Raw genomic sequence first — 119,511 nt, forward strand, 5'->3', positions numbered from 1 at the left:
TCTAATTAGCTTAAATGTCAAAAAGTCATTTCAAACCAGAAAATGGGAAATTTTCATTTCAAAAAATCTCAAAATGAAATCTTTTGACAATTTCTAAACTTTTTTTTTCAAATTGGGAGATTCATCAAAAGTGACAGTTTTGTAAACCTTTTTAATTTCAATAAATTGGCATTTTTAATTTAAAAAAACATTCATTGAAACATTCCCAACCGAGTGATTTGAAAAAGATTTCAGCAGTGTGTGTGTCTGGGCACATATGCACATAACTCTTCTGAAAAACATCCGTAAAATTTTCTGTCAACTCCAAATTGAAAAAGGATTGATAAATCGAGTGTATGTTGTTTTATCTCTTCCAGCTATTTATATGTACATAGTGCTATGGTTTGGGTATGGCATTGTATAATTACAGTGAGTTACTTAACTCCCGTAAAGTTGCAAATGTTGGCCTGAAATTAATCTTTCACTTACAAATGTGTATTAAATACATCCCAGATGCAACTGTTAACAACTTGGCATCAAATATATTATTGGACATGGTACACTTGGAATAAATACCAAAGAGATGATATTAGCATGCTGTTAAAAAGCAAACCATATTATGGCACTTATTACAATGGCTGTGCCTTTTCAACACATGATTAAAAGTTGTCATAATGCAAACTATTTAGTAAGATGTCATCTCATAAATAATGGTGAGATATTTCTAAATAGCATCTAATATTTTGTAAGACCCATTCATCAGTTTTCTCTCACTTTCACCAAGAATAATATAAATATCACTGAAAGAGATGTTCAGTGGGATAAATAATAGTGTTTCACAGGATAACATTAGTGTATTTAGAGACTGACTAAAACCCACTGAAGTCAATGATAGATTTTCCATCGTCTTCAATGAGCTTGGGTCCCACATGCAGCTGTCAAACAATTAATAAATAAATAAATAATACATCAAAATAATAATAAAATTGTTTCAATCTGAGGGACTGCTAGGCTTTAAAATGACTCCTGCACATATTTAAATCACCTAGAAGATGTACTTTTAACAACTCATTTCCAGATTTATCTTTGGCGCATCTACTCCTCAAATGCATATGTAAATGTTTATTGAGCTTTATGCCAGTGTTGTTGGACCTGTGTTGGTTCCAGGATATGAGAGAGACAAGGTGGGCTAGGTAACATCTTTTATTGGGTCAACTTCTGTTGGTGAGAGACACAAGCTTTGGAGCTTGGACTTGAAGAAGAGCTCTTTGTAAGCTTGTCCTTCTCACCAAGAGAAGTTGGTCCAATAATTAATATTCTCTAACCTATATTGTGTCTCTATTGAGCTTTATATCATCATAAAGAAGGGATATCCTCTAATTTGACATGGTTGAAAATTTTCTTTCCCCCAGACACCACCAAAAAAATTCAATCATTCTTTTTCCATTTTTGTCAAACCTTTTCCTCAAAATTTGTTGTTTTGTAAAAAGTTTGGGGGAAAAACCTAAATTTTTTCATCTAAAATTCAAAAATGTAGGGCCAAAAATTGAAATATGTATTGGAGGGGTTCCCTCCAATAGACTCAGGAAAGCAGAGATATTCCCTAGTAAAAATTAGCTCACTCTTTCTGTAGATCTTCCTTAATATCATATCATAACTTTTTTTTTTTTTAAAGGTAGAAACAGGACATCTTTTTGGTTGTTTTCTAATTCAGTTTCTACTGGTTCTGTATCTCAGCTATTTACCAAAACAATGTCACTAGTTTCTTTTAAGATCCATATACACTATCTGTGTTATTGAAACAATGGATATAAAATAAGAAATAGGGGACAACTGCAACATTTGCCGATATACCCATTCATATGCTCACTAATGGTGGTTTGTTGGTACATGTAGTTACACAGGCAAATACTGCAGGTACAGTTTCATAAACTGTTTTAATTATTTGGCTCAGTGTTTTGTTATGATGCCACATCTGAGTGTAAAGTAGATGCCATTTCTAAGTCCTTTGCTAAAATCTCAGATTTATGGCATTTGCTTTATTAATTAAAAAACATCTTAATTATTACAAGAAGTGACCCATATGATCAAATGCAACCCATATTTGAATTCTACCCTGGCACATTCTGTTATGGAACCATATGTGGAAAAAATAGGAGTGATTGAAATAAAACAGCTATTTTTTCCCTTCCTTTAAATATAGCTAACCAAGTTTAAACATTCTATGTAATACAAACATTAGTTTATTATTTTGCATAGTACAACATCTCATTCAGTGTTTATATTAGACACATTGCATATTGGCATGCAAATATATAGATACTGTATATGAAACATTTTTGTAGAACTTGTGACCACCAGCCAAATAAACACACTAGCATTTTATTCAAAGGCTCATCTACTCTATTATTATGTTTCTTCACATACAAATTGCAAAGAGAAGCATTCAGTCTAAATTACTTCTTTTAGTTCAAGAGAACAACAAAACAAGAAAGGACAAAAGTAAAACTTCCCTAAGAGAGCACAGTGTGCCTCCCCTCTGTAACAGACTGCATTGAAATGAGCACAAAATGGCTGCCAGTCACTGCCCACAGCAGTCTTTTGAGATTCAAAAGTATAGTGTACAGAAAGAGAGTCATACTGGTTACAGCTGCACCCATTACAGAATGAAAGAACAGGATTGTGTCCTCAGTATTTAGTCCATGACTCCATTTCCTCATCATCATTTGCTGATCCTCTTTAAGGCTTAATTCAAAACTCCCATTGACTTCACTACCCTTTAGATCAGGCCCCAGGTGCCAGTCCTTCAACTACAGGTGGACTTCTGAGTTTTCACAGTACCACACTGAAGTCAATAGGGTTCACAGCAGATTCAGGGGGTTGTCCATTCAGATGGAGGATGGGGACTATGCGTCTGTGATGGGGTGACCTAATTTAACTTGCTCAGCTGCACGTAAGAAGAGATTTAAGCTTGAAGGACAAGCACTAAATGACGATGAAGCGCAGATGGGAAGGAGCAGGTTAAGCCTGTTTAAAGGAAGGAAGCTGAGAACAGAAGAGGGTCATAGAGGAAGTAGTGTGCAGTTGTTCTCTGGGAGAAAGGAGGAGTGTTTGTGGCTATTAAGTCTGGCAAGAAGCCAAAGAAAGGAGTAGTGTACACGTACTCCCTGGGAGGAGGAAGTTTGGGCTGGTAAACTGGTGGCAGAGGAGAGAGTAGGGAAGTAGCAAGGAGTCCAGGGAAATAGTGACAGGATCTTGGAGACAGCGGACCAGAGTTGCTAAACCTAGGGTCCCTGGACTGGAATCTAGAGTAGGGCCTGAATTCCCTACCACCAGCTGGAAAAGTGGTACCAGACCTGGTCTGGCCAACTGTCTGGAAAGGCAGGTGGACAACTGACCTGTGGGACTTTGATAGCCTAGAATAGGAGGACTATAGTGACCTGACTAGAGGGATGAGTCATGAAGAGGGAGCATCCAGAGTCCCAGAGAAGAGAGAAGGGCTACAATGCAAGGAAGGGGGCATCAGACCTGAGTGGAGCTTATCCCCAGGCCCAACAACAAAGAGGAGCCTGCGCCCAACAGGGTCCTATTCAGCTGTCATTTAAATCAACAGGAATCATTCAGTTGACATTAATCAGCACTATAAGGGGCCACTAAGGGTTTCCCTCTTTTGGCACGTCATTTAGTATCTCAATCCACACTCTCCTTATCTTTATTCCCTTGGTTTGCTTCCCTCTTGCTCATGTTCAGAGTTCAGAATTGGGTCCATCAGGAAGTTTGACTTCCGTCCCTTCAGCCTTCCTCACACAGCCCAAGAAAACATGGTGTTGAGTGTTTCCAGTACAAAACCTGCAGCAAACTGAACATGCAAATTTTAGGGGCAGTGTTTAAAAATGTTGACATTATTACAATGACACAAAACAAGGAATTCTGTGCTGCTTGATTTCTGCCCTTTAATAGATAGTTCAATATAAGTTTAATTTTTACCTGCTGTTGCCGCAGAATTTCCAGCCTGGTGCACCCAAGTACCCCAAAACACAAAGAACCATGGTGCAGAAACTAGACTGTTTGCTGCAGAAAACACAAAGCGTGGAGACGGAGTATGTTTCTAACAGATTTGGCCTTTGTAGTAATGTTACCTTTAAGGAGGAATGTGGCTAATATTAGCATAATGAATTCTGCCCTCTAGTGCTCAATGTGGTATATGAAGTAAGGAGGAATTTGGCCTGCATGAAGCCAGGGATAGTAAAGTCCATTATTGTATACTGAATTTTTAAAGTTCAGTGTGGAGCCCATAATATGTTACCATAAGAAACTGAAGACTGTTACCTTTCTTTGCATACCACGAGCAATAATCCAGAAAATAACTCTAATGGAGGAAGGGTAAAGACTGACCTTTCATTATGGGGAGATGACAGGAATTTACTAGTGATTGGCCACCCCAGACTAGAATAAAAAGGCGGGTTTACCAGGTAAATGGCATCAATTTAACAAGCTGAGGCAGGGGAGACATTCTCTGAAAAGTGCCCCTCTGACCAAACAGTTCACTGCAGCTGGGTACAGTGATTCTACAAAGAACTCAGCAGGTTCAACACCAGGTTACTTTCCCACACATAATGGTCTCTGTTTGTGCAGACAGATCCGTCTGTCTGCATCTATATTTAACTAGCTCAGAAACAAAGTGAGATAACTAGTTTAAGGTTAGTAGTGTGTGTTGTGTGTGTGTTAAATATGGTATCCTGATTACATAATTAAATGCTTTCCTGTTAGAGCAATTAGGAGAGACGTGTGGAGATTTATAGACTGCTACTTATTCTAGACATTCTCAACCTAGTATCTGTGGACCTGGGCCTGTAATTATGCCACAGTCACTTTTCAGCCGTGTTCTCATGATTGTAAAATAACATTTTAAAATACAACAGATGCAGTACAGTGGCCTAGCCTTGCTCATGTGGTAGAGAGAGCTGTGTGTGTTCCCCATTTGCACTGTTCTCTTCAATTGCTTTTATGGACTTTGTTGGTGTCTTGTTACTTTTTAAACCATTTTCTTCTTTCCCTCTCAGTGAATAGGCTTAAGGCCAGATGCAGCTACCTTTTCTTCAGTGGTAGTACTCAGCTGGAGTGAAGGGGACAGAATCTGGGCCAGACCTGTCTCTTGAGTATTAGAGAGAAACTGAGTATCAGCATTCTTATAAATTAAGCTGGGCAAACTGCAAAGATTTCTGATAGTAGCCAGGGTGTCAGCACCTTGGGAAGACTCAGTGGAAACTGAGATAGACCTTTGCGTTAAAATATTCATTGTGAGTAGAGCAGGGGCGTTAATGCCTGCACTTAAGGTCTGACATAAAGTCCACTGAAACCCAGAGAGAGATTCACAGTGAATGGGCTTTGGATCAAGCTTTAAATAGCACCACTCAGCTACGCCGATGCAGCTGCACTGCTGTAAGCTCTCTAATGTAGCCACTTTAAGCCCCCACAAGTGGTGGGAGAAGCTATCTCACCGACATAGCACTGTCCACCTCAGCACTGAAGTCGGCTTAACTTATGTCACTCAGGGGTGATTTATTCACAAGTGACGCTGATATAAGCTGCAGTGTAGACCTAGCCAGAATAGTTTATTTCCTCCATTTTACAAATGGGGAAACTGAGACCCAGAGAGGTGAAATCCAAGTTTTTTAAAAAATGAGTGCCCAATATTAGTCTGTTAAGTTCATATTTAGGCATCAAATAAGCACATTCAGTGGGAACTTCTGGAATCACAGCACTTCTGAAAATCAGCCAACTTAAGTAGGTGCCTAAATATGGGCTTAGGATCCTAGCCTTAGGCATCCACCTCTGAAAATCCAAGTGACTTCCCCAAAGTTATACAGCAAACCAGTCCTGGAAATAGAACCCTGCTCTCCTGATTCCATGCCTCCTTCTCTCACTGCTAGACAACAGTGTCTCATGTGTTTTGCTTCATGTGTGAACATTAATTATCAAGAGGCTTAGTAGCAATGACATTTCTCTCATTTTAAAACTTAATTCAAGTTTGAGGCCTGATTCTGGCCTTACTTATATGAGTGGAAATCAGGAATAATTCCTTTGGCTTCAGTGAAGTTACACTGGCATTAATCCAGTATAAAAGGAGGATCCGTCCCACAGTATATGTGTATATGTTGTGGAGTGAGAGTTCTTTGTGTAATTTTGAATTCTGAATTCTTCTGTTCTGGTGCTCTAGTGTTAGTTTGATCTAGTTTGGTATATGAAAACAAATGTAGTCAGGACTTTCCTATTCCTCTCTGCAGGCTGACTTCTGAAATCCTCAGTGCACTGGTGTTTCTTTCTTTTCCTTATATACATGTAACATTTGCCAAGCTATTGAAATTTGATTTAATTTCTCCTTCATGTGATCCTGACATTAGTATTCCACGTCAGTGCCAAAAGCTTCAGATTATGCCAAGTGGTTCCTGGAACCCAACGGTTAATTGAGAAAAAGTCGTCTTGGCAGCAGAAATAGAGTCATAGGCTGGTTAGAATAAATTAAAGTTGAAATGCATTGCGGTGGGGAGGATGCCTTCTTCCAGCACAAGCTTTTAAGTTTGAGTTTCCTGATTTGCATTCGTTTGAAAATGTAGATAAAAGGTTGGAGCATTTTCTGCTTCCTTTGCTATTTTGAAAAATCCAGTGGGCAGGGTGTAGATACCAAGCAGTTAAACCAGCCCCCCAAAAAATAAAAACACAAGAGGAAATGAAGCTTGTAAGGATTCCCGCCCCCCTTGCCTTTCCTTTTCTTTTTCTAATGTTGCATGCTTTGCCTGAAATGTAAACTAACCTCTTCAGAAGAATCTCTGATCCCACGCCACAGTAACTTCATCAACTTTGGCCAAATATCTCCTAGAGTGAATGAGAAGAATCTGGACTGTTGGGTCCAAATTGTCCCAGCGCTGTCAGTGGAGTTCCATGAGGAATGAAGTTGGACCCCTGCGTTGTTTTCAATCATGAATTTCTCTTGGCTGCCTCTCTTGTTGCATTTCACCCTTCCAACTGAAGCATATGGATGCTGGGTGTAGGAAGAGCGACATCCCTTTGCAATGAGTCATTGGCTTCTACTCTGAGTGAGATCACCCTGGCTTTTCCAAGAGATTTATTAGGGGGGCAGTTATTATCACAGAAAAAGTGCCTGTTTAAAATGTTGTAATTTACCTTTTAGCATCAGAGACTTGCTGGCCCATTTCCACACATTCTGTGGTGGAATATGATAAGTAATAATCATTCTTTCAAGCCTGATTATTTGGCTCCCTCCTATCTTATTGGCAGCCTCCCTGTTCTTCTCCTTTGAAGTGTATCTAAGATTCTAGTAGCTATAAGATGACACTTAAGTTACACCTCTTCGGCATTCTTATCTCAGTCAGCGGTCTTTGAATTGCTGACACTTTGGCAGCCCGATGGCCCTTCTGCTGAGGAAATTGTCCCTTATGTGACCTTTTGGCTTTCTGAAGAAGACACCTGAAACCTCAAATGGAAGGGATCAGAGGAAGGGGGATCCCACCTCTTCTTCAACTGCCAAAGAGCAGTTTCTCATTCCACAGGAAGCAACATCTGTCTTATCTCTTTCTTTGTCTCTCCTTTTATACATTTTCCTTTGGATACAAAGTCTTTTGAAATACTTTTTTTTCTGCCCAACATGTCTTTGAATCCCCTCTCTCTCTCCCTCTCTGTGTCTGTATGCATGCATGCATGTGCTGCATAACACCTTAAAAATGAGTGCACATTAATCAGGGAGACAAAGCTAAAGATGTGATTCCAAAATCTTCTGGAATCATTGGCAAAGTGGAAATATTTGGCACTGAAAACAGGGAGATTTGCTTGAGATAAATGTGGGAATTCTGATTCTCCCCAGGAAAGAGGTCATACTTTATTTGACATCCCATTGGGTAGCTTCCAAATGGGACTACTTGAAAATAATATTTACTTATGAAAGTCTCTTATGTTTTCATGACTTTCTTTTTTTAAAAGTCCATTCTGCCTTGGATTATTCTGTATACAGCAGAATTAATCTCCTATGTGTACCTATCTAGGTTCTTACGCTATGCCCATAACTACAATATCTCTAAGTAGATCTTAGCTTTTCTCAGAAAAGTCTGGGGATATTCCAACCGGCAAATATGGCCCTTTTTTTCCAGCGTTGCAGCTGCAACATTTCAGTTTTGTTTGGTGACACTGAAATCCAGAAAGAGGCAAAATTCAATCTTCCTGAAGAAAAGGTTTATGTAGAAGTGACTTGAACCCTATAAGTGAGCCAAGGGTCTGATTCTGGCCATGCAAACTCTTATCACCAGGCATAGTGCTTCTGACCACTAGACACCCTAGTGACTGCTGGCAGTATAGCAAACCCGCTGCCTAGTGATAAGAGTTTGCGTGGCTGGGCCTTTAAGGTTTGGTTCCTCTACAGAAAGTGACTGGTTTTTAGCTACCTAAGGGATCAATTGTGGAGTTACCATGAGCCCTGGATAAGAGGCAGAACATAGCTGCACTCCCCCAGAAGCAGACCAGGGGCTGAATTGTAACTTACAGGCCCAGAAAGGAAGGAACCATATCACATCTTTACCTGGAGCAGATTACTTCCTCTGGCATGCCAGCTCCCCTGCACTGGGTAAGGCACTGGGAGAGGAGTAGACTCAAGGTTTCCCACTCCACAGTCTAGAGAGGGGAAGTAGAAGCCAAATGGAGGCTGCTTTCCCCACCCATGCCAAACTGTAACACATGATCTGTAACACACCAGATGCTTTCTTACCTGTGCATGAGCATAGGGAAAGCTACAACTTCACTTTAAATTAACAACTTTCCTAACAGGATTATATTGGCACATGGTACACATCAATGCCATTTGCTGCTGTCAATGTCTAACTCTTTAATCCTGTCACAAACCTGTGTACAAATTTCTTCTGGTGCTGGAGAGGTTCAGCAGAGTAACAAAGAACAGAAAAGCTGCAGTGACTGGCAGCACTGATTCAATTCTTGATGAATTTTGATGAAAGGGAACTAGATTTTCAGGGCCAAGTTATTTAATGAGCCTCTAAAATTACAGCCACAAATTATGCACGTGCAAAACTATGCATCTGTGCACCAAAGAGGCAAAATTTTCATACAGGAAGCCAAAGGTTCACATTAAAAACATGTATGTGTAAGTACATCCCCACAGTTGTGCATATGATTATTTAATCTACACAACTAAATCAATTGATTGAATGCCCAAATGCCTCTTTAGGTGCCTAGCTAAGCATTTGAACATACATTTGCTTCCTTTACATGCACATTGTAGAATCTGGGTGCACAAACACAGCTCCTCATACAACTCTCTTTTCAAAATGTGTCCCTAAGAATGCTTCATGCCTGTGACTGAAGCTATTGGCCATGCAGTTATTTAATTTGCCTGTTTCCTCTGTCCGGTGGGAATTTCTGCACACAGAGACAGGCACGTGCTAACATTTCCATTGCTAGATAACATGTTTTGTGGTTGCAGCTAGGTAGCAAGAGATTTAACTGCCATGATTTGTGCCCCCAATCAACTTTACCCATAATTATTTGCAAGTGCAAAATGGGAAACAGGGTTTCGAAAATTAGTCTTATCCAAAGCCCAGTGCGGTCAACAGAAAAAGCAACTGACTTCCATTGGATCAGGCCCACGACTTGTGAATAAGAAAAAAATTGTCTCCCAAGAGCTTACAGTCTACGTTGCAAAGCAAAAACTTTAAGCATTCCATTTTCTTTCCACAGAGGATAGAGTATCTGGATACTTGAAGAACCCAAACCAAAAATATTTTGTCCCTCTTACCCTGTTTGCCTTTGACAAAGTGAAGTGCGTAGTGCAATATGAGACTGGTTGTGTGATGCATTTACAACAACAACTTGCCACCAACCTGAATTAAAGGGCCAAAATTAACCATTTGAGGTTATAATTCTACTTCCAGATCATTTTAAATGTATTTACAATATATATTACTTTGCTTAAAGGGTATATGTGAGGTATAGAAATCAATCATTCAAATCCCAGCTACTGGTCAGTTGTGAACCTGAATACATAAGAATAAGTCAATGAGTTACAAACAGAAACTGGCATTATTTCATTTCATGATGCATTTGAATTCAATTGAAAAAATAAAACCTTTAGTGTAAAAATTCCAGTAGGAATCCTGTTTTTGTCTCTCTATTTATTTGTATTAAGACAGCACCCAAGCCGAGCAACAGTGTTGCCATTGTCCTGGGTGCTGTCCAAGCACATTAAAAAACACAGCCCCTGGTCCAAAGATCCTAAGTTAAAAAAAAAAAAAGCCATCTAGATGAATAGAGACAGGGGCCCGGATACAACATACAAGCAATGTGGTTTGGAGGGGGGCGAATGATAAGCACACATCAGTGCCATTATTTTTAATCATGAAACACCATCTTTCACTTTTCTCGAATGGTTAAAGTAAATCTGTCATCAGGAAGGGATTCAATTGTTTCTCCCCTTATCTATTAATCTATTTGCTTCTCTTCTTCAGATAGAAAAAAAGCATTTTAAAAATCTGATTGGACATTAAAGACAGCTTACCTGTTTTCTCATCTCAGTTTAAGTGGGGTTTTTAAATGCTTTTTCAAGATTAGCACAAAAGCACTTTGTATACAGGCCTGTTATTTCATACCTGACAGGCAATCTAACAAGATCAGATCATTTTCCAACACCCCTCCACTTCCACCGCTCCATACTTCATATTTCATAATGTCACCTAAATACAGTGTCAGGGTCTCATCAAACCATAGCACAATACTGATGCATATTCTCTTCAATCCTCCACTCGATCCTTGCTTCCTAGGATTAAGTCAATTAAAAAAAAAGAAATAAAGGCTTGGATTAGCTGTCAGAACTGGGTTTTTTCTTCTGATGTTCCTTTTTATTCGTCTGAACTCAAAAACCCCATTTAAAATGACTTAGGAATAGAAGAGGAAATCAATTCTGCTTTCAAAAGTGAATTTAGTGCCAGAGAACAGTGCTGGATTGACAGGTCTGAGGACTGAAGACTTCTGTCTCCATAGAACATGTGAAGCATGGGGCAAGCACAGACCAATATGCACTATCCTGCCAGTGTACATGAACTCCTCCCATATTCTTGCCTCGATTCCTTTTCTGGAGAGACCATAGCTGTGAGATGCTAGTTTCTTTTTCATTCCTGTTTAATCTTTGGAATCTTTGCTGAGGCTGCCAACAAGCATTGAAAGAGTACAAGTCTGTCACGCAAATATTATCCTGTTAAGAAAATGTCGACACTGGGCACATTTTTCATGAAACTGGATCATTTTAGCTAATTCATCTTGGAGTTCCTGTTTTCAAATTTTGTTTCTGATTATTTTACGCAGCCCTAACTGGCATATAGTCGTGTATATCATTAAAGCAACATGATACATTGTATGCTATAGAGAGCTGGAATATTTATTTTTTGTTGGCCACATACTGCTATTGCGCAACAGATCATATCTGTTTCTTTCATTACAGATCTCCTAATTAAATATATATTTTTATTCAAGCCCATTTTTTCCTTTTGACCCATTCTTTGCATATTTTGACAATTTGCTTCCACAGTATAGTTGTTATACAATCAAAATCCCAAAAATGTAACTGCCACTCCTTTGGGGACAAAATCCAAAACTAGAGCTAGCTGGAAAGCAGAATTTCCATTCTGTGGGATAGTCTGACATTTCAAACATTGTTTTCGTTTCAGTAATGTCAAATAACTTTGCTTTCATAATGTTTAAACATTTTGTTTCAAAAAGGTAAAACATATAATTTAGACTATTGTATTGATTATTTTGTTTGGACTCATATTGTGTAAAGATTAAACATTAATTTTAATACTATATTTTAATATAATATAAAAGTCCAAATAAAATGAATGGAAATGGAAGTCAAAGTGATGTTATCAAAACATTGCGATATTTTCTAAATGAAACAAGAAAGTTGAAAGAACTCATTTTGACTTTTCCCCATTGAAATGTCATCAAAATCAATATCTTCCTGTGAAACATTTTGATTTCATGATTTTTTTATTTATTTATTTTGCTACTGAAAACTGTCACATCAAACATCTTGATCAGCACTACCTAAAACCCAATGAAGTCAACAGACTGCCATCAATTTCAAATGAGCTTTGGATCAGCATCTTACTGAACAAAAAACCATACCAGTTCCAGTCTGTTACTTGTGGCCATGTTGGATTCTAATATGCAAATCTGCCGTCCCTTAAACACCACTTCAGTGCCAGTGCCGATCCTCATTTATGAATATCTTCAATATTGCCTCTAAATCGTGCATTCACAGCCATGCACCTGTGGAAAGAGAAAAGGGCACTGTTTGTATAAGTATTTCTAAGGGAATCCAGTTCAATAGAATGCGAATGTAATGTGGGATGCTTGAGACCGCAGCGGGAAAAAAGGCAGTTAAGGTACTAGTTAGTATGTGCCAAATATTTACCACCACGTAATAAGAATGGGAGTGGATTTTAATTTGAAGGGTGTTTGAAGCCATGCTGTGTGCTTCTCTAAATAAGGAAAACCCAGAGGCACAAGTACTTCAGGATGTGTAAAATGTGGATTTTCCTCCCATATATTTGATGTTCATAATACGTGTTTATGACTCTTACAATACTGCGTGGGCTTAGTATGAGAAAGGAAGAAAGTTTCACTTATTTCCAGAAAACTTGCCAGCTTCCTATAACTTTCCATTTCTTTTAACACTGAGCTCAGGAACAATAGCCTAGAAGTAATAGCAACAACGCCACAAAGCAGCTGGACTTTGAAATGTGATGTTCCTAAACATTGTATATAGACTACGATTCCCCATATTTATTACAGATCAGTGCGAATGTGCTCAAAAGTGTCGGTTCAGCAACTTCTGAATCACAATAATTAATGCTCTCATAGAACTTTAACTCTTCATAGCACTTTACAAAGGTGAACTAACACCCCTAAAAGGCAGATATTGTAAATATTGTCATCCTGACTGTCCGTGACCAGCTCAAGATCACCAAGTCTCTTTCAGAGTCTGCATTAGAAGTTAGCTATTGTCAGGGGTTCAAATAAGCAAGAATGCGGGATAGAGGATGAGGAGCTGTGCGCTTCCCTTGTTTAAAAGAAAAAGCAAAATTGAGGAAGATCTCCTCCCCTCTCTGGTTTGGGAAAGCAGTTCCCTTCTGGGGCTGTTGCACTCAGAGTTCCCCCTTTTTGCCTTAGTCTACTTCAGTGCCTGGGAATTCCTAATTCTCACTCCTGTGAGATTCTGCTCTCACTTGCAGAAGTGTTAAACCACAACAACCTCATTAACTTCAGCGGCTTTACTCCAGACTGAGATCAGAATCATATTCCATGGCTCGCTCACTCTCTCCCTCTCCCTCGCTTAATTTCCTTTCCCTTCCCTCTCTCATGCTTACAAAAATAAACCAAATGTAGCTTTCATAAATGCTATTGATAGGCCTTTCTGTCATTTAAATGACTGGGAGGGCATCTCAATTAAATCATGATTGACTCACATTTTTCTGTTCTGAAAGAAGTGAGCTCTGTTGCTGTGTTCACTGAGAGACAAGGGAATGAGTTTGTCACATTTGAGGGTTTTTTTTTAATTCCCAGCCAAGTGGGCAATGGGGGGAGAGGGAACCTGATGTGGGATTTGGGCACGTACAAAACATCTGGAACCAACAGTTTTGGAACGTCTAGTTAATAATTTTTTTAAGTGATTTTTGGTTTTTATATTTGCGTGCATCTGTGAGGATGTTTTTGGACTTTCATGCCTTTTTGAAGGTGTGTCACCTAATTACGGTCTTTCATCCTTCTATTCCCTAGTTAGAACATGCCAATCCCTTTTACGGCAATTGATTATGACTTGGAGATTTCCACATTCCAGCCAGTTCAGAGAGCTTGGATATTTGTGAGTACCTGAATAAACTCCTTTAATCCAAAAACAAACTCCACCTGAAAAAGACTTCATGAAAAGGCCTTTCATATGGTGTTTTCAAACTTACTGGTTCATGGTTTCTTTGGATTTGACCCTACTTTCTGTACTAATGGTCTCTGAATGCATTCCCAATTGTGGCTTCTTGGTCTATAAGGTACCTAGAATTAATGGGGAAGAGGAAAAAGAGTCATTCGGCAACAGCTTACACAGAACATGCTGTCTGCATGAGCAAAAATCGGCATGAAGGTGAAAGCAAACAAAGTGGTATGAATGTCAAGCTACTTCAGCTAAATTTTTAAAACAAACTATTTCCTTGACATTGATGCTTTTAAAATTTTTTGGCTTCTATCAGATTTAAAATACCTTTAAAGTTGCCTTTAAAATTGTCTTTCCCAAGTGTGAGAATCTACACTTTGCTGATTAATGTGTTACTGTGTTTAAGAAGTATGGTAACAGGACTGTAAATTGCGCTGATGAGGCCACATTGAAAGATTTCGGCTCCAGATAGCTGAGTATGTGGAACTGGATCCTGTGATGGTTAAGTATCTCCACTTATGCACAAATAAATTTGTTAGTCTCTAAGGTGCCACAAGTACTCATTCTTTTAGCTGAAACCAGAGAGGCACTCAGCACCTAATAGGATCAGGCCTTTAGCTTAGCTATTTAAATTCACTAAGACACAATCTTTCCTAGAAGTGTCTCATTTATTTTAATTTCATGTAATTGATAAGTTTAGGCCAAAATGTTCAAACTACTGCTGCAAATGAAATCCGTATTTCGGCACCTCAATAAAAGTTGTTTGTATGTTTGTTTTCGCACTCGCAGTTCCCCCTGTAGTTAGCTGTAATGTGTTCAGCACCTCTGAAAATCAGGCTGTTTAGATTTAGGATCCTGAATATGAAGTTTAGTGCCTAGCATTAGTGCCCTGGATTTTAAAATATGGACATTTTCTCTTGCTTACAAAAATGTTTTAGTTGATGCATTGGATTATAAGATTTAGCTGGTGGAACTAATTCCTTTTGCTGCAATATGATCCTCTCCTACCATCCTGATCAGACCCTTTTCCTTCCTGTAAATCAGTTGTGCTTAGTCTGATATACTGTATTTATGGTGCAGGACTTGCCTCTACTAACTTTTTTTAATGAGTTATTAGGATTTTTTATCATCGTTATAGCACCTACTGCTTCATAAAACTTAACCATACAATGTCAAATGTAATGTCCATGGATATTTGTCTACATTTAATTTCCATTATTTGGTGATCTGAATTAATGTATCTATTTGTGAACACACAGTGCCTTGATTTCAGTATCCTGTGAAACACAGCATCTAATGAGGCAGAGGAAAGAAGTGACAAGCTTTGGCTTCCTGCAGCCCATCCTCAGCGATGGAAACTCCCGGTGTTGACTGACTGGTTTGGCAGAGTGATAAGCCAAGCAGTGGGCTCTGGGCCAAGATGAGGACTGTAACTCCTTCAGTGCAAGATTAATGAGTGTCTGGGGGCCACAGCCTGATCTTAATTACTCCAGTTACTCCTGATTTCTATCAGTGTAACAGATTCGAATTTAGCTCAAGGGGTCTTTACATCACAGGCGCATATGCTTCCTGGTTGCCATCTGACTTTGTTTTGCAAATGACAAGCCAGAAGAACCCATTCCCTGGAAAATAGACATTCCAGCCAGGAGCTGGCAGTCCTTTACAGACAATATTGGTGCAACAGATTTTTTTGGAGCATATACCTACCATTACTTGCTGATAGTGGCTATTTGCCTTCAAGATCAACAGTACTAGAAAATGCCTCATTACAGTCACACAGCAGGTTTTATTTTTCCTTGACATTCAAGAGGTGCAGCAGAAAATGAGATTCTGTCCAGATTGATTCACACAGTGGCCAAAGAGGTCACTGCGGCTGACCGTAAACTGCGTGACCTACCAATTTCCCAGTAAGGTTCCAGCACCCAGACAACGGGAAAAGGGGTGGCTAGGTCTCCAAAGAGTGTGTATGAGAGGTTTTGGTTTGGAATGTCTACGTTTGGATAAATTCTGAATTTAGAAAACACAACAACAACTCTGGGACAAAGTTTAAATTAAAAAAAACCAAACCAGTCTTTGATTTCTTCTCTGAAATGACCTCACCGCATACCCAGTGCAGCCACAAAGCACGACGGCCTTCATGGACTTGACTCTGGGAAGATGTATCACTTCCCTTTGAGAAATATGGAAGATGTGGTCACTAATCACGGTCTGTTCTGAGCCAGCTTTTTTTCAGTGGGATCCTTCTGCGCTTTTTCTTTTGTTTTTTTTTTCTTTCACACAAATTGTCCTACTCCATGTAAGCTGGAAAGCTACCCGCAGTGGCTAAGCGTGTCCACAGTCATAAAGCAGAGGAAGGTTAGAAGAGGATGAGATTTTAGCAAAAAGGCCTGATTAATGCGGATGTGGCTGCTGGCATTCTGAGATGACTGGAACTATGTCGCCTGATGCCATCTGTTACTCACTGGCAGTCACATTTGATCTCCTTGCTGGTTAACCCCCGGAGTGCCAAGCCTTGGCTATGTCCTCCCACTCACCATCCATTCATGACTAAACCCTATTATTTTCTTTGGTCCCCCGTGCGTAACATTAATAGCATATGTTCCAGTGGTAGAGAGTTTATTCTTAGTCGGGAGCAACCAGGAGATGCATTTAGTTGTATGGTGATGCAGTGAGGGAGGCTAGATTTTATTTTTACAAAACATCTTGTATCAGTGTCAAAACAAGCCACAGCAGAGCATGGAAAGTAATATGCAGTTTTAGGGGCAGTAAAATAACTTTGGTCCAGTGCTTCAGACACCGTGTAAAATAGTATTCTCATCCAATCCCAGTTTGGCTGTGAGATTACAAACCAACCCCCACTCCCACCCCATATCTGGTTCTTTACTTGTCATTGTCATCTGGTTACTAATCTGCAAGAACATGCATCTATTGTCACTTCAATGACTCAAGCTAGGTCAAGGGAAGTTCACGTCAACATGAGCAGGATTTGGCCCTTACCCACTCCACAAACTGCAGTCTGTGCAAACAGATGGACATGGGCATAGAACAATAAAGATGGACATAGGAATCTGCATCTGCAAGATATATACTAGGAGGTATGCAGATCGTATTTCAGTCTTCCAAATCAGCTGCATTACTGAAATCATACTTCATAGTTTAATAGATTTTACGGCCAGAAGGGACCATTAAATGTCTAGTCTGACCTCCTGTATAATGCACACTGTCGGAGTTCATCCAGTTATTCCTGTACTGAGTCCAGTAACTTGTCTGACTAAGTTAACATAAAATGTTAATCAGAACACTTTTAAAATCTGTTATACTTTAATGACCCATGTTTTAGGAAGGCTTTAATATTAATATTTTCCCTTTGTGAATAGTAGTTTGACTTTTATAAATGGCAGTGCTGCACAAAAAAGGACAAAGGTAGGTTAAAAGTCTCTTTTGAATGCAACTTGGCATTTGTCAGGATAAAGTGAAACCTGAAACACAGAAACTCTTCACCTCCCAATATATGTTCAAGGTACAGCTTTGCAGCAAAAGGAGACTGACCATGACCTGTGAGCAGTGGCGGGTTAGCCACCGGGCCAACAGGGTCCATACCCAGGGGCCCTGGCCAATTGGGGAGACCCCAGAAAAATGGGCACCCCCATGCCCTGACCCACTCCTCCCACCCAGCGCTTCTGCCAGGGGGCGGGGGCAGGACATAGGGGCTTGCACCACTCTCTACACCCACCTGGCACTCCTGCTGGACAGCAGGGGAAGTCCCATGCTCCAACCCTGCTCTCTGGCAGAAGTGCTGGGCATGAGGGTGGGGCAAGCCCCCATGCCCCAACACCATTTTCCTGGCAGGAGGGGTGACAGGGGCCTGCAGGTGGAAGGGGTGGGCGTTGAGCCTGCACTTGCACTGGCCCAGGGTCCCACAAACCCCTAATCCGCCTCTGCCTGTGTGAGTACCTTTTATAACTTGCATTTGTTTCTTTCCAGTTTAGCATAAGGTATACAAATGCTGTGGCAGTGAGCATTGGAGGAATCTTCCAAATAAACTATCATTATGATCGCTATTTATTCATATAACAGTAGCACCTACTGGCACCAGATCAAGGCCCTATTGTGCTGAGCACTGTACAGACACATAAGACAGTCACTGCCCCAAGGAGCTAACAATCTACATAGATAAGACTGACAAATAGTGGGAAAAAACAAAGCATTATTAGAGTTGGTTGGAACTTTTAGTATTTTGAACTTGAAAAATCAGGAGAAATTTCCACATATTTTTCATATTTTTTTCCACCAGTTGATCAACATTTATTGGAATTTGGGAGTGGAGGGAATCTGGAAAAATTTCCAAAAGAAACAGATTTTTTTCCCAACCACCTCTAACTTTTCTTATCCCCATTTTACAGATGAAAAACTGAGGTACAGAAAGACTTTTCCTACAATTAAATGCACAAATGTATTTGCATGTGCAAAATCCATAATTGCATTCACAAATTGGTGCTGTTGAAAATATGTAGGAGGCTTCATGACTTTTGATTAATGGGAAAATCTTTCACAGATGAAGGTATCAATTTTTAACCACTCTTCCACGGCTGCTGCTGCTGTAGCTGCTTATGGGGAGGAGTAGCTCAGTGGTTTGAGCATTAGCCTGTTAAGCTTACAGGTATAAGTTCAATCCTTGAGGGGGCCATTTAGGGAACTGGGGTGAAAATCTGTCTGGGGATTGGTCCTGCAGGGGGTTGGACTAGATGATCTCCTGAGGTCCCTTCCAATCCTGATATTCTAGAAAAATGGCTGCATGTATTAGAGCCTGGCTTCTGCTAGGCAATACCAGTGGGAAGCATGATCAGAAATAGAGTATTTAACCTCACAGCCAGTGATTACTTACTGTCTGATGGCCATTTAATTGCCCATTTGAAATGACATGGTGATTTCAGTCCAGTTCCTTACAGACAGGACTAATTGATACTAATTTACAAGGTTGTCCAGGGTTCTCATTCTGGCAAGTTCATCCAACAATGGAATCACCCCTTCAGCCAACTCAAAAAAAACCATCCCTGTAAATACCATTCAGCATAGCAGTAGACCCTGAAGAAACTAGCTTTTACCACTAGAAGCGTCTTTAAACGTCATAGGTTTTAGTTGCTCTCAATCAACTTGGGGGGGATTAATTCTCAGTTATCATGAAATGTGACAGAGTTGTCTTGCTTATGAACTGCTGCTGATTCTGTGTGTACTGATCTGTCGAGCAGAAAAGAGCCAGAAGCCTTTATTGGCTTTAGCATGCCTAGCGAAAGTGTCTGCCCTCTTACAGAAGATAAGTTCAGCCTTGTTTATTTTCATTTTGGCTATTCAGAATACTCAGTTATGCACGGTACCAGACAATGCTGCTGTGCCTTTAAAAAGGAAGGGAAGTGTGGTCCTGGCAAACCTAACTGGAGCAATAAAATATAAATCTTTGTAATTGTTGTGGAGACAAAAAGCAAAACAAACTGCATTTAAGTACATTGTAAGAAAATGTCAGAGATTTGAGAGAATGGTCATTAGCATATGAAATCATTTATCTCCCATGAGTTAGGCAGTTGGATGGAGACTAACCCAATACATTTTCAGTATTTTTTCCTTTTGGGACTTCTTGGAATGTCAAAACTACTATTTTTCTTCAGAAGGACGATATACTTTTAAGATGATGGCAGAACACCACTGAAACAAATTGAACAGAACTGCCAGCTTCTACAGTAACTTTGTGCATGTGTATCGTGCAGGTGTATAATGTACATATGAACAAATACATGTTTGTACACATGTAGGTTCCTATTCACATAAATGTGTGCAGAAATGCTCAGCCTTTGTAGAAATATTCAGTCTGTGGCTTTAGAACAACATGTAATTTTCATGGGTCCTCTCTGCACTAGCTATTATATAGTGCATTTCATCAGTAAATTTCAAATTACTTTAGAATGGAGGAAAGTGTCATTACCCTCATGTTACAGATGGGGCAACAGAGGCATGGGGTCTATAAGGGTCTTGCCCAAGTCACCCAGAAGACCAGTGGCAGAGCTAGATACAAAACCCAAGTCTCCAGAATCCCCATCCTTACTCAGGTCACTAGAAACTTACGTTATAAGTATCTGAGCACCTGGAAAGAGTTGATGGGCTACCAACTGTGTGGTTCCCTTAGCATGCCTGGAATACACCTTCCATCCAGAACCATTATAGCAACCAGCTGTGTTAAATTTGCTTAGATCAAGACTCCTCTTGGTATACAATCCTTCACTGTCCCAGTCTCAACTATTGTGGGAGGCTCACTGGTATAATAGCACCAAAGATACAAACAGCCCTCCCACAATCATTTCAGAGTGTACCAGTCACTGCTTAGTTGGCTTGTCTGACTCCTGTCTCTATTCCACTGCCCAGAGGTAAAGTTGATGGGAAAACACTCGTGTGCATACTCAGTTGCACACTATTTTTTCAGCAATCAACTTCTTCACCTTGTTTGACTTATTCTAGCACTGATATGTCTCAGAGGATGCCTTAAGCATTTTTCATTTAATGCCCCATCCTCCTCCCATTGAAATCCATAGGAATAGGTTAATATCAAAATGCACTGCAAGCACTCTGAGACTGATTCATAAATTTGAAATTCCCCTAGTTGTATTGAAGTGAATAGGAATAAAGGGCTTTCAGCACCTAACAAGATCAGGCCGTAATCATTAAAACCTCTCAAAATGCCTGTGACATAGTTAAGTATTTTATGCCCATTTTGCAGATTGGGAAATTGAGACACAGATGTTAAGAGCTGGTCAAAAACTAGCTGGTCTGTTTTATAATGGATATTTATTTGCTCTCTAACTATAGTAATAATGTCCATCACAAGAATTCCCACTGTAAACCCCAGAATGCCTCTACGCTAATGGAAAGACAGCATGAACTGATGAATAAATCATGACTGAGAGATTGGCTGACATCCCTTTTGCCATAACTCATTTATGCTAAAGGTCTCCATCGACTCAGTTACACATTTAGACATTTTGTGATTCTTCAAGGTCTCTAAGAGGGTGAGAACCTTTTCTCATTGGGGAGAAACAGTGAACCAGGGATCAAGCCTGTATGAGGCAAGGATGAAGAATTTTGCTCACCATGAAGAACAGCTTCAATATTTGCAAGACAGAGGATTGGGAAATTAGTTAACTGTTAGAAATGGACTTTTCTTCTCTCTTATTCCATTTCCATATACTCCATTTCAATTGGCTATTATGGAGAATATTATTTCTATTATGGCGGAAAAGTTGCCAGTCACAATGGATATCAAAATGTCCACACCCCTACAAATGACTCAGGGTCAAATGCTAACCAGCTACACCATTTGGCATGGGAGAACCTCAAGTGGTTTTGGTTCTTATCCATATCTCCTAGAGCTTGAAAGAAGATTGGACTGTGCAGGAGGTCACCTATACTCTTGTGACTGTCCAGTGGGTCTTGTTAGCCAAGCCAGAAATATCAGGAGAGCAGCGTTTGTCAGGGAGCTTCCAGCCACCAGAAGTAAAAATACTCGGTGAAGAGTTTCATGGGTTTGTTTTTTGAAGTGACCGGACATTTTTAAATCTTCTTTAAAGTTCAGGCTAAGCATCGTTTATCCCAGAAGCACTTTGAACAATGAACAACTAAAATAAAACTGTTATGGACAAACCTCCAGAATATTCCAGAAAGAAAAAGAGACAATCAGATGATTTCTAGAAAACCAGAAGGCAAAGTTAAATAACAGCTAAAAGAATAAGTCTCATCCTCTTTGAAATTCCTTTGCTTCAATCTTTAAACTTTATCAGTGCCTCTGCATATCAACACCGAACTAAACAATGTTACAAAAAAGTGCACCAGGGAGAATAGGGAACAAAATCTGTCTAGTTCGGTGGGGCAGTATGATGGAGTGGAAGAGGTTACTGAAGGCCAGATGGGCCAATTAACCCAGTAGACTGAATGCTGAGAGGAAAGTCCTGATTAAAGGAATAGGTTCACCTGTGCAGGAACAGGCAGAGCCTGTATAAAGCCAGACAGCTCACTACTGGGAAAGGTTGCTGAAAAGTAGGCTGCAGTCACTCCCCGAGCAGAGTGGGTTGGTAGGTGGGCAAACCCAGAGAGTGGGGAAGTTAGGAAGAAGCCCAGGGAAACAGCAGCAAGAGGTAGGGTGATACAGAGACCTTGACTGCCTGTTATAGGGCCCCTGCGCTGGAATCCAGTATAGCAGTGTTTCCCAAACTTGGGATGCCGCTTGTTCAGGGAAAGCTCCTGGAGAGCTGGGCCAATTTATCTACCTGCCACGTCCACAGGTTCAGCCGATCGCGGCTCCCACTGGCCACGGTTTGCTGCTCCAGGCCAATGGGAGCTGTTGGAAGTGGTGCGGGCTGAGGGACTTACTGGCCGCCGCTTCCAGCAGTTCCCACTGGCCTGGAGCAGTGAACTGTGGCCAGTGGGAGCCACAATCGGCTGGACCTGCGGACACAGCAGGTAAACAAACCAGCCTGGCCCGCCAGGGGCTTTCCCTACACAAGCGGCATCCCAAGTTTGGGAAACACTGCAGTATAGAAGATGGGCCAGCATTCCCCTACCAACAACTGGGGAGTGATGAGGATGTTGGAGATGCCAGACAGACAGTGGATCTGGAAAGACACTGAGTTCCCTGGAAGGGGAGGGACTTAGTGACCTGGCCAGAGGGTCAAGCCATGAAGAGGAGACAGCAGATCCAGAAATGAGAGCGAGACAGTAGAAGGGAAGACAGCACCGGAGGGGGAGTGCAAGCCTGGCAGAGCTAATTCTCAGGACGGCCAGTAGGAGGTACTGCAAGTGGTGAGTGGACCCAATGACAGGCAGCCTCTTTTCATCTATATAATGCTTAGTGATCACAGACTTTCTGTAGTCTTCTCTTAGCCCATGTTTGATCACTTCACAAATCTCTCATACGCAGGGCCTGCTCTTGCCAATTCCTACCCATGCAAGCTGTCCTGGTGACTTCGCTCAGACTAATCATGCAAGCATAGGCAAGGACTCCTCAGGAGAGAAAGGGTTGGCAATATAGGTTCCTTGCTTTGGTACCATTCTTCAGGATGAGTTATGTTCTCAAGAGTGGTCCAGAAATGATATAGTAGTGAGTATTCAAGCTCAATCCTGAGGTCAGAGATGGGTGATATTTGCTTTCCACAATATTTCAGCTGATTGAGTTTTAATATCACAAATGTTCACAGAAAGCATATTTCCACATTGTAGGGCAAGCATTGAGGGAAACTGAATACTAAATTCTGAAGTGCAATTATTCACACCACAACTGCCTGTATGCTCAGCCAGTCAGGGAACACACTTTGCATGGTACTGTTTATCTGATGGCACTCAATCCATTGACTAAACTATTTGAATAGACACTTGCTAAATAAATTTGAACAAGTACGTTTGAGGATCAACTCGTGGATACACTACAATCAGCTCATGGATATTTCTTGAGCAGAAAAAGAGGTTAAATCTGGCAAATGATTTATCAGTTATTGGCTCACCTCTAACTGAGATGTACCCACAACCCAGGGGGAACCCAGGAATAGAGTAGCAAGAAGTATTACAGGTCAGGATTGTAAAGCTTAATACAAGATGGCTTGCACATTGCTTGACTCACTATCTCTGGGTCAAGCCACAGCTCCTAGCCATTCACTTTGTTGAGTACAAGTATGCATTAAATGGAATATGTCAATGTTTTCCTTAGGTCTAGAGTGTATATGCTGTTCATTTCATATTGAAAATTGCTATTCATAAGGGCTCTGTGCATGAAACTACTTGCAGGTCAGTTCCATTCTATTCTCTACATATAGAATATGTAGGATAAACTGCAGAATTACTTTTTATTTTTATTCTCTCCTCTCCCCCCAACTTTGAAATGTTCCAGTGCCTGGTGACTAACTTTGAGCAGTGCTCAACTCAATTATTGGATTGACCCCTCTTTGCAAACCTCCAGGTGATGCTGTGTTTACCATAGGTTAGTTTCTGAGAAACACAGTAACATCCTTGCAAGGAGTTTGTACACGTAGCCAGCATATAAAGGAAATCATTCAAATGAATCTTAACATGATTCACTTTCAGTGTCCCGTCAGCATCAGCATTTCATTTAAAACTTCAGTGTAAGAAACTTTTGGAGCTGTAAAACCTCTTAATGACTAAGTTTTAGTTTAGCATTTACTTCTGTATCCTGATTATGAATCTCATGGTGCATTTTGAGGTTTATTTTATCACCTACTGCTTCTCTGGCACAAGTAATACAGGAGAATTGCCAGCTAGGTTGGGGGTTTACAGAGGCACAGGCCCCTGGCTACAAATGAAATTTTAAATAAACTCTTTCTCTTTGGAGTGTTTCAAGTTTACAGGCTTTTCACAGAGCCACGCAAATCAAAGAGGGGTGGTCGGGGGTGATTTTTGGGTTTTTTTCCCCCCCTTCTCTCTTTTAAGCTGGCTGAGGCCTGGTTTCAGCACTCAGCAGTAGGCCTCACGGAATCCCAGCAGGCTCACTCTCAGCTAATCGGCTTGAGTTTTCACAGCTGAAATAGAAGGCTCCAGTAATCCCTAAACTGACCCTTGCTGTGGCTCTGGCCACAGAGGTGCTATAGAATTTAGGCACCCCAACGCTTTTACAAACATCTGTATCGGGCCTGGGGTGGGGGAGAGTGAGCAAGGGCCTTTATTCATTCCAAAACCCTATTATTTCTGGGTGGCAATGGGAAATAAAGCAAGACTTTTGAAAGGGAAACCAGGAAGTGTTGTTGGGTTTTTTTCATTCAAAAACAACTGTAACATTCATCTAGCTTAGCAGAAAAGAATTTTATGAAAATGAACAATACTTTAAACAAATTTCACATTTTTTTTTAAATTAGATAATCAAGTTGGGTTTATAGAAACCTCCTAATAGCAGTGGGAATCTAATGAAAACCTTTTTATTGAGAAATTTTCCATCACAGATGTTCTGGGATGACAGGGTTCTTTTGCCAGGGGTTTCACCACACTGGAAAATTCATTAATTCTAATTTAGCTTCACACCAAACTGTGGCCTCAGGTTTTGGATCAAATTCACCCCATCCTTTTACTTTTGTACCATATGCCCATTATGAAAAGCTGGTTGGGGAAAGAATTAGTGTGTTGCATGCTATTCGCCAGTGTAACAGGGTGACTTGCCCCTTTTTAGGCTGATGACCTGGAGCCAACTAGACCCAGTTTCTCAGGAGGCACATCTGAGCAGGCATCACCTGCTTCCCCTAAAAATACCAGCAGGAAAGTGCAGAGAGGGGATTCTTAGGGTACGTCTACACTACGGGATTATTCCGATTTTACATAAACCGGTTTTGTAAAACAGATTGTATAAAGTCGAGTGCACGTGGCCACACTAAGCACGTTAATTTGGCAGTGTGCGTCCATGGTCCGAGGCTAGCGTCAATTTCCGGAGCATTGCACTGTGGGTAGCTATTCTGTAGCTATCCCATAGTTCCCTCAGTCTCCTCCACCCCTTGGAATTCTGAGTTGAGATCCCAGTGCCTGATGGGGCAAAAATCATTGTTGCAGTGGTTCTGGGTAAATGTCGTCAGTCATTCCTTCCTCTGGGAAAGCAACGGCAGACAATCATTTCGCGCCCTTTTTCCCTGGATTGCCCTGGCAGACGCCATAGCACGGCAACCAAGGAGCCCGTTCAGCTTTTTTTTTTTTTTACTGTCACCGTATGTGTACTGGATGCCGCTGACAGAGGCGATACTGCAGCGCTACACAGCAGCATTCATTTGCTTTGCATGATAGCAGAGATGGTTATCAGTCGTTCATAGATTTGAACTAGCAACCTAGTAGTGCAAGACATTATGTCTCATTACCAAGACCCATAAGCTACTCGTTTCTCTAAAATATAATGCATATTTAGAATTTCAGTGGGATAAAATAAAATATAAAACATTTCAGATATAAATTCTCCCTTGATGACAGTAGTTAAAAGACTCTGAGGGAGTGAAAACTCCCATTAACTTCAGTGAGGCCAGGATTACACTGTGAATGACTAATGTAGTGCCATGTTCATGTGACGCTAGTATATGGCTTACCTGCTTTCAGGGTACAAAGTGCTTAAGTACATGCTATTTATGGATGTTATGGAAGCTTCATGAAGAAATAGATGGAATATGAATATATGATGTGAGATATGAATAATTGGTCAGCTATTAAAAAACTAAAGGATTCTCTTTCCAATATTTAAGCAACAAAACTTTCCATTTTAAATATAAGCAGATGGATTTTTTTGCTTTTTGTTACCACTTTCTGTTTAAAAATGTTATAAGTTTGTATTTTGCATATTCATTTAAATAAAAGTAAAATATAGTCAACTGAAAACTTGAAATATTCATGATCAATGTTTTTAAATAGTCTTTTATACCTTGAAAATTAAGCTCTGGACATGTTTGAATCCTAGATATTCAGCAGTTTCAGCTAATTAGAAAGCTAAAAAATGCAGCTTAATGAATTCAATGCTTGTTTATGTTAAACTGCCAAGGAGTTTAGCAATGAAAAAGTGTGATTTGGGGAACATCTGATTACAGGCCATGTGGAACTCCATATGTCGGACAAGCTGGAAAGCATTTTTATTGAACTATTGTCTAGAATGTGAACTAATTTCCTACTACCTCATAAAGGCTTCTAAGCAAAGTTGACAAAGGATTTATCATAATTATTACTCTGGCCAGGATCATGTTTATAAATGATACTTGTGTATATTTTGTTTTGAAAGTTTCCAATTCACAATTAAAACATCCTGCAATTTTCTCCTTTTTTTCCTTCTCTTCAGAGACTGATCTTAAAATCTTCCATTTGTTTTCAAAATTAATACCTGTCAAATATTTCTTTTGATTTACAATGCCAAAAAAAGAAAGATTTTCATATAACAACATAAGTATTGATATTGTGGATAATAATAAGGCTGCAAAAACTTTTCAGTGAATAGTTACTTAAATTTTTAAGTGTCATATTCAGATACCCTAATTCATACTGCCCATGAGAACCCTGGATTTTAATAGGATCGCTTATGGGGTACCTGAATCTGACCTTACCTTAATTAATTTTAAACATGCTTGCACCCTTTGTGTTGCCAAGTGCTAAATGTTCATGCACACTTCCCGTTAGAGAACAGAAACTGCTGTCCAGAGCGGTTACAATGGTGCACTGTGGGATACCACCCGGAGGCCAATACCATTGATTTGCGGCCACACTAACCCTAATCCGATATAATAATACCGATTTTAGCGCTACTCCTCTCGTTGGGGAGGAGTACAGAAACCGATTTAAAGAGCCCTTTATATCGATATAAAGGGCCTCGCTGTGTGGACGGGTACAGCGTTGAATCGGTTTAACGCTGCTAAAATCAGTTTAAACACGTAGTGTAGACCAGACCTTAGTGAGACCAGAGAGAAACATTGAAAGGGTGCAGAGGCTGCTGGGCATCAGTAGATCTCCTCAGAACAGCCTGAGACTTGGTGAGTGGGACTACAGGCAAGAAAGGCCTGGGAGTGACCTGATAAGAAGGTAAATGGACAGACTTGAGGAGGTGCTTGAGAACTTTTATTGTGAATGTTCAGCTGATTAAAAAACAGAACCCAAGAAGGGGTTTGCATGAGCAAAAGCATTAGTGAGTTATTGAAGAAGCCCCTTGAAGTGATAAACTAAGACAGTGGCCGCTTGGTGGGCTGCCCTGAGGCACTGGTGGGTGGGAGGTATCTCAGTCAATGGCAGTCAGTAGTTATCAGAATTCACAAAAGTACTGATTAAGGCATGTACTGTTTCGGCAAGACACTTAGGAACATGCTTAACTTGAATTTTGATTCCCATTTAATTCAATGGGACTATTCATACACTTAGAGTTAAGTGCGTGTTTAAGTGCTTTGATGAATCAGGGCCTACAAACATGATCTAAAGCTCAGTGAAGTCTACCCATTAATGATGTCAATGATCTTCAAATGTATATGGGGACACAATATTTTTTCCCTATAGCTTCATGGCTGCAGGTGCGTATATATTAAGATGGTTTGTATCAACAGAGAAACATACTTACTGCAAAATCCAGATTACCAGCAATGTAAGATACTCTTCCTCATCAGCTAATCAGTGGTGTGGGGAGAAGCTCAGTTTAAAATGACACAACAGTTGTAAATTAACAAGCTAATGTTCATGCACAGGTAAGAAAAATAGATCTCACTATGTCATCTCTCCTCTAAAAATGCAGATGAGCTAAAAAGAAAATCAACAATGACTCTACAAATAGACACATTGTTATGCTTTTTAGCCCTCCAGCCACTAGACCATCATAAAAATTTGTTCAGGTCATAAGAACGGCCATACTTGGTCAGACTAATGGTCCATCTAGCCCAGTATTCTGTCTTCTGACTGTAGCCAATGCCAGGTGCTTCTGAGGGAATGAACAGAACAGGTAGTCATCAAGTGATCCATCCCCTGTTGTCCACTCCCAGCTTCTGTAAAACAGAGGCTAGGGACACCATCCCTGCCCATTCTGGCTATTAGCCATTGATGGACCTATTCTTCATGAATTTATTTAGTTCGTTTTTGAACCCTGTTATAGCTTTGGCCTAGTATCCCATCCACCAATGGATGGTGGAGCGTATAGACAAAAGTCACTTGTACTTTTCCAAGCACAATTTCTTTTGGCAGAAAAATTCTTAAGGGCAGACATCAGTCAAATGTCATACTATATCAGCCAGGCAGGAAAGCCAGTGGCAATGTATTATCTTGACAAGTATGACATTAGTGACAGCTATGCCCAAGCTTTAGTAATGCAGTATCACAGTCTTCTCTTTCCTGTTACAGAACATGTGCATATTTTGGATGTGTTAGGTATATGCCCTCAACAGTCCAATTTTCTTCCATATTCCAAGCTGGATCTTAGGAATTCACTTCACTATAATCAGTTTTGATTGTAATAAAATAAAGAAAAGCTTCCCATACTACAAAGGCCTTTTGACAGCTGAATTCAGACAAACAGATAAGTAAATAAATAGCATCTTTTAGTTTTAGTTGGGTGCCCATGGTTTTTTCGCTTGATAAAATTAGCTGAGAGCAATAGTCCGTGTATATTCACATTCTCAATCTCAACCCATACAAACAAAGGAAGTGGTTTCCTGGGAACAGAAACCACATGAAAACCCTGCGGATAGCTCCTTACTTCCTCTCTGTTTAGTAACTCACCAATAGAATTGGGCACCTGGTCCCTGGTTCAAATTTACTAAACCAGCTGAAGGAAGAAAAAGGATTGTTGTTGATATTGATCACAAGCCAGCAAACTCCCAATCACTATAACCAGATTCATCACTGCCCTAAATTCTAGAACCTGGAGACCTATAGTCTTTCTGTTTCAGACGGGCTCCAATCATGGCAAGTCAAGCGATATTGTTGGTGGGGTGAGAGATATTTTATTTAAATAAATAAAGTAAAAAGGCATCTATCTCAATCCTGAGGTACCCTCCATTTATTAAAACTACAGTTCAAACTAAAAGCCCATCGCTTTCGCGACCAGAACCAGTTTGTTTGTCTTTGTCTAGTAACACACATGAACTGGGCTGTGCGGTAGCCAATACTCACCTGGCATAGATTTGAACTAGCAACCTAGTAGTGCAAGACATTATGTCTCATTACCAAGACCCATAAGCTACTCGTTTCTCTAAAATATAATGCATATTTAGAATTTCAGTGGGATAAAATAAAATATAAAACATTTCAGATATAAATTCTCCCTTGATGACAGTAGTTAAAAGACTCTGAGGGAGTGAAAACTCCCATTAACTTCAGTGAGGCCAGGATTACACTGTGAATGACTAATGTAGTGCCATGTTCATGTGACGCTAGTATATGGCTTACCTGCTTTCAGGGTACAAAGTGCTTAAGTACATGCTATTTATGGATGTTATGGAAGCTTCATGAAGAAATAGATGGAATATGAATATATGATGTGAGATATGAATAATTGGTCAGCTATTAAAAAACTAAAGGATTCTCTTTCCAATATTTAAGCAACAAAACTTTCCATTTTAAATATAAGCAGATGGATTTTTTTGCTTTTTGTTACCACTTTCTGTTTAAAAATGTTATAAGTTTGTATTTTGCATATTCATTTAAATAAAAGTAAAATATAGTCAACTGAAAACTTGAAATATTCATGATCAATGTTTTTAAATAGTCTTTTATACCTTGAAAATTAAGCTCTGGACATGTTTGAATCCTAGATATTCAGCAGTTTCAGCTAATTAGAAAGCTAAAAAATGCAGCTTAATGAATTCAATGCTTGTTTATGTTAAACTGCCAAGGAGTTTAGCAATGAAAAAGTGTGATTTGGGGAACATCTGATTACAGGCCATGTGGAATTCCATATGTCGGACAAGCTGGAAAGCATTTTTATTGAACTATTGTCTAGAATGTGAACTAATTTCCTACTACCTCATAAAGGCTTCTAAGCAAAGTTGACAAAGGATTTATCATAATTATTACTCTGGCCAGGATCATGTTTATAAATGATACTTGTGTATATTTTGTTTTGAAAGTTTCCAATTCACAATTAAAACATCCTGCAATTTTCTCCTTTTTTTCCTTCTCTTCAGAGACTGATCTTAAAATCTTCCATTTGTTTTCAAAATTAATACCTGTCAAATATTTCTTTTGATTTACAATGCCAAAAAAAGAAAGATTTTCATATAACAACATAAGTATTGATATTGTGGATAATAATAAGGCTGCAAAAACTTTTCAGTGAATAGTTACTTAAATTTTTAAGTGTCATATTCAGATACCCTAATTCATACTGCCCATGAGAACCCTGGATTTTAATAGGATCGCTTATGGGGTACCTGAATCTGACCTTACCTTAATTAATTTTAAACATGCTTGCACCCTTTGTGTTGCCAAGTGCTAAATGTTCATGCACACTTCCCGTTAGAGAACAGAAACAATATTGTATAACGTATCGGACCAATTACAAGTAACCAATGTGGTTTGAACAGCGGATATTAAATACTCAGAGAATTTATTGTAATGCTAGGAACTGATCAAGAATATTCACACATATAAAATGGTCAAATTATTTCTAATAACAAATACTTTTGAGGAAGTTGTGATCTGCTCAAAGAGCTTCCATGAGAAGAATAGGCGGATAAACTGATCAAGGACTGTGTGAAGTTTGGGTGGAATCTGAGTGTGTAAGTGGGACTTGCATGTTGCATAAACCTTGTTCTTGTCCTCTGCACAGAAGTGAATGTAGTTGCTCAGCTTTACCATTTATATAGGTATATAGTCTATATACTATGGTGTATATCTACGTACTATAGTATCTAGTCCTGCCATGAGTGCAGGGGACTAGACTAGATGACCTCTTGAGGTTCCTTCCAGTCCAATGATTCTATGTGTGAATAGCTATATTTTACAGACAGAGAAAGTGAAATGTGGTTAAATGATTTGCTCATACCCATGGAAGGAATTGGTGTCAACTCTGGGATTAAAAATCAGGAGCCCGTGACATGAAACCCTATGCTCGTACTTTAGTGACGGCATTATAGACACCTAAAGCTTCAGTCATCAGCCCTTCTCATAAAGCCATTTGCAGTTTTAGATGCTCTCACAAGGTAACGTGAGATACCACTGGCACCTAAAGTCTATTTGTCCTCAGGAAAAGTTCATCATATTAGTGGTAGCGCATGCTTCTCCACTCCATTAATGTGCTATTGCCTTGCAGGAAACCGCTTCTACTTTGAGTTTCCATGGTCAAAACAACCCTGAGCCTCCCTGCTGCAACTGCAACAAGGAAGACTGTTAGTCTGGTGGTTTATGTGATGCAGAGATCGGCTTGCTAGAAACTGGATTTAGACCACCGATTTGTTTTACAAAGGCACCAAATAGCCACAGTGAATTCGAAACGGTGATCTCTAGCGGCGAAAGACTCCATATTTCATCACTGATGCCAAAAGCCATCCAGTCCTTCCTGGCCAGTGGGGTAAGGACAAAGCTTGTGAAAGGCAAGTTGAGGGGAAAAAACTGATATCTTTTTGTGTATTTAATTCTTTTAAGTGCACAAATAATTAACGAGAGGTGACCTAATTTTAGAGACCACCTTTCTTACCTCGCTATTCCTGTTGTCAAAGTCAGCTGGAAACCTTGAGCTGACAGCCCCCAGATTTGTATATCTGGGGGCAGAGGGCAGGAAGTTCTCTGTGAAGGGCCTAAAATCTGTAATTTGTTCCCTCCTTAGTCAGAGAGATCCTGAGTTTAGTGACTGTCAGCTCACACTTCAGGGCCTAGCTGCTTGATTTGAAAAGTTTCTAAGATCTCATTTGCAATTTGAACATTAGGCCCAGTCCTTTAAAGCATACCTGTGAATTGCTGAGCACTTGCAGATTTCAAATGCAGTTGAAATTTTATGCTACTTTACAGGTTCAGGCCTGTAAACTGGTGGACGCGTTGTGGTGTTGCTGCTATTGGTTTTGTGGTTGACAGGTATCTCTCATAAATGTTAAAAATAATAAGCATAAGTTAAAGTGGATCAAGTCTGGCAAAAGTATATGGTTGTGGAGAGAGAAACTGTCTGTGGTTCTGGAAAGATTTGATATTTTCAATCCAAGATAGCATTATGAAAGCCACATAATATCCACCACAATGACAATTTTCTGTTTTGTGTACGGTAGCTTTGTGTCTTTCAAGTACATTTTATCTATTTAATAACATCTCTCATTTTGTAATAAAAGTCGCAGCCATCCTGTGCTACTTGATTAAGGTATAAGAACAAATGTTTATCTAGACTAGGTCTAGATTACAAGTGATTTCTTTGTGTGAGTGAAGTTACAGAGATTCACAGATATGACATGAACACTATTTTCATAATTACAGTACATGGGGTAATGAAGCAACTGTGGTATGTATCAAACCATAGTTCAGTATCCTGGAAAATACAACTTAAATATTACAGCGAACACCAGTGATGATGCATATACCCAACATGATCCATTAAACATAATAGTCTTCTACGAAAAATATGTTTCCCCAGTAAATCAACTTCCACTTTTCTATGCACTGAATTTTTGTGTGTGTGTCATTTTGAAGTCAACTGCTTTGGATGGTGTTCAAACATCCATATATTTTTATCAGGTTTTTTTCCTTCAGAAAGTTAAAAGCCTAATGGGATTGCAGAGCAGAGATTGAATGGTTCCAAGGGAGGAAGTAATATGGGATAAAAAGAGGGGTGTTTAATTTCAAAGACTTCTAACAGAAAGTTTCAGAAGACCATGAATAGAAAACACTTACACTAATAATGCCAACTTACATTATGTATGTCAAGTCAGATAAAGCATTTTTTTTTAAGCTCTTGGGGGGGAAAACAACTAAAGTACTTGTACAGAGGAATATACAGTGTAACTGACTGTTTCATTCATATTTAATAGCAACATGGTGGAAATAATTTGTTATCAGCAGAGTAAAACAAGTTGGGTGCATTTTGGTGCAGACATAAAGAGTGGGCCAGATCCTGACTTCAGTACTCTTCTGATTTCGTTGATTTACACCAGGATGGGATCAGAACCAAACCTGAGACATAATGAAACCCTTTTTCATCATCCTAAACATGTGTGTCGTTTTTAAATGAATGCCTCATTCCTTTCCTTTCTTATTTGAAGTGATGTTTTGCAGAGTGTTTTTACATGGTTGGGTTTCTGAGTTCCCCTTGGAGATGGGATCATGTCCATCTTCCTGTGAACATTTCTTGTTAGTTTCTTAACTCTGTTCATTCCATCTCCATAAGCTCGTACAGGCTTGTAAACCGTACTTTATGGCAGGCCAGGCTTTCTGTCTGAGGAAACAATTTTTTTAGCTTGTATGGAAATGATAAATAAAAGGTATTTTTTGTTTATTTTTTTCAGGGAAATGGACCAACAGGTGTGAAATTGGATTGTGTTCTGTGGCATTCTCTGAAATATTCCTGAAATTCTACATTTGGGGGCATTTGAAATGGTTGTGCAAATTGTTCAACTTATTGGACTATTTAATTTTTCTACAGTCAGAGCTGGGTGGAAATTACTGTACAAACTTGCTTCCTCCTGTGCATAAAAGTGATCTGCAAAGGGAAAACATGGGCTTGTGCCCCTCTTGCTGCTTTGATGTATTATTATTTTTTAAGTCTGAAACTAGGTTTGTTTGAAGTTATAAAAGTGCTCATCCAGCGCTCAGAGGACTGTACAATCATAAAATCTTCAGCTGGGATAATCGAAGTCCATAAAACAAACTCCTCGCCTTGATACCAACTGATACCCTTCTTTCCTCCCCAAACCCTAAAGAAATTCCTCCAGAGAAAGCATAAGGAAAGTCATGAGCTTTGTAACATGTACACATATGGGTTCTGGCAGGCTAAGAGGGAAAGTCGATTCCCAAACGCAGGGACCCTTACCAGCAACACCTTTCCATCAGCCCCCTCCCATTGAAGTCAGCTCTAGTGCACTAGCTGACTTCAAGTTCTGCAATATCACTGGAGAAGAAAGAGCTGATTTCTAAGGCAACCAGGATGCAAATCAATTGGTGTCATAGGGTCAATAAACCAAGAAATCAACCGTCAATTAGTAATCAACAGTCTATCTGGTGATGTAGTCTGCTGAACATCTCCGCTGTTAGTGTCTGGAACTCAGTGACTAGAATTTGAAACTTTGTGTCTGCCTTTGGAAAATTGGCAACCTCATTCTCAGTGGGAAGGTCCAATCTTTGAAACTCATTCCTCCTGTGAGGTGGTCGCAGCCCAAGTTTGACAAGCTAGCAGCAATGCTGGATTTCAGGCAAACTTTACGCTTATACATTATTATTTTGTTTCTGTATTTTTTTTCCTGGTTATGTGGATGTTTTAGGCTATATCATTCTCTTCAAAGAGCAGGCTTGTTTATAAGTTTGGAGTTCTGTGCCAGCCAAATCCTGAAGTCCTAGCTCAGTTTTCACTCAGTCCTTGCTGACACTAAGTCCCACTATGAAATTACCAATAGAAGATCTTCCTCTGTGAGAATCCCCCTAAAAACAATGCAAAGACTTCAACATGCAGCATTATTCTTTTCATTAGTATTCATTAGCATATAACTACTGTCATGCTGGGCATTGCATAAGACAATAAGCAAATGAAATAGTCAGACAATACCTGGAAAACAGATTTTTCTCCATTGTGGTATGATGTGGTAAGACAGTTATTCATATATGTCCCAGGTAAATAGCAGAAAAATATGATTTAGCATGTTGCTAAATCTGACCTGCAGTTACCATCAAGTATTTTTCATAGGTTCTTTTCTTCATAATTTTTCTGCTAATTATACTGTGACCGGTATTCGTTTTGCGTGAAAGTTTGGGGAGAAACTTTATTCATCTGAAAATGAGGGTTCAACTTGCATAAATGCCCTCATTTATGCTGTAAATTCTCACCCAGTCTCCTAGATATGAATACAGTTAACTGATGGGAACGTGACAAGAGGAAATGAAATATAAAGTCTGCTGGATAGGCAATAAACCAGGTTTATATCTTTCTCCCTACCTCAGTCAGGAAGGAACACAGCTATTTTAAAATCTGATGGAGAGATATATGTAGCCAGTGCTGTTTCTTGAGCAAGAGAAAATAAGATTTTAGAATGATCATTTCTTTCATATCCCTCATGCCTCCCTATTAAAAACTCCCCGCTCTGTTCCTGAGAGATTCACTACCCTAATAATCTGTTCAAGTACTGTTTCTGTTTATAAAGATTAGATCAAACAGTCAGGATACAGAAACCTTACCATTTCACTTCAGTGGCCCATCAGACAGACCAATCCCCCAGATTCGGAATTCGCCAAAGAGCAGCCACTATGAACAGTTTGCTAAAGCCTATCGGCACAAATATATTAATAAAGCTATTTCTCAAACAATCACAAATACTGTGAGAAGCAAAACTGTAAAAGTCATGGCTAACTGAAAAAACAGGAAAAAATGTCTAAATTTGACAAACGGTTTACAACCAAGAATGTGACCGGCTCTTAAGTCTCTTTAAAGTAACATCACTTCTTCATAGGGTATTTGCAATTCATGTAATCTGTTATTCAGACATGACCTCATAAGGACTGCTCGGTAGAATTAATTCAGTCCAAGTATAACTAGTTGCAAACAATCCTCCAAAGTGAATCTTTACTGATTAACATTTTCATTGGTTTTCACTTAACAAGCAACTTGCAGCTGATGAGAAGTTTGGGGATTCTTAAGTTTCTGAGCAAATAAATTAAACATTCCTATTCAATTTGCTCTGGATGGGCTTACATTGTATTACCCTCAATGGTGCTAATTTGAAAAATGCTCTTGTGATTTTTTTTTTCCTGATAGATCTCCAAGTGCTAACAAGGAGTTAAGTTCCATTTAAGAGTAAGGTTTCTTCACTGCCAATGCTGGCTGTTACTTTAGCAGTTTAGAGATATTGTTGATTATGTCAGCTTGAATATTATTGTATTGATTTCCCTCCAATTCAACTGGAGCTTTCATTCTAGAGTTTTGCACCATACCCCTAGCTTCATTGAAGTTGGCTACCATAATAACTACATGGATTGAGATAGAAATTAGATACACCAGTACCAGGGTGCCTCTCCTGTGGATACCTCATTGTGACAGCTTTCCAAAATCGCTTTGTTTAACAAGCATTCCTATTTTCCAATAATTACAGGTTAGATTTTTTTCAAAAGCACCAATGGGAAGTAAGCATTGAACTCCCATTGATTTTTTTTTCCAACGGACACTGGGCACCTAATTGTCTTTTTTTGCCTTTGAAAATCTTTCCCCCATAATACTTTCTAAGTGGGATTTTCAAAAGCTCCTAATGGGCTTTGAAAGTCAATGGGACTTGTGCCTCTAAATCATTGGGATTTGTGCTCCTAAGTCACTTACGTGTTTTTCAAAATCCCACCCTGCAGGTCTATAGTACCTTCCACATGAGGCTTCAAAGTGTTTGAATAATAAATAATGATAATGATTAAAATAGAGTTTTTCTTTCATAGCTCTCAAACATCTTTGAAACACTTAGAAATGAATCCTCAATATGCCAGTGACTACTGTTGCCTTCAGATTAAGGGAATTGAGGCATCAAAAGGTTAAGCCCCAAATATTCAATGATGGCTTCTAATTTTGGGGTGCATTAGTTTTAGAGTGGTCAATTTCAGCTTACAAGAGCCTGATTTTTCAAAGACACTGAACACCCAATTGTAGGTGCTCTGCATCTTGAATATCAAGCCCTAGAGGCCCAATCCCAAATCCTCTGAAGTTAGTGGAAGACTCTTATTGACATCAGTGGCCTATGGTGTGATGCCTCCGTGTCTCATATTAGGCACATGAATACTAAGGCACCCAAATTTAGGATACATCTATATAGGGATAAAAAGACCTGCAGCATGGCCATGGTTGGCCTGGGTCAGCTGACTGAGGCTCACAGGGCTCAGGGTAAAAATTGCTGTATAAACGTTTGGGTTCAGGCTGGAGTACATCTGGGAGCCTTCACTCTTGCAGAGTCCTCAGTGTTTATATAGCTGACCCAGATCTCCTGATCCCCACTGCAGTGCTTTGACCACAAGAACATCTTCTGCTAGCTAAAAAACACCAGAACTATAGGAGAAGACTGAGTTATTCCGAGCTAAATGCTCCAGTCCACTAGCAAGCAGTGGATTTGCCACGAATGCCTTGGAATTAATGGGGTTCCAGCTGCTCAGCGGTAGGGCAAGATGAAAAGAGCCTGCACAGATATTGGTGCTCTTTCTATGTGTGGCCTGTAGTTTGTAAAGTTGATGTGGTGTTTATGATCCTTTGTGGCAAAAGACAATATATAAATAACACATCTCACATTTACAATGTTGTGTGCAAGAGATTTGGTAGATTACTGGAAAATATTATGAGATGAAATGCAGATTGACCTCTTCTGTAGAACTCCCATTCATGCTGAGTATTGGAGGGAAAGAAAGTACAGATTTTCTCTCTACATGTAAGAAGCAGAATGCTTTTAGGGTCAAATTTACCTCTGTGCAGAGGCCAGGCACAAGGCCTCTGTACTTAAAAGGCTTTAGTGGGATTAGTCTATGAAGCTGTTGGTGATTTTAAGTAACAAATCATGGGCAAATCCTCAACTGATGTGAGTTGTCTTCAAAGGAACTATGACCATTTACACCAGTTAAGACTCTGCCCCTGTAGACCCAAATACATTTTTAAAGCAAGCAGGTACAATCGTCCTGTGCACAATTGTGAATTTTGTCCTTTGAGAGAAATAAGGCCTCAGTCTAGCCTCACTGGCACCACTGATATCAGTACTAGCTCTGCTGAAATCACAAAAGTTACATCAGCGTAAAACCAATGTATCTGAGCTCAGAATCAGGCCTCCAGAATATTAATAGTATATTGTCCAGCTACCTTCTCAGTTATATATTTGCAGTTTTCCATTTGCGCACACTTGACATACGATCTGGCTCTTAAAATCACCAACAGCTTTGTAGACTATTTGTTCGTTTTGAAAAATGGTGTCTCTGAATGTACAATATTACCCTTAAGCTGCAGCTATCATTTTCTCATATATCAGCTCGTTAAGAATACAATTCCTTTTGATGGGGCTGATTCAGATGATAAGAGACATCAAGTAACAGGCCGTGGCAGGAGCAGTGTGCATAATACAGTACAGTCTGATTGGACTCAGCTGTCATTTCATCCCATGTCCTATGCTTTGAAAGGAGTTCAGAATCATTTTCATTGTTCATTTTAAAGTATTAGTCTCACCCAAGTTCAGGATGTTTTTTGAAGTGAATGTATGATTTTATTCCTGTTTTGGTTTATAAGTAGCTCTGTGCTCAGAATGTGTAGTATTTGAATTTGAACTGTACTTCCACCAAGGAAATGTGTTTCTAGTTTTGCTGGTGTCAGTTTCTCAGAAATAATTTTAGTATAAACTTTCTTCTCAGCTTATCCTGCTGTTCTCTGTCTTGTTTTCAGAAGGAGAAGGACTGAAAACCTTGAAAATGTCAATTTTCTGATTTCCTCCTACGGTATAACAATCTTTTTAATAAATATGATAAGTACTAGTTTTAAAGACAAGAAAAACCACTGCAGTCAGCTTCATATTTCCCCTGTCTGGAGCAGGCGACAGGAGAGAACAAAAGATTGCTTATATCTCAACCGGCAGCAAAGAAGGTTTGATGGATCTATAAGATTAATGTAAATGCTAGGCATATACAATGGATACCATTAAAAATGGACATTTATCACACAGTAATATTTACCTTTACCATGATGTTAGTAATATTCCCTAATTCTATAAGTGTATAGCATAGTGTATAGTGTAGTTCCAGTTTGCATACTGGTTTTTGTATATGCCATTGTTTCTTATGTCTTCCCTCCACTATAGGGGAAAAGAGGTGGCTTTGTGTCTAAAGCATTAGACTGGGAATCTGGAGATCTGGGATGAAATGGAAATTTTGGTATTGATTTGCAATAGAAGTAGGATTTCACCCTCATTTCTATCCCTAGCTCTACTACTGTCTTCCATTGTGACCTTGGCCAAGACACTTCACTCTCTAGCTCAGTTTCACCATCTATAGAATGGGGTAAGGAAGCTGCATCAGTACTAGAAAAGCAGGGTGAGTGCCATGAATGGAAGGTGCTGCCTAAGTGCAAAGTATCATAGTGTTTACTTTGTATACAGCAGAAAGATTTTGAACAGGAAAAACTGACTGGTTCCACTTGAAAAGATAAGTATGCCCTTAGTGCAGGGCGAGAGAGATCTTCTTTTCTCTTTTTCATTAAAGGAATAATCTGTTAAATCATGATACAACTGATTGACTCTGAGATTAAACTGTGTCATTCATTCAATTTATACACAAAGATTTTAATATGGCAATTCATGAGTTGCAGCCCTTCCTCCCTCCCGGATTCTGGATATGTCCACATACAGTATGTTTTCTGTGTTTAACTAGCATGTAAGTGCTGACTCCTTGGGTGCTTCGGGGCTCGAGCACCCATGGGGAAAAATAGGGGATGTTCAGCACCCACCACCCAAAGCTTTTGGGTAGGCCCTGGGGCTGGCCGCTGATCAGCTGTTCGGTGGCTGACAGAAGGTACGTGGGGGAGAGTGAAGAAGAGTGAGCAACAGGTAGGCTTGGGGGGCTCAGAGGAGGGGGCAGGACAGGGGTGGGAAGAGGCAAAGTGAGGGTGGGGCCTTGGGAGAAGGCGTGGGATAGGGTTTCAGGGCAAAGTGGGGGCGAAGCACTGACCTGGAAAAATAAGTCAGCCCTTGTGATCTAGTAAACTTTTTTCAGTCGTGTTCCTACTAAGATTCATGGATTCCAAAGCTTGACAGGACCATTATAATAATCATTTAATCTGACCTCTTGTGTAGCACAAATCACTGATTTCACACATTACTTCCTGTGTAACTAGCTTGTGGTTGAACTAAAGCTGCTTTTTTTTTTTTTTTTAAGGCAGGATGATAAAATTTTCAAAGCACCTAAGTCATGTTGTCAAAAGTGACATAGGAGCCTAAATCTCAGTGGGATTCAGGTTTTTAAAAGGGATTCAGGTGCCTAAAGATGCAGGTAAGCAAAATGTCTAGATACCTAATTCCCTGTGGACCCTACAGGGTAGGTCTACATGGGAATAAAAGCCTCACAAGATGACCACGGCTGTCCTGAATCAGCTGCCTCAGACTCATGGAGTTTGAGCTTCAGGGCTAAAAATTTTGGTGTGGACATGAAGGCTTGTGCTGGGATCTGGGACCCTCTTCCCTTTCAGGATCCCAGAGCTCAGGATATAGCATAAGCCCAAATGTCTACACAGCAATTTTTAGCTTTGCAGCAAAAGCCCCATGAGCCTCAGTCAGCTGATCCATGCCAGCCATGGGGTTTTAGGGTATAGGTACACTGCAATGTAAGCCCTGGGTTAGTAGAACTCAAGTTAGCAGCCCCTGGGTTTGTTAAACTAGGACTTGAGCATTTATACTCATTTAAAACACTAAATTAGGAATTGATGAACCCTGGGTCACATCTCTGTCTCCAGTGTCTACACCGCATTATGTGGGCCTGAGTCCAACCACCCATACCCCATACTTCCTAGCACCCTCCCTAAATGTAGCTGTTCTAGCCCTTTGGTGTAGTGTGGGAAAACTTGACTGTCCAGAGGACAAAAAGTCGGCCTATAGGACTGTGGGGCTCTTTTGGCAAACTGCCTGGGCACAAGTCCAGTGGGGCTTCGTCTACACTGCAAGGCAACAGATCTTGAACACTGGGTCCCAGCTTGACTCAGGCTCCAACCTTTCACCCCCACTGGGTCCTGGGACCCAGAGTTAGCACAATTTGTGCGCAGACAGAAGGGGTGGTGGTCAGCATTGAGCCTGAGTTCAAACCCTGCAGTGTGGACACACCCAAAGTGCCTAACTTACTTCTGATAAGGGGACTTAAGTTCCTTAATTGGCCATAGCCATTTTTGAAAATATTGCCCCTAATCTTCATTTAAAGACTCCAGGTGATGCAGATGTACCACTTCCCTTCATAATCTGTTCCAATGTTTAATTACCCTCAGTATTGAAGAAGTGCATCTTATTTCCAGTTTGAATATTGCTGTCTTCAGCTTCCAGCCATCTGATGTTGCTAACCTTTATCAGCTAGATTAAAAAGTCCTCTGGGATCAGACATCATCTCCCTGTGTAGAAAATTTCCCAGGGTATGTATTTGTGCACAAATATTATTATTGGTATTTTCTCTAAAAGTGTTTAAAAGACTTTTCTCAGGTTAAAAAGTTCCAGTGACAAATTCTTCCATCATGGACCTAATCCTTCCGCAATTGAAATTGGTGGCAAATTTCCAGCTGACATAACTGGAAGCAGGATCAGATCTCATATAATGGTCTACTTTGTTTTACTACTTAATTATTATTACCAGTGACTCCTGCACTACTGAAGGCTTATTCATGCTCCCTGCCGAAATTCTCTCTCTTCCTCTTTATTTTTTTTGCTTCTCTATCCTGTTCTTGGTTAAGCAAGCCAGATCCCAGAGCTGACGGTGCACTGTTAAGTGTTGCTTATGGACTACCTCACACTTTATCAGATTAGATGGGAATATTGTATCTATTTGATGAAGCTGCAGCCAAACATTTCATAGACTCTGCTCTACTCTTAGCAGATTCTGAACTCTACTTATCAGACTATTTACTTTTATATTGATCTGGATGTGTATTTCCTGGGAAATGTTTGTGCCTGGAAAGTTATATTATCTTGACACATGACCCCATGCACCATGCTTTCTGACCAGATTTGGAGAGAGTCTCTTTTAGGTTTTGGTTGGCCTGTGTAATAAGAAACTAGCATGGTCCAGGAAGTGAAAAAGGGAAGATGCCAAATTTGATTGCAAACTGTATGTAGAAGCAAATTCAAAGTGGTGTGCTTTTCAGTTCTGCTGGCATCTCTTTTCACAAACTTTAACTAGGGATGGTAAAAAAGGGCGGAGGGATTGCTTTTTTGTCAAAATTTTAAATTGTTGTCAAAATCCATAATATTTTGACCAACATTATTGTTAATGTATAAAATAAAAGTGTGAAAAAACTGCATAACCCATGGCAACGTCTTAAAACAATGATCCTTTAAAAAGCTGGAACAAAATGGTTTCCCCATTTCTGCTTCTAAAAAAACCCAGCGACATAGGTCTACATTCATGCAGGGTGTATACCAACTTCTTTTGGTGTACACCTTAGTATGGAGCTCTGATCAGGCAAACTACATCAGTAGCCATTTCCCTGCATTGGAGGAGAGGAAACAGTAGGAGGCACTGGCCAAAAAAGAGAATCAGAATACCTGAGGAAATGCCCAAACGGTCTTTTGAGGAGCAAAGGTACTATTCAACATGGGTAAGGATGGCCAAATATGGCCTTCAGGGACCTCACATATCTGGCTGAAGTTAGCAGATGCAAGAGAGAAAAGCAAAATAATAATAATAATAATAATAATGTAATAAAATCCTCTAACACTAATGGGGCAGCCCTGGAATGGCAGGGGAGCAGCAGAGAAACTGGCCAATGAGTATGTCCACAATAGAAGGACCTCAGAAGGAATAGCCTTTGATGGAAAATCCACGAGACCTTTCAATACCTTAGCAAACAAAGGCAACAAAGACTGGCTTTAGTTTTATTAGTTTCTGATACCCCTGGATATAGCTATCTATGTATTCTAGGGTTGTGAACTTCTGCCCATCACCAAAGTATCTGAGTGCCTTCCATGTAATACAGATTGGCAACGATGAAGTACCAAGTAGACCTCACAGTCTCTGGCTCTTCTTCCTTTTCAGGTTACAAGAAGCTCTGCTTGGGAGTAGGGTATCTTGCTGATGCTATGAATGCTGTTCCGGTTATGGTGGGAAAGTTTTATAAAAAAATTTTCCAGCATTTTGTAAAAGTGGACAGACTCTGGATTTGTCTAATATTCTTCAGTGGTTATATTAAGTGACATACTAGTGGCAATATAGCTGGAGATTTGTGAAACCTACCCCTTACCCATCATCCAAAATTGACCCCAATCAAAACCAAATTTTATTAGACGTTCAATCATGTTCCACTTTTTTTACACACTGCTCGGCACTTCAGACTCCCAGCTAGGACTGAAAGCACCAAAATGCCATAAGAAAGGCCCAGAAATACTTTTTGAGGAATAAAGGTACTACTCACCATGAATAAGAGGGACAGAATGTGACCTTTAATGACTATCTCCTGCAGCAAGCAAAATTCATCTTTCTGTCTCCATCTTTCCTCTGCTGTGATGCACCAGTTTCATTCTTCATAAGCAAAGAACTCATTCTACTTCCAGAATCCACGTTTGCTGAAAAGGTTTGCTTTTAACTGAAATGCTCGCAAAAAGACTGATTTCACCAGCATTCATTTGTTAATGTATGCAGTTTAATTATTTGTAAAGAATATTCCAAAATAGGGCCCCGATTCTGTATGGACTTCAGTCGGACGACTCACGGTGCATAAAGTTAAGCATGTAAATAAGTCTTTACTGAATTAAGATGTAAAAAAGAGCATAATTGTTTGGTGCCTCTTTGCTCTGATCATTAAGATGATTTCCATGTCTCATATATACCAGTGACTGAATCTTTATAGAAACACCATCCCACCATCACCTGTCTATGTATGTATTTTTTCCTGAACCTATGAATTACAGTTAGCACTACCCAAGTCTTCATAGTATTTTATGCTTCTTAAAAATGCCTTAACATGCACATTTCTCCACTTCTATTTGTTTTTCAGTAGGAATAAGTGAAGGGAGGGAGAGAGATGGCCTTTGGGTTTCTCATTTGTTTCACCACGGTTGGAGATGAAGGCACGTATGAGATGACACTGTTCAATAAGGGATCCACAGAATGTCCAACTATTGACCATGGTTGTCATTCTTTACAAGGCTGAAAATGAGGGCATGGAAAATCATTAGATTTCCACGTATGCAGTAGATTTATTGATATAATTCCCATCTAAGTCCACCAACACATTATACAATTCCTGCATAAATGGGAATTGATCCACACTAAGTCAGTGCTTTTGAGGTTTGTATGAGTTTTCTTTTACTGCCGATACAACACAACGTTTAGATCGACACTGTACAAATTCAGGCTATGATTTTATCCAGTCTCTCAAACAAAGCAGGATCGGATTGGAGACCTCCAAAACTCAGGTGCTGTAAGTAGAGATGCTGTTGACTCAGCAGGCGGCGTTCTTATCTGAGAAACCCTTGACGTTCAAGGGTATTGTATTTCATTTCAAATGTGCAGACATGGTTCAATTTCAACAACAACAACAAATAGGCTCATGTTAATCTCTCTAAAATGGCACCCAACTGAAGAAAAACAAAAATTCATACTAGTTTTAAGTGAAAATCTCAACTTTAAAAAAAAAATTGAAATTCATCCAGCTGATTTTGTTTTCACATTAGAGCATGCAAAAATGTCAATGTTTCCATGTTCAGAGCCAAATCAGCTATTTCCCAAAATGATTTCTGTAGCATATAGCAGCAGTTCTCAACCAGGAGTCCATGGGCCTCCTGGGGGCTGCAAGCAAGGCCAGCATTAGATTCACTGGGGCCCAGGGCAGGAAGTCAAAGCCCCACCACAGGCTGCTGAAGCCCAGGGCTCCAAGCCCCGCAACCCAGGGCTGAAGCCAAAGCCTGAGCTACTCAGTTTTGCTGGGCACCCTGTGGCACGGGGACCCAGCCAATCACCCTGCTTGCTACCCCCTGGCTTTTATATGTAGAAAAACAGTTGTGGAACAAGTGAGGCCTGGAATTTTTACAGCGTCTTGAAGGGGCCTCAGAAAGAAAAAGATTGAGAACTTCTGGTATATAGGATTGTGCAGTATCTCTTTAAACACCTTGTGATTGTACCACTGAGTCTTATGTCCCTGTGTCAACTCTGACTGGCCCTACCATTATCAAGCAGCAGGATGTTGCTGATACAGCTACATTAGAAAGTAAATCCACTGTTTCAGATGCTGCTAGGATGCCTAGATGTTATCCAGAGAGAAGTCATAATCTCTCAGACTAAATTTGTAACATGTTGTGCTTTTAATGAGTAATGCATTTATAAGTTTTTAATGTCCTTTTGCATTTAAGGGGGAGGATAATGTAGAATATAGGAATTCATAGTATCCTTTAAGTAATTTGTGAATCCTTTAGCGGCGCTTACTGTGTTCTATGTTTTGAAACCTGCCAAATCTGCAGTCTGTATATATAGCTAGACCCTGTACGTTCTGTACCATTAGTAAACACAGTTATCTGACCACTGTGTGGTTCCTTCATATTATGTTTCTTGCAGCAGAAACAAGACATAGCTTAGAAAAAAACTGTTGATTAGCCCCAGGTGAATAATGGAATTTTTTGTTCTCTGGCAATTCCAAAAATAGAGAGAGAATATGGAGGGATCAAAAAAATTGACCAAAAACTAAACATTTCATTTCAATTTCAAGCATTTCAAATGTTTTCAAAACAATAAATTAAAACATTTCACTTCAAAAATGTCAAATGAAACGTTTTTATTTGTTCAGAAGTTTTGATTTGTTCAGAAGTTTTGATTCCCCCCGCCCCCCAGAGATGAACAATTCAGCAAAAGTGAAATAAATTCATGAAACATTTCAGTGTCACCAAATCGGCATTTTTCATTGAAAAATGTTTCAGCCAAAAATTATGCCCAGAGCTACTGGTGATCCAATTTTGGTTGATTTGTTCCGCTTATTTGTCATTTGAGTACAATTGCTATTACATGTTAGTGGTTAAAATGCTAGTTGACCATAATTAGTGTGTTTGCTTTCTGTTTGCACCACAGACTATCCAGAATGTAGAGACCCTGGGAACCTAGAGATTTAGCTTCATCCAGTTATGTGCTCTAAAAAAGGGGTGGGGCTGGCTGCGTACAGACACATTGTTTTTGTGAGTTCTGCTGGAGCCTGCATGGATGGGGACATGTCTAAACAAGTCTCTATTAACCATCATAAGCTCATTGCCTGATGCGGGAAGGCCAAGAAATGGACCCTTCCAAGTTACAAGAGCTATTTCTCATCATTCAAAATTAATCCACCAATAGCTGCCGCCGAAGTGACTCCGTCACCCAAGTAGTGGTTATTCCTTTGGGGCATAATCTCAGACTTTCTTATTTTATTTTATTGTGTGTTTGTTTTTTAATTTGACATATGTGAGGAAACAAGTCCATTATCTCTGACTTCGGAAGTGCATACAAGACAATAGCCATGAGTTCTGTGTGCAGGCTAGAAATCTAAACCTAAGCCTGAACACCAGAAATTCCTGACTTCTAGTCCTGACTATGATACCGACTTACCTTGTGGCCTCGGACAAGTCACTTCATAGTCCAATGCCTCAGTTTCCCCATTTACAAACTCGAAATGAATATACTTGTCCACCTCAGAGAAGCATTTTAAGAATTAATATGTATGTTTTGAAATGCTTGGAGGTGCTAGCTAAACACAAAGGATTATTACCAATAAACTATTTGGCGCTTGATCCAATGCTGATGGACAGCAAGAGAAGGTGGTCTATTTACTTAAATGGGTATCGGATCAGACTCCCGATTTTTTAGTCTGCATACAGTTGATTAGCAGTAGGTTTTCTGTCAATCCAATCTCAGAATATTACTTCATCCATATTGTGTCTCTAATATCTTGGAACCGATCCGGCTACAACTACATTGCATGTTATGCTGTACCATCTACTTAGCACAAGCTGTTAACAGATGGCCACTCCCACCCCTAAGGAACACTCGCTTCCTCCCACTTTTATAAAGAAAAGAAAACAGTGGGAACCTAGTGAAAGTACATAAAGCTTTGAAGTGTCTTGTTAATCCCTCCGGTTCCCTAAGGACATAAGACACAGGTTCATAAAGTGACACTTGCCTCCCTGCTGGATGTGTGTTGTAGAGCTCATGTGTTTCACTGAAGCTTCAGCTGCGCCAGCAAACAAGCCAGTGTGTGGGTGGAATTGGTTAATAATAATTAACACTAATGCTGTGTGCATAAGTAACCAGTACACCCATTTATCACATTCAGGCAGGCACCCCCTTTTCCCCACTTTGGCAGGGGAATTTCATAAACATTACACCCCTTTCACTGGCTGCCTTTGACACACAAACAGGGGTCAATAACAATTATAGACCCAGGCTTGCTATTTAGGTATGGCCTGGCCTTGGAGGTGACTGGGGTGTATGCCCACTGCTGCAGGATTGTAGCGTCACGCCTGGGTACCTATGGTAGTTGGTACATTGAAGGGCACCATGGCTTTACCTCTTCTCTGCCCCTTCCCACTCCCTGCCAGGGGATGCATGGAAGATGTAATCCAGGAAGCACAGGGCCTATTGCTGTGCCTACCTGCTTCCTGCAGCTTCTCCCTTCCCCTCCCCAAGCACATTGGCAGAACATCCTGCCCCAATCTATTAACACAGCGCTTAACACTGTGGATGTCAATGTGGAGATTTGTTAATAACCCAATTAAACAGTTCATCCAGCCAAGACAAATCAAGCCCAAAAGAATGGCGTGTGTTTCTTTAATGATCAGTGTAGTCTAACGCAGCCAGCGTTGTTCCATGTTACTGCATGTAAAATTATGTTCTTGTGGTTTACAGAGGTTAAGCACAATGCAATAAAAATATGATGATCATAGGCAAATGCAGTATGTGGTAATTAAGGATTAACACCTAGTTGTTTCTTAGCATTTTTTTTCCTTTTGGATCCATATATGGGTCGTCTTTTAGAGAAGGGTTCAATTGGATTTATAAAATTACATATGGCAGGGGATCCTCTGAACTTTTCCTGTGTCTGATCTGCTAGATGGCAGAGAAGAAGGCCTGGGGATCCTTAATAACAAATTCTAACCTTCACATCAGAAAGGGCAGGGGTGGGCAAACTTTTTGGCCTGAGGGCCACATTGGGGTTGCAAAACTGTGTGGAAGGCCAGGTAGGGAAGGCTGTGCCTCCCCAAACAGCCTGCCCCCTGCTCCATATCCAACTCTCCCACTTCCCACCCCCTGACTGCCCCCCTCAGAACCCTTGACTCATCCAACCCCCCTGCTCCTTGTTCCCTGACTGCCCTGACCCCTATCCACACTGCCACCCCCCGACTAGCCCCCTCAGAATTCCTGACCCATCCAACCCCCCCAGCTCCTTGTCCCCTGATTGCCCTTACCCCTATCCACACCACCACCCCCCGACTGCTCCTCTCAGAATCCCCGACGCATCCAACCCCGCCCGGCTCCTTGTCCCCTGACTACCCCAATCACTATCCATACTCCCACCCCCTGACTGCCCCCCCTCAGAATCCCCGACCCATCCAACCCTCCCGGCTCCTTGTTCCCTAACCACCCCCCCCAGGACCCCACCCATTATCTAACCCCCCCTGTTCCCAGTCCCCTGGCTGGTCTGACCCCTATCCACACCTCTGCTCTTTGGCAGGCCCCCCACACCCCACGCCTATCCAACCTCCCCAGTTCCCCATCCCCTGACCCCTAGTTACAACCCTTTCCCCTGACAGGCCCCCCAGGACTCCCACGCTTATCCAATCCCCCTGTCCTCCGTCCACCCCCCCTGAACCTCTGCCCCATTCAACCGCCCCCTGCTCCCTGTCTCCTGACTGTCCTCTGGAACCTCACGCCCCTTATCCAATCCCCCTGGCCCCCTTACCATGCCGCTTAGAGCAGCATGTCTGGCAGCCCCACCACCCAGCCAGTGCTAGACATGCTGCCGCACTGCTCAGAGGAGCGTGCAACCTCACCACCCAGAGCATTGCCCGCACTGCGGCATGGCTGCAGGGAAGGGGGGACAGTGAGGAAGGTGCCAGAGATTAACCTCCCTGTCTGGGAGATCAAGGGCCGGGTAGGACGGTCCCACTGGCCGGACATGGCCCATGGGCTGTAGTTTGCCCACCTCTGATCTAGGGTGAAATTCATCCATGTGCAAAGGGCAAAATAAAGCTCTGCACTATCAAAGTCCTCCATAAGCCCCGTTTTGAAGGTTTAAATGGGATGTCAGTGGTCCATAGTCTTTGTCATACCCTGTGCACAGAGGTGATTTTCCCCCTAAAGACTGTTTATTCCCAACTGAGTGGTGGTTAAAACACTAGTTGACCATAATTAGTGTGTTTGCTCTCTATTTGCACCACAGGCTAGACAGAATGTAGAGACACTAGGAACCTGGACATTTAGCTTCACCCAGTTATGTGCTCCAAAAAGGGGGTGGAGCTGGCTGGATACAGAAAGATTGTTGATCCCCCCCACACACACACTATGACCATCTCCCTTTTAGGAGAGAGGGATTTTATTTTTCTAAAGCAAAAGTGAGATTCCCTCAATGCACCCTTCCTAAAATTAACAAAAATGTTTTTCAAAACTTTTTAAAACAGATAAAACTTCTCTGTGGTTTAAACTGAAGGTTCTGGGCCAGATGCTCCACTGGTATAAATCAGCATAGCTCAACTGAATGCAAGGACCTGGAGTTCAAGGACTGGGCTGAGGACCTGTCTGAAGAATTTAATAGCTCTGTATGCTGAAAATAAAGCAGAGGTTTGTTGTCTGGCACTGCTGTACCAAAAGGAGATATTAAATAGCTATGGTTATGTTACTAATGTGTGAAAGGTCACATCAAAACTGAACTGTGTGAGAGTTAAGAGCTCTTGTTATAAGATTAGGATTAATGGCAAGATCAAAAAAATTAAATAAACAGGGATTTTAGGGAGGCTGCTTCATGTGAAAATCCGTTCCAGCAAGTTCTTGTCAAATACAGAGTACTTATTTAAAAAAGCTTCTATTTGTTTGTACATATGCTTCAAAGTGGCCTGATTTCTGTATCACAGGGATCCCTTTACCACTGCCGCAAATGGAAAGTCTTAACAAACATCTCATCATAAGCTGCTTTGTCAGTGCTGACTCATGTGGTGTGTTGACTAATGCACAAGCCTGAGCTGCAGAAGCTTGTGGAGTCAATTCTACTCTCTGTGTCTCAGCGTCTCCATTCATAAAACAGAGATGATGGCAATGCTTACCTGCCACACAGGGTTGCTTGTGAGCCTGACCTTGTTCATGTTTGTAAAGTGAGCTGAGATCCTTGGTGAGAAGACTTCCCCCCTCCCCTCAGTCTGCATAGTTAGCTTTCCGTTTCTTCCTGTTGCTGGCAGACAGTATTCTGCTGTTAGCTACCATTGATAGGAAGTGAGTGAGAGCTGGGTGTATGTAATTTATCATATGTATCTATTTGGATATGTCAGTTTGTGTCATGCATGTTCAAAATGCACTGTCTGATTTTGACTTGGATTGCAAATTCTCTGAGCAGGAACTGCTTCTTCCACTGTGGATCCAATCCTATGTGATGCTGGGCATCTGCTGCTCAGCTATACAGTCAAATGCAATCTCTTCCTAAACCAAAGGAATTGAAAGTCAGGTTATATGGCCCCAAGTCAAGAAAGCATCCTTACTTTGGAAAGCATGTAAGTATATGCTGAAGTCCAATTGACTCCAACAAAGTTGAAGTTTTAAAGTTAATATTAAACAGATGCCTAAGAGCTGTCCTGAATAGGTATTGATTTCTGTACATTCTTAAGTGATTTAAATCTATGTCAATGGCAATTTGTCCCTATTTTTGCAAACAGAATTGCATTTTTATATAAATCCATGATAACTGGAGTATTCTTAGATCTTTTCATTGGCTAGGTGCATCCACTAATTATTAATAATTTGGATCAACTGTCTTTGCACGCTTTCATTCCCAAAGACTAAGAAAATATTCTTTTCTTTTTGCGAGGGTATTTGTGTTCCCCCAGAAGTTCTTCTGGTGATATATGAACTGTTTTCAGATCGCTTAGCAAAGGTCTAAAACACAAATGGAAAAAAAAAACTAAGTGAAATCACTGGGATTACCATGTACCAGAGTGTGAATTTTTGTGGAGTTTAATTATTATTTCCATTCAAGTTTCTTATATTCCTGGCCTTACATAAGCTTTCTGAATAAATCCTATTTTTATGTCTAGTATCTGCTTCGCTTTATATTAAGACAGAATCTTTGGGATCTGTCAAGATGATGACATGTATTTTATGGTGACCAAATGAAAGATATGAAAGAAATAAACTAACTTTGGAAGAAAGCAACATGCTTTTCTTCAACACAGGATTTCCTCCATGGAGGCATCATCACAGATTGTCAGAAGCTGGGCAAATCTCCAAAGGTTAGAGGCAAGGCCAAAACATATAATTTCTGTTTTACACAGGGCCATTTCTGTCTCTGAGATCTTAAATACTGTCTCACCACAGCTGTGAAATTCAGAACTCTGAGTGCATCTGGGAACAGTTCTTGTTAGTTACCACTTCAGTATATTTCTTTATCTAAGGTCTATACAGATTACAGCTATTAGAGCTGTTAAAAATGTGTTTCAAAACACATAACATAGTCATGAAAGTCCGTACCCAGAAGTCGTCAAATACCTTTCCACAAATAACAATTCTTTTCTTTTCTTGCAGAACAAAGTGAGTGTGGTCCAACCAAGAGGGCACATAGCTAGAAGCTGGAGTTCTGAGTTTTGTATTATTGTTACTAATTATTATTTATTTAAATTGCCATCCAGAATACTCAAAAGCCTGAATCAGGAACCCATTGGGTCAGGCACTGTACAAACACAAAGGCCTGCAGTTTGCTCCAGATTGTTTATACTTGAAGCCTTCCTGGCAATGACTCTTAGCCTGCGACAGCGAGCCTCCAAGCCACTGGCTGTATAGGCATACCCTGAGTGACCCTGGGGCAAACCACTCAGATTTTTAAACACCTTATGCAGATGTGTTTGCGTTGCACATCCAGGAGCTGCAGATGCAAAAGCCCGAATGCATACATTAAAGTCAGAGATCTGCATGTGCATGTAACTTTACACATGCACCTTTGACTTGACCACATGTACCATGAGCCTGATCCAAAGCCCAGTGAAGTCAATGGAAAGACACCCCTTTACTTCAGTGGGTATTGGCTCAGGCCCCAAGTGTTCTGAGCATGCACTTTGAGGTGTGGAGTTTGCAGGGCCAGCCAGAGGACCGGGCACTTCAGTGGCGGGCCCCGGGGCGGAAGGACCCCCCGCCGCTGAATTGTCGACGACGACCCGGAGCGGAAGACGCACCAGGGGCCCAGGCCCTGCGAGAGTTTTCCGGGGTGCCTGGAGTGAGTGAAGGACCCCGCTCCAGAGACCCCGAAAAACTCTTGTGGGGGTCTGGGACAAATTGCCCCACTTGCCCCTCCCCCCTGGGCAGCCCTGGAAGTTTGTAAATGGTCCAATTTATCCTCGATGCACCTCAGTGGATCTGTGTAATGATGGATCCATTCGCCCAGCACAGGCCATATTTCTTCCACACGTCTCGCCACAAACTGCCCTGGGGTGACAGAAGCTTCTGCTCCAGGCACACACACACAGATGAATCAGCAGTTCAACTGCATGCAGGTTCCTTCATGACCTCCATTGAGAGGGGTAGAATTTGCCCTTAGTCCTTAGTGACATGAGAAAGTTTGGTAGGGAAAACACAGAGCCTCAGCTCAGATCTCAGCATGAAAGGAGAGGATGGGTTGCTTTTCATCTATTTTTAAAAATACATTTCTTAAAAAAATTTCAACCCAGTGCATTAACGATTTGAATCTTAAAACGTTGTCTTTTAGTTTTGGTTCACTTTTAAAAACTTGTCAAATCCCAAACAGTTGAAAGCTACTAATGAATGTTCTTTTGTGTAGCTGAACATTCCCAAAGATGAATTTTAACTCTTAGCCTTGGACAGATTTTTTTCCTTACATATTTGCTTTCTGGCTGGAGAGAAAGATGATATCTGTTGAAGCAAGCAGCAAGAATATGCAAGGAAGATAAATTATGGAAATAGCATATCTCATTACTAGGCTGGATGCTAATATCCTAGTATAAAAATCTGGAGGAGTGATACTATAGTGAGTTTAGCTGAGCTGTAATGTGATGTGTGCTGGAGTTTTGAACTCTGGTGAACTTGAAAGGTTATAAGGTCGCTGTCATTCATCATTAGGCTCAGAGTGACAAGCAAGTCAAAAATCCTGATGCAGAACTAAGGCCGCTGAGCCACCTAGGTGGAAAAAAATCTGTTTTCCTATGAAGTGCTATTTTCAGTGAGGTTATTGTGTCAAGCACCCATTCTGAACTGGATTAGGGCTGGGCAGATAGTGTGTGTGTGTTTGTATGAGAAGGAGAAAATAGTGTGATGATAGCTGACTGGGTAAATTGATCACTGGAGAAAGAGAGAGTGAGACAGAGACAAGGTTAAATCATTAGAGGCTGAGCAAGTAAAGCAGGAAAAAGATTAAAGCCAGGAGAGAGGCTTAAATGAGAACTTTAAAATATAGAAATATATCTATGGAAATAATTAGACCAGTAGTTTTCAAACATTTTTTCTGGCGAACCATTTAAAGAAAATTGTTGATGCCTGCAACCCAAGGGAGCTGGGGATGAGGGGCTCAGGGCTGGGGCAGAGGGTTGAGGTACGGGGGTGAGGGATATGGGGTGGGGCCGGAAATGAGGGGTTCAGAGTGTAGGAAGGGGCTCAGAGCTGGTGCAGGAGGGTTCAGAGCTGTGGGCTGGGAGTGCAGGCTCTGGAGTGGGGCTGGGGATGAGGGGTTTGGGGTGCAGGAAGGTGCTCCAGGTTTGAGGGAGTTCAGGGCTGGGGACTAGGGTACAGGGGATTGGGGTACAGGGTTGGGGTGTGGGCTTAACTTGGGCGATTCCCAGTCAGCGGCACAGTGGAGGTGCTAAGGCAGGCTGCCTGCCTGTCCTGGCACCACAAACAGAGCTGTGCTCCGGAAGCAGTCAGCAGCAGGTCTGGCTCCTAGGCAGAGGCGCGCAAGCATCACTCTCGCCCACAAGAATCACTCTCCCCCTTTCACTACACACCTTACAATGGCGCAGCAGTGCTGCTGCAGCCACATCATTGTAAGGCATTGTAAACGCCCTCCAACGAGGGCTGGTAGAGTCATCGATGGGAGAGCAGCTCCCCCCGATGAAGAGCTGACCACACCAGCATGTTTTGTTGTTAAAACTTTCATTATTCGCGGGGGTGAGGGAGGGTGTTCTTTTCACTTGCCTGAGCAACAAAAGTTTTAATGAAGAAAGTGCGGTGTAGACATGGCCTATGGCTAGCTCTTTTGTCGGTCACATTTTTGTTGGTCAGGGATGTGAAAAAAACACACTCCTGACTGACACAAGTTTCACTGACAAAAGTGCTGGCGTCAACAGCGCTATCTCATTGGGAGATGCTTTCCCATCCACATAGCTACCACCGCTCGCTAGGGGTGGTTTAATTATGCCAGCAGGAGAGCTTTCTTCTGCAGGCAAAGAGCGGCTTCATGGGAGACCTTTCAGATGTCTCCCACAAATGTCTGTGTCTTCCATGCTGCTCTTTGCACAATGAATGTCCCCTTGAATTAACCACTAGGCCAGTGGTTCTCAAACTAGGGCCACCACTAGTTCAGGGAAAGCCCCTGGCGGGCCAGGCCGACTTGTTTACTTGCCGCATCCGCAGGTTTGGCCTATCACGGCTCTCACTGGCTGCGGTTCGATGCTCCAGGCCAATGGGGGCTGTGGAAAGGGCAGCCAGCACATCCCTCACCCTGCACTGCTTCCCGCAGCTCTATTGGCCTGGACCAGTGAACCACTGCCAGTGGGGCCGCGATTGGCTGAACCTGTGGACGCTGTGGGTAAACAAACCAGTCCTGCCCGCCAGGGGTTTTCCCTGAAAAAGTGGCGGCCCTAGTATGAGAACCACTGCAGTGTAAGGGATCCGTGTGTAAAGAGAGATCCACGCACATGGAGCTCTTTGCAGAATCAGAGCCTTAGAAGAAAAAAAAAATTCTTTCCCACATGATATGGCATTTTCTGTTGTTCAGTTAAAATATGTTTAAAAATACACTGGAAGTTGCTCAACTAAATGCCTTCTGGTCTACTTAGCTTCTTGAGTCATTGCTGAGCTCCACACTTAAGAGGTAAGACAAAGAGAGAAGGAATCAAACCTGAATCTTGAGGGTCCCAGCTTGCTAAGACACCCAGATGTCATTGTAAGGGACACTGTACAAAAAGTAACCAGATCTTTCTCATGGTAGTGATGGTCACTAGGCCAGTGGCCTAGAGCCTAACCCTTGGCCTAGCTTAGCCTGAAGTGTTTTTCCAAAGTATTTAGGCACCTAACTCCTATTGATTTCAGTTTCCATTTGTCTGGGCCTCAGATACCACAGTGATGAGTATAGGACAAGAGCCTGAATAGAACAGAATAAATTATAGTTATTAAATAATAGCATTATATTATTATATGTAATCTAGGGGGAGATAATCCCTATTGCTTGTCAATTTAGTACCACTGGCATATTGAGAAATAGAAATAAAGTGTGATGATTAATGTGAGTATTAGAAGCCTAAACAAGCAGAAAGCCAATGCTAGCATTTGCTAAAGATGAAACGCGTTCTTTAGCATTGTAAGATTGCAAGTCTATTACATACATGAAGTCTAATGAGAGGGACTGAGCCAAGACAAATAAAACTATTTAACAGTTTATGTTAACCATCCAATGGGAATGGAGATACTTAAATAGATTCACATTGCCAATTACTTTTTTTGTTGTTGTTGCTTATATGGTATTTGTTAGAAAATCAGGATTTTCCTTAACTAAATGTCTTGTGGTCTCCTTCGCTTTGTTTCTTAACTGGGTTGTCTTTATGTTAGTTTTCTTTGGCTTCCCAATAGAAGAATAACTGATTTCTTTTGAAGTTTTTATTGATGAATGAGCTCCTATAAATAACTCTCTGTGGCAGCAGCCTGCCTGATCTCAGCGTTTACTCTGGAATAATAGTAGCAATGGGAATGAAGGAAATTTATGGCAGCATGACATGAAATAGTTTAATGGGCCTCATACTGTTTAAGTTAATCTTTACAGATGTAAAAACAGAAATACAATTATTGTAACAACTATTATTACATATTGCTTTTCTAATGAAAACAGTGACTTAGTAAGCAGTTTAAGAGATGTAGTCAAGAATTAAGGTGGCCACCTCCCCATGGAGTCGGGAATTAGAGTGTTCGTGCAGTGTGTTTTCAAACATTCAGCTGAAGATCTGGACCAAACTCAAATGTAATAGAAAAGGAAACGCCCACGCACAGAGCAGTCCGCACACACAAAGTGAAACCTCTCGCTAGTGGTGAATGTTCAGTGCTTTAGACCAGATTGTGTATTCCATTGACTGATGCAGCTGTTATAAAGGAGAGCTAAGTGGAACTGGCTATCGCAGGATCCTTTGTGTGGATGGTGAATCCCCACATCCAACAGAGCCCACAACAGTTCGTTCAATGTTCCCTCATTTTGTCCGTTCACTCACTTTGGGCTGGATCCAAAGCCCATTGAAGACAATGGGAGTCTTTTCATTTACCTCATCGGGCTTTGGATTAGGCCCTTTACCCCTTTCATGCTGGAAGCAAACCAGGACTTTCTTTTCATATTAATGCTTCTCCTGTTACTACTGAGCTGCCACCCTTAAGGGGCAAGGAAGAGCGTAAGACAGATAATCAAACCTTGGCTGTTGGATTCCGAGCCTGACAAATCAGCCTAAATGTCCTTCCTTAACAAAATATCTTGCAGTCTCCTTAGCTTCTCATGTCATGGCTGAGGAAAGAGACCAAGAGAGAGAAGTAATCAAACCTGAATCTTGGGTTCCCAGCCTTCTAAGACACCCAGATGTCATTGGAGGGGACACAGTTCCAAAACTAGACTGATCTTTCTCATGGCAATGATGGCGACTAAGCCACTAAGCTAAAGTCTAACCCTTGGCCTGGCCTTGCCTGACATGTTTTTTCAAAGCAAATTTTTCACCACCCAGAGCCCAGGTTAGGTAAATACCTGTAGGGATGATCTAGATCAGGGGCCGGCAACCTCTGGCACGTGGCTTACCAGGGTAAGCACCCTGGCAGGCTGGGCCAGTTTGTTTACCTGCAGCGTCAGCTGGTTCGGCCGATCGCAGCTCCCACTGGCTGTGGTTCGCTGTCCCAGGCCAATGGGGGCTGCGGAAAGCGGTGCGGGAGAGGGATGTGCTGGCCATGGCTTAGTCCTACCATAAGTGCAAGGGACTGGGCTAGATGACCTCTCAAGGTCCCTTCCAGTCCTATGATTCTATGATATCTCCACACTCAACCTGAACAACTAACGCATACCTATGGCCTCGATGTCAGTATTTATCAGAGTGGATAGACCAAAACATCCATTGTAACTTTAAAAACTGAATGTGTTTGGGGGGCTTGGTGGGGAGTGCCCTTACGTGGGATGAGGACAGAAGTAATATGTAGGAGAGCATGGGGACGCTGTCTGGAAGGAATAATGGGTGGGGAAAGCAGGACTGAGTGGAGATGTCTTTGGCAAAGTTCCTCTTGTCTGATGAACTGTCCAGCGTCCTCAGAGAGCAGCTGACTCTACTCTCTGGCCCCGTTCTCCACTCCTGAGGTCAGGGAGCGAGTGCAGTCAAGGGGAAGGGTGAGTGGCTGTGTATGCTCTTCCTCCACCTGCGCTTCCCCACATCCATGCCCCCTTAGGCTCCCTGGCAGGCCCTGATGCAGAGGATTCAAATCTGGCAACCTGCTCAGGTCCAGCAGAGAGGACTCAGCTCTAGCAAATCACAGAAAGTTCCTGAGAGGAAGCCGCTGCCTCCAAAAACAGGCAAGCACTTGGGTTGTTGTCACAAGTCTGTGATCGCTCCATGGCTCTTGAGTGACAAAAGGAAGCAGAACAACTGGTGAGCTGCTAAGTCATGCTCAGCAGGTGAAAATCTAGAGCACCACTCTATGTTCCACCAGCTTGAGTTGGTTGGTTTAGCTGGACATGGGGAAGTTCTCAGCTCCTTTCATGAGCAATACTTTTATCTGCTAGCAGAGACCCTTTGCTTGCTCAGAGTGCTATAGCAGCCCTAACTAGTAACAGAACTGGAACTGCAACCTACTGCTGTCAGTGCACAACAGATAACGAATCATGACAATGCATGTTGCTGTTCTATTCGGCAGAATTCTGCCCTACCTGGGCCAAGTTTTCCTTGGGAAGGAGTGAAGGAGACTGCCAGGCGGAGGGCCTAGGAATTACCTTTTACACAGCAGAATGGATGAACACTGGGGGAGGGAGCGGGGCTGAGGGCAACTTCTGAACACACCTTTAAAAAGGAGCAGCATGTCCCCCCACCTTAGCACCTGCTGCTGATTGCAACATGTATGCAGGGTGCCTGGAGATCTTGGTCATGCCCTCAAGTGAGCTGTTTATGCCCCCATGTAGGCTATGGATTGTTTTCAGGCATGTTAGCCAGCCCCCTCTCTGCTCAAGATCAGAGCAGTGCTAAGAGTTTATCCTACCCACATGGATACAGTGCGGTAGATTTGGGGAGGGAGAGGAGGTTTCTTATGCCTTTTTCCACTTGTACAAAACAGGGCAGGATTTTGCCAATTTATGAACTGTGTTTAAATTTCCTGGCACCTAACTGATAGGTCACATTGGCTTAAATATTCTCTGTGTGTGTGAGTGTGTGTGTGTGAGAGAGAGAGAGATTCATGGTATATCACACAGCCACATCTTGCATGTCTAAAAGTCTTGATACCTTCACAAGTGAAGGAGCACTCAAATGCTAGAATCCCACATTAGTTTTTCTTTCTATAACTAATTTGCTTGTTTCTTCCAGCTACTATACAATGTAGTAAAAGGATGGCCTAGTCACACCACTTATCTCAAAATATACCCAGCAAAACAATCCTGGGGGGTGGGAGTGGAGAAGTAGGACAGCACATTAAAAATAATTGGTGTCTTTAGTCTACGTGGATTGACTGGTGTAATTTCCAGTTAAATTACCTTGGTTTGGCACTTTGATCACTGTAATGTGATTTAAGTCCTTGTACAGCTGAGTGACCTGCATTTAGTGGTTCCAGTATTACGAACAAGAGCTGGTGTGAACTACCGTGAGTTTCTGATCCTGTTCCCTTCAGGTGAACTTTGACTGCTACAGAGAAAAATTACAAAGGGGCAGATTCTCTGATGTAAATCACTATTGCTCTGTTGACTTCAATGGAGTTATGCTGATTCACACCAGCTGAGGATCTGGCCCAAGGAGTTTATTCGTCCATCAAAATACCAAGGATGTGTGAAAGCTTCACTATTACCATTAAAGGGAATTACACAGGACCTGATCCAAAACCCATTGATGCCAATGGAAAAATTCCCATTGGCTACAATTGGCTTTGGATCAGGCCCATAACCACGTTCATTTGGGTAACACATATCCTTTCAAAAGTCATATAATTTACCCCTTGTCTTAGCCCCTGCTATAAATATACAAGGTGAGAATCTGAGACTTATGTAATTTACATTTCTCCAAGCAAAAGAATTTACTTAATTGGGTTTGAAATATATTACGTGTTGTTTTAAAGCCCACAACTAGTGAAGCAAACTCACTGTAATCAAAAAATCTGCTCTAGTATTCCTTCCTCTGGACTGCCCTGCATTTTCTGCTTCCATAAGACTGTAAGCTTATTAGGGCATAGACTTTATTAGGTCTCTATATTATATCTTGTAAAGTGTCATGCACATTTTCAGTGCTTAACAAATAATAATAATGAAAATTAATAATACGTTATTATTCTGCATAATTTGTTAACAATAGCTGGCTGCTGCTCAAGTGGTTGTTGTTGTTTTGTCCTTGAAATTACATTGTTGTGATGAAATTATAATGAACATTATCATTTTGTTCTTGAAAGTGTATTTATTTTTGGTGGAAAACATGCATTTTTCATAATGTTGTCCAAGCTGTAGAAGTCACTCATGCAAGAAATAACTTGCAAATCCCGACCTGATTTCAAAAAATGTGGGAAAGTTTATTTATTTCTCCGTGCATTCCTGATTTGCAATGTGCTATCTAAAAATGTCACTAAGATTTAAGCTGACTGAGCTCATGCTAAATTTAGCCACTATATTTTAAATAAACATTCTTCATGTGTTACTGAACTGGCTTTGAAGCTGGCTTAAAACAAATTGCATTTTTCATGAGCATTAACAATGTTTTACTCTGGAGCAAGCTCATATCTACATTAGTAATAATGTCTTATCTTATGTAATCTGAAAATGTAATCTGGCCCAAACCTGAATTCCTCTAAGAGATACAGAATCAGACCCTGCATTTATCTTCTATAGGGCCAGTTCTCTCCTTAATCGAGCAAAACTTCCTGTGTGCTGCTGATGATATAATGGGCCCCATTCTGAAAGTCCTCTAAGCAATAAACTCATATTGAAGTCCATTGGAATTCAGCATGTATTAAGCTTGAAGGGTCTGGCCCATTATAAAGAAAGCACTTAATGGCTTGTCTGGCTAAAACACTAAAAATAAAGTGTAGGCAGCAATTATGCAACAGCCAGACTGATGAATTACATAACCTACTAGTCCTTTTCCATCTGTAACTTCTCTAGCTCTGTGATCCCTTTTTCTCAGTCTTTAGGCGAAGATCAAATGTGCTGTCTTTTTAATATCTGATATGTTGTCTCTCAGGGGACTACGTCCTAAATTTGCAGAGTTATGGATTTGGTAATCTGCTAGCTCCTTCCCACCTCTAACATCTGTGTTCCTATGCCCTTTATAAACAGCTAACAAGCAATTAGCAGAAAACTTCTGGCCTTCAGTTTGAAAAGAGACACAATCTCACATAATGAAACCAAGTATCTTAGTATTGGTTTAGGATAGGAAGGAAAGAAGAAGTAACTAATATTTTAAATTGTAAAAAAATGAAAGTATGATACAATATCTGTTATTATTACTATTATTTGTTATTTTATTGTCTCACTTTGAAAGCAGCCAGGGTTGGACATCCATTCCCTTTGCTAATTGAAGGTGCCCAAAAACATCATCTACTTTTTATGTAAATATATAAAATGCCCTGAGACCAATTTTAAGCAAACACCCACACAGTATTTAATGATGACAAACCCCACTTAAAAGGAATGAAATTCCTGGATTATTGCAATGCACTACTCTGTGCAAATTGTAGTTCCCTATAGGAAATCTGAGTTTGAAATTGTTGTTCCGTGAACCAGATAACTTCACTGCATATTGTGTGCATTCCTGCAAGTTAGAAATGGCTGCATAACTCAAGAGACATGAAACCTCGATGAGTCGGGATATAGGTCATTCCTATCCAATGGAATGGAAAGGCATATACACTGCCCACATAAGGAGTATTCTCTTCTGTGTCATTGAATATTTTCTACTTTGTTCCCAGTATTTCAAACTTAAATTTATTGCCAGGCTGGAAAGGTTGAGAACTCTGGGCTGAAGATTCCACAGATGTGTCAAATAGTGGATGGTAGTTTTCAGCGTTGGCAGCTGCTCCTTTGCCTATAGAACAGGTGTGAAACTTTTGACAACAAATTCCAGGAGTGCATTGAGGTGCCCATCTTTGTATGACATTTTAGGACAAAAGTAAAATTTGTAAACATGAATTCTTATTAGAGCAGTAATACCATGTTCAACTATATACAAGTTGTCTGTGTGTGTGTGTGTGTGAGAGAGAGAGAGAGAGAGAATATGCACATAGGCTCACACTGGAGTCTGCATGTATTACATAGTTCTCATTTTATTATTGTTTTTCTTATCAGCCCATCATGCTGTGTTATACAAACTCTTTCTCTGTCACATACATTAGCAGGAGAAGTGCCAGGGTTTTTGGCGCCCTAGGCGGGGGTCCTTCCGCGCTCCCAGTCATTGGCGGCAATTCTGCGGGGGGGTCCTTCCGCCCTCCCGGTCTTCGGAGCACTTCGGCGGCGGCTCCCGGAGCGAGTGAAAGACCCGCTGCAGAATTGGCGACGACTACCCAGAGCGCGGAAGGACCTACCGCTGCTGAATTGCTGCCCTCCCAAATCCTGGCACCCTAGGTGACCACCTAGGTCACCTAAATGGAAGTACCAGCCCTGTTCATTAGTCAACTGTCAGCGTTAATTCCAAATCGCCGCTCAAAATAATTAGACTCATTCTAATTTCACTTCAATTGGTGTCATACCAGTATGTTTTATTGGCATCACCAGAATAGATGTGATCAAAAATAAGCTGACTGTAACTTTTAAAAACAGCAGCAGTGCATTGACCACATTCCACCCTTCCAAAAAAAAGGGGGGGGGGTGTCACACCCCACAGAAAATAAACCTCCACACAATACAAAAATTAATATACTCCCAAAATCTACCTGTCCAAAAGACATCTATTGTATATGCTGGGCTAAATTCTAGTTTCATTTTCAACCATTAAGATGGCTGCCTGGCTGTGGCTCAGCCCTGAAGTACTCACCAGCACAGAGAAAGTCACTCAGACATATTTCTTAATTCTTTCTCATGATACGAGGGCAAGGGACAGCCAACAGCACTGGACAAAAGATCATTTTAAACAATGAAAGGAAGCAATCTCTTTTCCAGAACTCACAGTTAAGTTGTGGAACTCAGTTCCAAAAAATATCAGTGGGGCCCAGAGCTTGGCTGGATTTGACAAAGCATTTGCCCAGCAGTTTCCAATTTGTGGTCCATGGACAAGCAGTGGGCCAAAAAATCTTTCTCTGTTCTCCACAAAGAGCTGTTGCTGGCTCAACAGCCCTGATCCACCACCAGGCAGGACACCTGTAGAAGGAAGGAAGGTGGTGGATCTGCCACTAGAGGCTGCTCTTTTATAAAAGGGGCTACTGTTTCCTTCTCTTGAAGCCAAAGAGAAGCCACCTGCCCCATCACACCCAGATACATCATATGCTGGAGAGAAAGGAACTGAGATAAAAGTGGGAACCTTGAGGTCTAGGCTGAGTGCTGAAGAGCCACAGAACCAGAGGGTTACAAGGCCAGGGAGTAGGGTGGGAGACAGGGGCAGTCATAGGACTGAAAACCCAAGAAGTGTGTGAAATTGAATTGATCTTTGGTGGGGATGTTTAGTTTGTGTGAGAATGGGTGGGGTGGGATGGAGTATTTCTGTACATGGCAATTATCAGTCCTGCACCAAAAACAATCACTCCCCCAGAGAATTATGGTAGCTGCCAGAGGAGGGATGTTGCCTAATCTTTAAGTGCAGCCTGATTTGGAGGAGAGGGTCCATTAGAGGATCTCTCTATTGAGACGGGGCCCACACTACAAAAAGAGATGGAAACCTTTCAGATTAAGCATTGATAGGGCTAATAAGAACATTGACAGTTAGTTACAGCAGCTTAGAGGTTTTTGGTTTGGTTTCATTGTTTGGATTTTTTTAGAGATATAAACTCTCATGATTCAGAGCATAAACCAACCACTAAGTGATGGGACTGGGGGGTGGGGGGGTGGAAATTACCATATGGGCAGGTTGTTCCATAATTGTCCACCATAGGATTTCTTGCATCTTCCTCTGAAGCATCTGGTACGGACACCACTGGAGACGGATATTGAACTAGATGGACAACTGATCTGGTCTGGCAATACTTATTTTCCCATGGATCCTATTCCCATCTTGGCCAAAGGCAAAACACTCATTGACTTTCAAGGGTGGAAGGGAACTCCTTCCCTTTGACTGCAGTGGGAGCTATGGCTGAGTCAGAGCTGTGCAAGGCCTGACCGATACAGGCATGGTCCTGGCTCTTTTGTGCTGCTGCTTAAGAATGACATCACCACCTTGACCCTTAAAGGACTCCCATGATATCATCCACCACCCCTGACACTAATGAAGCCTTCTTCACAAGGTGGTCATGTATTTAGTTTGCTGTAATACCTGTATCAAGTTACACATATGAACAGCAAGTCAGACGAATAAGTGGGAAAGCAAAAATATTAACCCTTTCAGTCTCAAGGGATCAGAGTCAAATACTGTGGGGCTGTCGTGGTTAAAGAGAAGTGGGCAAACTAACCTTAGCTAAATCCAGGCTGAAGTGAGTAAAATGAAGTGGGTAAACTAAACTAAACTCCATATTGCTCAAATGAGAAGAGAGTAAACACAGTTCATCCTTGGGTACACTACTGTGTCTGAATTTTACAGATCTGTTAGGGGGCTGTAACTCCTTCACAGTTGTAATGGCTCCCCTATGAACTACAGGATTAGACAGTGCCATAATTTTTTGAAACAGCTTCATCTACTCTTGGCATCATACTCCGTAGGGGTTTTAAAAAAATAAACAAGTTGTCATGCTTACCTGAAATCCCTTTTGCAATTCAACCACAGGCATAAAAAGCAACTTTTCAGTGGTGGTTTTGCTATTTTTAGAGAAAAGGTTTGTACAATGAATGTATATGTTAGTTTAAAAATGTAGTTAAGCCTCTCCCTAGGTCAGCACTACCTCCCACGGCTCCGTGACTTTTTGTACTTTCCCACATCAGATAAGCTGAGAGTTATTTGCAGATTCTGGATGTTTAGCTCCTGAACTCCAAGTCTAAATGCAAATAGCCCCGGACTAAGGAGCTGTTAAGAGATTTCAGAGAAAAATCCCAGACCATCCTGTGGGGAAGGGCAAATGATTTTGACTCCGAGCTTTGCCCACAAGCCCAGCTCTTCCTCCGCAGTCACTGGCCAAGGGGGTTATTTAAAGCCAGACTCGGCTGTGTGTGAGAGAGATGTTCTCTCTGTCCTCCGAAAACAATTTTACTGACCCCTTCTTCAGCATCTTGTAATGCATTGGCCAGTTAAATGCGTAGTATTGCATTCTCTCTGAGCTACTGCTGCTCGTCCAGCAGCCTCTGATAATTAAATACTGATAGTAATATGCTGTCAAAATCTATCTCTTCTAGCGTTTTTACAGCGTCTAATTCCCTTTCTTCACTCCTCGCCACTCCCTCCTCCCCCTCCCAAAAAAACATTTCCTTCAGCAGCGTGAACTGGGGGTGATTTTTAAATAATCAACCATATCCCATTGAACAAAATACTTTATTGAATATAGGTTCGGCTTCATAATGAAAGCTGATAATAGAAAAGATTTCCAAAGGACATTAGCCCACTAATATACAAAGAAAGCCTCGATATTTATTGAAAGAATTTTTAAAAATGCTCCCGTTATAATGCAGCTAGGAGAAAATAGGGGTTAGTTGATTGTTCTTGGTAGACGTCCAGTTTGTAACAAGGTAACTCCCAGATTAACGTTTATTATTTGATCAATGTGCTTTTCTGTTTAGAGCATCGGATTCCATCTATAAAAATTTGCAGTTTCTCCATTCCACATCATTCCAAACCTGGTGTTCTCTGTAAACAGCTTCAGTGACACAGACACTGTCACAATACAATAAAAAACGCAAGCACTATGCAGTAAACCACGCCATGAATTCCATACAGTCCTGATTCAAAGCAAGCAGGATTGTTCAGAAGGAAACTCCATTTGTTATCATGTTTAGCTCTTCTTATATGTCATTTATCTATCAATTCGAATTATTTAAAATACCAGGTTGGGGTTTATTAGGCAGCATCGTAGCGATTGTTCATATGTGTGCCGGAAAATATATGCATGAACTGCAAAATCACACACACACAGGAAAAACATGATTAATTGGGGTGCATGGGGGTCGTTTTTTAACGTGAAAGCAAAGCAGATGGACAAAAACAGGTCTTAAATGCATGATGGGTGGCAAGAATAAACATCAGGCTGCTGTACTGCAAAACATAATGCAAAACCTCTGTAATATTTTTTGTACAGACAAAGTAAAAAAAAAGTTACCTTAAAGTACATTTGGAAGAAAAAATATCAGTCAAGAAATTTGCTGAGAAAGAAACAGTTGAAAATGTCCTAAAATCCTAATATTCTTAGCCCATGTAATTAATTCTTGGTTTTATATCTAAATATATATCTATGATCCAATTTCGTGTGTGTATATAATTGGATATCAAATTGCATTGCGGGGGGGAGGTTGTTACTGAAAATTAAATACCGTTTCGGACAAGTGAAGAGGAAAATAGGATAGAAAGGGAATCCCGATCTGATAAAATCTACCTTGAACTTGGGAATCGAGCATCAGGGAAGCACTGATAGCTGGACAGACATTAGCATTAGCTGCCAGGGACCCACTGATGTATCCAGCTGGCAGGCTCTCCAAAGCCAGCTTGGACGCGCTCGGGTCCCAGCCTCCCTCTGCCTGCGCGTCCCCTTTGGCTGGCTTGCGGAGGGTTTTATGAGCTAAGATGCTGTCTATACTGAAGCTTTTGGACTTCTCCGAGCTTTTCGGAGGCATTTGATCTGTCCCGGCTGCAAAGCCCACCTGGCTCTGATTGGCACTTGGGGAGAGCGTGCGTGCACCAGAGGTGGGTATATGCTGACATGCCCTGGCCTCTGCCAGCACCGTCTCCTCCGCCTCTCCCTCCGAAGAGCTCTCCGCCCTTTCCCCCTCGGGAACGCTTCCCTCCTTGGAGGCAGGCGCAGGGACCTGAGGAGCTGCGCACCTGGGTGGATGGGGATGGCCCCACGGGGTAGAGGGCACCTTTGGCTGAGGAGGACCTGCTGCTGCCAGATTGCATCTCCCAGAGCTCGCTTTGTTCTCTGCTGGGGCCCGTGCATCCCTAGAGGCGCAGGCTGGCTCCAGGTTCTCCTCTCCTGCGGATGCACCCTGGCTCCCCCGGAATCTCTTCGGTTGCACATCAGCTCGGCTGCCAGCGGGCTGCTCCGTCCCCTCCTCTGCCTCTGCCTTGCCCCTCGTCTCCTGGGACCCCGAGGCTTTGGGCTTCCTTTTCCTCCGCCGGTAGTTCCCGTTTTCAAACATATCCAGGCACCTGGGGTCTAAGGTCCAGTAGCTGCCTTTGCCAGGTCTGCCTTTCTCCCGGGGCACCTTGATGAAGCAGTCGTTGAGGGAGAGATTGTGCCGGATGGAATTCTGCCAGCCTTGCCTGTTGTCGTGGTAGAAGGGGAACCGCTCCATGATGAACTGGTAGATGCCGTTGAGTGTCACCTTCTGGTCTGGAGCCTCCTTGATGGCCATGGCAATAAGAGCGATGTAGCTGTAAGGAGGCTTCTGGGGAGGTTCCTGCCTGGAGATCACGCTAGAGGAGGCGAAGCTTAAAGCAGCAGGCAGCCCAGCCCTATCTGCCCCGTACAGATAGACCATGGCGGAGCCATTTAGCGGGCTGCTCATTGGAGGTAGATGGCTGCTGAAAATATGGCTCATCGCGGATGTGGTTTTAGCTCCGGATCTTTCCCGTGGCAGATCAGAGACTGGAAAGGACAAGGAAGAAACCCTCCAAGAGTCCACCGGGGACCTATTTGTGTGAGCTCAGACCCCAACCCTGCCTTGACGAGTTTGTTCTCCCTCTGTCCCAGCTTCATCGCTCTTTTTTTTTTTTAAGAAAAAAAAAGTTAAATAATTGTTGTAAGTTTGCTCTTATATGTTGACTTAGCACTGGAAAATAAATTGTCTCCGATAAACAGTCGTTTGTGTGCTCAGCCCACCCACATTAATTAAAATATCATTGCTACACAACTCCAAGCTCCCTCCACGTGTCTCTCTGGTACCAGCCAATGGTTCGCCGGGTTTGTCCTTCATTTGTTTATAGCATTAGTCTGTTGATAAGTCTGCCCACCCAAGTCGAATCAAGCTGTGTTTATTTGGAAAAATTTCCGGGCACCCAATATATAAACGCACTGATCTGATGTTTGAAATATCACGTCCACCCTTTGACGCTGTAAGCACACAGTCAGCAAAGCAGGATGTACGCGGCTGGAGCTCAGAGGGAGAAGGGGTAGAAACTCCTGGGTAGAGGAGAATTTGTGTTTTTTTTTTTAATGTATCAATAAGGAGGAAAACAGGCAATGACATGGTGCTGCAGGGAAGAACCTAGGTGTCTGTCTCTTTCTCTCCAAGTGGAGAACAGGGATGAATCCTCAACTGGTGTAAATCAACGTCGCTCCACTGATTTACACCCGCTGTGGATCTGGCTTTTTGCCTTCAAACCTGCAGTGATTGCTCCTGAGACACAGCACAGACACCCAAGCAACGAGGTTTGCATGGACGATCCAGTAGAAAGGACATTGTAAAGCACCTCTGGAGACAGTTGAAGCAAAAGACTAGGGAAGCGATCCAATCAGGTGTATGCGCTGATAGTGTCTGCTGCCATTTGAACAGGCTGATTGTACCGAGTAACGTTAATCTAGTCTCTCTAACCTCAAGGGTGAGGAGATGCCTCCCACTGCTAGTGAAATCCAGCAGGAGTGGATTCTCTCTTCGGACCTCAGGCCTGAGGCTAGTGCAGGGGGACACGACTTAAGCAATCCTTCTTTTTCGAAGGGGATTTTGATTACTATTTGGGGGTCACCGTGGGATTGCAGGGAGCCACCGCGCTCCATAAAAGGCGAACTTGGCAGGCGTGAGGGGGAGGTTTAGTATTTGTGAATGCAGGCCTGTTGCTTTATATTATGTACTTTCCTGTTTATACCAAGGAGGGGGATTATAACAACTTTACAAGTGCACACAGCTGGCCGGTGATTACATTAGGCATTTGTGATTCTCTTTTTTGTATAAACGCTCAGGTTCGGTTTTTGTTTTGTTTTGTTTTTATTGACTGATGTAACGATTTTAATCAAAGGTACTGGCTGAGTCGGATTCAGAAAGAGGTGCCAGCTTTTTAATGAGGCCGATGAACAGACCCCCACTAAGCGTGGCATCTAATGTTGTGATATATTGACAATCAGCTCACCATTCTCTTTGTGGGTGAACAGGACAGATTCTTAGGGCCCTGATGTGTCCCCAGTTTTTAAAGCAGTAGGTGATGGGGCGGGGGGATCTGCTACAAAGCGATGGCGAGAGATGACCCATGGAAACTGACAAACATACAAGCCGATGCATTTTTAGGAAGCTGTGTAAATGCAGATCTGAGTCATGCGTTTCTGTTCTGATTAGAGGCTCTTTGCCTGCCTCCTCTTCTGGGAGCACAGTGTGCTCAGAAGGAAACCGGGCCACGTTTGTAGGGTCTGATCCAGACTCAAATGACTTCCCTTGGCTTTGCATTGAGCCCATACCGAGGGCCCATCAGCTTTTAATGCGAGCCCTCGTTTGAGGGGAGAAAGCAGGATTTGGCCTCCACTGGTAACTTCTAAAAGTAAGCGGGAAAATTAAGTGTGCCGTTAGAAATCAGGGTCCCGATTCTGTACACCTCGCCCAGGTAAAACTATTGACTCGAATGGGGCTTTTATCTGAGTGCAGGATCGGGCCCTTATTGCATCATAAACATCACGCTCCTTTTTAAAAGGCTAGCTGGGAATTCCCTCGGGGTTATCCCCCACGTGCCCAGCGGGAGATCAGAAGCGGTGAAGAAACCTGATTTGATTTCTGCATTTTCAGATGAATCCAGCAGGGGTTCAGATTAACAGCTGGAGTAAGAAATCCTCTTGCTTTGGATTTGCAAATTATTTTTTTTCAAAGTGGATTTCAATTCTGATGTTCTTATTTGTTGTTACAGATTGGGACCTCGCTTCCACAGAGCCTGCTTATTAATAGGATTGTGACTCTTTGATTTCAGGCATTACTTGGTAGAATTAAACCAGAGGGAAATAAATCGAACCTATTAACACGGCACATTTCAGAAAGTGAGTAAACTGCAAAAAACTTTTATTTGATATAAAGGATCCCATTCCATGGGGCGACCCATATTAGCAAGCGCCTTTCACTCCCGGGGGCTGTTTGATTGTCCACATCCAGCGTGTGCGGAAAAACCCCTGGCCCTTGGCTCAGTTTAGAAATCAATTCTCCTAAGCATCTCTTCGTTAAACATTATTTCACATAAAACCTCCTTGTGAAGGGGGCTCTGTGGATCAGGGCTGGAGCCCAGCTGCTTTCACTCATCTGACACCTTATGGACATCCGCACTGGAGATTTTAAACGTGAGATCAACGTTTAGCGTCGCCTCCCGCTCCTCCCCCCCGCTTTATTTAAATTCTCACAGGCTCTAGTGCGACTCCTTGAGAAATCCAAGCAAGAAATATTAAAATAATAAATACTCCCCCTAGATGGCTGTGGGCCTGGGATAGACACAGGCTCACATGGCCCCAAAGAGGTTTGTTGCTTCCCCTTTTTTTTGTACATCGCTGCGAGAAATTCCCTCGGGAGGCAAAGAAGTCACGTTTGTCTCGGGTTGAAACCCACCAACTGGAGCGTCCTAACAGCTCATTCGCTGCCTGGGTGCGTTACCCTCCTCTGCTGCCCTGACCCCCCGACATTAGCTGCATGGGAGCAGCCATTGGCGTGTCTGTAATCCGAGCCGCTCTAATGACTCTGATTGCCGCACTCCGGGGCTGGGCGTGAGTGCTCGAGAATCTACGTGGGGAACTTTCTTTCTGCAGGCTGGGCACGGGAATCTGTAAATGTCCCAGGCTCTTTAGAGACCCCTGGATGGACCTTCTCCTCCTTAAACCCGGGATTCGTGTCCCTTAAAGGCAGCAGGACAGAGGGAGACTATCATAGCAGAGAGACACACTTGGCAGCATAGAGGGTAGGATACAGATTAGCAGCTTTCCTGGTCAGGAGAAGGGAGCAGAGACTGGGGTGTGATATCTGTAGAGTCTCCCCCCAGCCAGAACCCCCTGCAAGTTATTAAAAGTGATCTATAGCCAAAATGTTCAGACTTGGGTGCCTAAAGTTAGGCACCTAAATCCATATTTAGGCATCCCAGTAAAAGCGATCTGATGTTTAAAGGTGTTTAGCTTTAGGCATCCCAGCTGGCCCACTTTCACCTGTACCGTCCCATGTTATTATTCCCCAGCGCTCTAGGCCTTAACATCACTAGAACTAAAGCTTTGCATCTGAGTCCGTAGCGTACTGAAGCAGCCGTCAAGCTGTGCTCAGTGTCAAATGAGAACAAAAAACACTTTGCTCTTTGCACGATGCAAAAAGGATGTCAGCGGTAGCTTTACAGCTGCGAATGTCACGGGGACACTTTCTACCTAATGCCTTTTCGTCTCTTTGTCCACGCCCTGCTCATGGCTTTAAAGTGCTCTAGAATCTATCTCAAGAAGGAAAAAGCTACAAAAATGAAATTCTCAGGAGGCTTGCAACAAGATACTACAAGGGAGGCGGTGCTAAATGGGGTGTTAAAATATTTGTGCGAACCTGGCAGGTAACTAGAATGTGAGCTTAATTGGTTTGGGTAGGTTATATTTTGGGGAGTCCCTAAATGGACTGCATTTAAGTCCTGTAGCACAAAGGGAATTCGCTTGTTTGTTGCTTTGGATTGGCAGAGCTGGAACAGAAATACAGGGTGGTTTAAAGCGCCGTTGGTTTTTGAATATATACTTTTCTGATCACAACTCATAGCCAACCTGTGGAACTCTTTGCCAGGGGATGGTGTGAGACCACAAGCATAACTGGGTTAAAAAAAGAACTAGATAAGTTTATGGAGGACAAGTCCATCAATGGCTATTAGCCAAGGTGGTCAGAGAGTCAACCCCATGCTCTGGGTGTCCCTAAACCGCTAACTGACAGAATCTGAGAATGGATCGCTCCATAAATTGCCTTGTTCTGTTCATTCCCTTTGAAGTATCTGGGACTGGCCACTCTGGGAAGACAGGATAATGGGCTAGATGGTCCATTGGGCTGACCCAGTGTGGCCATTCTTATGAATTAAAGGTCCTGAGAAGTGGGGGAGGGATCAGTAAACTAGGCAGCAAATTTGAAGTCCTAAGCAATTTTGGCATTACAATGTATTGATAGTGCTAAGTGTCCACCCACCATCCTCATTAGCCAAAATAAACCCCGAACAAGGCTGGGTCCAGCCGAGGTGAACTCCACAGTACAGCGACTTCGCTGATATAAGCTGATCTTGGCCCGGTTAGTTTGTACTTGAGCACAACTCCTCATCGAAGTATTTGGGGCGTTGTGCCTGAGTAGAGGCTGTAATGGGATCGGCTCCCTAATGGTGCACTGGGATTTATGTTGGTCCCTCACCTGTAAGCAAATACACGGTAGGGCCCGATCCTGCCACGTGCTGAAGCTGTCCCTTAGTGAGGCTTACAGGTGAAGGTGGCGTCACACCATGACATGAGTCGGGATGGGGAAGTATTTGGGCTGGCAGAACTGTGAGATCATTCGCAACTTTCGCAATGGACGCGACTACTTTAAATGCGCTAAACACAACTCACAAACAAACACACACTGATTCTGCTTCCATTGAAGCCCATGACAAAACTCTCATGGATTCAGCAGGGCTGGATCCAGCCCTCGCCCCCGACCGCCAAGAAAGCCACGTGAGTCAATCGTGTTGGAAAGAACGACTGTCCCCCACACTATTGCTGTGAGGACTGTAGGTTAGGATATCTGGGCTATTTGCTGTTCCTGGGTTAGTCCAGACAATGTGACTGGACGGTTTAAAGATTTTAACTGTTATTTTCAGCCCGGCTTTCACTCCCCTGGCTGGTTTAAACCACCTGGGGGACAATAATCCAGATCGGGTTAAAGCCCCCCCCTTTTTTTTTCTTTTGCAAGAATCGTCTTTAAAAAAAAATAAAACAACCGCCTCACCAAGTCTGAACAAACTAGTGATTAAATTCGCTTTCACCGCGAGCATTTCAGACAAGGTTCGGGAGAACACGCCCGTTGCTTTTATAAACGACCAGGGAACAATTTCACATGGAAAGAAACCAAGAAAAACGACTTCTCGGAAAGTTCTTGTTCTCTTTGAAACAAAGTCTCTGTCTACAGATTTAAAGAATAGTTCACGAATGGCTCCCCTAACCTGACTGCGATGTAAAAGTCTCCTTGCCGGGAAAAAATCTGCAAGGAAATGCCGGAGTCTGTTTTCCCCTGGAAGATTTTCGACTACAATGCAGAGGGGAAGGCAGAGGTAAAAACGCTGCAGCAGTTTCCAAACGGAGATAAGGATGAAAGCTGATCGTCAGAAGGGGAAATATAAGTATTTAAACCTAAAATGTTACATGCTTAGCACCCAAAGATTCCCAGGGATAGAATTAACGCTTGGTGTTTTTCAGCATAGCTCGGAGTTACTCTTGTCCGCTGCTATGGAAAATAATACACCTACTTGGAAAGTCTTCATCTGGTAAAAGGAAAAAATGCTTTGATTGTAAGTGTTTGCCAGGTGTTATTATTCCCTTGGGTTTTCCTTTTTTAATAACATAAAACAAATAAGGAATCAAAATGAGCATGCCCGTATTACGCATGGTAAAATAAGGTTTAAAAAGAGAGCACGATGCTGAAAATGAACAGCGCAGAGTGCTATGCCTGCCCCAAGGCATGCAACCCGGTTGTGAGATCCACGGTCCAATCTCACAAACTTTATACTGGAAACACAATTCTAGGCCCAAAAACTGCTGCCACTAACTACTGGGAAATTAGCTAGCGGCTGAAACCCTGCCATTTTTTCAGGGCCAGACCATTTCAGATTGGGGACAAGGAGCAGGGAACCCTGTGAGAGAGACATTTAAGTGCTTTCTTTTCCTGGGGATTTTTATTTTATTGTTTAATATGACATGGTCTTGCAGGAAGTCAGCCACCCGGAGAAAGGGGGACTTCAAGAGACAGAGACGAGGATGCATTTGACCTACCTGAGATTATTAATCGAATACAAATAATTTAAATACCTTGTTTTATTATCATGACTACTTCTCCTTTGGGGGCTTTTTTGGGTTTTATAGTCTAGCCGAGATCAGGCGGGTAGGACTCGATACTGGGTCTGGAAAACAGCTCGAGCCTCAGCGAAAATGGAAATTTGGAAACGCAAACAAGAGGATGCTGCCCGCAGCCTCTGCACAGTCCAGCGTCCAGTGTCCCTCTGGAACTGTCCAGCAAAAGAGCAACTTTCCGGAGAGCCGCAGCAGGCGTGTGAAATGCCAGCTGAGGGAAAGGGCTGGTGGCATAAGCGAGTGGCTGCCCTATCGGGGAAAAGCACACGCACCCCGGCTCTGGCAGTAGCTTCAGGAGGTCGATATCTGCCACGGGGAACTGCTTGATCCCAGGCAGCAGCTATTACTAAAATGCGATTGCAACGAGATAACGTCGTGCGGCAAGCTTGGACCGCACATCATGTGTCTACCCTATGCCAGCCTGAGAATCCCCCAAACCCCACTCTCTGCTGAGCCCCCATCCAGGACCTAGTGCCCGTTAGACAAACAAGGAAAAGGTTCAAGGCCGCCTTATCTGGGCAATTTAAGGACAGCAGCAGATCGCCTGAGCCTGCATCCCCATTCTCCGCCCCGGAGGCCCTATGTTGGACAGAGAATCTGCCATTGGTAACTCCAGCTCAAGCAAGGAACCTGTTAAGGAGCAGAAGTGGCAAGTTCAATGTTAGTGGCCATGAATATTCCTCTGTCTCCCTATCTCCCACACACACTTGCAGGGGATTCTCACACACAACCCACCCTCTCCCCTCAAAAAAAGAAGCAGCATCAGCTTGAAAATCCAACCTCAAGCACCTGATTTTCAGCTCACTACTGATAAAGGTACAGGACAGCGCTATACGGCTGCTGTTTCACTGTGAGATGGGAGGGAAAATCTATTAAGAGAAAAATCTCCCCGACTTCATTTTAAGAAGGGGGGGGGGGATTTGGGGAGGTAGGCGGGGAAGGAAAGTGTATTTGCTCCTCTATTTTTCCTCCCTTTCTCCCAGCCTTGCTATTTTATTAATAGACAAAAAACCTCGAGAACTTGGCAAAAGTAGCTCGGGTTTTATAGGAAGGCTGCTGAAATACAGCACAAATTATTCTTTTGGGCCATGTTTCATTTAAACCCAGAGTTTCAACGCAAGCGGCCAGAACTCGGCATCAGACGGTATTTGCCAGATCAAAATCAATTCGGGTAATACGTCTACCATGACTTACAGTATGTCTCCTCAGTCCATCTATTCACCTTTTCGTCCTAATAGGTGATTCGTGGTTTTGATTTTTCTTTTTATGGGAGGAGATCTGGAGATTAGCCTCCTCAGCAATTTTTATTGTGCTGCATTCATATTCTCCGATTCCATGTTAACATCCATATGTATTGACAATCTTCGCAGCTAGCACCTACATTCGTTGGGGAATTATATTATTCCAATTAAAATTAACTTGACAGAAACAAGCTGTTTTTGAAAACGGCTCCTAAGGCTGCTTTATTCTTTACCAACGTGCTAGACAATCCTGGGATGGTATTTTTTTTAATTCTGACTAAGCGACAATGAGCCACTGCATTTCTGAAGCATGTTAAAGTTGCTTAGAAGAGATCAGAAGGAAGAGATGGTTGGCAGCTTTAACATATCCGCTGTTAGCCCCAGGCATTTATAATGAGAGCTCAGATTGGGGATAGGAAGCAGAAGATGAAGTCAGATGAAAATAAATTTTTGTGCAAGAAGCGAATAAAAAGAAAATGCGTTCAGACAGGGCTGTAAAACCATCCTAATATGAACTTGCTGGATAGTTCTTAGGGTTTCATAATGGGATCCAGATCAAATGATATTTCTTATTATCCTCACAGGATGTTATTCATTTATTCTTCCTATACACTGTTGTTTTATCGGGGCAAGTACCTGTAGCATAGTGCTGCTGCACTGAGAGGTAACTGGCTACATTCACAGCACCTCATAAGGCCTACATCTCAGCAGGTAAATAAAACTGTCAAGAAAAAGATTAAAATAAGAGTGATTAATCAGAACCTATCCTGGAGAGGATTCTTTCACTCACATCATTTGCGGATTGGAGAATCTCCCTCCAGTTTCAAGCTGGCCAATTGTCCTGGATTTGCAAAGTGTTCTGCAAATCTTCAAATCCTAGGACGCCCCTCTAAACTAACCCAGGGACGCCTACATGTTTTCATGTCAGCTATGCTATTTCGTCATGTGAACTGAGCCTTGGTTAAATAAATAATAATTAAAAAAAGAGTAATAAACCTTTAGTCTCCAGGAAATCTACTTGGTTTTAACATCAACGTGTTCCACGTTTTCTGCCTGAAAAATGGGATCGGAAAATGGCAAACACACACACACATACACACACACATACATGCGCCAGACTTTGAGCAGAAGAAAAACAACATGGATTTATTTTAAGGTAAGTACAACGATTAAGACCACATAAGACAAACAAGCGTGAAGTAGAATAAAACCAAATAGTTCTCAGGAATGATCAGGGTGGAGACTATTATACAAAACATCACACTGTCGTAAATTTTTTAAAAAAAAACCGCATCAGATACTTTGTCTTTTTTCCCAAAAATCCACCAACAAAAATAAATTATTTCCTCGTCTTGTAAGAAGAACAGCTCTAAAGAGGAAGAAATTCTCTTGCATAATTGTACAAAAAAAAGAAAGGAAGAAGAACTCACTTGTAATTAATTGGGCTGTTAGGAATTGTTGGGCAACATAAAAAAAAATAATCCAGTGAACTCAACTTTAAATATTATATTAACGGCTCTGAAAATTAGCCTGATTAGAAATCCACACATTTTATAGCACAATCAGAGAACTTAAAATACCCCGGACATATATTTTTATATATATAATATATACTTTTCTTTTTAATCGCATAATGATCGCTGTGATATTGGTCCATAACTTATTTTCGGAGACCTCCTATACTTTAGCATATAAATTTGCCACTTTGTTTAGATAGCTCTCTATATATTTTAAAGACATCCCTTTTCAAGTAGAATTTACTTGTCTGGAATTTAAGGATGATGGCAGAGGATTAAGGGTCTATAAACTCTTTGGTTCCCAGGTCCGCTTAGAGGTTGTAAAAGCATTTCCTTATGCAGTCTTACGTGTCTGTTTAATTGGCCTACCCGGGAGAGTCATACTAATCAATACTTAGTGCAGTCATAGGAATAGGGGGTGGCGTGGCGGTATATAGAGGGCGTGGATCTATAGGGGATCTGACAGCTTGTGTTGCCGCTCACCTGATGCTCGTTGAGGGTCGAGCTCTCAAGCCCCAGCCGGTGAGAGTTGAACATGTCCCGGACGGTGGGAAAAGTCTGCTGCTGGGAGCCGAACGTGTGCCCAGAGAGGTGGTTGAGCTCGCTGCCGTGGTTGAGGTACCAGGAGCCGGCCGGCTGCCCGGGCCCGCCGCTGGGATGCGGGTGGCTGGGGGTCAGCGCGCTCTCCTGGCTGGAGGCCAGGTTCATGGTGGCCAGAGGCGAGGAGGTGCCGTTGGGATGCTCCGAGATGGCTTCTTCCAGCGTGGTGGGGACGCACATGTGGCCCGACCTGTCCCCGGTATACAGGCTCATGGCCCGCATGCTGCACTGGTAGCTCCCGCTGGTGTCCATGCCCTGGCCGCACGCCTGGCTGTAGATGGAGGGCTGCGCCTGGGGGTAGCCGAGCGACAGCGAAGCCACCAGTCCTGCCCCTGTCCGGCCGGAGGCGGCGCTCCCGGGGCTCAGCTCCCCCGGGGGAGAAGTCCGCAGGGTCATGATGTTCTCCACGCTGAAGCCCGGCAGCCCGTTGCCGGCCGGGTGGTGCTCTGGGAGGGAGTTCTCGGTGGACACCGACGGGGTGGAGGCCACGCTCCTGGGGCTGCCGCTGCCCGGGCTCAGCGTCTCCACCTTGGTGATGACCGGCAGGTCGGGCGAGGAGGCCTCGCTCTTGATGACCAGCTTCTTCTCGGGGGCCTCCTTGGAGATGTCCGGGCTGGAGACGCCCGGCGCCTTGGGCGGCTCCTTGGGCTGCCTCTCCTCCTTCTCCTTGGGCACGTCTTTCTTCTTGAAGCGCCGGCGGCGGCGCAGGAAGCTGCCGTTCTCGAACATGTTGTAGGAGTCTGGGTCCAGCGTCCAGTAGCTGCCTTTGCCCGGCTTCTTGTCGTCCCGGGGCACCTTGACGAAGCACTCGTTGAGCGAGAGGTTGTGGCGGATGCTGTTCTGCCAGCCCTGCTTGTTCTCCCGATAGAAGGGGAACCGGTCCATGATGAACTGGTAAATCCCATTCAGGGTGATCTTCTTGTCCGGGGCGTTCTGGATGGCCATGGTGATGAGAGCGATGTAGCTGTAGGGAGGTTTCACCAGGTCCTTGGGGGCCGCCGGCTGGTGGTGATGGTAAGGCCCGTAGGAGCGGCCCATGCCGGCCGCGTACTGGTCAGGGTGGCCCGAATAGACGCTCATGTTGCTGTAAGCCCCGGCGGTCCGGTAGTAGTTCTGCTCGCTCAAGTAGGGCACCACTCCCAAGGCGTTGGGGTCGGAGACGGAGTAGCGAGCCTGCATCATGGATGGGGCTCCCCCAAATCGCAAGGAGACGGAATCACCGGGGGAGGGGACACGAAGAGGGTAGGGGTTTGGGGGGAGACGGGCTCACCCCAACGGGATTCCTCTGCAGAGGAGGAAGGTGAGGGAGGAAGGGGAGAGAGTCTCAAACACAAGCTGCCCAAATCCAAAAGGGTCCTTAGCAGCAGTAAATCAGCAGCATCCTTCAGAGTCGCCAGGAGGAGCGTGCCGTGCGGATATCTAGTGATCTCTCTGGGTTTGGGGGGATTTTTTTTTCAGAGGTGGCAACAGCTGCTGCTAAAAGGGAGGCAGAAGCAGGGAATAGTTCTCGCAGGCAAAGAAAAGTCTTGAAGGGGGAAAAAAAGATAATTCTTGCAACAACAACAACAACAAAATCTTCTGGGAGGGAAACCACCAAAACTTCTTGTGAACTCAGAATCAAAATAAACGCTAGGGTTGTGGATGAGCGTGTGCGTCCAGTGTGAATGTGTGTGTGAGAAAGAGAGAGTGTGTGTCCGCAGACCCACCGGCGAGCCCCGCAAATGCTAACTCCCCTTATAGGGTTTGGGAAAGTTTCAAAACTTTTCTTGCCGAAGGCGAGCTTTTACTCCTCTCTGGCCACGCCTCTGCCCTCGACTTTGAGCCAATCGCAGTGCACTTGGGGATGGCTTTATCCAATCAATGGGCAGAGAGAGAGAGGCCGCGGCGGAACGGCGGTACTAGGACCAAGGTAAACGCAGAGGGGTTGTATGTTGTTTTCAAGGCAACGAGCATCCAACGCGGCTCATTAGTGACTTTTGTTTGCTCGCAGTAGAGCTTTAAATGACATGAAATGCAGTATATGAACGGAACGGATTTTAAGCAGTAAACCCTGCCAGTTTTATGACGAGCTGGTCGCAATGATCAGCGATCAACTGAAAATGTATTCCTGAGAGCTGTGTTATTCCTCCAGGTTTTTAACGGGGGAAACACGGAATGCTGAACAAACACAGAGCTTCCCATTTGAAATACATTTTATTTTTAAATCAAATCACCCTCCGGTCCTCGGGTGGCTATGCAGAAGTGGCCGCTCATTTTCTTGGGTTCTTTATCACACGCTACTTGTAGCCTCGCTACCTATAAAAGTATTAGCACTGAAAGCTATGGGATGGCACACATCACGTTTCATAGCACAGGCTGATATCAGCTCAAATAGCCGGCACGGGGATCTTTGGGGGGTAGCACATTTGCAGATCCCTCTAACACTTTCAAAAGAATTGAGAAAATAAAGCAAAGTAATAAAAGACCCAAGAGAAAAAGACCCATATCGAGATGAGTTTTCTTGCGTTTGTGAAACCCGCCCCTCCTGCTTTCCCTAATGATTTCATTACAGGCAATCAGATTCGGTTAATTAGGGACGCATGCTAGCGGAGTGTAAATTCCTGTATTTGCAAAGCTGCTGTGAACTGCACTGCATTGATTGTGGATAACGTTTATCTCACAAGCAGACAGATGAAGAAAGAAACAACCTCTTTTCCTGCCCTCAAGTAAAATAAAAAGCAAAAAAAAAAAACCCAAACCCACCTCCCTTTGGACCCAAATTTCTGAAAGGCGAATTTAAATTAAAACGGAATAAAATAGCTACAGATTCAGTCTGTGTCCGCTGCCTTTTGAAATAAGGCCCTCCGTCTATAATGTACTTCATGTGACTTTTAAAAGATCGTCTAACAATATGTGCAGAGCAAAATTCAGTCTTCGGGAATCGGTAAAGCTTCAGACAGGGACACATTTAACAAAAAGTGAATTTCGTGTGTGTGTGAGAGAGAGAGAAAGAGAGAGAGATGTCTCCTTATTTACCTTAACAAATGCACTCAGTAAATAACTATCAGGGATCCAAATGGGGTAGGGATTGCAGGGCTAATGCTCCTGCCTGAGAGCTACTGCGGATCACAACAGCTATCTGTGAATGTCTTAATACAAACGGGAACGGTTTTTTTACCCAATACTTTAAAATCCACCAAAAACCTGTAATGGACATTGATTGTAAAGTGCAGTTCATTTCTTGAAAACTTTCACCTTCGTTCTGATGGCAATAAATTCAAATGATGCGCATCGATTTCTTGATGTAGAATACATGCCCGGGTGATTTTCACAAAAGAACAGAAAAGCAAATTATTTTAGAGTTGCTGGTGTTTCATTTACATGAACGGAGAAAAGCGGTTTATTTAACAGGTTTTAGAAGGACTTCACATTTTCAGACTTCAGCTTTCAGTACAACACCCCTTCTGATCCGCCCTAATTGTTTTAAAGCACACAATAAGCGCATGGAAACTTTTTTAAAAAAATCTTATACAAGTTCAAAAAGCTGTAAACGCCAAAGTCTGCCCAAAGAAACACTGGCGGGTTATAGCTCTTTGACCTACTATTTCCTAAAGGTTTATGTTTTGTCTCAACAAATAGCCTTTTTATTAAACCCTTACCTCCCATCAGTTCACCCCTCTCAAAACTTTACAGAGCGTAAGTTTCTAAAGAAATCGAAAAGACGCCCTGTGTCCCCGCATCACGCATTTGGAAAATCGGTGGCGTCTAAATCCAAAGACTCTGAACAGCACAAGAAAAAATAGTTTCAGCCCCAAATGAGAGCGAGCTAGAGAGATCCTTTCAGCCAGGAGCGCAAAGGTGGACAAGAAATAGTCTCTTTTCCTTGGAATGCTCCGGCTCTTTTTGTTTTCCCCTTTAGGACTCCCCGGAGCAATGTTTGTTTGTTATTTGAACAACAGCTTCTACGTGCCTAGAGGTTTTGTCTTGAATTTTTGTATTTACCCTGGATGGAAAACAGTCCCCTGACCCTTTCCACTTCAGATCCCGCCCTTTGAAATGTCCTTGTAATCTTGGAGAATGTTATTAGGACAAACAAGAAAATTGCAAAGACCCGGTTGCAAAGACTGAAATAATCAGAGAGGAGATTTGTCCCATTGTTTTTCTATAAAGGCAACAACAGAACCAGTTGCTCTGGTAGCCAAGTGAAGCTCTCCTCAAACATCACCTGAACTCTCCCGCTGAGAGTCTAGTTTGCTCACTTTGTGGGTTTTGGTGCCCTCTAGGGGATACGTGGGAGAATTAAAATATTTTTCTGTGCAAACGTTCTGGGCATTTGATGGTAAAAATGTTGGGGCTGACACCTTATGGACTTCTCCCGGCAGAGCAGTCGTAGTGTCAAAAATTTATCAGATGTCAGACACGAGCTTTGTATATTAGTTTTTGGGGGGATTGTCCTATGAACGTGCGTCAGTAAGTGCCAGAAATGGGAGGCAAGAGTTTATTCCAAAGAAGAAACAAGCTTTGCACAGGCAATGAAAAGCTAAGCTTAGCTGTTCCTGTGAGTACATTTTTCCTGCAAAACTATATGCACATAATTGCCTTAACTCTAAGCATACGCGTAAGTCTTTGCAGGATCAGGGACTAAGCCAACAGAGGTAGCGACATCTGAAAATGGGTATGGGAAAATGACCCAAATACACACAGAGAGAATCAGTTCATAGCAGCAAATAAAGATCCAAATGTGTCTGACTTAAAGCAGGTTGGTTAGTTTCAACTCTGACTATCTTGAGGAGCCTCCGTTGTTTTATTGTTTCCTGTTCAAAACGTTATCCAATCGCACAGAAACTTGTTTCATAGCAAGCCAGATCTAACACAAATTCAACAAAATGAACAACATAGCTCGGCTTTGGTTTTTTGTTTGTTTGCTTTTTGCAATTTAGTTTTTTTCTTAACTAAATGATATTGAGATTCTAGAGTTGTCTTTACTTGTATTTTGTATGGTACTGCCTATGATAATAATTATTTAATTAATAATTCTTCAAACCAAAGCATTACAAGCAATTACCTTATTGTATTCGTTTCATTTCCAGGACAGAAAATAAAGCACAGAAATGCATCTGCACCTATTTTTCAGGTTTCATTTTCAGGAAATTTGCAAGCTTTCTTTTATTGCTGTTCTTAATGTGTCAATTTCTGAGGTTGGAGAAAGGAATTAATAAAAGGTGCTTGCAAGAATTGTGGAGAGCACTGGAAAAATACAAAGGGGATTTAGAATTCAGGCTTTTAGAAGCATTCCTTGGTTTTCTTCTTCTTCTAAAACCATAAAACACTTCAAGAAAGATTTTCACATTTTCCCTTCTAAATCAAATGCTTGAATATTAATAGATCTTATAAGACAATGGTTTATCTTTCACTATTTTTGTAAAGAGTGTTGTAGCCTCCTGGATACTAGGAGATTAGAGAGACATGGTGAGTGAGGATATCTTTTACTGGACCAACTTCTGTTAATGAGAGAGAGACAAGTTTTTGAGTTTGGAGAGCTGATTGTAAGCTTGAAAGCTTGTATCTCTCACCAACAGAAGCTGGCCCAGGAAAAGATATTACCTCACCCACCTTGTCTGTCTTTCTCTATAATGTATTCAAATTTTAAAGCAAAATCAATAGGTACTCAGACACCACAGTGAAATGTGCAATGTGGGAATTACAGTAGAATAGACTAGAATACTCACTTTTATTAGGGATATTTAGGAACTGATCCAACTTCTATTGACACCAAGGAGAGACTTTCCATCGATTGTAGTGGAAGCTGGGTTGGGCCATTAGTACTAAATCTTGAGTCGGTAATATATGTATGACAGTAAGAAAAAAGATCTTAGAAAAGTGATTTTGAGCAAATGGGATTTCAGTCTTAGGGGATCAAACAATAGCTGATGTAGGAAACCTGTAAAAGAGGCCTCAATTGTTAGGCAAGTTGCTAATTTAAAAGCCCATCCCTAAATATTCCTAAATGTATCAAGTCCAGTTCTGCTTCCCATGGAAGACCATCTCTGTTAAGCAACTTTTTTTTTTTTTTTTTTGCTGGCTTCTTAAAATAGATAGATAATTATATGGTCTCTAATCTGTGTCCCATAATCTTTAATGTATTTATCTTCACACCACCACTGTGAGATAGGAAAGTAGTATCAGGCCCCATTTTATAGGTGGTAAACCGAGGCATTATGCTGCTAACTAACTTGCCCAAGGTCACACAGGAAGTCTGTGGTGGGTCTGGGACACAGACCTCCCAAATCTTAGGCTGGCCCATGGGACCATCCTTCTTCTCTGATATATAGTAGATGATTTCTAAAGGGGAAGGGGAAAATTATAGGCACTTCAGTCCACCCAGAGGAATTATCCTTCCAAAGATTCTGCTTCATCAGATTAAAGGTATCATAACTACCCTGAATGAAAGAGAGGTTGTAAATAGCTCATCAAGGGCCTAATCCTGAACTCCCTACAAAGACAAATAAATGATCCATCAATGTTGTTGGGAGTTTTGCATAAATCAAAAGTGAAGAATTGGCCTCCAAATTCTCAAACATCTGATTCACATGGATGGACTGTTATGTCTGGATGAGGATCCATTGACTTTAATGGCACTCAGTTTTGGTGTACCAGTCTTCCTGGATGGATCCCATTGCCAATGTCCCTAATTGCTTGTATTGAAATCAGGGTGAGTCTCGCCATGGACTTCAAGAGAAACCACATCAGGCTCCAGGGTTATTGGGACTGTTCTGCATTTAACCAAACATGTTCATATTAATCAGTCTCCAAAAATGCATGGTGAACTTCGAGCAGAAAAGACAATGAGGAGTCCTGGTGGAATCTTAGAGACTAACAAATTTATTTGGGCATAAGCTTTCGTGGGCTAAAACCCATTTCATTGGATGCATGAAGTGAAAAATACAGGAGCAGGTATAAATACATGAAAGGATAGGGGTTGCTTTACCAAGTGTGAGGTCAGTGTAATGAGATAAATCAATCAACAGCAGGATATCAACGGAGGAAAAATAACTTTGGAAATGGTAAGAGAGTGGCCCATTACAGTTGACGAGAAGGTGTGAGTAACAGTAGGGAGAAATTAGTATTGGGGAAATTAAGTTTAGGTTTTCTAATGATCCAGCCAGTCCCAGTCTTTATTCAGGCCTAATCTGATGATATCGAGTTTGCAAATTAATTCCAGTTCCGCAGCTTCATGTTGGAGTCTGTTTTTGAAGTTTAATTGATTTATCTTGTTAGACTGACCTCACACTTGGTAAAACAACCTCCATCCTTTCATGTATTTATACCTGCTCCTGTGTTTTTCACTTTATACATCTGATAAAGTGGGTTCTAGCCCATGAGAGCTTATGCCCAAATAAATTTGTCTCTCTAAGGTGCCACAAGGACTCCTACTGTTTTTGCTGATACAGACTAACACGGATACCATTCTGAAACCTGTCACCCAGCAGAAAAGGTTTCCTAAAGACCTAACTTCGTTTACATTTATTTATATAGATTTGTCAGAGAAAACACTTATGCAATCACTGCCGTAGCAAAGAGAGAACGCATTTGTATCCGCCCAGCAATACATCTGTAACTATTCAGAAAGGAGCATCCTAATTTTGTTCTGTTTTCTGGTTGGCACAGTAACAGTCAGTTCTGACTGTGGATGTATATCAGTAGCATCCAACCCAAGCAGATTAGAACCTAAATTCATAAGCCTTCTCCCACCACCACCCTTTAAAATAAACCTAGGTTTCATTGTTCCCATGACCCTGTACTCCACTTGATACAGGAATGCTCAGATTCTTGAAACTCTGTCTTCCCTGAGTCATTTTTTGAATATTTGAATTCTATAAATAATAATAAATACTGTAATTTAATATCCCATTACATTTAAGAGTGAAAAATGCTATTTTGAATAGCATAGGGAAGTGAAATTCAGTGTAAAGATTTTACATTGTTCTGTTCATAAACTACTGGATTTAAATGAAACTGTAATTGGTTGTGAGGCTTTTTTATTAATGTGTTTTTCCAGATATAGCACGCAATCAAAAGAAAGACAAAGATATTTCTATAACCTTTTTGGACTACATTGTGTTCTCAGTTTTTAAGCACAATTCCCCACTGATTTCCACTTTAAAATTTATGGCACGGCATGTCCCTTTGTACATTTAATTTCAAGAAGAATATCGCCATTGTTCATGAATCTGGGCCATGCAATCATTTATATTGTTCTTATTAAAATTGAGCTAAAAGACACCTTGTAATCCCCAGTTGCAGACTGCTGGATTATAACATAACAGTTGCCCACCAATGAGGACATTTCAAAAAAAGAAAGTAGAGCCAAGAATATCATACCCAGAAACTCACAAGAGGATACTTAATTTAAATCAAACATTCCACTAAGGCTCCTTATTTGGAATAGGACAGAATTCTATAACAACACTCCACTGCCCCAAAGCTTGAAGGCTCAGTAATCCTGCTGGTTTTGAGAACTGCACATACAGTAGAATTTGGCTGATGGATATATGCATGACAGGGAAGTACCCCAATTAACAAAATATCCTTTATAGCATAGGATCCCATCCTGCAATACTTAATTAGAACAAATTCCCATTGACTGGAAGAACAAACATACTGACTCAGACCAATGATCCATCTAGCCCAGTACCCTGTCTTCCAACAGTGGCCGGTGCCAGATGCTTCTAAAGGAAGGAACAAAATAGGCAACCATTGAGTAATCCATCCCCTGTTGTCCAATCTCAGTCTCTGGCAATCAGAGGCTAGGGACACCCAGAGCATGGGATGATATTACTAACTATCTTGGCTAACAGCCATTCTCCATGAATGTTTCTAGTTCTATTTTGACCTTTACAACATTCCCTGATAACGAGTTCCACAGGTTGACTGTATGTTGTGTGAAGAAGTAAACCTGAGTAAAAACATCAAGATCAGGTTCAGAAATAAGTATTTTTATCAGATGCATAAATAAGTACAATGCTGTGTAAAGAAATCATGCAGCTAGATACATTTTATCCCCTGTGCACTTTAGTTGCACTGGTGTAATTGCAGTTTAATGTTATTGAGTATAAGAACATGCCTATTCTTCTCCCACCAAGGATTCAAGCCCAGACTCTTTAGCCACCCGCTGCTGTGAAGGTAGTTTTGCAGCTGAGTGCTGAATGTGAAATTGCTGGTACTTCACAGGGGCCAGAAATAAGAGAGGAAGGAAAACCTTGTGGTTGAGGAGCTGGGCTGGGAAGCAGGAGAGCTGGATTTGATGCCTGGCTTTGCCACAGATTTCCTGGGTCATGTTGGGTAAACCACTTCCCACTCTTACAAGCATGTACTTAATATTCAGAGGACAACTGCAGTGTCGGGGTTTTAATCTCCCCATTATTCACTTCCCCATCTGTGAAGTGGGGATAGTGCTTCCTCCCTCAGAGAGCTCATTGCAGGAAGCTGGGTTAGAGTCTTACGCCAACCAAGAGTGAAAAAACTTTTAAAATCCAATTATTTGCTCTCATCTTGGACAATGGCAATGGGTGATGCCAGCTTCTCTTTTTGTTCCACTATCCCCTGCCTGGTATTGCTGACACCTCGGTTTTATCTGCTGCAGGGGATGTATAGAGAATGTCTCGATTTGTCTTTACCACAACTGCTTGGGAGTGGATTCCTTGCCCGGGTTTAGTGTTGCTAAGACATTGTGACACTCTCGCCATTGAGCACCTTGCAAATGGCCAGCTTTTGGCAAGGACATTTTGGCCCTGTTGGAGACACCCATAGGCTCTGGCCTGGAACTAGGATGCAGCAGTGACACATTCCCTGGCTTGAAATGGTTTCCATTCTATACAGGGTTTGCAGTTTGGTTCAATGGCTCTCAGCCCCCCCCCCCGCCCCCATTGCCCCAGCTCCCCTGGGGACACCCTTGGGCCAGTGGCTTGAGCAGGAGTGGGAGTGGGAAGACGAAGCGTCTATTCCCTGCACTTGTGCAAGTCCCTTCAGCGGGGGCTCGCCTCCCACCCAGCCTGTCAGCTCTGCGGGGCAGGTCCTGGCTCTCCCGGGGGGTTGTGCAGCGCCGCGCGCTGGGGCCTTCCAGGCGCCACTGCCACCCGCAGACGGGTTGGTTATTGCCGGGGGGCGGGGCGCTTCGCTGGAGAGCCAAGCCAGCCCCACCCCCGCGTGTCGGTCCGTCGGACTGAGGATTCTTGTCCGCTCCCGGCCGCCGTAGTCTCTGCAAACACGTGGGGCCGCCAGCTGATGGGTACAGGAGGGGGGCGGTGCCGGCCAGACACACGCCTCGCCTGCCGCGGCCCAGGGACCATGGAGGCGGGGGTGCGGCTGAGCGCTGGTGGGAACGGCCGGGAGTCCCCGGGGAGGGGCTTTGGGGGGGCAATAACCCCGGGGGGGGTGAGGAGATGTGGGGGTAGCGGCTAGACAAGGGGACATGGGTGCCCCGTGTCGAGGGGGAGGGAATTGTCCAGGGGCTCCGTCCTCACATTGATCGTGGAGGTCAGACCAGGGGGTGCAAAGCTTCTCCGTACCCCAATGCGTAGACAACGAGGAGTCCTTGTGGCACCTGAGAGAGTAACAAATTTATGTGGGCATGAGCTTTTGTGGGTTGCCCACGTAAATTGGTTATTCTCTCGGGTGCCACAAGGACTCCTCGTTGTTTTTGCTGGTACAAACTAATACGACTGCCACTCTGACACCTGTCTAGTGCATAGAGCATTTTGTGCAATTCAGCAATCTTCCTTCCCTGTAGAAGTAAGTGAAGTAGCTGAGATAGGTAAGGGTTACTTTAACCGTGGCTGTCCAGTGTGTCCTCAGCACTCTGTTATGGTGAAACTCTAACCTTTATCTCACTGGCCCGGCACTCTGCTGTATATTATATTAATTCATCCTTGCCTTGCCTTGATTCTGCTCCTACTCCTTATTTCCTTTTGTAAGGTGTCTCCAAATGGGATATCCGGACGAAGATCTGGGACTACATGGAAGCAAATAACCTGGCTGATTTCCCAAGACCAGTGCATCACCGGATCCCCAATTTCAAGGTATTGTGGTTTATCAGAAATGAACAGTATATATTCCTGTCATATGCAAAATGAAAAGTTCTCTTGGCTGGAAACCCTTAAAAATGAGGTGGATATGTTGTATTTATGAAATATAAATGGGTTATTCCAGTGTATATGAGAAAATGTTTGTCCATCATGCATCCCAACAGTCTGCACAATTAGTGAATAACCATAGCACCTGGGATGGATTGGGGGAAAAAGCCTTCAGAATAATAATTGGCAAGTATAACTGAAAAACTTGAGGGGTTTTGTACAGTTCGTATTCCTAAATACTGAATGGGATAATAATATCTTTCTCTTATATAATGCTTTTTATCAGTAGATTTCAAAACACTTTACAAAGGAGGTCAGTATTATGACCTCATTTTACAGCTGGGGAAACTGAGGCACTGAGATGCCCTGCCCCAGGTCCTCCAGCAAGCCAGTGGTGGGGCCAAGAATAGAATCCAGGTCCCCTGAGTCCCAGTCCTGTGCTCTCTACCCTAGGCCACACTGTCTATAATGTGCTGCTGAAATAGGGTTGTGTAAATGATGGCAGCTGGAGGTATGTAGAGGTAACTGGGCAGCGGTGGCTGAGCCATATTTTCTGCATAGGAAAGCTGCAGCCTTAATGCCACCAGGTCACCGGGCAGGGAGAGACAAGAGTGTGGTCAGAAGTGGCACTTAATGTACCTATAAGATATAGCATGTCCAACACTAGCATCAAAATGCGCAAGGGCACGGGGCCATGGCGGTTCTATCAGCCTGCCCAGTGGCTTGTTGTTTTGATGTGCTGTCATTCTCAGGGATCAATGGCTATAGCATTGCGTCTGCTTCCACTGTTGGTGTCCTGAGTGAGAGGAAGCTCTTTCCGTTCTCTAGTGCACCTGGGACAGTGGATTTGGTCACTAAACATTAAGAGCTCTATTACAACTCTGGCTACAGTTCTGCTCAGGGGAATAAGTAGGTGTAATGACCCCCGGGCTTCCTCGCATGGGCTAGCAGTATCCTGGGTAGCAGTACAAGGGGGAGAACGGCTGCCACCAAGCCACTGCTTCCCCTCCCATGCAGGTGGATGGAGAATGAGTGGGCAGGGGATGAACCCAAAGCACCAGCCTGTGCAGTTGAGTTGGTGCAGGGGGGAAGCAACTTCCCCAAGAAGAGGGCTAGTGTGGCTTTACTTCCTTCTGAAACAAGGGGACCGAGGCACAATTCAGACCCTGCTCTGCTTCTGGGGTAGCATCGCTGGCGCTAGCCCTTATTTGGGGTGGACTACAAGGTGCCAGTTGAGTACCCGCTAGTGATCATCAATGAGAGCAAGAGTTGTGGGTACCCAGCGTGTCCCCCCACTTGGATTTCAGTCTGAGTAGTTATGAGTATTTGAGACATCACCAATTTAGCAAGAAATTCTTGGTCCAGCAGGTCAGTGTTAGAAGTAGGGAATTAAACTGCATTGCTTGATGGAAGATGGGAGTTGCCCCTCTCGGATTTGGAAGGTTGTGAACAGTCTGATGACGTGCTGCTGTCCTATGAAAACAGGGTGCTTCGCATGCTGCAAGCAGGCTCCCAGGTTTACAGGAATTCAAAACTGCCAAGACGGTTAAAATAAACCCTGACGCGCCCCAGAAGACTGCTCGCTTTCTAACACTGGAAGTAAGTGCCAGTAGTACATTTCCTTTTTGATGGCTGTTCCATTGATGCAGGGGTCTCACCAGGCTTGCCATGCTGTCCAAGAGCTTGACATATTCAACAGAACAAGGGAGGTTAAAGTGGACCCTGACAAACCACTAGAAGGAGTTCGACTAGTGACCTTACAGGTAATTGAACCTCCCCTGAGTGAGGGTGATGCAACCCCAAGTGCTTGAGCAGACCACGTTGTCAAAGGGTTCTTGACATTTATATGGCCCCAGCCACATGAGAGCTTTACAAATAAGTGTTATTGGCACTTGTACAAATGGAGAAGTTGAGGCACCCAGCAAGTTGGTGGGAGAGTTTGGAATAAAACTCAGGAAAACCATCCCTCTGCTCTCACCAATAGATACTTTCTTTCCTGCATATACTAGCTGGTACATGACACTTTTCACAGCAGAATGAAAGTATTCTTTGTATCGCTGTTAAGTCTTCAGGGTACACCTACTACAATAGCTGTGGGATAAAAATGCCTCTCATAAAACCCCCATGGCTTTGTGTCATGTCATAATACAGACTTGCAAATACCTAAACAAATCCAGGTTGAATTCCATCCATACCATCAATGTAACATCTCTCAATATGCCCCATTTCACATTGACTGTCTGGCATCAGCACATAACAGAAACTAGATTCTTCCACTGTCGTTGAGAATGATCTTACATTTAGATTAGTTCATCCAATGTCTTGTTCATCTTTGAAATAAATAATCTTCTTTGATTTTATTGTCTTGCTTATTAGAAAGGATTCATTTGTAAGTATTAAGAATTACTTATTTGTACACATGGTAATTCTGTATTTTTGCCCAGGGGAGCATTGGTCTTTGTGCTCAAACACATGGCAGTATAGCATTTTTTTTTCCTATATATTTAAAGAAAAATAAGCCTGCCCCCTAATTCTAACGTGTAACTGTTGATGGTTCCTATTATCACAGGCAAGGAAAACTTTGTTGGTTCCAACACCGCGACTGAGAACTGGGCTGTTTAATAAGATTGTCCCACCACCAGGAGCAACTAAAGAGATCCTGAGAATATGTGCAACCTCTCAAGTAAGTATCAGAAGTGAGGGGAACTATTTCAGATGAGCAGAGCAGTGGCCTTATCGTTATGATTCTGGACTGAGGGTAGAGAGATCTTCACTGTGTAGCCTTGGACTAATCATTTCATCTTTGCATGCCTCTGCTCTCGCTCTGTAAGAACAGGGATGATAATATTTCATTTCTGTCTTGTGTCTTTGGATTGTAAATTGCTCAACGATGGGCTAGCTCTTGCTAAATGAATGTGTAATGAGCACAGACACAACCATAGCACAAATAACAAGAGAAAAGGAGAACCAAAATTTATTGTTGAGAGTCAGAAAAGTATAGTGAACTCGTTGTTTTTCACTTTCATGCACTCCTCCACTCCCTGTTTGGGCCTGGGACTAACACACAGAAAACTATACTCACGGGAATGCAGCCTAACCAGAAGCAGAACGTTTCAGGCCTGTTACCAGATAGCTGGTGCTCACGGCATTTCGGCCCTTGCTTTGCCTCCCCCAAAAGTGTGGATAAGCTTGAAATAAGCATCAGCTTTTTGCATATTCATCTGAACCATACAACTATTTAGAGATGCTCTGTCACTTTGCTCTTTGTTTGGGACTTTCAATTATTTTTTTTTAAGCTAAAATTGAAATGGTGCAGAAATATTCATTCTCAGTGGCTTTATTTACCTGGATCACTGCAAGAAAGTTTCAGAGGCTGTATTTACACACTTAAAAACCTCAGAGTCTGATGCATACTGTTTCTGCCTTCTCTTGCACAGTTGAACTTTTGTGCTTAGAAATCTATCACACTATCAGAGGCTCAAAGAATCCTGTGGCACTTTATAGACTAACAGACGTTTTGGAGCATGAGCTTTCGTGGGTGAATACCCACTTCGTCAGATGCATGCATCACCCACGAAAGCTCATGCTCCAAGACGTCTGTTAGTCTATAAGGTGCCACAGGATTCTTTGCTGCTTTTACAGATCCAGACTAACACGGCTACCCCTCTGATAATATCAGAGGCTCGTTCACCTGCACAGCTACCAATGTGGTATATGCCATCTCGTGCCAGCAATGCCTCTCTGCCATGTACATTGGCCAAACCAGACAGTCCCTATGTAAAAGAATAAATGGACACAAATCAGATATCAAGAATTATAACATCCAAAAACCAGTTGGAGAACACTTCAATCTCCCCGGTCCCTCGATTACAGACCTAAAAGTTGCAATATTACAACAAAAAACTTCAAAAACAGACTCCAATGAGAGACTGCTGAATTGGAATTAATTTGCAAATTGGACACCGTTAAATTAGGTTTGAATAAAGACTGGGAGTGGATGGGTCATTCTGCAAAGTAAAACTATTTCTTCATGTTTATTCTTCCCCCCCCTCCCCCCCGCCCCACTTCCTCACAACTTCTTGTCAACTGCTGGAAATCAGCCATTTTGATTACCACTACAAAAAGTTTTTGTTTTTTTTTTCTCTCCTGCTGGTAACAGCTCACCTTAACTGATCACTCTTGTTATAGTGTGTATGGTAACACCCGTCGTTTCATGTTCTTTCTATCTATCTGTCTCTTCCTACTGTATTTTCCACTGCATGCATCTGCAGAAGTGGGTTTTAGTCCGCGAAACTTATGCTCAAATAAATTTGTCAGTCTCTAAGGTGCCACAACTACTCCTGTTCTTTTGTGGATACAGACTAACATGGCTGTTACTCTGAAACTAAGAGGGGAGAGTATTTTAATGTTTAAAACTGGTTGCTTACTCTGGGTAATAATGTTTATGGTGGTTCATACTTTTGTGGGGGGGCGAAAGTTAGGGGCAGAACTTTTACCCTTTTGACTCTTATTGAAATGAACAAAAAGCATCCAAATTAACTAATTTCTGTCACTCAGTTGATGTGCCGGGAGGGGGAATCAATTCTGAGTGGATTTTTTTTGTTGTAAACTGTAAAGTGGTGCTTTGCTGCCCCCTTGTGTACAAATGTCATATTCCATAGCTGAGTGAGTGTGCCACAGATTCCTGTATTATGTTACCTATTTCTAGTATTTAAAACAAAAATATTGCATTTTTCAATTAATTGGCCAACCCCAGCTAGAGGTGAAGAAAGGAATAAAATTTCAAGACATCAATCCAAACAGATTCCTACATATAATTTGGGGACCGAAAATGTGTGGAAACTCTGAAGTGAGCGTCGCTGTTAAGAGTTCTCTGAATACTGTTATTTTATTAAAACTGTTAGGAGTTGGAAATTGTACCATATGTCATTCAAAAGATAACTTTCTCTTGACCTGCTGCCTGGTCTCATATCTGACCTTTCTATCACGTTAGTGCTATATTTCAGGCAGAGCTGTGCTAGTGAATAAAGTCGTAATGCATTTCTTGCACCTTGCAGTCACAAAATACAGCACAAACAATCCTCAGCACACCTCTGGAAGATAGGCACGTAAATATTATTTCCTCCATTTTATAGAAGAAGCAACTCAGCCACAAAGAGTTGTTCTTCACTGGCTTTATTTTATTCTAGGCTTTAAACATTTGTTTTTTATTGTGTGTGTCAACCTAACGTAAAGAACAAAGGTTTATCACCTGGATCAGATGTGTGACAAGAGTCTGCCTCATCCTTTACAAACATCTGACTTACTGTGAGTTAATTTGGAAGTAAATCTATCTAACAAAGACAAAACTAAAGAAGTGAAACCCCCGCATTTTGAGTGCCTCCCATTTTTGGGTGTCCAGGTTGAGACACGTTGGATCTGATTTTCAGAGGTGCTGAGTATCTGCAGGTCCAGGAAAATCTCTCTTGAACAAATGCTGTGGGGGGGTCGGGGACTGTTCGTTACGTTTGGCAGTAACATGTACCTCCATACCCTAGGCCCTTAAGTAGAAGGGCTTGCTTCAGGTATCTCAGCTTGACATCATTACATCAGAGATCATAGAATATCAGGGTTGGAAGGGACCTCAGGAGGTCGTCTAGTCCAACCCCCTGCTCGAAGCAGGACCAATCCCCAACTAAATCATCCCAGCCAGGGCTTCGTCAAGCCTGACCTAAAAAACCTCTAAGAAAGAGATTCCACCACCTCCCTAGGTAACCCATTCCAGTGCTTCACCACCCTCCTAGTGAAGAAGGTTTTCCTAATATCCAACCTAAATCTCCCCCACTGCAACTTGAGACCATTGCTCCTTGCTCTGTCATCTGGTACCACTGAGAACAGTCTAGATCCATCCTCTTTGGAACCCCCTTTCAGGTAGTTGAAAGCAGCTATCAAATCCTCCCTCATTCTTTTCTTCTGCAGACTAAACAATCCCAGTTCCCTCAGCCTCTTCTCATAAATCATATGCTCCAGCCCCCTAATCATTTTTGTTGCCCTCTGCTGGACTCTTTCCAATTTTTCCAAATCCTCCTTATAGTGTGGGGCCCAAAACTGGACAGAATACTGCAGATGAGGTCTCACCAATGCCGAATAGAGGGGAATGATCATGTCCCTCAATCTGCTGGCAATGCCCCTACTTATACAGCCCAAAATGCCATTAACCTTCTTGGCAACAAGGGCACACTGTTGACTCATAGACATCAAAATGTGACAAGGAAGGAAAGTTCAGGAGAATGTGTGAGTAGACAAGCCTGTAATGTCTCTAAACTTCAGCGGTCCCATTTGTAAGCCTAAGTTAACACTTGCCTATTTCACAGACGTTTTGTGAGGATTAATTTATTAACAATTTTTAACGCACGTTGTGATCCTTCTGTGACTGGTGCAATGCATTACTCTTACATGGCATCTGCCAAGATTTTCAAAAATAGGAGCCTGATGTTTGGTTTCAAATACAAATTTAAGCTGCTCAATAACTAGCTTGGTTTTCGGAAGTAACGAAAAGCCACAGCTTCTATTGAAATATGCCAAAAGTGTCAACAGTTTAGCAGAAAATATATTGCAGAATTCTAACTCGCTGGATGCTTGGAGAATAACTTTCCAGACTTCTGATATTTGGCTGTGTATGGGAAGGTACATTTCAGAGCTTGGTTGTTTATTTGGTTTGAGCAAAGGAGGCTTGATTATTTTTGATGATGATGTTTTACTGAATTGGAAGTGAAACGTCCTTAAAATCATGTTTTTCTTCTTAGGGGGTAAAGGATTACAGTGTGCCTATAGGTCTGGACGCAAAAGTCCAAGTGGACCTGGTTGTTGTAGGATCGGTCGCTGTTTCTGAAAAAGGTAGGGGTAAAGGTTGTTAGACATGTTAGAGTTGGGGAGGTTTGGGGGGATAGCAGGATATCAATTTCTCTGTCTTATATTTAAGGGTAATCCCTTTCCATGTGAAGCATTAGTGGTCTAACTCTGGTTTCTGAAGGCTGGTGTCTACATTACAAAGATGCCATCACTATTCGTTCCCTCTGCTGGGAGTCTTGATAGCGGAGTTCCACCAGCCAATGTGTTCTGTGTGCACAGTGCAACTTCAGCAGGGTTCTTCCGGGTGCATCATATTTTCAGTTGAACTGTCATGAGGGCGGATATTCTCTGCCTGTAGAGATGGTTCCTCCAGGACAAAGCAGAGGCCTGTTGGGTGAGAGGGGCAGCATAAAGGTCATGCACTGCAGCTGCCCATTCTCCATCTATTTGGGGAGTGACCTCGGTATGGCAGCTGCCAGTGCAGGACCTTTCATCAGCATTACAATCACTTGCGCAAAAAAAAAAAAAAAAAGACAAGACAGTCCTCTCTTTATGAAGCCTAAGGTGTCTTCTTCATACTTGGGTTAACCGGTACCAACTTCTGAGTCCAGCCTGGTGCAGAAGGGCTCTCAGAATATCACCGTGTGCTCAGTTCATGTGCCGGTCATCTGTTGCCTTTTTACAAGCATTCTACTTAATTATTGCCATCTCTTGCACTCTACTGCCCTCAAGTGTTAATTAACTAGCTCACTTTTTATTGGTACATTTTAGGTTGGAGAATTGGGAAAGGGGAAGGTTTTGCAGATATGGAATATGCAATGATGGTGTCAATGGGAGCCATCGCAGAGGACACCCCAATAGTTACTATCGTGCATGACTGCCAGGTGAGCTGAAGAACCTCTGAAGGAGCATCTGCAACCATTTAGTACCTTGCATTCTAGGTATGTATTGAGCAGCTGAGATTACAACTGGATGGAATTTTTTGGACAAATTATTTGCCCCAGAATGCAGTTTCAGGATGAGTGAAACTGTCTGCAAATTCAGGTCAAATTCAGCTGAGTGAAAAATGAAGCAGTGGCTAGGGGAGGGAGGAGTCAAAATCAAAATGCTTCGTTTCGACCTTTTCAGAAGGAGACATTTCAACTTTTTGTTTCAAACCAACATTTTGTCTCAGAAATCTAGCAGATGCCTTTAGAAATTAAAATAAGGTAAAAGGCACCCCAAAACAAAGCAAAAAACAAAACAAAATTACTATTTTGGTTTGAATGAAACAATATTTTTTCAGTTTCTTTTTTCAGCGAGGAAATCCCCAAAACCTTAAGCTTTGGATCAACCCCAAACAAATTTTTCATTTCAGCCCCTGAACTGAAAAAAAATCAAATAGTCACTCAGTTCCAGTTGTAACAGTTAAGTAGTTGCAGAGCAGGACTGACTTGTATCTAGATCTGGGGTTGTTTCAGTGTAATCTGCTTATCTTGTCATCTTAAGTAAGAGATTTTTGGTATCTGGGAAGCTGTCTGGAATGAAACTTTCCATGCAAAGTCACAGTTCTGGTGGGGTTGTTTTAATTACTTACCAAATTTCTCTTCCCTTTGGTTGTAGGTGGTTGACATTGCAGAAGAGCTGCTTGATGACCATGATTTAACCGTGGATTACATCCTCACTCCAACAAGAACCATTAAAACAGGCTGCAAACGACCAAAACCACGAGGAATAATATGGCATAAGGTAGGCTACTTCCGCTAACGATGATTTATTGGTACCAAATGCTTGCTTCTGAAACTAATGATGTACCTTCTCCTTCTGTACATCATTAATCCTTCTGGAATGTGTATCCTCTGAATATCCATGAGAACTGCATCTCCAACTAACAAACACTGTATATAGCCAGTGTGAACTGTGGCCTCCTGATGGTGGTGATGAAATAAAAACAAGTAAACAAAGTGGAATCAGGTTGTTGTCTGTTGTATTAGAAACAGTAGAAAGGTGAGGGATGTGTTTGGAAAATGGAAATAAGCAAAGACATATTGTTTTCAGGCGTCTGTGTGGTTGTTGTAAATGATAGTGGCAAAAACGAGACATGCGTTTGCAGGTGGGGTGTCCAATCCTGTGGATTTCAGGCTGTGCCATATGGGGACAGATTCTCAGATGGTTTAAATTGTCAGTAAAGCTATGACAACTGACAGGATCTGCCCCACAGAGTACGTCTTGCCTCTTGAATACTTGTTGAAGTGGATTCTGTTCCTTTTTTCATGAGACAATGCAGCAGGGAGAGCTTCATGCCATAAATCCAGAGTGGAATGTCTGCCAGTCTATCTTTGCAGGAAAGTAAGTGTATGTTTTATGAATTAGTGGTAGGGACGTTGGTTTTTGCATTGCTGCTAGTGATTAAGTGTGGCATTTATTTTAAAATAATATATAGATCAAGCTTGTTGAATAGTGCAGAAAGGGATTTCTAAATACTTTCATGCACCAACATGAGGAATCCACGCTGCTGGACTTACGTTGATTGGTTGCTAATTTGGATGATCACCACTTTTTTCACAGAGATGTTCACAAATCCAAACAGTTTCACAAATGTTCACATGAATGATTTTGTCTGAAAGTTCGTATTGGAAAGGGCTTTATTTATAATCTGATTTTTATTGTTTTCCTCTTTAAAAGTCTTAAGTCATCTGACCTGGAGAAGAGCTCTGTGTTACCTTGAAAGCTTGCTTCTCTCACCAACAGAAGTTGGTCCAATAAAAAAGATTACCTCATCCATCTTGTCTTTCTCAAGTCATCCAGTCAGGCAGCAGAAACACCACCATATGCCTTAAGTGACAGTTTGCACACTACAGATAATGAATAGCAAATTGTTGTTTGCATAAACTATCCAGGAAATACTTGTAAAAAATTAGTACTTTTGTAGAAGCCAGGATCAGTTGGCAAACACTTTGCAAACCCAAAAAAAGGGCTAAAGTTGTAAAGTAACTTATCTGCAACAAATAACTCCACCAACTCTATTTATTTTTCTATCATGGGGGAGTATTCTAACCTGGTTGTGGGTGAGTTACTGAGAGCTCCTTTTGTGTTAGTGCATTTCATAATTGAAATATTTCACGTGGAGATTTTCTTATACTCAAGCTCATTTAACAGAATTGTTTGAAGTCCCAGCTCTTGTGCCCCATCCATCTTGCCAGCATGGCTTTGATCACGTTCTCCCTTCAAGTCGGAATTCACCCTCAATAAATTACCTTGGTAACATTTTCTCTCCACTTCCCTTCGCCAGCTAACTCTGCAAAGGTCTGGAGAAGACAAAATCTCTTGAAAAATCCTTTAATCTTTGTGCTGCTTTTGACACTCTCGCAGACGAGGTTAGTCTCTAGCTAACCTGTGTATCAAAATAGATGTGGTCTTTGCATTTCTTCTCTTTTCTTCACTTATCAGAGAGAGATTAAAGACCAGCCATATAACAGCGCTTGGGACACAGGCTTACCAGCACTTAAGGCACTTCCATCTGTTCACATTTGTAACGTGCTCAGACATATTTTACCAAACCACACTACTTCTGTGCTGTGTCAGAAACCATTTTATTTTCAGTAGTGGTGTTCACCCTTGGGTGTGCTTACCTGTTTTCCCATCATTGATTTAGTGGGGGATTGGTCCTGCTTTGAGCAGGGGGTTGGACTAGATGACCTCCTGAGGTCCCTTCCAACCCTGATATTCTGTGATCATTGCTCGATTTGACTGTGTTATTACTGTTTGTGTCTCTTATCTCATGCGCTAAGCATGGACTGTGTAGTTTTCACCACATATTAACACACATCTATTAGGAATGTTTTCAGTAGAACGGCAACTAGTGCCTGATGCTTAACCCGAGGAAGTCAGTGGAAGGGCTCTCATTGACGTCAGTGGGCTTTGGATCAGGCCCTAACTCCACCAAGTTTTTTTTCATGTTTATTCATAACCAAAGAGCTAGAAGAAGGGGGGGGGGGTATTCTCTCACTCTCTCGCACACAAACACACACACAGAGCTGTTATGTATGCTGTGCCGTAGAGGTTTGTTGTTTTTGAGGCAGAAAAGAAAAGACGGGCCGAAATTTTCAAAGCTGGTGCTTGAATTTAGGCTTCTTGTCCATATTTTTGGCACCTAAGTAAAGGTGACTTACTTTTCAAAGGTGTTGAGCTCCCACAGCTCACATGGATTTCAGAGAGATTTTGGAGTGCTCGTTTCCTCTGAAAATCAGGCCATTTTTAAGGCTCACTTTCTCAGGATACTGCATATCCTTCTCCCATTGACTCCCCACCTCCCAGGAGCTCTCAGCATCTCACAGGAGCCAGCCCTTGTTTAGGAACCTAAATTTTAATAAGGACCCAACCTTGATAGTTTTGACTAGAATCTCTGTCCTGAAAGTGCTAACAGCTGAGGTCAGATGGACTTGAAATGACACAGGAAAAGATTGCACTGGACATGGGGATGGTGGGACAAGAAGAGACTTGGGAAGATATTGAAGATATACTGTACCAAAATGCTACTGCTTGTATAGTTGTACCACCTACGATTCAGTGGTGGTACTTATTACCTTTTCCTAACACATCATCAGTACTTGCGCTGTTAAGACACGAATGAGGACCAAGATCCGGGGAGAGGAGGAGAATATTTAGATTTCTGTTCCTCAGCGTGGTAACAATCATCCATGTTTCTGGTACAGCTAAAGAACTAAATTTCCAGGTTGTTAATTCACTGGGAACAAAGTAACATGCGTACTTGTTTTTGTTACCATGTCATTATGGGCGTTTCCCTGTGAATAACTGCTACACACAGTGTCTCAGAGCTGGGAGGTCTAGTTAATCTGCAGGTTTTAAAACTACAGGATTTTGTTGCGGCTATTCAAGAGTTTGTCCATAAGCTCCTGACTCCCAATCCTACATCCTTTTCTCCTTCTTCAAATCCTGGCTTTGCCATTGCATTCCTGTGTCCCTGAGCAAAAATAAATTAGCCAAGAGGTAGTGGATAAAAGACTCATCTTCTAAACAGGATGTTTTGTCAGTGGATTGTAGTTTAAGTGTATTTAGTAAGGGATGTCTGTGAGATGTGTAAATTGCCTTTGTAACAAAAGTTCACCCTTCAGAAACGTGACTTGCTCAAGCAAAGACAACAATGGCTTAAGGGTTTATATAAAGTAGGGTATTCCTGCTTGCAAACACTAGGCTAGGGCTAAGCATTGCCCTGGGAGATGTGCTTAATTTGGTGAGAAGCTGTTAGGCAAGTAGCTGTTAGCAAACATGCTCTGTTTTCAGCATTCACACACTGTGCATGCTCTTAAAATTGAGAGGCAGGATGAGAAACTTATTCGTCAAATAATGCACACCACAAAAATTAAAGTTAAATGCAGTGCTCAGACAGGTTTCAGGTTTTCTTACCACTTTGATTACTGGAAAAGTGGAGAAAAAAGTAATGATTCAGATCCTGGTGTAAATTGTCTTTGCTCCATGTATAATACCAATTTATACCAATTGAATACCTGGCCCAACAGATTTTCACCATAGCCTGCGTTCCGCAACACAGTGTGTGGTTGTGGCCAAGATATTTGTTGTAATGAAAAAAAATGTGTTGCATGCACATTTCCAACAAGGAAAACATAACGAAATGTTGGGATTGGTATCATGGAAATTATCATTCCATGTCTTTGAAAGACTTTTTTGGATCCTTAATGGTGCCTGACGGTAAACAGTAGGTACAATATGGCTCAATTCTCCTCCACTTACACCAGTTTAACACTAATGTAGCATTATTCACTTCGAAGAAGCCACTTCTGATTTACACCAGTGTAAGTGTAAACAGCAGCAGCCCTAAACTGTCCTGCCTAAAGTGCTAGGTGCTCTAGAAATGCTTAGTCAGCAGTAACTTCTTATCTAGCTCTGTATCTTTATACACAGCTCCTTTGGAAAACAATGGAAGCTGCTAGGAGCTGAGAAGTTTAGCCATGTGATTCAGGTGCTGACATGGGAGCTGATCCCTCTTGAAAACCTGACAATTTATTTAAATGCCACAATGGGAGCTGTTAGCTCTTTTGAAAATCTAGCCCAGTGTCTCTGAGGAGAACCCTAAATGCATGAGGTAACAGTTTTTTCTGGTGGCAGCTGTGATCTGTGACTAGGTATTTGTCCGTCTTTGTCACAGTTCTTTGCATTTTACTTTAAAAAAAAAAAAAAAAAGGCACAAAATAACCAGAGTAATTAATATAATGTAATTATATATATTTGGGGTAGTGGAGGGGGAGATGAGAATAGTTAGTGCAAAATAACAGAAATTTCATTCACCTTCTTTAAAAATAGGAAAGATTTAGAACGTATTTATGCTTCTGTTGTTGAGAGTTTGAGAGAGAACCTTTGTCTACGCTACGCACTTTTTAGCAACAAAGCCGTGCCACTACAACCGTGCCGCTAAAAGGCACACAGTGTAGCCGCTGTTTGTCGGAGGGAGAGAGCTCTCCCACCGACAAAAAACTTCCACCCTCAATGAGCAGTGGCAGCTTTGTCAGCAGGAGAGCGCTCCTGCTGACAAAGCGCTGTTCACACCTATGCGTTTTGTCAGTAAAACTTTTATCATTTGCGTGGTTGTTTTTTTTTAACACTCCTGAAGACAGAAGTTTTGCCGACGAAGTTCCAGTGTAGACGAAGCCTGACAGAAACAGCAAAAGGATTCCTGCTAAAGAAACAAATTGTGGGGAGGGGGAACTTGGTATAAGGTTGGGGGTGAAAGGGAATGTAACTAAGGGCAGAAATAGCCCTGCAATATGTGACTGCCTGTTTCTGAATCAGAAGTAGACAGTAATGTCAAATGGGCACATTGTACAAAGTTGTCCCCCCACCAGCCCCTTATCACTAGGAAGCTATGCAATAAAGGATGTGGGCCAGATTCTGATCCCAGTGTGCACTGGTGTAACTGCCTCAGCACCAATGTAAAGGTCCAATCCTGCACCATTAAAGTCGATGAGCATTTTGCCATTTGCTACAGTGGTGTAGGATGGAACCTAAATGAGATCAGACTCTAGTTGAAGGACTTAACATGTAAGGCTTTGGACAACACTTAAGCACCTTGTTGAGCCAATGAAATGGCTAGAAATTGCTACTTGCCCTGCTACAATTGCTGTATGGTTCACTGATCTCCTTTGCGGAGTGTATTTTGGAATAGCATCCACCACTATCAGTTATATGGGTTTCTGTGCATCAGCCATCTTTGCTTCCTTTTCTCCACTGCTAGATGCTAGCAGGTTTTGCGACCTCCAAAAAGGGAAGGGACAGGGCATTGCTTGGTGCTAACATTCTTTACATTTTCTGGTACCTTCAGAGGAATCTGCTTGGGCAGTTAGGGCCAGATCTACAAAGGTATTTAGGTGCCTAAAATTCCAGATAGGAATCTAATCATATTAGGTGCTTCTGAAAATTCCATTAAACACTTAACTCCCACTGGAGTTCAGTGGGAGTTTGTCACCAACTCATTTAATAGGCACTTAGCTGCATCCTTAGACACCTAATTACTTTGTAAATTTGTCCCTTAGCAAAATTTACTGCTGGGGGAATTCTGTGCCAAAAAATTAAAAATTCTGCACACAATATTTTAAAATTCTGCATACTTTATTTGTCAAAATAACACAATGTAATTATGCCAGTTTCAATTATTTTGGTAATTAATTTCAAAATGTCTGTCAACAAGAATGTTTGTAACAATACAGACAACAAAAAAGGTTGAGGAAATGTTTTTTGACAAATAGAGTCCTTACTAGGCATATTTATACAGAACTTTGAGTAAGAAATCATTTAAACTGCAATATAAAAATGTATTTCCTGCACCCCTCGGAAGCAGTGCAAAGGCTTGGGGGAGTCAAGGGTAACGGAAGAACTGAGGGAGAGGGAAGTAATTGCTGGGAAGTGAACATGGAGGGTTGTTGGGTGTGAATGGGAGAAGTATGGAACAGGTTTTTGGGGGCAGGGGGTGGGGAGCCTTCTTCATGAAGACCCTGGGAGAGGCTAGGGGTCAATCAGTCAGGCACATCTGCTCCTGTCCCCATGTGGCCCTGCTTCCCCTGCCCCCTGTTCCCATATGGCCCCATCTTCATGTGTCTGCGCCCTCACTCCCATTCAGCCCCCGTTCCAGCTGTCCCCTCACTAGTCCTTCTGAACACCACGGCCCTGGGGCCGGAGGAGCTGGCGCCCCTTCTTCCCCCTCCCTCTGCGGCTGGTGGAGCTCACTTTCCCCCAGCAGCTGCAGGAGCTGAATCTGCCCCCATGGGCCCAGGGCCAGAGGAGCTGGCATCTCCCACCCTGGCCCGAGGCATTTGCTCTCCTTGCCCCAGAGCAGTTCTGTGCCTCCCCCCCAATTGGAGGGGGTGACTGTGCCCCTGCTTGCCCCCCTTTGTGCACGCCCATGACGCAGAGAGATCTCAGAGCCCTTGGCACAAGTGAATAAATTATCACCATTGTACAGAGGGGGGAATCTTAGTCAGAAGACGATTAAATGACTTACCCAGACCACCTGCCGAGCCAGTGGCCATCCAAACAGAACCCAAGTCTCAGTTCTGTGCTTTAACCATTAGATGAGGCTGAGAAGTTACTGCATGTGTCAAACCAGGAAATGGACAGCGTGGAGGAAGAGACTGTCCTTGGATTCCCTCCACTTCCAGACAAATCACTGTAGCCCTCGAGACAAAAGTAGCTTTTGCATGATTATAATTAGCAACACATTGTCCTACCACAGAAGAGTTCTTTGGTATTTTACAACAGAGCAAACAGCTTATTTCTCTTCTCCTCCCTAGCCGCCCAGCCGCTCCACAAATGGATTTGTTGGATGCATACACTGAAACCCCAAACTGCCTCTTTCCCCCCCTCCTTTTTTTGTTGGTGGAGGAGTTAGAAATTTTGGTTGCACTCCCCCCGAAGTGACCAGCAAAGCTCCCATAGGAATAGGACTACATCCGTTGGGCAGATTGCATTGTCCCGCTCCTGTCATGGGCATGAAACGGGCAGCGGAACGAGGGTGATTCTTTGGCATGGGCAGGGGTGGGGGGTATTAGGATATGGGGAGCCATTGTTAAGTATGCATCACCAGTAGGAAGGGTGGTTTAGGGGACAGGGCAGGGTGGATTTTCAGCTATGAGCACTTGTCTCACTTACACTTGTGATAAGCTCATCTAGGATATCTCAGTGTGAGATCTACTGGTGCAAGGGGGAGGCTGTAGGGAGCACTCTATAGTGTCCATTGTACTAAGGCATAGGTACAACAGCCCAGTCACATGATGAATTCAGAATCCCAGGGTTCATTTGAAAAAGAATGTTTCCCTCATGGAAACAAAGAGAAGCTTGAAAACCTGACCCGCGTGTAACTGGTGCCTCCCGGAGTTTGCAGTCTGCCTGAAGCAATAACTCCAAGAGATACAAACTGCCTCATTTAATTTTTACTCTGAAACATGCTGCCCCCCTCCCAAGGAGAGCTAGGGCCATGTCAGAGCTGGGGGTTGGTCCTGGCAGCCGATGGAGAAGTCCCCTTTGGGGGGTATCCCTGTGGCTCTGGATTGCTTTAATTTGGCTTTGTCCACAGTGTCCTGAAGGGTCTGGGAATTCTTTGCCCATCCCATGTACACAGGTTGTGTGAGGAGGTGAAGGTTTGCCCTTGGAGTGTTGATCTTTCTAAATAAAGATTCTGGATGCATGTTTTGAGCTAAGTTTGACTTTAGGGTGAAAGAAACTGTACAGTGGGTTTGTAATAGGCTAGGCTTGTTTCTGGGTACTGGAGCGATTAGTTACATGAGTGTAGAAAAATGTTTTTCCTGTTTGGTTTAATTAGCATAGAGCTTGCATTTCACATGGACAACAAACGTTCCTAATTGTTGGCCAGGAAAAACAAAGTAAGATGGCTTCAGCCATTTGTCTAATGTCATATTGCCCGGCTCAGGGGAAGCTGCTATTGGTTTCAGGAATCTGAAAGTACTTGGCAAAGAAAAATGCATCTCTCCAAGAATCAGTAGAGTCATAACTCATCAAAATATGAAAATGGCATGTACTTTTCAGAGTGCTCAGGCTCCCATGGCTGCTATGGAAACATGTACATCTCTGAACTGCCAGCTTGTGTTAGCTTCTAGAAGAATTACAGTACAGTTAAAAAAAAAATGTGCTTGTTAAGGGCCTTTAGCAAGGTCAAGACTCACTGGTGCAGCACCTTCTGCTGGTCATCTGGGAATTAGCTCTTTTCCAGCCTCAGAGCACCCTCTACTGGCTGGTGTCTCACCTGCCTCAAGCCCCCATGTCCCTCTCAGACCCCGGTGCCCTTTACGTTGGGGTTCTGCCCCAGCAGTACCCACACACTCTGGGTCTCCCCTCCCAGGGGAACTCCCTTCCCCTAAGCCCACCTTGCCTCAATGGCTACTGCCGGTCTTCATCTAGCCCCCTCTCACTGGGGCAAACCGCAGTCCATAATGGCCACTCATCAGCAAGAGGGTTGGACCAGCTGTCTCCGCCTATCCCCGGGTTACACCTCTTCAGCCCCAGTAGCTGCCTTGGGCCTTTAACAAGGCCTCAGCCTGGGGAGTTGCCAGGCTGGAGCTTCTCTTGCCTTTCCCCATCCCTGCTCTGCTTCAGGTACCCTTTTCTCCCTAGCAGCCAGGTCCTTCTCCCTCTAAGGCTGGAGAGAGACTGTCAGCTCCTGGCTCACAGCCCCTTTATGGGGCCAGCTGTGGACTGATTGGGCGTGGCCCCAGCTGTGACTGCTTCCCCAATCAGCCTCGCCCTGTCCACCAGACTGGGGTAACTGCCCTGCTCAGAGCCCAATTCCAGCACCTTTTACTCCCGACCCATGTGGGGCCAGAATGGAGGCAGCCTCTGTTTTAAACTAATTGTTCTCATTCTATCACTGGTTCGTATATGAACTGTTAGGCCGAAACAAGAGGAAACCAGGCCTGACTTTTGGTCTGAGCCTGAAAGTAAAACTCTTTGAGGTTCACAAACTTGAAATCCTGCAGAGGCATTCGCAAACCCTGGAGAGACCTGAATTGCCTCCCCTATACCTAGATGGGCCTTGATGCCCCACCTGCTCCCATCTACCACCAGCAACTTCTTGGCCCCTTCCTGGCCCCTTTTCCCTTGTAGATCACTGAGGTGGAGTCGACAAAGTGCCCTGGCACCCCACTAATTTCGAGAGGCAGATCTTCTGAAAGGTAAACATCTTGCTTGTCCACAAGCTCATCAACAGCCAAGCAAGCAATGCTCCTTCTCCTTCCAGCTACTGCAATTGCTTTGCTACAGTTCAGAGGCTGAGACCATGTTATACAGTAACTAGGGAGTTCTTGAGTTTCCTGAAACTCATGAGCTGCAACTTTGGCCCTTCATGGCCCAGACTGGTAGCATTCAGCAGTGAGAATAGGAGTCTTTCCTGGACCACTGCTGATGAGGCTTATCATAACTGGGGTGTGATGGAGAAAGAGCAGGCCTCGTTCTAAAGACCAGCTGCCCCTGAAGATCCTGGCAAGGAAGGAGACCACCACCACCCCACTGACTTTGAGAGGGATGGGGAGGGGAAAACATATGAGGCCACTCAGAGTGCAGCAGAAAGGGGGCTGTGCCTGTGATGGGGAGAAATGATGGAAGGGAAATTTGGGGCGCAGGGCCAGGCGACTTGTCAGAGTAAAACGTGAACACAGTTTCAGCCAATTTCCATGAGAGAAGCATGGGGGATGCAGTCCTTGTGTTAGATTTTAACACACATAATTTACATCACATGCAGAATCTTGTATTGATGCAACATTAAAGTTGCAAATCCGAACATGCACAAGTCAGCAAACTCCAGAGTCCAGTAGCTGTGGGTTGGCTGATTATTTTCTGCTGGATCTGCATTGTGCAGCCTGCATAGTGACTAGTGTTTTTGGTTGCCCTGCCACGAATGTTTATGGAAGTCAGCCACACAGTTAGTAAAGTTTGTTGAATGCTCTGGGCACATTGAAGGATGATGACCAAACGAGATCAGAGTCTGATCTGACCCTATATGTTGGGTTAATTAAAAAAAAAACACACCCTCAAACTTGTTTCTGTTTTAATTTTGTAGATCAGCTATGAGATACTGGAAAGAATCCCAATCCTAAAGAATCTTCGCTATAGAGAGAAGCAGGCAGGCAAAGATGTTATCCTGAAAGACGAACATCCAGACTTCCCAAACGCCAGGAAACCAGCAGACTCCGATGAAAATGCCAAGACTGGAAATACAAAACTGCAAACCGAGTCTGCCTCGGCCCAAATTGGACATCGTCATGTTGGAAATGATTCTTTAAGTACCAAATCAGAGACACATGGTGCACTCACCACTGTCTATGTAGGTAATATACCTCCAGGCACAAGAGTTAGTGAGTTAAAAAGTGCTTTAAGAGAATTCCATGCATCCTCGTTGCGGCTCAGTTGGCAGGGAGCACAGGGCAGGGCTTTTCTTGATTACACGGATAAAATGACTGCTGAGAGTGTTGTATCCTCTTTGAAAGGCTTAAATCTCAGGGGTCAGACTTTGCGAGTTGAGATGGCCAAGAACCAGAGAAACAAAGGGCAAGTAGAAATCAATGGACAGAGAAACAAATATGAATAGAAAAAATTAGGTACATCTTCATTGTGCAGCAAGAATCCAGCCTAGTTTTTCCAGGATCTCAGCACAGTCTCTAACTTTGTGGACTAAACAGTATCCAACAATAGAATTTAAAAGCCAGCTTTTCTAGCCGATTAGGCATGCAGTTGCACAGCTGATTTGCTGACTGTTTCTTCAAGTGTTCATGCAAATCAAGTATTTGCCTATGCAGATGACAAATTGGCCGTTTCTGCATACAGTTACTCAGTTTGTCTTCAGTTGCCAGTAGTTGCGGTGCACTAGATAGATGTGTCATTGTACACACATACACATTCGTTTGCACACATGCCTTGTTTGGAAAACTGCCCCAAGGAATCTGTGTACCCACAATTCTAGCCAGATGCCTATATTCTGTCATCGGTGCTGGCAGGGAAATGTACCTGCACAGCTCTGCACACGCATTTAGAGGTGAACTTTTGAAAATCTAGTCTGTGGGATGCAACACTTGCCAGACAGGGCCCAATCCTGTGAGGCGCAAAGGACAGCTGGTTAGGAAAACTGCCCCCCTCCCCCAGAAAAAGGCATTTTGAGGTTTGCAACACAATGTTGTGACAAATGGGAAAAAATTCACAGAAATGTTTTGTTGAAAAGCAATTTTTCAATGCCGTTGGATGGATTGTGATTCGTGGGGGACAGGGAGGTGTTTGTTTGGGTGGTGGAATGTTTTTTACCATCTCTCCAACTGAGCATGGTCAGCACCTGTCAACTTCACCTGAAACTGACAGTACTGAGCACCCCACAGGGTCATTTTCTTAACTTTCTCTCAATTTTGTACATTTTATTCTGGTCTGGGAAATAAGATGAATATTGCTTTTCTTCCTGGCTATTTTAGGTGCCTTTTTCATGGGTAGATTGGTATGTAGTATGTGATTATTTTTAAGACCAGTGGGCCTGATTCTTCTCTCACTACTGCTGCTGATGTAAATTAAGCATAACTCTGACATGAATGGAGTTATATCAGTGTAAAACTGATAGAAGGTAGAGAAGATTCAGGGCCTCTACTGCAAATACTGGTGGAAACTGATTAGGCATAAAGTTATTTGAAAGTTATCAAGGTATCAGCACAGCGTATTCATTCTGTGCCTTCTTATTACCATTACAGCATTGCAATCTTCTTTTGTAACCACGATGCCAGAGATGGGTTTGAGTACAGGGTGCTACAGGAAAATTTTCCTGACCAGGAGGTGCTAGCTTGTACATGCATACACACACATGCTTTTACAGAATAAAGCAGAATTATGATTTATTGAGTATGGCTTTTATTTTTTGTAAGTTCCTTAGTCGTGAAAAACAAGTTGAATTTTGGCTGAACTATCCTTTCTAAACAGAAGCACTTTGCAATTGATCCTGGGCAAAAAGTCAAAATAAGCTTCTAAATGGATATTTTCTTTTAAGTATAGGAGTTGGAAACATTTTTCTTAGCCAGAGGGTATTACTAAGTATATTTTAAGCTCATTATTATGCTTCAAGTGGGGAAGACCTTTCATGCAGTATTAAAGTAAAACGTTCTCAAAGCTGTCTGCATAAGAGCTCAAAGAAAACATTGCTTTAACTTTTTGCAGGGCAAACAAAGGAGAGACTCTGAAGAAATAAAATTATGCTCTCGAGTGATGACTGTTCCTCAGACTCAGAATTATTGTCAATGCTGCTCAGGGTGAATTAAAGCTAAATTGCTGCAAAGCACTTCTCTTTGCACAACTGGCCATGCAAGCAAAATATTTAAAATATATGGGTAGGGAGGCTGTGTAACAAATTGCTAACATGTTCATTGCATAATCAGTTAAGAGAAGATCTGAAAAGCAAACTAAAAATAATCCAGTATCACTTCTTTCCAAAATCACTGGCAGTTATGTAATGGTCTATCTAATTATGCTCTTTTTAGACTCGTATAACCCCACTGGCATCAGTGAAGATGTATAGGTGTAAACAGAGGTAATGAGATGACCTGGGTAATTACAGGCCCATCGGCCTGATAATGTTCCCATGCAATATTATGGAGTGACTGATATGAGACTCAATTAATAAAGAATTAAAGGAGGATAATGTAATTAAAGCAAATCAAGGAGGGTTTATGGAAAATCGACCCAGTCAAAGTAACTTGATGGCTTTTTTTTAAATGTTTTTACACATTTGGTTGATATAGGTAATAGTGTTGATGTAATATACTTTTGGTTTAAAAAAAACTAGAACAATATAAAATTAACATGGCACACATTAAATGGATTAAAAACTGGCTAACTGATAGGTCTCAAAATGTAATTGTAAATGGTGAATGGTCAGCAAGAGAGTGTGTTTCCGGGGGTACCACACGGATTGGTTCTTTGCCTTACGCTATTTAACATTTTTATCAGTGACCTAGAAGTAAATATAAAATCATCATTAAAGTTTGCAGATGATACAAAAACTGGGAGAGTGGTAAATAATAAAGTGGACAAGTCACTAATTCAAAGCAAGTTGGATTGTTTGTTAAACTGGGTGCAAACAAATAATATATTTTGATATGGCTAACTATAAATGTATACATCTAAGAACAAAGAATGTAGAGGGACTGTATCCTGGGAAGCAGTGACTTTTTGAAAAAGATTTGGGGATTGTGGTGGATAATAATCATATGAGTTCCAAGTGTCACGCTGGCCAGAAGAGCTAATTCCATCCTGAGATGCATAAAGAGGGGAATCTCAGGTAGGAGTCAAGAGATTATTTCACCTTTATATTTGGCACTAGTGCAACTGCTGATGGAATACTGTGTCCAGTTCTGGTGTCCACAGTTCAAAAAGGATGTTGATAAATTGGAGAGGTTTCAGAGAAGATTCACGAGGATGATTAAAGGACTAGAAAAAATGCCCTACCAAATTTGTGGCCATGAAAAATGCATCACAGGCTGTGAAATCTGGTCTTTGGTCTTTTGTGTGCTTTCACCCTATTCTATAAAGATTTCACTGGGGAGACTGGCATTTCTCAAATTTGGGGCCCTGACCGAAAAAGGAGTTGTAGAGGGGTTGCAAGGTTATTTTAGGGGGTCGCAGTATTGCGACTCTTACTTCACTGCCTTCAGAGCTAGGCGGCCGGAGAGCAGCGGCTGTTGGCTGGGCGCCCAGCTCTGAAGGTAGCGCCCCACTGGCAGCAGCACAGAAGTAAGGGTGGCAATACCATCCCATGCCACGCTTACTTTGTGCTGGTGCCTTCAGAGCTGGGTGTCCCGAAAGTTGTGGCTGTTGAGTGAGGGCCCAGCTCTGCAGGCAGCAGCGCAGAGGGAAGGGTGGCAATACCATACCATGGCATCCTTATTTCTATGCTGCTGTTGGCAGCAGCTCTGCCTTCAAAGCTGGGTTCCCGGCCAGCCAGGGCCACCCAGAAGATTCAGGGGGCCTGGGGCAAAGCAATTTTGGGGGCTCCTTCCATAAGAAAAAGTTGCAATACTATAGAATACTATATTATTGTGGGGGCCCCTGCAGGGCCTGGGGCAAATTTCACCACTTGCCCCCGGTCTGGGAGGCCCTGCGGCCAGCAGCCACTGCTCTCCGGCTGCTGAGCTGTGAAGGCAGTGTCACCACTAGCCGTGCAGAAGTAAGGGTAGCAGTACTGCAACCCTCTCTACAATAATCTTGTGACCCCCCTCCCATCCCAACTCCTTTTTGGGTCAGGATCCCTTCAATTACAACACTGAAATTTCAGATTTAAATAGCTGAAATCATGACATTTATGATTTTTTAAAATCGTATGACCATGAAATTGATCAAAATGGACCGTTAATTTGGTAGGGCCCTACTTATAGCGATAGATTTAAAAGCTCAATCTCTTTAGCTTAACAAACAGATCGTTAAGGGGTGACTTGATTACAGTATGTAAGTATCTGCACGGAGAACAAATCTTTAATAATGAGCTCTTCCATCTGGCAGTGAAAAGTATAACATGATCAAATGACTGGAAGATGAAGCTAGATGAATTCCGATAGAAATAAGGGTAACAATTTACCAAGGGTTGTGGTGGATTCTCCATCACTGACAATCTTTAAATCAGGACTGGATGTTTTTCTCAAAGATCTGCTCTAGGAATTATTTTGGGGAAGTTCCATGGGCTGTGCTACACAGGAGACTAGATGATCATAATGGTCCCCTTGGCCTTGCAATCTGTGAATCTTTGAACTGGGAACTTATTTTGCCCTTCAAACCTGACCTTATTAATATTTGAAAAGCGAGTCGTCTTCCTCACACCCATGCACCTATCTCCATTTTCCCTTGCTGTATTTCTGCTTCTGACTTGGCCACTTGCATTTGTGATTATCCCTCACTCTACCTCAATTTCTTTCCTAAAATTTGAAGTTAATAAATTACTGTTAAGAATAATCACCGCTGAGATTTTTAATACTTTTGTCATAGTAGTTCTGCCTAGGTAAATGCGTATATGTGGAGTACGTTGTATTTATATATAACTCTATGCACTTGAAAGTTATCTTGCAATTAAAGCTAGTTTTTAACACTCATTGGTAATTTGAAAACCATGGATTTGCTAAAAAGTTGATGGAAACCATAAGACTTGATTTAGGTCAGCTATATTCAGAACATAATGAAACAGAGTAATAAAGGTAGGGCTTGTTGTTATGCCATCTGCTAGCATAAAGCCCATACACACAAAGGTAGCTGTATCTCTGAATGGTGGGATAGCAACACACTAGTTGCAATATGGGGCTCTTCTTTGTTTTGACAAGGTGTGCATAGATCTTACTGTTGACTGGGTTTCCATATCCGTGCAGCTATGCTCCATGTTTAACCCGTATCTATGTCCTCTGTTAAATCCATTCTTAAAAAGATGCATCTTCATTCAGGCGTCTCTCTCTGTTACTCATCTTGTTCTACTATAGGTGTTGCTAAAGCAGAGATTGCAGTAATGGTTAACCCGGTTAGTGATTCGCTGACCAGTTCAGAAGAGCCTTCTTGGAGACTGATCTACCAGACGTGACTTTAGACCTGTGGTTAGCACCATGAGAAAAATAAACAACCTTTAGCTGAAATATCAGGACCCAACAGTTTTAGCTAAGAATAAGCATTATTTGTTAGCATTGGAGTCAATGGTATTGTGTTGCTATCCTTCCACCCATGTACTCACTCCTGATCTCAGCTGTGGATACGTGATCCGTCTACTAGGAAGAAGGTGTGTTCTGAACTCTACTTTGCTAACGTTTGGTTGGTAACACAAGGTAAAATCCTAAAGAGGACAAGGCGAAGTGTAGTTTTCACATGAGTTAGCTGGTCCTTACTCTTTAACTTGACCTGCTCACTTGTGAAAATTACAAATCACCTTGTCTTCACCAGGATTTGACTTTGTGTCAACTAACTTGAGCTAAATACACACCTTTTGTTTCCTACTGAAGACAAGCCCCCACAGTGTATTAGGTCAGGCATCTCTCATGGGTTGTTGCTGTAAGATCATTCAAATAAGGAGTGGTTTGGCCAGAAATAAGAGATTTCCTCAAGATGCCACCACTCTGTCCACTCAGGACCACATTTTACAAGTGCAGAGTATGTCATACGCTTGCTGAAATACATGTCGCACAGAAGCCTCTTCAATTAAATATTCAACAGGAGCTTGATTCTGCGCTCTCAAAGTCAGTGGGAGTTTTGCCATTGCGAGCCAGGGGGTCAGGGTGTAGGATGCAGTCTATGGTTTTGCACATCTTTCAGCTAAAGCAGAAATCCAAATGCAAGACATAGTAACTACTGTTTATTTAAATAACCCAAAGAACAGGGCTGAATTAAAGCAATCCAGGTCCATATGCACATCTGTACGTGGGCCCCCATTTTTCTTCCCTCTTGGTGTAGTCCTCCTCTTCATAACAGCCACCCCCTACTTGGAGAGACAGCAGGTTTCAGAATTAAAATGAACTTGGCAGTTTGCACCACTTGGTTTCAGGCTTTCTGCAGACTCAAGCAGGTATAATTTATACTCTGTTTGCACTTTCAAATTTTTCATCGCAACCACAAAAACTAGAAACATCATCTTTTTTTAATGATTCTTGGGAGTATGATCTCATCATATGACTTCCAGGGATTGAAGCCATAGCAATGGGCCTTAATATAGCCCTGGCCATGGTTTCCCCCTCTGAAGAATCTACAATCTAAATGAATTAACAGGCTTTGAAAAGGAAAAGATTTATGTAAATCCTAAGAATGATCATTACCGTGCCAGTTGCAGTGCATTTGTAGCTCTATAAATCAAAGCACAGGGTCTGCTCATCTGCAATGTAGTTAGTTCATTTCTAATCCATGATAGATACAATAATATTAGGAGTAAGGAGGGTACCTGCCCAGACTTAGAAGACCCAGGTTCAAGTGACTCTTCAGCCACAGACTTCCTGCATGACTCTGGGCAGGTCACTCAACCTCTCTGTGCATCTCTTTCCCATCTGCACAAGTGGCATAACAGTATTTCCCTACCTCACATGCATGATGTGAGGATAAAGGTATCAAAGATAGTGAGGCATTCAACTACTACAATAATGGGGGACCTCCTGAGATAGATATAATATGGATGATCTCCATACGTGATCAGTGCATGTCATTAACATGCAATTTTCATGTCTGTTTCACTCAACCACACAACAGAATGCAACTCACTTTGATACACAATGGGAGGAAAAGTTCAACAGCAGACTGAGACAGACCAGAGCTGAAGCCAGCACTGTTTAGCAGCAATTTAAAATGAGGTCTTTCTAGTCTTTCTGCAGCCTGATGTCTCCATTGTGTCCTTGATTGTCATGTAGTTGGTGCATTCTTTCCAGCTACTTTCATGGCACAAACAAATCAGAGACTGCATGCTGTCATTGAGGGCTCAATCCTGCAAGATGCTGAGCAACTCCTGGAGCTGCTGAGTGCTATCAAATCACCTTGACCTTAATAACAGCGGAAGGTGCATAGAGCAAAGCAGAATCAGGATCTCAATGTGCAAGCAACCACCCTAGGTGTTACAATAAATGAGTATTTTTCAAGAATGATTCCCTCTCTCCGGTTTTATCCATATTAGTGGGAGAGATGCTGAGGGTTGTCTCCATGGGGAATTATTTCAGAACAACTATTCCGGATGGATTAATTCAGAATAAAGCACTCTTATTCAACAATAAGAACATCCACACAGGGGAGTTAATCAACTTTAGAAGTGAATTTAGCTAATACAGAATAAGGCACTCTTATACCAGAATCAGGGTGTCAACACAAGGAGTTAATCAAAAATAGTGATTTGGCTTTAAATTCACAACCTCCCTTAATCTGAATTGACTTCTCAGTGTAGACAAGCCATGATGGAAGCATGGTAGCAAAAGAACTGAGACGCTACCAGGACACGAGGCATTAGAACGCTGACACTCTGGAGTTGGTTTTCTTTTGTTAAATGATAGTAGTCAGAGCACAGTGTGTGGCACTATAATATGAGGCAGTGTTGTAATCTGCTAACAGTCAAAGTGAGGTGGGTAGCTGCCATTCAGTGCCGAAACGATATGATCATGAAAGTTGTCCTAGAGCCGTCTCTGGCCACACGGTTTCAATCAGAAAGCAACAGTGAGTCAACATGATCTATTGCTGTGAAGACTTCAGTAACTGAATGACAGATGCAAGCATTAGAGATTGTTTCCAGAGACCACACACATAAAAATAAAACAACCAAGCAGAAACAAAACAGCCTCCTCATAAATTGGGAAGCCATGTAAGCCCTGATCCTTTTGCTTACAGGCAAACCTCCAGGCAGCACCCTCTCTGACTTCATTGAGGTGACTCCTGGATCTGTCCCTGGAAAGCAGTTTGCAGGCTCAGGTTACCATAACTTGTCAAAAAAGGGGCAACAATTTATCATAAGAAATGTTTGGCGAAAAAATTGTCAGCAAAAATTGAATTCTTGAAAACCATTGAACAGGTTTATATTGCTGGTAGGGAAAAACAGTAAATGTTGTTTGCCTGTTAATATTTTTTAATCAAAAATTTCCAGAGTTTTGAACTGAAAACCACAGTAAGGAGAGAGCTCTTTTGTGAGGTTTTTGTTTTTCTCTGTGATTTCTCTAATTCAAGTTCTTGACCAAGACCAATCTGTGGAGGAAACATCTGTGTTTCTGGCCATCTGAAACCTCTGCTAGTTAGTAAAGCATATACAGCCCTCTGCAACACTTATGCTCTGAAAGATTTTATTTCCTCATTACCACCTGCAGAAGATAATCGTCTCAGCAAAAAAGTGAGCCGCTTCCCATCTTTTCATCTATATTGTTCTTGCTGTCTATTATAAATAACACAAGTCCCTATTTCTTTTCCTTACATAGGTAAAAAAAATCAGTCCTTCTCATTTTTCAATCTTCAAAGCACTTCAAAAATGTTTAGAGTGATGTATCCTGTCATTGTTCTACGCATGGACATCCCACTGAAGTAAATAGGAGAAATGATTGCAGGATATGGTCCTACCTAATTAATCTTCACATGGCTCCATGAAGATGGGAGATGGGGCAGTAGATGGGGAGGGCTCTGAATTAATACAGAGAATTCTTGCCCATGTGCTCAGGGTCTAACTGATTGTCATATTTGGGTTGGTCAGATTGGCAGAGATGCGAGGGGATTTTCACCTTCCTCTTGCCACATGGGCCACAGATCACTTGCTGGTTTGAATTAGAATAAATGATTTAAAGACTTCAGTTTACAGAGAATCCAAGTGTTGAGGACTTCGGTAACTCAGCCAGAAGTTATGGGCCTATTCCACAAGTGACTGAGTGAGGTTCTGTGGCCTAAAATGTGCAAGAGGTCAAACTAGATGAGCATAATGGTCACTTCTGGCCTTAAAGCCTGTGCATATTATCTTCATTTTACAGATGGGAGAACTGAAGCACTAAGTCCTAGATCCTCAAGGTTATTTAGGAGTCTGAGAGCTTAAGTGACTTAGCCAATGCTTTGGAAGAGCAGTGAATCAGCAAGTTCTCCATTCTCAGCCCGGTGTTAAAACCAATAGGTCACGTCTTTTTCTCTCAATTATTTATCGATTCTTATCAGTACCTGTTCAGGAGGCTGTTTCATTTATTTGTCAAACTGTATTTGGAATATTTTTAGCACTTAAAATCATAAAATGCCCTACAATCCTTCCTTTAAAAAGCTATATGATCTGATTTGGTTGATGCCTGCCACAATGAAGAAAAGCATTATCTTGCTTCTCCTTGTGAAGCACTTTGAGATCTACTGATGACAAATGCTATTTAAGAGTTAGTTATTATTTTGTTTGATCTTTCAGGTATCTTCAGTCAAGAAAATTCAAGCTCCTGGCTCACTTTATAAGGGTAAGAGCTTATCTTCAGGCTTCTAACCAGATTTCCATTTGGGTGATATTACATATTCTTTGCATACAGTATTCTTCTCATCCTGGCCTATCTGATTATGTAATGCTACTAACCAGTCACCCCCTTCTGCCTTGCAGATGGCAGTGCCTCATGGCTGGGTAAAGAAATTTGCTGGTGCAATTGGTAACCTATGCAATGAACTTTGAAATTCAGCAGGTATGAAAGTGGCTTTATCAAAGTAAAAGCCTCATCATTTCAGTGACCCTCTCACTAAAAAAATGTAGAGCCATCGTCTTTGCACATTTGCATTTTGATCCTGACTGCTCAGTCCTGAGCTAACGGCTTTCCTGCTCAAACTATAGTCTTGGTTGCACTCCCAAGGAATATTAGGAGTGCTCTAAGGAGACGGGGTAATAAGTTCACTTCAATATGATGGCTGCAGTAACTTGGTTTCTTCCCTCCATTTTGTATATTGATCTGTTTTATTTCCTGTCCCTAAGTGCAGGGTTTTTCACTGAACAGATTCAGACCTCACCTCACTGTCTGCAACCCCATAGCTCTGATGTTGCCAGGTCATTTGGTAGCTTGGCTCTATCCTTCTCTTTGTTTGTGCCCCCTTCCAATTCTTGTGTCATCAGCAAATTTGAGTGCAGTTGAATTTTCCCCAAAGAAACATGCAGCAAAGCCAGACTAAGAGTAGCTGCACAGGATACAGAGTTCCGATGGTCCAAATAGCTTCTAGAAACCCTAAAATAGTCCTGAACTGGGCTACTTTTAGCAGCAAGGATTCCTATTTACCAGTTGTTTGACCACATGGAAGACCATCATCCTCCATGGCTGGAGAACCACAGTTATTGGTGCTATGGCCTCCCTTACCTGTACAGCATAGACTAGCCTTCTCTAAGAATGTTGCATGAGAAAGCCCGAGCAGAAAGATACAGTCACTACACAAACTTGCAAAAACATCTGTATTGCTGTTCATTAATGTTCAAAAATCCTTTGCTGTCACTTCAGTGATTTTGAACAGTCTGCTAGGATGATTAGCTTAATCTTTTAAAGGAGATTAACTCTCACGTTTTAAATTGAGGATCACGTTTTCAGAGGATTTCCAGTAATTTGTGCTGTTTAGGCTCCAGAAAGTAATGTTTTCATCTGCTGCAGGAAGTGATTACTCAGGCAGTTGATATATGGGGTCATTTCTTTACAAGCATACATAAATACAATTGTAGGAGCAATTCTTATTATGCATGAACTCCTGGCACTACAGGTTCCTTCCAAACTTCCCAGGCTCCTTGACATCTTGCTTTCCCAGGTATGTTTGCTTATTTTTTCAGTAATTAGCATGAAGCCATGCGGTGCAGTGAAATTTCAACTTCTGCTAAAGTACGATTGTATCTATTTCTATATTCTCTGGGCCTAATTCTGATCTCATTAACAAAGGGATGAATAAGGAAATAACACCATAGACGTCCATGATGTCACACCAACATAAAAGTGGTTTATGAAAGATTGGGCCCAGTATAGTGGTATTTGGCGAAATGTAATGACCTGTGATATACAGCCAGTCATACTAGCTATTCTAATGGTGCCTTCTGGATTAAAACCTCTCTGGGTCTGTCTATATTGCAATGCAGCCCAACTCAGACTCAAAAAAATAATAATAATTGGAGATATACTTATCTCCTAGACCTGGAAGGGACCTTGGAAGTTTATGGAGTCCAGCCCCCTGCCTTCACTAGCAGGACCAAGTACTGATTTTTGCCCCAGATCCCTAAGTAGCCCCCTCAAGGATTGAACTCACAATGCTGGTTTTAGGAGGCCAATGCTCAAACCACTGAGCTATCCCTCCCCTTCAAGCCTAACCCCCCTTCTGTCTACAAACAAATCTTGCTCACCTGGAACTTGGACCAAGAGTCCCAGGACCTCCTAGGTGGAGGGTCTGAGCCTCAGACAAGTCAGCCCTTTTGCTCTGCGGTGTAGATGCAGCCCCACTGGACTCATGCTCTGGGAATCTGCCAAAAGTATCCCACAATCCCATGGGCCAATTTTCTTTGTCCCCCATATAGTCAAGTTCGGTGAACA

At 42.4% G+C, this 119,511-nt stretch overlaps 3 protein-coding genes across 6 annotated transcripts; 1 reads left to right on the forward strand and 2 right to left on the reverse strand.

Moving 5' to 3' along the window:
- Positions 1-12,158: 12,158 nt before the first annotated feature.
- FOXC2 (forkhead box C2) lies at positions 12,159-79,273 on the reverse strand. Its single transcript, XM_032793810.2, has 2 exons — positions 77,430-79,273; positions 12,159-12,324 (listed from the first exon to the last, which is right to left on the reverse strand). The coding sequence occupies exons 1-2, from the start codon at positions 78,726-78,728 to the stop codon at positions 12,298-12,300; spliced, it is 1,326 nt and encodes a 441-aa protein (XP_032649701.1). The 5' UTR covers positions 78,729-79,273; the 3' UTR covers positions 12,159-12,297.
- On the reverse strand, positions 66,109-68,298 carry FOXL1 (forkhead box L1). Its single transcript, XM_032793811.2, has one exon. It carries the CDS (start codon positions 67,728-67,730, stop codon positions 66,486-66,488), a length of 1,245 nt encoding a protein of 414 aa, XP_032649702.1. The 5' UTR covers positions 67,731-68,298; the 3' UTR covers positions 66,109-66,485.
- An 8,518-nt stretch (positions 79,274-87,791) lies between the features above and the next one.
- Positions 87,792-109,742, forward strand: MTHFSD (methenyltetrahydrofolate synthetase domain containing). 4 transcript variants are annotated; one of them, XM_032793808.2, is made up of 8 exons: positions 87,792-87,900; positions 88,500-88,603; positions 90,307-90,420; positions 91,227-91,340; positions 95,443-95,533; positions 96,260-96,372; positions 97,091-97,216; positions 107,568-109,742. In XM_032793808.2, the coding sequence occupies exons 1-8, from the start codon at positions 87,810-87,812 to the stop codon at positions 108,093-108,095; spliced, it is 1,281 nt and encodes a 426-aa protein (XP_032649699.2). In that variant the 5' UTR covers positions 87,792-87,809; the 3' UTR covers positions 108,096-109,742. The 4 variants fall into 4 exon arrangements, with proteins under 4 accessions (XP_032649699.2, XP_074929939.1, XP_074929942.1 ...); XM_075073838.1 differs by lacking the exon at positions 90,307-90,420 and adding an exon at positions 90,143-90,256 and having other exon boundaries at positions 87,832-87,900; XM_075073840.1 differs by lacking the exon at positions 87,792-87,900 and adding an exon at positions 88,153-88,316.
- Positions 109,743-119,511: the final 9,769 nt, after the last annotated feature.

This window comes from Chelonoidis abingdonii, chromosome 19 (genome assembly GCF_003597395.2).
Source record: "Chelonoidis abingdonii isolate Lonesome George chromosome 19, CheloAbing_2.0, whole genome shotgun sequence".
NCBI classification, from domain to species: domain Eukaryota; kingdom Metazoa; phylum Chordata; order Testudines; family Testudinidae; genus Chelonoidis; species Chelonoidis abingdonii.

Excerpts from the sequence above, each read along its gene's own strand:
- FOXL1 (XM_032793811.2), bottom strand. The coding sequence starts at position 67,730 with ATGAGCCATATTTTCAGCAGCCATCTACCTCCAATGAGCAGCCCGCTA.
- FOXC2 (XM_032793810.2), bottom strand. The coding sequence starts at position 78,728 with ATGATGCAGGCTCGCTACTCCGTCTCCGACCCCAACGCCTTGGGAGTG. Across the intron at positions 12,325-77,429 it reads CGACCCTCAACGAGCATCAG|GTGCATGGCTGTGAATGCAC; the intron begins GTGAGCGGCAAC and ends CTCTTTCCACAG.
- MTHFSD (XM_032793808.2), top strand. The coding sequence starts at position 87,810 with ATGGGTACAGGAGGGGGGCGGTGCCGGCCAGACACACGCCTCGCCTGC. Across the intron at positions 88,604-90,306 it reads ACCGGATCCCCAATTTCAAG|GGGTCTCACCAGGCTTGCCA; the intron begins GTATTGTGGTTT and ends CCATTGATGCAG. Across the intron at positions 95,534-96,259 it reads GGTCGCTGTTTCTGAAAAAG|GTTGGAGAATTGGGAAAGGG; the intron begins GTAGGGGTAAAG and ends GGTACATTTTAG.